The 113,984-nt window shown below is 39.5% G+C and overlaps 3 protein-coding genes across 7 annotated transcripts; 2 read left to right on the top strand and 1 right to left on the bottom strand.

The window, feature by feature from the left end:
- Positions 1-455: 455 nt before the first annotated feature.
- LOC117293443 (RNA-binding protein 26-like) lies at positions 456-30,460 on the bottom strand. Of its 3 annotated transcripts, none has more exons than XM_033775780.1 (19): positions 30,353-30,460; positions 26,048-26,166; positions 25,298-25,610; positions 23,532-23,671; positions 21,875-22,129; positions 20,008-20,517; positions 18,199-18,276; positions 16,873-17,019; positions 15,689-15,823; positions 14,430-14,815; positions 13,316-13,450; positions 11,541-11,660; positions 9,300-9,542; positions 7,729-7,872; positions 6,982-7,122; positions 6,049-6,219; positions 5,159-5,245; positions 3,474-3,620; positions 456-2,329 (listed from the first exon to the last, which is right to left on the bottom strand). In XM_033775780.1, exons 3-19 carry the CDS (start codon positions 25,555-25,557, stop codon positions 2,240-2,242), a joined length of 3,189 nt encoding a protein of 1,062 aa, XP_033631671.1. In that variant the 5' UTR covers positions 25,558-25,610; positions 26,048-26,166; positions 30,353-30,460; the 3' UTR covers positions 456-2,239. The 3 variants fall into 3 exon arrangements, with proteins under 3 accessions (XP_033631671.1, XP_033631670.1, XP_033631669.1); XM_033775779.1 differs by lacking the exon at positions 30,353-30,460 and adding an exon at positions 30,099-30,137; XM_033775778.1 differs by lacking the exon at positions 30,353-30,460 and adding an exon at positions 28,573-28,978.
- A 1,637-nt stretch (positions 30,461-32,097) lies between these two features.
- Positions 32,098-52,599, top strand: LOC117293784. 3 transcript variants are annotated; one of them, XM_033776224.1, is made up of 5 exons: positions 32,098-32,201; positions 40,159-41,181; positions 47,443-47,620; positions 48,476-49,939; positions 51,242-52,599. In XM_033776224.1, the coding sequence occupies exons 3-5, from the start codon at positions 47,548-47,550 to the stop codon at positions 51,742-51,744; spliced, it is 2,040 nt and encodes a 679-aa protein (XP_033632115.1). In that variant the 5' UTR covers positions 32,098-32,201; positions 40,159-41,181; positions 47,443-47,547; the 3' UTR covers positions 51,745-52,599. The 3 variants fall into 3 exon arrangements, with proteins under 3 accessions (XP_033632115.1, XP_033632116.1, XP_033632117.1); XM_033776225.1 differs by lacking the exon at positions 32,098-32,201 and adding an exon at positions 36,567-36,639; XM_033776226.1 differs by lacking the exons at positions 32,098-32,201; positions 40,159-41,181 and adding an exon at positions 46,303-46,336.
- Positions 52,600-56,195: 3,596 nt separating this feature from the next.
- Positions 56,196-100,362, top strand: LOC117293542 (periodic tryptophan protein 2 homolog). The gene is made up of 18 exons (XM_033775900.1): positions 56,196-56,258; positions 58,650-58,761; positions 59,378-59,490; positions 60,357-60,451; positions 60,991-61,090; positions 61,572-61,715; positions 62,893-63,028; positions 64,413-64,606; positions 65,157-65,300; positions 66,209-66,416; positions 67,870-68,021; positions 68,865-69,012; positions 69,828-69,978; positions 70,501-70,681; positions 71,919-72,066; positions 72,727-72,895; positions 73,630-73,848; positions 100,133-100,362. Exons 2-18 carry the CDS (start codon positions 58,744-58,746, stop codon positions 100,360-100,362), a joined length of 2,550 nt encoding a protein of 849 aa, XP_033631791.1. The 5' UTR covers positions 56,196-56,258; positions 58,650-58,743.
- The last annotated feature ends 13,622 nt before the right edge of the window (positions 100,363-113,984 follow it).

Here is a 113,984-nt window from a genome sequence, read left to right as displayed (position 1 = left end):
ACACAACCTTGACTTAAGCCAGTTCCAATATCATCATTACCAATATAAGACTTCCTAGTTAGTATTATCAAATAAGGCCACGTACAAATAATGGCTGCGGCTTCATCGCCATGTTAACATGTGTTGCAGTATAAGATACCCATAGCAACATCCTTAAAGACAGTGGACACTATTAGTAATTGTCAAAGACTAGTCTTCACAGTTGGTGTATCCCAACATATGCATAAAATAATAAACCTGTGAAAATTTGAGCTCAATCGGTCGTCGAATTTGCGAAATAATAATGAAAGAAAAAACACCCTTGTCACACGAAGTTGTGTATGCTTGTTTTCGAGACCTCAAATTCTAAACTTGAGGTCTCAAAATCAAATTTGTGGAAAATTACTTCTTTCTCGAAAACTATGTCACTTTAGAGGGAGCTGTTTCTCACAATGTTTTATACCATCAACCTCTCCCCACTACTGTAATCAAGAAAGGTTTTATGATGATAATTAGTATGAACAATTACCAATAGTGTCCTTGGCCTTTAACAACCCAGCTATAGCCAAAGCCACCAATTTGGACACGGCCTTAAGCCCAGTTCACATTTCCTGGGAATGCGAAGAGAATTTGACGTATAGCCCTGTTTTCGCACCGCCCAACTGCTGCAAACTATTTGTTGCGAATAAAATGTGACGTCAACATTCGCATCGCATTCGCATTTGCAGGAAGTATGAACCCGGCTTAACATAGGCAATGAAAACCAGAAACACACAATGGACAACTTTTGACCAACCAGGTTAGAACAGCATCACCTGTTAGCTGCGATTGGTCAACTTTCTGAAGTAGGTACCCCTACACACCAGGAGTCAAATTACCATAGTCTGCATGCATTTCAAAATTGAACTGTGCGTTAACGTAAATATACTGAAACATGTTAATGTGCATTTATTCGTAAAACACATTATCAACTAGTGGTTTACTGGTTTTGGTTACAAACTTGACTTATATTTGACAGTTGAGTTCATTGGGAGGAGAGCAGAAATAAGGTTGACACCACTTTTATGTGCTATAGTACAAGTGTTTCATTATTGCCTTGATGGGACACGGTAGTTTACTTGATGTGCAAGAAAGTTGTGTCAATGTGTATTCATGTTTCCACATCAATCATAATGTACGTTGAGCACTATGTCTGCAATGTACACATTTGCATACATCTTCATTCTTTATCCATTTTAAGAAAAAGATAAATTGTTTTCAACAATTATATAGTTTAATAACTTTTTATATTGCTCTTAACAAGCACTTTAAGACAACATAATGAAAAAATACTAAAGATTTTAAGATAAAACTGATGCAAGGTAGTGCTAATATTTAGAACAAAATCATAGGTGAATCAGTTTAATATTTACTGGTCACTGGGCACAGTTTGAAAAGGGTGGTAATGTTGTTGGATTCATTTTATTCAGTCAGGTTTTGCTGAACTAGCGAAAAGAACAACAAAAGTGTCAAAAAGCTGCAAAGTGCGACACCATCCCTACCAAAATATTGTTATCCATTGACACTGGGGCCGGTAACTTACCCACTTTAGATTTAAGCAAATGTCCTTGTGCTAAGCACAAATAAATTTGTGAGTTTTTCCGGAAATCAACAGAGTAAAATTACCTTCCATGTTAATATGAGTTTTAAGTGAAAAAATACCAAAAGAAAACCCACATTTACGATATACTTTGTGATGACAGAGAACACACTTTCATTGCTGACTCACAGTCAGTGTGTTTCGATCTTGCATTCCCCTACGATACCAACTGGTAGGACCTCAGTATATACATCTACAATGGACCTTGTGCATTGACGCCATCAAGACGCCATCTTGGTAAATCAATGATCAAGCATTGGAATGCATACAGCTGTGTGTGCACGACAATGAGCAACCTTCATTTGACCTCTAGTTGAGGGCGCCCTACTTGAATAATGTCATATGCAAGAGCTCTATCCCTGAATCCATCAAACTCCAACTTCAGGTTTGGAAACCCTACGTTCTCCACCAAGTCGGTGTTTTAGCTATGCATCAAATTATCTAATGCCATATCAACTGCTTCATAATGTACATTGTACCAGTTTGGTAAATCAAATGGGCTGTTTGGTTTTGACGGATTCAGAAAAAAGAGTCTTATATACGGGGTTATTTTTTTTTATAAATTCATATCAAAAGGAAGCAGGAGGACATTCACTTCTCCGAGTGTGGAATCTTCTCTGATCATCTTCGCCATCCTCTGCTCTCAGCGTCCTCATCATCCTCTTCATCATCATCAAGGAGAAGATCGTCATCGTTGATGTCTACTGCATCCTGTTAGGGGTGATTTGGGGATTGGGGCAACAAGGGGAGATGAGAGGGGAGGGGTTGTTTTGGGGTTGTCATTACTACAGTCATGTTTCTTAACCTAATTTCAAGCAGCTCCAACATCAGAAATGTGGGACATTAGAGAGGTTTTGCAAGTGTTTGGATACAGATACAGATACCGATACGTTGACACTTTGTGTGTGACGCGTATCCCAACTATCTTATTTTGCACACACACATTAGCCTCGGTTACAAGAGCTCATACACGTCGTCGACACGTCGTCAAAAAAAAGGGATACTGTTTTATAGACTTTTAGTTGTCATTTTGTCCCAGATCAAAAACATTTCCAGCAGAATTGCTTTCATTGGTATCGTGCTTGATAAAGATAGAAAATTGTTAGTCATTTGTAAGCAAAACCATGAGAAAATGCAGTGTATAAAACACAGGGTCTCTATCGGTCATGTTTGTCATAAAAACACTCATGATAATTGCGAGCGCCCTCAAGTGAAACATACCTATAGTTTTCTAAACAAAATCCAGCACGCAGCTGACGTGAACGGATACGGTTATTATATCCGTAGCTGTATCTATATCCGCACGCTTGCGCAACCTCTCTATGTCATTAACTACCTACACTTAATGACTTTCAATAGTTTGATTTACAACTTACATCAAAACAGTTCATCATATCTGACCATTACTCTTGTCAGATTTTGATACTATTGTAACGATGAAAAGTGTAAGTTTGTACTCTTAGTGCAGGCATATTTGTTTCTTGGAAAAAAGGAGGCAAATTTTCAACTGACATACAGGTAAAGCGTGGTGAAAGCTTCCATAGACTTTTATGACTTTTTGTATGTTTTTTTCCAAAGGCAAAAAAGAAGGAAAAAATAGAAGAAAAAAAATCGCAAATCATAATCAACCTAGAAGAATACTACGCCTGGTTGAGTGTGCGATCAAAACAAGAAATGGTGGACACTATTGGAGTGCGCTGGTTTGATTTGGGTGTATACGAATAGATCTACCCAAGCCGAACAGTGTCATAGTATTGTGTCCAACATGTCTTAAAATAGCTTATTGTCATGGCAGTGGCGTGACCTCGGGAGGAAATGAACTTATACTATGATGGTTTGTTAACGACTGACTGACCTCATCTTCGTCCAGGTCGCCGCCCACTTCGATGATATCAATGGCTGGATCGGGCTCCGCCTCTTCGGTGGTTAACACGACCTTCTTCGGAATGTGCCACACCATAAGGAGAGGTTTCCCTTTAAAGGTGCTTCCCTTTTTCGCTGCCTAAGAAGTAGGGGGGGGGGGAACAATAATGAACACCATGAATTCCCTGTATTGTTAATTGGGAGAGTGTTAAAAGGCAGTGGACACTATTGGTAATTGTCAAAGACTAGCCTTTACAGTTAGTGTATCTCAGCTAAGCTTGGGCGATATTGATTTACGATATATCGCCGACAATATATCGCGATATTCGATATAATCGCGATTAATGAAATTTGACATCATCAGTCTTAAAACTCCAAGTGAAAGTTGTAGAAGAGACAGTCCTAGCATAAGAGGTGTTCTAATGACCTATTCTTCTGGTTTTACTCCAAACCTATGGGGTGCAAGATGTCTCAGCTAGCAAATACATTGCGATATTTAATCGATATATCGCGATATATCGCGCTATATCTATATTTCGATTACACCAAATCCATCTGATATCGAAATCGTGTCCAAATTAATATTGCGATATTCGATAATATCGTGGTATCGCCCAAGCTTAATCTCAGCATATGCATAAAATAACTAGCCTGTGAAAAATTTGAGCTCAATCGGTCATCGAAGTTGCGAGATAATAATGAAAGAAAAAAACACCCCTGTCACACGATATTGTGTGGGTTTAGATGGTTGATTTCGAGACCAAGTAAGCTTTTATGCTAACATTTATTTTGAGTAATTACCAATAGTGTCCACTGCCTTTAAAGGTAGGGTATACTTTTGGTTTTATCAAAAACCAGTATCCTCACTTGGTGTACCCCACATATGCATGTAATAACAAACCTGTGAAAATTCCATTCGTCATCAAAGTTGCAAGAAAGTAATGAAAGGAAAAAACATCTTTGTTGCATAGAATTGTATGCTTTCAGATGCCAGGGAAAGGCTTCATGTATGAAGCCCATCTCAGAATCAATTTTTAATGGTGAAAAAATATCTCTTTCTCTAAAACTACATAACTTCAAAGGGTGTTGTCTCCAACAATTTTTTATTAAAGCAACAGCTACTCAAGTGCTCTTTTACTTTCGAAAAACTGTTTGACCACGCTATCTTTATTTTTGAAGGGATATAAACCAGCCACTAGCAACTAGTCAGAGCATGGGTGAGTTAATTACAGTACCACACAGTAAAGAGTGAGTCCTGTCAGTTGTTCCCTTATTACTTATGACAATGTGTGTGAAGCGCAGAATCATCAGCACTTTCCCCCCGAGTCCTGTGGAAAATCATCCACAGGCATATATTACTCAGGTTGGATTCGTCCTTAAGAACTATGCGAACGGTTTCATCTTTGAAAAATACTTTAGTTGAAAAAAAAAAAGAGTCTTCCAGGGGGAAAAAAGACAGTGCTGTGTGGACAATTCATTTTGCAGAAAGTACGGAGCCTCAAGTTACACGCAGGCCACGGAGACCATGGCCTCCATTGCCCATGGTCTTGGCCTTGGTGCCCCCTTCAAAAGTTTCCCATTGACTTCAATTTTTTTCTAATGGAAATGCCCTTTTCTAAACAAACAAATGGCCTTGCCCTTTCAAAGATGAAATTACAGTCCCGATTGGGTACTTACAAACTCTGCTTCCTGTCGAGTCTTGAACCCAATGGTGTATGTGTTTAAGGCCTCGTTATAATCCACATTCTCTATCTCACCTAGATCCTGTATAACAATGGCAAATGACAAGGAAAAGATCTTCATATTGGAATGAGAGTCACAAGCAAGTTGGACTTGTCTAAATTGTCTAATGATGCTAAGCACAGAAAGATCCTGTCTTAGCAGATAACCAGCAAGGGTCACTTAAAGGCAGTGTATACTTTTGATAGTTGTCAAAGACCAGTGTCCTCACTTGGTGTACCCCAACTTATATGCAGGAAGTAACCAACTTGTGAAAAGTTGGGCTCCATTGGTCATCAAAATTGCAAGAAAATAATGAAAGACAAAATACCCTTGTAGCATAGAATTGTGTGCTTCGAGATGCCTGAGAAAGGCTTCATGCCTGAAGCTATTTTAAAATAAAGTTACCTCCTAAAATTATATTACTTCAGGGGGGGTCGTTTCAGACAAGGTTTTGTAATATCTACAGCTCTCTAGTGCTTCAGGGCTGGAGGTGTTTTGGTATTGACATTCACAAAATGTTATCGCTTGTATTTTGTTTTTACAGTCATGTTTCTGAAGCACACTCGGACTGTTGAAAACGATTATGAAATGGCAGATCAACGACCCACACCTTATTAAGAGTTGTCTTGTGTGATCTAGCCTTTAGTCTCTTATGCACAGACAACTTTCAGACCCTCGCGTGGGTTTCATCAAACTCTTCCTAACTTAGGATTAATCTAAGGACCCATCCTAAGTTAGAAGGGGGTTACTCGTCCTAACTCGAGATAAGATTAATCCTAGTGTTTCGTGAAATCAGCTGCTGGTTAACTCGTTGAAACACAGATTCTAATCAGACAGACACTCACACTGAAATATGTCAAGACTTCGTCTTTGTCGTCCGATTCAAACCCACTGATGGTCAGCTCCCTGGGGCGTTTGTCAATCGTTGTGGTAGAGTGACTCATTCGCCGTGGGCGGCTGTGCCCCCGACCACGCCCACGCCCTCTAGCCGAGGCCCCCCTTGCTGCTTGTTGTGCCTGTGAAGTATTAACAAGAAGGTACAATGTTTAAATCAAATATTATCACAAAAGCTTTTGTATCCTTTAGTGATCATAGTTGAGGAATAAATAAAAACCATGATGACCGAGGCAAATTCTTTCTCTTTACGATAAGTGCACTGGGTTCTTTTACATGCATTACACAACACACTCAGCTAATTGGACACACTAGGGGCCAATTTCTTAGAGCTGCTTAAACACAAAATTTGCTTAAGCACGATAATAGCTTGCTTATTTTACACAAGTTACAGGCCAAAAATCCCTGCAATATACACTGCTTGCTGGTATTTAGCTGCTGTTTACTTAGCATAACAAATTGAGTGGAGTCTTGGCCGGTAATCTGATTTAACTTTACAAGGATTTTTTGGCTTAAGGAAACAATTTTTGCTTCAAGCAGCTCCATGAAATTGGGCCGAGAGCTTGAGTCCCAGTTTGAATCCTATATAGATTAGCAGTGGATGCCAGATGATACAAAAGTTTGCATCAGGGATCAAGAATGACAAATGTATACTACTCATGTTTTAATCGATGTGTGTTAAGCAAATACTTCCGAAATAACGTCAAAATAAAAAATAAAATTACAATTGCTGATTTGGACTACATATATTGAAATATGGATGTTATGAACATGGACAAAACTCACCACAAATCATAAACTTAAAGCACGTCATTATTTTCACAGAAAAACAACAACAACAACAACAACTCATATTGATGATTTAAACTTTTGATTTGACTCACGTTCATGTAGCTAAGTGATGCATTGCGGGTCTTGATTTCTTTACGTAGTTGAGCGACCCTCTTGTAGAGTTCAGTAGCATCCCCACCATCACACTGCTGGTTGTACAACTCTAGCTCCGTGTCTAGTAACTCCTTCTGGCACTGTCAACAAACAGATATGCAATTCATAAGCATTGTATTACAGAAAGATACTAGTGCCTTTAAGGGGGCACTGAGGCAAGTCTAGGAGCAAGTTCGAGTACGCACATTTAGTTGACTATTGACCAGCAGCTCACTCAAATTGATTTGTTTTGAAGCCTAGTCAACCAGCGGTACCACGGTTTTCAATTAAGCACACCATTGCCTTCCACCTTTTGGCTATAGTGGCTCCCTTTGCGCTTTGCACATATTAGCATGGAACAGGCTATTGAGACCAGTGAAGAAACCATGGGCTCGAAGCTGGTTCCTAATGGTTGACCACAGTAGTTAACCAACGGTTGACTAGCCTGGGTTCGAGTCAAAATAGTCAACCTTTAGTTATTCATGATGCACACTGGAACTTGCTCTAGCTTGCAGGTTTCTATGAAGCAGGTGATATAGCAACACTGTCGTTTAGACTGGACAATCCCATTTGAGTGTTCACTGCCTATCAATCAAGTAATGGCACCATACACTAAATCTCAAAAGGCTTAAAAGTTGTCATCACTGAAACCAGTCAGCACTGGGCAGCAAATGAAAAAAAAAGATTTTATAATAATAATTTCAAACCTCAGTTTGTGATTTGCGGCGTGGCCTGACTTCCAACTCTTTCTTCGTCTTGTCCACTTGCTCCGACAGCTTCTTGATAAAGCCCATGATTTCGGCACGACTCTCTGCAGGGAGGCTCTTATTCTCAAGTTTTTCAAGAAACGACTATTCAACAGATAGAAATAAATTATAACAATTAGATGTGTGTTGATTGCAACAACTACTGAGGGGTTTTGGCTACGGCAAAATAAACTATTCAGAATTTAAAAAGTCATGGTGATGTTGTTAAAGGCAAAGTAAAGTATAGACAAAAGTGTTGAGCATCGCGCGCCATTTGCTGCGGTGTGCTAGATTGTGCACAAAAAACACAGCATTTGGTAGTTTTCAATAGAGGGCGCTACCAATTTTGTTTCGTCATATTGGTCTATACGTTCAGTTTTTTTAACTGTTCGATTGTTTTAATCAACCTTGGAAGTGGCAGCAGAGGGATCAACAATATAAGGGGATGCAACTTTTTATTTCAAATATCAAATGACACACCACAAGGGATACCGACTTGATTAAAGGAACACGTTGCTTTGGATCGGTCGAGTTGGTCTTTGAAAAGCATTTGTAACCTTTTGTTATAAAATGCATATGGTTAGAAAGATATTTTTAAAGTAGAATATAATGATCCACACAAGTATAACACGGTCGGCCATTTATGGGAGTCAAATGTTTGACTCCCATAAATGGTCGACCGTGTTAGTTCGCAAAGTAAAAGGAAAACCACGCAATTTTGAGGCCAATTTGTGTGGATCATTGTATTCTACTCTAAAATTATCTTTCTAACCAATGCATTTTATAACAAACGCATTTTATAACAAACGCTTTTCAAAGACCAACTCGACCGATTTAAGGCAACGTGTTCCTTTAATTTAAAATAATAATAGGTTGAACAAAGAAAAATGGATTAGAGTGGGACTTGAGCCTGCAACCTCCAAATTAACGTGCCTGAACTCTGCCAACTGGGCTTATCTTATCTAGCCCTTTGTTGGCGGTCTCTCTATTTTCTCCCAATTACTTACCCGGTAATTTATTCATTTATTAATTTATCCATTTATTATGCGCAAGTTTCTGGAAAAATATGTACAGATGCGCACTACAACAATAAACAGATATTAACAATAATAGAAATAATAAAAAAAATGGCAATTTTTACCCAGTCAGATTTCCTTGATGTTTTATTACTTGATACTTGAGAAAGAAAATGAGCAATTTGAGATGCAAGACAGGTGTTAATAAAGCGCTGAATAAAAACTGAAATGTAAAAAAAAACCAAAAAAAACAAAACAGGTGTTTGTGAGAGATGTAATCAAATTGTGATTGAATGCATTGTTGAAGAAATTTCACCTTTACCTTTTTTCCAATATAAAACTTTTAACCTCCCGTTTGAACTGGAAGTCAAGGTTAAATCGGGTCACACACTGTGTAGCATTTGTTAAGATGACATACAAATGCAGCCTTTGGCCCATAAAAAAAAATAATAAACCTCCAGTTTGGCATGGTAAAAAGGGAAGACAAAAAAAGTCAGCAGAACTGTGAAAACTAACCTTCTGTTGTTGGATAAGCTTGACGAGAAGCGTCTGCTTCTGTTTGCGGATCTCTATCTGCTTCTTCTGCATCTGTTTACGCTGGTCGTCATGCTTCTTACGTACAGCCTCCTTGGCTGCCGACACCTTACTGGCTGCCAGGAAAGCAGCCTGGGCTGATGGGGTGCTGGATGTTAACTTCAGCGCCGCTGGGTTGTACACAGTTTTGGACATGCTAGTTCCTGAGCCTTTGGTGACGACAACCTGTTTGGTTTAAAGGTATAAAAACATGATTATTATATTGTTTTGGGGGAAGGGGGGAGGGTTGGAGTAAACATATTTCCAATATTATGCCCGGAGCATTTTGTTTGAGACAAGTTCAACAGTGATGATGTGCTGACTCATTGTGTAAAGGACCTTGTACAAAATTAGGCCAGGACAACCAACTGATCGTCTTCAGAAGGAATGCTGGACTCTGTTGATGGGGGCTGCTTAAATGCCAACACTTTTCATGAGAGATTTATAAATGGTGCTATCGCAAACCTCGCCTTATTATACTCCCACCATACAAAGTTTTAAATCCTACTTGAGTGTTCTTTTATACTTGCTAGCTTGGCCCAAGTACCCCTGGTCAAGTAGTTAGCAGCCCTGATACTTCTGCTTTTAAGGGGCACGGCAGTTTTGCCTTGACTTTTTGTAAAAATTTAGGGCACCAAGGCAATTTTCAAAAATTTGGAAGGGCATCACGGCAATCATAAAAAGTTGCGAAGGGCACGACGGCAGTTTGAAAAAAAACCTCAGAGTTGCCTGTAAAAAATAGTTCTTCCAATTTTTCCATTTTCTAATCTAACTGTTACCCAATGAAAAAAGAAAGCATTCATCTTATTCAACAAAATAAAGAACAACTACTTACAATACACAATAAATAATTTTTGTTCATACGTAATCCTACTATTGGTCATGCACGTTGTGTAGTTTTTCGTAGAGACGCTAAAATTCCCATGTAACTGCTCCATTTTGACACGATGTTGACAGAATAAATGCATGCGGTGCGCGACGCCTATGCTGTACATGATGGTACATCACATGTACCAAGCATGGGGAAAACCACTATCCCAGCATGCAAAGACACGTCGAGTCTTTTTCTCAAGGCGTTTAGCGTTGGTTCGCGTAATTTTACCACTAGAGGGCGTTTAATCTCACGCTATCGCTCTGTTCCGAAACGCCCTCTAGCGTTCGATGTTTCGAGTATTTGTTTTGTCGCACGCAAAGAACAACGACTAACGGGCCTGAAATCTGCTGTTGTGCCTTACGTGCGTGAAATTGGGGTTTATTTCGTTGCGTGAAATTTACACGGACATCGGGACTTTTGGGCTTATTTTCGAACTTTGACAACGTTGAATATAATTTGTTTTCGGGAGGAAGGGCACGGCGGCAATGATGAGAAAAGGGCACGGCAATCATTGCCGTGAAAAATTGTTTTTTTGAAGGGCATTGCGGCAATCGGTAGGGGCAACGACGGCAATTGCCGTCGTTGCCGTCGTGAAGTATCAGGGCTGAGTTAGACTACAGGACTTGCAATCAGAAGGTTGTAGGTTCATACCAAGCTATCCGCTGATATCACAATGACTAGAATAAGTATTGTTGTCTCACAATTGAGTCACAGTTTCTTGGTTTGTGCAATTCATACTCATAGACGTTAAACCAATGTTTGTATGAGGTAGATTTGCTGTTGCCAGCTTGGTGTTTATCATAAGTTATCACACAAGCGCAAGTGGAATTCAAGAAAATCTAGCGCTTCTGCGCCCCACATCCAACGAGGCCAAACAAATTTTTCTTCCAGCCGCCTTAAGTCAATGAGGTTAGGTTATGTTTTTGTTTTTGCGTGCACAAAGTTTAGAATGTAACTTTTGCACTGACCATATGCGGAGCGTGACGCATTGACAGTCACAACATGCAGAGTGCACTATAAAAACTCGGAGTAGTTCGAGCATCTGAGTGGAGGATTAGGGCATACTGGAAGATAAAACTACTTGTGGAAGTTTGCCGAGTTCCCTTGACCAGAAAATCATTTAAAAACAAACAAACAAACAAACAAACAAACAAACAAACAAACAAACAAACAAACAAACAAACAAACAAACAAACAAACAAACAAACAAACAAACAAACAAACAAACAAACAAACAAACAAACACACACACACACACAAACAAACAAACAAACAAACAAACAAACAAACAAACAAAGTACAAGACTTACCCTCTCTGCACTGGCTTCAGGTTTGTTCTTGATGAATGTCAGCTGATCTTTGGTTGGGATTCCCAATCGGTCTTTGATGGATGGTTTCTTTGATCCACTAGGGGCTGATTCACCACCATCCTGTAATTGAATACAAGTTTGTCCCAAATGAAAATCCCAACTAAGAATCCCAAATAAGAATTTGTTCTGGTTTGCATAGATTTCCTGTCCTCCCACATCTAACCATTTTTCATCAACTGCTATGCATCCTGTTAAAGGAACACGTTGCATTGGATCGGTCGAGTTGGTCTTTGAAAAGCGTTTGTAACGTTTGTTATAAAATGCATATGATTAGAAAGATATTTTAAAAGTAGAATATAATGAGCCACACAAGTATCACTCGAAATTGCGTGGTTTTCCTCTTACCTCGTCGACAAACACGGTCGGCCATTTATGGGAGTCATATTTTTGACTCCCATAAATGGCCGACCAAGTTGGTTCGCAAATATGTGTGGATCATTGTATTCTACTTTTAAAACATCTTTCCAACCATATGCATTTTATAACAAATGGTTACAAACGCTTTTTATAGACCAACAAGTCCGATCCAAAGCAACGTGTTCCTTTAACAACTGTGTGGTGTTGTTAGATGTGGAAAAATAGAATATTAAGAAAAGGCGTTGAACACGAATGAAAAAAACGTAGTCACCCACAAAATTAGCTGCCAATCAAAACCACTTTAAAGGGAAGGTACACAATTGGTAATTAGGCCCCCCCAAAAATATGTTGGATTGCCCTTTCATCCGATTTTTTGCTTGGAACTTCGAAGCAACCTTAATTTGTTTTGCAGTCATTCATATGGCTGACGTGTGTATTTGCCTGCCCTTATACAAAAAATAGACAGAAGGTACTGGATTTCATGCTTGTAATGTCCCTATTTCCAGGGGGTTGTTGTGGTATACAAGACAGGACAGGCTCCAACTATTGTTCATCATTGCTATCAGCTAAAGGAGGAAAGCCTGAGTGTTCTGAGATTCAAGCATACCATGGCAGATTATCGACCGTGGCTTATGGTCGAGGTTTTACAGATCACAGCGAGTGCATACTCATATTTTCCCACAACATAACAAGCCCCAAGTTTTATTACTAGAACCTTTGTTGTCTTTGTCATTTTTTCAAAGTCAGGATTCATCGGTATTTTCAAAGGAAAGGAATACTCAAGAAACTCCACAAAGTTTTGGGGGAAAAAACATGCAGTTGGGGAATATCGCCAACAATTGCTGATGACTTCATGTAGAGCAGGCTAGTCAATATGCTGAGACCACTTAGAAACAACTCTATGGCAGTGAAGTTAAAGGAACACGTTGCCTTGGATCGGTCGAGTTAGTCTTTGAAAAGCAGTTGTTACCGTTTTTTATTAAATGCATATGATAAGAAAGATATTTTAATGTTCCAAACAAACATAGTCGGCCATTTATGGGAGTCATAAATGGCCGACCGTGTTAGTTCGCAAAGTAAAAGGATAACCACGCAATTTCAAGGCAAATATGTGTGGATCATTGTATTCTACTTTAAAAACATCTTTCTAACCAATATGCAATTTATAACAAACGGTTACAAACGCTTTTCAAAGACCAAATCAACCGATCGAAGGCAAAGTGTTCCTTTAATAATGAGAATTCCTCTTGCTCCACTGTAGTCCCGGCCAATTTCCTACTTCCCCAGGTAGTACTCAATAAGTTGGACAGTGTTTGAAGACTGATGATGTCAAATTTAATTAAACGTGATTATCCTACCTGGTTTTCATTGTGCCAGAACACTTTGATGAATCGATTGTTCAGAACAGCCTCAATCGAGTTGTGTGCTGCCCTCGCTTGAAGATGCGTGTTGTAAGTAACCAGTGCAGCGTCAGGCTGTCCACCAAACGCAACCTGAAAGCAAACAAATATTATCATTAAGGTGAACTTCTTTAAAAGACCGAGTACTAGAAAGGCTTGAGTGGTTCCACTATTTTTTGGAACTGGTTCAGATTTCATGACAAGAGCCAAGTCCATGTCCGAACCGGTACCAGAAGATTCTGAGAAAATACAAGAAAAAGAATCAACAACAAATAATGGTCTGCTCGGGAGGAATGTTAAAAGAGCTTTTTGAGAAGCGTTTGGTGAGAGTAAGCCGAGCCCATTTTCATGGCTCTGAATACCATAAGCAAAGAAACGGTGCTTGCGGGAGCAGGGAATTCTGCACTTGCGTCAAGCAAATTTCACGGGTTAGAAGGGAATTTTGGCGTGTGCTTGTGCATACTCCACATTACTAGGCATTCTTCACTTTCACAGCTAGCGCAGAAATTTGGCGCTTTCACTGAAGTGGGGAATCATGACTGTTAGCACAGCATTCTGCAGTAAGTAGAGCCATGAAATTGGTCACACGTCTTGAAGCTTGAGTTGCCTTCTGGGCCCAATTTCATGGCTCTGCTTACCGTAAGCACAGAATCGGAGCTTACGGAAGCAGGGAATTCTGTGCTTACGGCAAGCATATTTCACGGGTTAGCAGCGAAAATTGAGCGGTTAAGAGCACCGAACTCAAGCTCTGGTGCTTCTATTCAGCAGAGTGTGGGTTTGAATCCTGGTCGTGACAGTTGTTTCCCTGAGCAAGACACTTCGCTATAGTTGCTTCACTCCACCCAGAGGTAAATGGGTACCTGTGAGGGCAGAGATGGTTCTTGTGATTGATTTAGTTGAGTAGCGCATACTTGTTGCACAGGCTCTTTAATCCTAGGGAGCCGAGATGGTTTAAGGAATGAATTAAAAGGCCCAGTGACCAATGCTAGAAGCGCTTTGAGACACCCTTCGGGTGTGTAAAGTGCTTCCTTTTTTTCAAAAATCAATTAATATTATTATTTTATCATCCCACCTGTAGGTTCTTAATAACGCCAAACTTCTGGAAATGTTCGTTCAGTTTGGCGATGCTATTCAACTCCCTTGGTATTTTCTTGATCTCCAAGGTCCTACTGTTTGGGGTGATCTTTGTCTTCTTTGGCCGCCACTCTCCGCTGCTGATCACCTTCCTCGTGGAGTCTGGCATCATTTTACTCGGTGACGCCCCGCTGTCTTGACCCTGGGCAGACGTGTCAGGCTCGTATGGCCTCTTTCGGCTTCCGGGATAAGAGGTCGCAGAAGCAACAACATTCCTTGAGTCTCCGGCAGAAGGATCTTTCGTTGATTGTGGAGAGTCGACGAGTACAGTACGAGTGTTCACCATCTCTAGTTTTTTAGTTTCTGCCTCAAGCTCTTCAATATCTGACAGGAACAAATAAAATAAAATTACTGTTTACTTCTTGGATTGACAGACAAAATGAATCGTTGTATAAAACTAAATCAAGTATAATATATGTTACCAAAGTCTTTTTGAAAATTAATGAATTAAAAACTGCAGGTGTACAAAACATTCACAGAAAAATAGGCCACAATTCTTAAATGTAACAATGTGTTGTGCATCCTCATTTTCAAGATATTTTTGTAGCATTCCTTTAGGAGTAATTCTACAAGCCTGATGAGTCCTCGTCGTCGACTGCCATAATTTTTACTTGTCGCAAAAAACCCAGTATGAAGCCTGGTTCAGGCTTCCTTACGAATGGGATACAAAGTTTATGTCACAAATTCGCAATGGATAATTCTCATCAGTTGAGCTGTGCTTCACTCCACCCAGGCGTAAACGGGTACCTGTGAGGGCACAGATGGTTCTTGTAATTGATCTAGTCGAGTAGCACATTTGTTGCACAAGGATCTATACTCCCCAGGGACTAGGGGTCGTTTTCACAAAGAGTTAGGACTAATCCTAACTTTAGGACTAGTCCTAGGAGATACACAAATTGCATTGATAGTCCCAAGTTAGGACGAGTAACTGGTCCTAACTTGAGATAAGACTTGTCCTAACTCTTTGTGAAATCCAACCCATGGGTAATAATGTTGAAGCGCCATGAGCGTCACTGCGTGACGGACCTGAGCGCTATATAAGAAGCCATTATTATTAGTATTATTACTATCATGCTCAACTCCCACGAAACATTCACTGCAAAAACAGCCCCGTGACGTAAACAATTTATTGCATTTGCAGAATGTATGAACCGGGCATAAGGCAAAATTGTGGAGGGAGGTGGTGTTATTCCTTACCCTTTTTGTCAGCAAGAGGTACAGTTTGCACCCCTACTAAGGTCCGCAGGTTGGCTCGGGGAACGTAAAATGGTGACGCATCAAGGGCAGGATTCTCTGGATTGTAGCCATCAGGTGGGGGCTGCTGTAACTCCCCTAAATAACATCAAATACATTACAATTAGTGACCAGTGGCCAATTTCATAGAGCTGCTAAGCACAAAAACTTGCTTAGCATGAAATGTTTGCCTTGATAAAATCAGGATTTCCCAACCATATTTCTACGTGATTTGCAAGATAACCATACAACAGCTGAATACAAGTAACTAGGAAATGCAACAAAATGGAAAATCGGTTGGTACTCCTGTATTTACCAATGACGAAATTTCACGCTAAGCAAATTTTTGTGCTTAGCAGCTCTATGAAATTGGGCCCAGGGAGAAATTTCAGAAAATATTGCAGGGCAAACATTTTTTTGGACACTAGGATACACGTTTTAGGAGGCGTTATGAAATGAGGGCATGTCCACCTTTTGGTCACCCCGGGAGTTATAAGATTTCAAGGATATTCTGGAAACAGTATCATCAGTTCTAGATAAGTTGATCAATAAAGGCCATGTCACATGTGGCAATTTATAGGCAACCAGTTCCAGGCAATTTCCAAAAAGAAAAGACAGTCATATTTTAATGTTCATGTATTTTTCCTGTGGATTGTAAGATAATGTTTGAAAAATAACTGCAGTTGGTTGCCTCCAAGTTGCCTGCAAAAGTTGCCTTGTGTGACAAGTCAGAGTGATGTATTTGTAACCGGGACAAAAAGAATCTCTTTTTTTCCCACCGACGCACTCCTGATGATAGAGCCTTCAAATGAAGCATGTAGACTACATGTACATTGCATGAGTGTACTAACACTACTGGTTCACATAGCACATCGGAGGAAACGTCACGCCTTTTGGGGGCTAATGGTGGCGTCATGTAAACGAGTTTGGGAAACTGACTAAGGTTTGGGCAGAAACTGTTAACCAATAGAGTACCGAGCTTCATGGCCACTCATTTATGTTTGATGGTATTCTACTTTGCAGTGGTCTATAATACTTGCACCATAAACGTTGCGCAAGTGGACTTATGCAGCTGCGTAAAGTTTTGTGAAATCGGCTGCAGATGCCTCAATATCCAGCTGGGAATTAAAAAGAGAAAACAACTTTACCCCGGGGTGGAGAGAACCGTTGCCGCTGTCCAGGAGGGGGGCCCCTCGGTTGTCCAGGAGGGGGGCCCCTTGGCATGTTCATCCTGGGTGGGTGCTGAAATGGCATGGGGGGCCTGTTTGGCCGCGGTTGTAGGTGCCTTGGTGGTCCTGAAGTACAAAAACACAGAAGCAATGGAAATAAGACTGGCCACTAGTACGACTAGTGTCAAAGTCGCGACTATTGATTGCTTAGTCGAGTCACGACTACTGTTATTCAACTACTTAGTTAATCGTGACGCCACGACTACTACAACAAATTGTTGGGACTACCTGCTTGGTGATCCAATTGTGTCGCTCACAACTATACACGCAACATAATGCATTTACATAACACAATCAGACCTCAGTGACACAATCCTTCAATCCCTTCAGCATGAATTTCATTATATTGCGCCTGCAAGAAAAAATATGCTGCAATGCATCTTTGGAATTAAAAATAATTCAAGACTAGTGTTGAAGTCACACCTTTTTGAGGTGCGGCTAGTCGAGTAGCAAATTTCAGTAGTCGCCCAGGGTTTAAGACATTGTACACTATTGGTAATTGTCAAAGACCAGTCTTCTCACTTTGTGTATTTCAACATAGTGCATAAAATAACAAAGTTGTGTGCTTTCAGATGCTTGATTTCAAAACCTCAAAATCTAATTCTGAGGTCTAAAAATCAAATTAATGGAAATTAATTCTTTCTCAAAAACTACCTTACTTCAGAGGTGTGGGGGTTTGATCGGTTCTAAAGCAGAAATTTGTTGATGTAATATTTTCTTGCTGAAGCTAGAAAACTGTGGACTTATGTGTTGTGTGTCGTACATAAGGTACCCAAACCATTTAAAGGCAGTGGACACTATTGGTAATTACTCAAAATAATTATTAGCATAAAACCTTACTTGGTAACGATAAAACATTGTGAGAAACAGCTCCCACTGAAGTGGCGTAATTTTCGAGAAAAGAGTAATTTTCCACAAATTTGATTTTGAGACCTCAAGTTTAGAATTTGAGATCTCGAAATCAAGCATCTGAAAGCACACGGGTGCTTTTTCTTTCATTATTATCTCGCAACTTCGACAACTAGTTGAGCTCAACGTTACACAGGTTTGTAATTTTATGCATATGTTGAGATACACCAAGTGAGAAGACTGGTCTTTGACAATTACCAATAGTGTCCACTGTCTTTAAGCCCATAATTTATTTGGTTGACATGCTATTTGAGCAAGGTCCTTCCCCTGTTGTCATTTAGTAAATGAGCATACATTGTATATCAGTGAATGCATATCATGGCGGGCCTAAATTACCTTCTTGATTAGGGGGTGGAAAACGGAGAGGCGGAGGCCCGGGGGGTCGCTCCATCCTCAGATTGTTTCTGTCTTGACCTACATACATAAAAAACATAATAAACATTCAAGAGTGAGCCCTCAACATGGTTTTTCTTCCTATGTCATATTTCTGAAGCAAATTGTTACATCCGGGGGCTGTTTTCACAGCGAATGCTTCGCAGGCGTTGAGCCCATTTCAACTGTTTGTGACGTCAAATTCGTATCGCATTTGCAGGAAGTATGGACCAGGCTTTCCTTTCCCTTTAAGAAACATATCTTTTAGTTGAAAATAATGGTACGCTGCTGCCAAGCAGTCGAAAACACTCAACTATAATTGTTTCTAATCGCCCGGAAGTATTTGATTATCTGCGTGGGTACAATTTTTGACAACAATAAGTATATATTTGGGTTGCGGTAACACTATGTGTGTTTCTACTTGCTAACCATCTTGCTGTATATTCTACTACAGCGGAGTAGACGGATCACGGGAGACTTCTCAGTTCTGAAGAGAACTGTCCTGCTTTTTAACTTCTACCTGGGCAGAAGGTAGACTATCGACTGGGACTACTACTTCAGCTTATATAGGATTATAACTAACTTCACTACCGCAGAGTGAGTTCTTAAATGGTCTCAGCGCTTCGACTAGCTTGCTCTAGTCATCGCCAGGGGCCAATTTCATAGAGCTGCTTAAGCAAAAAAGTTGCTTAAGCACGAAAATAGCTCGCTTATTTTATACATGTTACTTGCAAAAATGTCAGGCCATATACATTGCTTGTGACTGGTATTTAGCTGTTGTTTACTTAGCATAACAATTGAGTGGAGTCTTGGCCGGTAATCTAATTTTACTAAGCAAGGATTTTTTTTCTTAAGCGAAATTTTGTGCTTAAGCAGCTCTATGAAATTGGGCCCAGGAGATTGATCATTTTTATGACTAGGGAAAATGATAAGATAAAGTGCCTTGATCTAGCCACTGTGATATATGTGTGCTGTAAGAACCAAATGTTAGTACTGTCAGAGCCTATAACACAATAATGATTACAAGCAACTTGATAAGTGATGTTTGAAGCTTTGCATGGTGTGAATAATAAGAAATAACTATTATACACATATTGACTGGCAACAAGGTAACTAGTATACGTCTATTCCCACGAGGGACTTTGAGTGACCAGAAGAGCGCGGCCGAGGGAAATAGGCCCCTCTTCTGGTTACTCACAGGCAAAAGGGGGAATAGACGTACACTAGTTACCGAATTATGCCAGTCAATATGTGTTTTATAACACAGCTCGGTCTTAAAATGTCAAATAAGAACAGAAAAAGGAATTTTGTAGTTTGTTCACGGTTCAAGTCAAGAGAGGGCGCTGTTACTGCGGGCACTATTTGCAAAGACTAGTGCCCGCTCTGGTACTATTCCCGCAAAACACGCACGCGCGATCACTAGCCATTATTAGTTCATCCCACGTGACCGTGTTTCAGCCAACCAGAATACAGAACAAGCAAGAATTGTGTTATAATAATAAATAGTGAACTTGCGGGTACAACCATGTATTTAATCTCCTTTGAGTGAGTGTTAGCTCTGAAAGAACTGGTTTGGTCTTGATGTTTATGAAAAGACGAGCAGAGTATTCTGTTCGACACCTCGAAACCAAACTGGATCTTTTTTAGAGCCAACACTCCCTAAAAAGAGATCAAATACATGGTTGTACCAGCAAGTTTACTTTTTGCTTTTAGTTAATTCTTAAGCTACTTGTTCTCAGTCAGAAGGGCTTAGGAGACGGATTCAAAAATTACCTGGCGGGCCTCGTGGGGGCATAGGACCTCTCATATTTTGTGGCGGTGGACCTCTTGGCATTGGGGGAGGAGGTCCACGCTGCATTGGTGGCATCCCATCAGCCCTGGACATGGGTGGTAGGCCTCTCAGCATGTGGGGTGGGGGACCCATGGGGGGCATGTTGAGGAAAGGTTCCCCATGGGAGTTGGGTGGCATCATGGGGCCCATCATCCTCGGTGGTCCATGCTGTTGCTGCCCCGGTGGCGGTGGCCCAGGGGGCATGAATGGAGGGCGGAACGGCGCTCCAGGAGGAGGGGGTGGTAACCTCGGCGGCATGGGCATGCCTGGGGGCATGCCTGGTGGCTGCATGCCGGGGTTGATGTGAGGGGGCGGAGGTTGGGAGGGTGGAGGCTGGGCTGGTAGGGGTGGGGTTGGGTTCAGCATCTTGGGTAGGTTGACGTCGTCAACTATTACTGGATCGTTCCCGTGGTCGAATGGACACAGCTCTCCTCTCATGCAGAAACCTTTCTCTGTAGAAACAAATAAAAACACCATTCAGCACAAAGCAGATTTTGAAGCATATAATATCAGGAGTTATGGGTCCAGCCGTCGATTTCACCAAACTCTTCCTAACTTAGGATTAATCTTAGGACTTAAGACGGGTTTAGTTCCGTATCCAAATACGTAGGACACATTGAACCCATCCTAAGTTAGGACGGGTAACTCCTCCTAACTGGAGTTAAGATTAATCCTAGTGTTTCGTGAAATCGGCTGCAGATAGTTTCAAATGATGTGTACCCTCGTGTTTGACATGAGTGCATATTAATCACACAATCATGTTGATTTCAAGGACGTTGTTTCTCTAGCATTCTATCTGCAATCAAATTCTGGTTGGGAGTTTCCAGAAATTGATCTCAAAAACAGAATAATGCAATGGTACCTTTTAGGGCATTTAATCAAGTTGCTCTTTTTCCTAATTGTGTGTGAATTTACGCCAAACTAATTCTGAATTTGTTGTACTTGTGTTGTGTAGATTTCTGATATAATGTGAGTCCCTGTGTTGATTATGGTGCAAAATCACTTAATGGTGTAATGTGCATACACTAGCCGAGTAAAGAACGTGGCACATGCCTGTGGTTTATGTACTATAAACAGCCCTGGATTAAGGCTATTCAAGCATTGACATTTTTGGCCAATAGCGGGCAAAGTTCATAGACCTTATCGAAAAATACTCGGTACATGCGCTGTAGGCGTTGAATGAGGTGCATGCTGGTCTAGCTAGCGATCAAGTTTGATCCCTAGCTAGACCAGCATGCACCTCATTCAACAGTTAGTGTTTGGGCAATGGGTATTTGCGAAAAGGTCTCCAGGATATTTTGTTCAATGTGTGTTGTTGATTGATCATTGACCATGAAGATTTCACTGCAAAATAAGTTCTTTAAAACCACTGGACTTGTGGAACTCAATCCCAAATTCAAGCCCTGTGACTTCCAAAACAACATGAAATTGCAGCAAACACTTAGTCTGATACCCAACGAAGACAATGAAGGCGATTACCTCTACGTCCCTTGGTCATTGCCTTAATGCCCTTGGTCATTGCCTTGGTGCTCCAGTAGAAATTTACAATTTCCTTATTTATCCCTTTCACCTGACGTCATAATCGAATAATCTTGGATAGCGTCACTCTGTGCGATAGTCAGTGAAGTGCGCATTTTAGGCACCGCAGCGTTTACACGTAAACCTATTGACCACCAAAATGGTAAGCAAGGTACAGTCGCCGCGTGTGACGCGCATGCAAGGGGTCAATAGGGTGCCCTTTACCAAGGAGAAAATGCCTTGGTGCCGTTGATCTTTCAAAAACAAATCATTCCGGCCTGAAACACTCACCATCATAGTCCCTGCATCTATCCCTAACCATTGGTTTCATGCCGGGCTGGTCCCCCTGACTTCCTCCTACAACTGTGATGACGCTGTTTAACACTGACCCACTCGGCGGTGCCGGGGAGCCACTGCGAGACCGGGAACGTGACCGCGATCTGGACCGGCTTCTGGAGTGGGAACGGTGCCGTTCACTATCACGCCGATCGTCCCGGCGGTCATCACGACGGTCATTGTACGACCTTTCTCTATTGCTTCGAGCACCTGTAGAAAAGAAAAATTAACAGCAAAATATTGTAACAATAATGATTTTTAATTTAGCATAGTACGCAAGTGTCATAACTAGCTTCTTCTATGGGCATTGTAGAAGCTAGGAACAACTTCCAATTTTCGTAATATTTGCCGATGTGTACCCTCGTGTTTGACATGAGTGCATATTAATCACACAATCACGTTGATTTCAAGGGCATAGTTTCTCTAGCATTCTATCTGCAATCAAATTCTGGTTGGGGGTTCCCAGAAATTGATCTCAAATACAGAATAATGCAATGGTACCTTTTAGGGCATTTAATGAAGATTAAGTTTGTGCTGATTACTCTTGTAACTTCAAAAAAATTATTTTGTGTTCAATTCTTCCCAATAGACCCTTCCCATGAAATATGTAAATTGCACACAGCGTGCGCACTAACATTTTGGTTGGCAAAATGAGGGAATATCGCCCTTTTTGTACAGCTAATGGCGGCGTGACACAGATGCAATCGCGCATCTGCTTAGTGCACAACGCTATGGCGTTTGCCAACCAGTGGGGTCTGTACACATGCGTGAATGTAATTGGCATATTTCATGGGAAGGGTCTATTGTGTTTGTATTTTACTTGTTCTTTGAACATTACTGAAATAATGCGAGTCCCTACGTGTTGATTAGAAGTAAAAAAACACTGAAGCAAAGATTGGAGAACGACTGTATTGGTGGGTGTGGAAATGGTTGCTCATGGATAAATCATATCTTACTAAATTATAATTCCACCATGAGAAGTTTTAAATTCCACAGAAAACATTGCTGATCAATTTTCTGCCTAGAAACGAGCAGGATACCAGTCACACATTGAACTTGTTACATATAGTAGTTTGGCTGGTAACCTTATCCTGGTAAGCTTAATTTTGTTGTGCTGAGCTACTCTTTGTGCTAAGAGGCACTGGACACCTTTGGTAATTGTTAAAAAAAAGTGATCTCACTTGGTGTATCTCAACATAAGCATCAAATTAAAAACCTTTAATGATTTGAACTCAATTAGTTGTCGAAATTGCAAGATGTTCTCTTGCAATTTCAAAACACCCATCGCACAAATTGTGTGCTTCAGATGCTCAAATTCATTTAAAATATTTTCGTGAGAAATTACTTCTTTCTAAAAAACTACATTACTTCAGAGTGAGCCGTTTCTCACATTTTTTTAATACTTATCAACAGCTCTTCATTGCTCATTACCAAGATTTTTATGCTATCAATTATTTTGAGTAATTATTAACAGTGTCCAGTGCCCTTAAGCAACTCTATGAATTTGGGCACAGCTCTCTAAACCATCCCCTTTTCCAGTTCAAACTGTTGGCATTGCTGCTCGCACTTGAACAAAATATTCAGAATAAATATATCTCAGAAGCTCACTGACCTCTGTAGCCCCCTCTCCCACCCCTATAACCGCCGTATCTATCCCTGCCTCTGTCTCTGTCACCATGGTAGCGGGAACTGTGGCGATCATAGCGGTCATCTCGTCGACGGGGCCTGTCGTCCTCACGAGTTCGTCTCCGTCTAGAATGGGTTTTTAAAAAACAATTATTTTAAAAATCAAAGCTATAATTCCTTATATGGAATTTCATCCACTGGATTTTGAAGAAGGGATAAGAGATTTCACCGAGGTTACAAACGGCTGTTTAAAACCTGCAGTGTTGTGGCTGGGAGAAAATTGAAACGATTATCATCCACATTAAAGGAACAAGTTGCCTTGGACAAGGTGGTCTATAAAAAGCGTTTGTAACCATTTGTTATAAAATGCAACGGTTAGAAAGATGTTGTAAAAGTAGAATACAATGATCCACACAAATTTGCCTCGAAATTGAACGGTTTTCCTTTTACTTTGCGAACTAACACGGTCGGCCATTTATGGGAGTCAAAAATTTGACTCCCATAAATTGCCGACCATGTTAGTCGATGAGGTAAAAGAAAAACCGTGCATGTTTGTGTGGATCATTGTATTCTACTATTACAACATCTTTCTACTCATATACATTTTATAACACATGGTTACAAACGTTTTTCAAATACCGACCCGACCGATCCAAGGCAACGTGTTCCTTTTAAAGCCTGGTTTATACTTCCTGAGAATGCAAATATGAAGCAAACTTTGACGTCACATGGGTGTTCTCGCTGCAAAAGTTTGACAGGAGTTGCGCAAGTCGACTGTTGTGAATTATTCGTTGCGAATTTGTGAAGCCAAATTTGTATTGCATTCGCAGGGAGTATAAACAGGGCTTAACCCAATGATTGAAAACATGTGAGACCCATACAGGATGTCTCAAAAAAAAACTATGCACTTTTGAAATGGCTGCAGAATAAAAAATATTTGATTCTGGGGGAAAAGAAAGGTTTATAAGTATGGATAGCTTATGGACTCAAATTTCATATGACAACAAAAAGTCCAAAGCAAGATCATGAGTGGGTGAGCACTGTTCACTTTTGTAAAGGGTATGAAAACTAGGTTGCGCAGTAATTAGCCTTCAAATTTGTGACCGGTAAAATCTTTGGCGCTTACAAAATTCACTCCCAAGATGTCGGCTACAAATTCTTCAGTAAGCAGTGCTTACCCAATCATGACCTTTTGGTGTCATATGAAAGTTGAATCCTTAAGCTATCCATACATATCTAACCATAATCATATTTGTTTTATTCTGCAGCCATTTCAAAAGTGTATAGTTTTTTTTTAGACACACGGTAGAGTAGATAATGCATTAAAAAGAACAGACTTCAATTTGTTTCTTGCTGATTTAAAGTGTGAAACAAATATATTGGTTGTAAACAGGAAATCAGCAAATGGAAAGTGGATAAAAACACAAAGAGCATTTTTGACTTTGCTGAATCTAAAGCCCAGTGCATACTTCCTGCGAATGCCAATGCAATACAAATATTGACGCCACAGGGCTGTTTTGGCAGCGAATGTTTCGCAGGAGTTGAACACAAGTCAACTGATGCAAAAATTCATTACGAATTTGTGAGTATAGGCCTACATGTACTCCAGAGGAGGTTTCTGCACAGTTAGGAAGATGAAATTCGTATTGCATTTGCATTCGCAGAAAGTATGAACCCCGCTCAAGTGTGACAAAGATAATCACGTCCCAGTACTAGCGGATGTCTCAAAATATTTACTACATTCCAACTCACCTTCCAGGACTGTGACTCCGTGATCTGCTGCGACTACGACGCGTCCTGCGATGCTCTCGGTCTCCTTCCTCTGCCGTCTCCAATGCACGCTTTCCCGTTTCGCCAACTTTCGATGATGATACGATCTCCTCCCGCAAGGCTGATGTGTCAGCGGCCACCTGGGGCTGTGGCAACGGTGGAGGTAGAACCTCTCCCATGCTGTCTACGGCCAAGTCCGCTGTGGGAGAATCTGTAGCGGTATTGTCGCCATCTTCATTCATGTAGGACTTTGTAGCAATAGCTACAAAAAGCTCATTGATGAAACCTGTCGTTTCTAAAAAAAAAAAAACATAAAAAAAAAAATCAATAAAAACCTGCTTACTCTGAAATTACTTGTAATTGCAGACCAGTGGAACTCTAAAAGATACCTCACAGAATCTTCCGCTATCACTTTTTGCAATTATAAAAACTTTACACAAGCCAGAGTTTGCCTTTAACTTTGCTTCAATGAGGCACTGCAGGAAGTTGCCTCCATGCCCATGGTCATTGCTTTGGTGCTCCTAATAAAAAGTACCATCTTCCTCATAGAGGTGCCCATTACTAAGGAGAAAATGCCTTGGTGCCCTAACTTGCCCTATCAAGACTGAAGCATCGGGCCTGATACATAGTGTTTACCTCAGTTCCCAATTTACAAAACAACAACATGCAGTTGTGTACTGAGGGTCTGGGCTCAGTAAAGGGGAAGACTTTAGTAACTATTCCATAGCATACCATCGACCAGGAAAACTTCAAGCTGAGCAGTGCAGATTTCTTTAAGCTCTTGCTCACTCTTATCCTTTTTGACGAGGGCAACGACATACTTGGACAAGGGGACCGGATCAGCTTCACATCTGTAGAAAAAAGTATGAAAATGTTAAAGCCAATAAGCCATTATACACTTTCGGCACAGAAAACAAAAAAAAAAGTTCACAGATTTACAAACAACTTACAGGGTTTACAGAAGGTAACGATGAAAGACTTCTCTTGAAATATTATTCCATGAAATGCTTTACTTTTCGAGAAAACATTATATTACAATTAGCAATTCTCGTTGTCGAAAAATACAGATTTATTTTAAACCCATGTTATGACAAGTGAAACATGCGGAAACAATGGTTGGTTTTCCCGGTTATTTTCTCCCGACTCCGATGACCGATTGAGCCTAAATTTTCACAGGTTTGTTATTTTTTTATATCAGTTGTGATACACGAAGTGTGGGCCTTTGGACAAAACTCTTTCCGAGTGGTTTAAAGCCATTGACCAGTTGGTTCCAGGCTCCTCTAAATCTTGAAGTTGAAGTCAAACTTTTTAACCTGCACCCAAGTTTTGTTGGATTTTGTCCACCTCTTGTGTTTTTAGTCCTCATCTCCTCGTACAGTAACATTGAAAAACAATTTCCTGAACGCAATTATGAGAGGGTGCGAACGCTTCCTCCAATAAGCAAGTTATGATCGTTGAGATAGGTTTTAAAAGTTCACTCAAGCCTCAATTTCTGGAGCCGGTTCGTCCCAGGATCGGCTCCACAGAGTCTTTTATAATTGGGACTCGGTCTTTTGAAATCGGAACCGACAAAAGCGGGTACCCGGTTCCACAGAAGAGTGGAACCGCCGGTCCGGTTTTCAATTTGGAACCGGGTAGAACCGGGTAACCGAAGGAACCGCCCAAGCTTAGTGGAGCCACCACTTTTTCACTCATTTTTACAAACAGGGATATCTCATTCAATAAATTAATTAGATACTATATTATTTCATATCGAATGAAAAAGTTGAGGAAACTTTTCGTCCAGCATTCCGACGCTGGCAAATTTGCATTCAGTTGGGCAAAACCAAAAGCAGAGTTTTATGACGTAAATTTCGCTACACATTCATAGGAAGTACGATTGAACTGGGCTTTAGATTTAGATAGAGAGAAGAACAAAGTTAAGTTAAAGTCACCTGGAAATAGAATTTGTTTTCTTTCAAACATAAGAGTATATGCTTACGAACAATAAAACAATTTTTTTAGTAATTGTTTGTGACGATTTATATGTTTAAAAAATATATAAAGTTGTTTGGGGGGCTGACTCCGCCTACCCCTTTTGTGACGAAAATCGAGGCAGACTTTGCCTGCAATGCGTAAAGTAAACACACGTGCAAAGTACATGTACGTCCAAGTCGTGAGTTGGTACATTTCAAAAAGTGTTTTTCTGCACTCAGCAGCAATACACCTGGTCGGCATTGGCGGAAAATTTTTGTTTTTTGTTTTTTTTAAATGTACATGTACTTTGCAATTGTGTTTACTCTACGCATTACAGGCAAAGTCTGCCTTAATTGACGTCACGAACAGCGCCCTCTCGGGTCGGGGTCTACTCTTAAATTTGTAAATAACATATGAACTGATTTTTTAAAACCTTAGTTAACTGTTTATTCACATTCCACAGAATTAGAAATAGCAGAATTAGAAAATGTAAAAATACAAATAACTGCCATTTTAAGTACTAACTAGAAGAGCAAGTGAAGTCTGACAATGATCTAGATGATCTAGTTGCGATAATGTAACCCTCCTGCCGACGGCGTAGTCGGAGGGTTACGAAGCTTTCGCATTGTGAGCAGGGCGAAATGGTTAAAAACGTACATTTTCGACAGCTAGTCCCCCTCAGATTTAAATAGGAAAAGTTTCCGTATGGCGCCACCACTTTTTTATTCGATATAAAATAATATAGGAACTTATTTACCTGATTGATATATCCCTTTTTGTAAAAATGAGTGAAAAAGTGGTGGCGCCATACGGAAATTTATCCGAATTTTCAACCTGGGACATTTTTTACTCTTTCGCTCGGTGGTAAGTTTTCGTCTTTTTTCTTCAAATTATTTCCTCAATGGTGTTTTGAGTGATATGGTAGGATTCATTAGACATTGAGGATCAAGTTCGTGTAGTGTCCCTAGAATTTGTGTCATGATTTTCAAAAGTGGTAAAAATTGAGCAAATCTGCTGACTAGCTGTCGAAAATGTACGATTTCAACCATTTCGCCCTGCACACATTGCGAAAGCTTCGTAACCCTCCGCCTACGCCGTCGGCAGGAGGGCTACTTTATCGCAACTAACGATGATCAAGGAAGAAGAGAAGCAGCAGCAGAAGAGAAGGGGTGGTTGAATTTGGCATCTTGACTTTCCCCAATTTTCCAGATCATGCTGAGCCCTGAGGTAATACTAGTTGGGGCAAAAACACTATTCAAATGCGTAAAATCTATTAGTAATATTACTGTTTTCATACTTACATAGGTTCAAGTTTTCTCTTTAACCATGCCTTTAATTTCTCAACATTTTGTATCACTGGCATTTTGTTCCTTGGCACAGAGCATGTAGTAGTCTGGTGCTGTGTCGCTAACTACGTAGTTTGTCAACGCGGTTGGCCTGGGTGACTATACTCCGTATAAGTTTACGTTGAATCGCGTTTTTTTTTTTCACTCATTCAAGATGGATTCGGAACACAAAAATAAGTTTGGCCGAAATTTTTAGCTGAAGCCAGGTCACTGCAGATGAGCTGTACACACAAATTGTACCTCTTTTATGCTTGTTATCTTGCTTTATGGTTTCCTATTGTCGTTGATTCCACAATTTGTGTTTGTTATTGACAAAGTTATGTTAAAGACGCCACGTTTGTCGCGTTCACTGCATGCTGCGTGCATGCACTTAACTATATCGGTTATTTCTAGTCGTCCCCAGCAATGCGTAAACGAATAGGCGTTACGTTAGCATATTGCGTCTAGCTCGTCCGGTATACAACTCGTGTTTTACGTGCTGATGATAATGAAGACGACTCGACATAGGGGAAAATAATTCCGTTGAAGAATAGAGGGCGCTCTTTAACATTAGTGGATGATAGTTTTTTTTTTAGCCGGTACATCAAGCTACCGTCACACTCCGCGGCTCGATCTCGTGAATAAAAGAGTAGGCCTAGTCTAGGTGATAGTCAGCCGCATTCATTACCAACGCTCATCATGATACCGCTAAATATAAAATATAAAAAATACTCAATAAATATTAAAAGTCTCCCAGCCTCTTGAAAACCAACCAGATATCAGACAACTAAACTTCAGATTTCTTTTCATTTGTTGGTCAGCCGTTTGATTTCTTCTCATCCTAGAAAAAAAAAACATCCCGAATTTTAAGTAAAATTTGTAAATCGCCCGGCATCTATAAACTAAACAAATCTTCTCAAAAAGTGAAGCACAGAGCACAAGGTTGATACATTGTTGTAATAAACAAAACAATTTATTGCAGCCCAAAACGTTCTTAAGTTTGATCATGGGGTTTGTATAATTATGAGAACGAAAATTTGAAAAATAATGTCATTGCTTTCGTCTACAACTAGGTCAAAGGTAGCCTATACCACTAGAGAAGATAAACCTGCACGACAAACACGATCAAGGGAAAGGTCAGAAGTTTAGCATCAAAATCTTCCCTCTAAAAGTTACTTATTATGTATCTTTTTAATTAAAGGTTCCTAATTTTAAGAGCCTATGTATAGGCGCAGGCCCGGCCCAAAGTGGACTGGGCGCGTTACAACTGCTCTGTTTCACCTCACCACTTTAACCTTTGGTGGGGTACTGTGAACCATATAGAGCAAGGACTCATTTGTCCTAATTTTTTCAACCACTTCATTCATTCTGCAGTTGAGATCACACGGGAAAAGATTGTAAAAGTTCATGTGTGTTCTACCAGTATATTTTCTTGCAAACTGCACTCAAGTTGATTCTGACCAACAAACATGAATGCAGTAGACCCATTATAGTCATCTTACCCAGCAAGCTGATGGTCGCGGCTCCCAACCATCAACATGTTACTTGACAATTCAGAGAGAATCTGCTTCATGTATGTATGTATTCATGGAGGAATAAATTGGAATTTATTCCTAACTTATTCCTCCATGATGTATGCAAGCGTTAATACGCTATTAACTGTCTTCTAGTGTCTGTATTCATCGGTGGACTTCAGCACAATGGATACCTTGTGGTTTCTTGGAATGTTATTGTAAAGAACCCGTTAGTAGCCTACCACTATTTCCATAGCTGCAACCTTCTATGGCTGACTGTATTTTCCAGCTGGAGCTGAAAGGTCCTGAAAATGGAACCAGACAATCCGACCGCATGATGTTGCCACTTTTGGAGAATGTAAGTTACCACAGAAATTTTTCAATACGTTACTATTCTTGGTGCGTTTGATTCGATTAGCTTCCCCGGGTCGGCCCCGATCCTGCCCCGGCACGTTCGAATAGCTTTGACGTCATTCCAGGGGCTCACCCTGGCTGGCCCGAGCTGCTTGTCTGGGCTCCCCCTACCGAATGAGCACCGCGGGGTCGACACAGGGGTTGACATAGGGAAGCTTATTCGAACGCATCCATTAGTGATAATGCAGTCAATAAGTCATTCCTGATCATATCCAAACAAGTTTGTTACGGTCCGTATGTGAACACGGTCCCTCGCAGCAAAACATTATTAGTGTCAGTTAGGGGCCTACTGAACAAACAAACAAAAATCAGGCAATATCCCTTCCATACAGGTTTTGATAAACTTTGACACGGCAGAAAAAAATATATTAAAATATATTTAAAAAGTAATTCAAACGTAATTATATTTTTGTTTTTGAAGAAAAAGGCAATATTCCTTTCATATTATGTTTGGATATACTTTTTATTTTTACAGCAGAAAACCCCCCATAACAAAACAATATAAATATTTTAAATCTTAATTAAAACCTTTTAAGGGTTGTTTTCATTTATTAAGTGTACAATTCCAAATTTATTATGCAATTAATTTTCAAAGATTTTATCAATGGACACTGGTTTCCTCCTGCCACAGTCATGCAGTGCCTTTTTCGTACTACTGGCAGTGATCTGTAATCTATGGGAAGAAAAGTCTAGCTAGAAGGAACTGGCATTGGACAACCACAGCATTGTTTAGAAATCAATAGGTCACTAGATGGCGTACACAACACAATGAACCACGGCATACCAGATCCTTCCCCATTTCTGCTTGGTTTCGGAATACTTTAGTTTGAGTTGGCCTACTGCATACATGCCAACTGTAACGCCCACTGAAACCATCCATTGTAAACTCTAATTGCATAGAATGGTAGATTTCAGGCAACTGCTTTTATTTGACGGTCTCTTTTAACGGTCTTCTTATATAGCGCCCTCTAACAGGGACTGGCCCCTTATCTTTAACTGGTGTTTAGTTAACGGTCTCATTATATAGCGCCATCCTACGCATTTAGGCCGTGTCCGAAACGGCGACTTCGACTTGAGCTACGGCTAGATCACCGCGTCTGCACGCGATGAAGAATAAGCAGATGCGTGCGATCTAGTCGTATCTCTAGCCGAACTCACCGTTTCGGACACTCTAACCGTACGTAATGTTTATTATGCACATGTTGTCAAATTGTGGTCGAGAACCAAACATTGGGTGCACATTTCTTAACTTTATTTATAAGAGGTCCACGTAACTAGTAGTAGCCCTCTCTGTTCGTGGTTTCTTAATAAACCTACTTAGTTACTCATTATAACGTAATCTTTACTCATAACATAAACTAAGTAGGTAATTTAATTAACGGTGACATTAAATAGCGCCCTCTAGTGATGCTGGTCTAGTGCGCACGTGCAATTATTAATACTAGACTTAACCACCCAATGCCTAGGAGGGCGCTATATAAGGGGACCGTTAACCAAACTAAACAACCCACTGCCTAGGAGGGCGCTACACAAGGGGACCGTTAACTAAACTAAAATTTAGTACCCGGTTCGTAGGATCGAGAGCCAGGGTGCTTGCAATTGCTGTGTGATGACAGGTGGTCAATTCTGCTCTATTGCTCCATGGTCGACCGGTGTCTGCTGCGTGCTGGTTGTTGGGTAAGTACCTAGGTTTTTCCTTTTTTTTTACCGAGTGTTTTTTTCTACCTCCATTTGTTGGTTCAATCATAATGTATTTTCTAAATGTTTAAAATATAAAGAATTAGTCAATTATATTGAGACATGGTGATGGGTAACTATCCTGGTGTCATGTGTTTTCAGTAGGATTACTTTACAGGAAAATTGTTCACAATCAAAAACTTAGTTTTTTTTTTATAAATCATCGTTCCAATTTTTTAACAATAACACTTACACTTCATGGTGTGTTGAAATGTTTAAAGTTTTGGTTTTACAATCCGCCATTAACAGTGCTTAGGCATGCATGACATTTGAGCAACATCATATGTTTTCACACCTTTCATTGGTTGGTATTTTATTGAATATTCAGAAGCTAGTATGGTGTGCAAAATAAATCAAAAATATTATTCAATTACTTCTCAACAAATTTAATTACATTTTTGTCCTAAGGCATTATGGCTACTACTATAGAATCCAGACCAGAGATTCAAGGCATGAAAGTAAAACACCCCACCCCCCTTGAAGCACACACACTTCATAACAATCCGTTTTCCCCCATTTCAGACCAGTAATGTTTTGTTTCAGGAGATAAAAAAACCAATCTATGATATTTTCTCTTTAATTTAATGTAGACTTAGTATTTAATTACTCTTATCGAAATTTCTACATCTACATCTACGCTGGTACTCAGCAAAGTCCACTTCTGGATGTAAAAGCTGAGGTAAAGACTGAAGTAATTTATTACAGTATGCAGTTGGTAAATAATTGGTTTTTTTTTCATTTTCACTTGAAATATTTTAACTTTTTCCCCACTCGTCCTAACTCGAGATAAGACAAGTCCTAACTCTTTGTGAAATCGACGGCAGGCTACTAGGGCAAGTCGGAATCTGACAAAAAACGATCTGGCTGACCAAGAACTGGTCGATCTGCTGCAAACATCCAATGTTGCATTTCTCATGATGATTTCTATTTGGCCTGCGTCCGAACTTGCTAGACTCATGGAGGACTGAGGGTTCATCTGATTTCTTAGCAAATTTGTGAGCAACAAAGCACGCCTCACCTTCCCTACTACGGTGTTTGATTCTGTTAAAATCCATTCACTTTTGTGCGTAAGCCAATTAAAATCTGACAAAAGTATATAGCTAGTGCTCACTCAAGCGGAACAGCTGAGGAACGATTTGGTAGAAACTAAAAAGCTATGACCTTTATTCACCACTACTTAGTGCCAGATTTTTGGAAACTTAAACAAAATCCATTTAAGATACGTTTTTCTAAATGTATACTTTTTTTGAAACAACCTGTAAACTCTTTTTTTCCCCCCAAGAATTACCCCTGCATGGAACAATTGTCACTGCCCCCGCTCTCCCAGTTCAAATCCACTCTTAATCTACCTTAGTTGCTTCATCGGTCAAATGCGTGCGTAATCTTGGCGTGATATCCCATCTTGGGACTTTGCCAAGTAGAGAAGAAGAAGTAGAACTAGAAGTAAGGGTAATTCAAAGTGCTCAGTATTTTTCCTGCAACTTTCACGCAGAGACACTAGACCCAGTAGCTGGAAGGCCTGGGCGAATGATTCGAATATCCGGTTAATGGCGAATAGGTTTACCTATCCGTAACCGCGAATGCCTTTTTTTTCTTAACCAGATATCCGCAATGGGCGCGAATACCGGTTTATAAACCGGATAGTCCTGTAATTACAACCAAGTAACCGGATATTCTTTAATATCCGAATATCCGCGGACGTCGGGCGAAAACTGATAGGAATGTTTTGTCTGAATCCCTAAGAAACTTCTATTAAGACAGGCTAAAACAGCATAAATTAAGTATTTAACTCTCACCTCCGTGAAGAGTTAAAACAATGACACTTCTGACGTAATTGTTCAAAGATTACGAAAGTTTTCCTTCACGTAGAGTCAATCACGATCAAAAGAATTAACTTCGGATAGTTGGTCAGCGGTAACCGAATACCAAAATTTCACTATTCGCCCAGCACTAGTAGCTGGGGCGCTGTAATCCTTTTTTTTGCGAACCTTTGACATTATCGGACATGACCGAGAATGTCAAAATTCAAAATTTGAAAATGAGTACAGCGCCCCAGTTACTGGGTCTAGCGGCTAGTATGACACGGTGTCAAAATACCAAAAAATGAATACAACGCCCCAGTTACTGGGTCTAGGATACGAACTGCCACTAGCTACTGGGCAACCTCGAGTCTAGTTGGTAAGACACTGTTCTTATTGCTTTGGTCGTTGGTTCGAATCCCACCCGGCGGAGTATTATGACTGCACTGAGTATACAGTGCTAGCACACATCAGTGTATGGGTAGAAACCAAAATAAACAGGGCTTACAATACTTTTTACGAGGTGCGGTGGCGCAATATGCTGCTGATCAATCAACATTTTTTCAATCAACATTTATTTCCATACAAACACAATATACAAATACAAACAATAGGATTTAACAAGACTGAAAACTGTATGGAGGCATGGCCCTTTATAGCAAAGCTTGTAAGCTGGGATGCCTTTAAAAAAACAAAGGAAGGAAATAAGATCACTTAAATTATAAAACATTTAAATTATGGACGATGTGACCTCTGACGTCACACGAAAACCATAACATGATTCGCGCGCATACCGCCGGGCAAAACCTTTGTGTTTTGGCAGCCAGCTAGAAAGTGTACGCAATCTTATTAGGACTACGCAACTCAGTGCCCGGCCAAACATGACGTATATAGTGTTTTGTCAGCAGAGGGCGGTTTGAATGTAAACAAAGGTCACATCGTCTATAAAACATTTAAATTAATCCTGATCAAACCAGGAACACTGGGGCGAGCGAGTCCCTTTTCTCTACAAAATAAAGTAGGTCTGTGATTTGCCAGGAATTCCTTTTGTATTGTGAACTCGCCTTCATAGGCTTCAATTTTCAAGGCAATCTCCACTTGACCACAGGTCTTGTGGCTCAAAACGTGGGTGGGAAGACGACACCCACATCGGACGTATGCAAGCCTTAAACTAACTTCACTATTAAAGACACTGCACACTATTGGTAATCACTCAAAATATTTATTAGCATCAAACCTTACTTGGTAACAAGTAATGGGGAGAGGCTGGTAGTATAAAACATTGTGAGAAACGGCTCCCTCTGAAGTGGAGTAGTTTTTGAGAAAGAAGTAATTTTCCACGAATTTGATTTCGAGACCTCAGGTTTAGAATTTGAGGTTTCGAAATCAAGCATCTGAACGCACACAACTTCGTGTGACAAGGGTGTTTTTTCTTTAATTAATATCTTGCAACTTCGACGACTGATTGAGCTAAAATTTTCACAGGTTTATTATTTTATGCATATGTTGAGATACACCAAGTGAGAAGACTGGTCTTTGACAATTACCAATTGTGTCCAGTGTCTTTAAACTAAACGAGCACAGTAAATTTTCCTCTCATTAAGGGCATCTCTATGAGGAAAATGTAAATTTGTATTGAAACCTTGCAAAGGGCACCACATGCCATGGGTTAGTTTAAAGACTGGACATGGGTTCTTTCCCATCTGGAGTGTCAGGATAATTCAGTTTTGTATAGTTTCCTCTATCCAATTAATAGGACTCACAGATTCACAAAAAAACCACGATGGGAAAACAACATGTGTGAACAACACCTGTCATTACCAGTGACGTATGTGTGGCGGTACATTTAACTATTGATTTGTTTGTTAAAGGAAGGTTACAGAATTGGTAAGAAACAAAATAGTGAAGATCACAGATTTACACAAAACTTACACGGTCTAATGATGATAGTTGAAAATATCCCTTGAAATAGTTTTGTCTGAAATGTCATATTTGATGAGAAATAAATAATCTAACTTCGCATTTGGAGTTTATCGCTCAGTGAGCGTTTTATTCATTTTTATTTTGGCAGAGATAGAATGCAAAATTTGTTATCGGTTTTTCACTATTCTCTCATGACCCAGATGGCCGGTCGATCTCAAACTTGTACAGGTTTTTCAGTTTATGCATATGGTTGATTACATAAAGAACTTACACTGCCAGCAACTGTTTTGTTAGCAAAAACCAATTTTGTAATGTTCCTTTAACAATAACCCTTATATTGAGGGATCTCTAACTGTCAGAATAATCAATTTAAGCATGGCATATGGCCATTCCTTTATAGACGCATTCATTTGCATAAATCACTACCAGCCTGTAAGGAAATCTGCATATTTGTCTATAGAATTATTATGCTAATAATGCCTGGTACGTTATGTATACATAATGATGTCAGTACATAATGTTAGGTACTCTGGTACTGTTTACATGTGATACAGTGTGCTGCTGTTAATTGGTATGATTCACTGCAGTGTGGTGAACGAATGGTCAGTGTCTGGATTTAATATATTTTGATAAACGGCAAAAGTTCTAACTAAAAGGTAGGATGAACCAGTTTTTTGTTCAAAGAAATTTAAATCTAAATGTATGTATAATGTTATGAATAGTTTGTGTTTAAATGTCAACTCATCTCTTGTCTTAGTGATGGTGGTTGGTGCGTTGGCACCAGTGGTTAGCCCCAAGGAGCATTGCTTTCCATGGATCATTATTAAATTATCTTTGGGTGGTTCTGAAATGAACTGGTGGCCTTTTGAAAACTCTTTGCATTTAACCAACAGCTCACTATAGAAGCTATTATGGTAGGCATGTATGGTATCTCTGCAAACCTTGTGTCAAAAAAGTTTCCCCAACATACATGCAAAGTTTCTGGACCTGGACCCGAAATCTGTGATTTAGTTCGGGCTAGTAAACTCACAATAGGCCAAGCCCAGTGGTTGAGTTTTCATTTTATTCAAATTCCTCACATTTTTGATATGAATATGATTAATTCTTTTTCAATTCTCTTTCAAAAGTATTGAATTCTACTTTAAAACTAAGAACATTAACAAAACAAGTTTTCTTTGATGGCTTGTTCGCAACTTCTTTTTGATTCTGTCTTGTAAAATATACTCTGGTTTAGTGGGCTAAACGTTTCGAACTACAAGCCCGGCAGCCCATTTCACGAAATGCTAGGATTAATCCTATCTCGAGTTAGGAAGATTAACCCGACCTAACTTAGGATGGGTTCAATGCAACCTACGTCTTCAGATAGCGAACTTAACTCGTCCGAGGTCCTAAGATTAATCCTAAGTTAGGAAGAGTCTGGTGAACTCGATGGCTACAGTCCTGGGATGTTTCTCCCTAATCTCGAGCCCTGCATAACCCAGGGGTAAATATGTACATGTGAGAGCAGAGATGAATCCTGTGATTGATTAAGCTTGGTGCGCTACATTCTTCAGGCATGCAGCTCTTTCGCGTTTTCGCGGAATTTCACGTTTAAAGAAAATTGATATACGCTAACAAAACAAAAATCATAAAAAATATAAATAAATAAAAAGATCATTAAAAAAAAATAATAATTTGGGGGAAGGGGTAATTTTTTTTAATGCCCAATTTACGCCCGGCAACAACAATGTACAACTAGGCCTATAATGTAAAAAGAGCCTAGTACATGCTAACAATGCACCTTAGAGCATTATAAACCTCAACATTTTCTAGGGTACCATTGTGGGTCTCACGTCCCGTGGCGTTTCGGCTGCCTCGCTCCGCACTTGCATTGTGTCTTTGAAAATGATCCTCTTTTTTTTGGGTATGCCTGATACTGTATGGGAGCCACTTAAAGACAGTGGACACTTTTGGTAATTGTCAAAAACTAGTCTTCACAGTTATCTCATCATATGTGCTAAAATAATAAACCTGTGAAAACTTGAGCTCAATCGATCATCAAAGTTGCGAGATATTAACGAAAGAAATAACACCCTTGTCGCACCATGGTCACACGAAGTTGTGTGCTTTCAGATGCTTGATTTCGAGACCTCAAATTCTAAACTTGAGTTCTCGAAATCAAATTTTTTGAAAACTACTTCTTTCTCAAAAACTATGTCACTTCAGAGGGAGCTGTTTCGCACATTGTTTTTTACTATCAACCTCTCCCCATTACTCGTAATCAAGAAAGGTTTTATGATAATAAATATTTTGAGTAATTACCAATAGTGTGCACTGCCTTTAAATGACTGTGGCTAGACTATCATGTTGCAGTTCCCATCCCTCGCATTTTGGCTTGTGATTGAGGATGATTCGTCTCACACATCAACAGTAATTATTATTAAATTATGAGTTTGAAATTGGCAGACACAGGTCCATTAATGTTAGTCAATCACACTCATGAGTGGTTTTGTAACTTGTGCAAATTAAAGGGGGCGTATACGTTTGGTAACCGCTGGTAGTGTTTTTTTGAGATATTGTTGGAGTGGTTATGTCCACGCAGGAAGAATATTCAGCATTTGGAGCACACTATCGCAGAAGCATTACTGCAGTAACGCAATTTTCCTCTGTTTAAGGAAGTGGACACTATTAGTAATTACTCAAAATAATTATCAACATAAAACCTTACTTGGTAACGAGTAATGGGAAGAGGTTGATAGTATAAAACATAATGAGAATTAGCTCCCTCTGATGTGACGTAGTTTTTGAGAAAGATGTAATTTTCAATGAATTTGATTTTGAGATCTCAGAATTAGATTTCGAGACCTCAGAATTAGTTTTTGATGTCTCAAAATCAAGCAGCAGAAAGCACACAACTTTGGTGACAAGGGTGTTTTTTCTTTCGTTATTATCTCGCAACTTCGACGACCAATTGAGCTCAAATTTTCACAGGTTTGTTATGTTAAAATGCATATAATGAGATACACCAAGTGAGAAGGCTGGTCTTTGACAATTACCAATAGTGTCCACTGTCTTTACGGGGCACTTATTTTAGGAGAAATGTTAGTTTGTACTGGAACTTTGCAAAGAGCACCAGAAGCAAAAGCACAGCGCACCGCGGCAATTGCTGGTTGCTATGGGTTATTTTGAGGCCTGAAAACCCTGCCTGTGGTCAATGTTTTCCTCAGTCTTTGAACTCGTGATGTTTTGGGACTCCAGAGTATGACATCTTAATTTGATTTTTCTATTTTGACCTTGTGATTGTGTAGGCCTGTTGGATTGGTAAAGCACTGGTCTCGGAAACAATTATGCCGTTCGTTCTCTTGATGAAAAAAACAAATGGAAGGGCATTATTGAAGAGTATTACTAATACCCTGGCAGTTTCCATGACAACCGATTCCGTTTCAGTGCATCACTGAGAAGTTTCACATACATTGTTTATCCCTTGAGGAAAATGAGAAAAAATTATATATCCTGCGTTGTGTTCCCCATGGAATATACTCACTGACGCATTAAAACCTAAGTCTTGAAGAAGAAAATGAGACAAGATTTTATTCTGCGTTCTGCTGCCCCTGGAATATTGCCAAGTTTAAAATTATCTTTTGTTGCTAGAAACGAGGCGATATCAAATTTGAACTAGGGCCCAATACACTATAAAGTTTCTTCAACCTAAGTCTTGAAGAAGAAAATGAGATAAGATTTCATTCTGCGTTCTGCTATCCCTGGAATATTGCCAGTAGTGTAAAATGATCTTTGTAGCTAAAGACAAGGCAATATAAAATTTGACCCGGGGGCCCAATTTCACTATTGTAAAGTTGCTTATTTTGCACAAAAAACTTGCTAAGCACCAAACACAAAATTGCTTACCAGAATTTGATAAGTGGGACACCTGTTGCATTCTTGCTTGATGTTCAATTAAATGACATTTTCTTTTGCAAAAATAAATTCTACCGTCCTTGTCGTGAATTGAAATAGCACACTGTGACGTGCCACAATCTTTCCATACTGCAAATGCCTATTGATTTACAGGTTGGCTCACATTTCAAGCATCCGCCCAGCCTCAATGACCTTTTTTTTTCTTTTCTTTTTTTGTTATATATAGAGTGGTATTTTTTATATGAGAAAAATAATTGCCATGTGTTATTTCCTCTCTGCAGGCAGAAATACTTCCATGAGGCCACTGGTATGTGGGGAACTTGCTAGTGGTGGCACTGTGTTATGTGACACATGACTGTACACATATCATAGAACTACAGTGTTTGCAACACAACACAGATAATCAGACCGGTGTTGTTTCTGAGTTCACTCTTCAAGACCACAGTTCTTCAAGACCAAAGTTCTTCAAAACCAAAGTTCATCAAAACCACAGTTCTTCAAGACCAAAGTTCTTCAAGACCAAAGTTCTTCAAGACCAAAGTTCTTCAAGACCAAAGTTCTTCAAGACCAAAGTTCTTCAAGACCAAAGTTCTTCAAGACCAAAGTTCTTCAAGACCAAAGTTCTTCAAGACCACAGTTCTTCAAGACAGTTCTTCAAGACCACAGTTCTTCAAGACCACAATTCTTCAAGACAACAGTTCCTCGGTTTGTTGTTTTAACAGCAAACTACATGTGGGTTTATTTACATGAAAGTTTAAACCACTGACCCCTACGGTGTAAGGTTCAACCCACACTGCAACTTCCTAGTTTACAATACCCTACATTGGTCCACTTCAGCAATGCGTTCTTTGGTATGCTGAAGTTTGTATCTTTGGAACACACCAACGCGTGACGTTGTCGACCGTCACCACTGCTTGTCACTCCCCACCCCAACCTCGGCCATGTGAACCACATCATCACATGTTATGAAAGTTTCATGAGTCATTCATGTGATCTGTGGTGCTGCTGACGACAGTCTCAACCGCATCATCCAGGCCAAACTCCTCTAGTACACGGCTGATGTAAATAATGCACACACATGCAATCTACGTCATTTGCTGCAGTACTGTACAGAGTCAGTGACTGAAGACAAAATCTGTATTACGGCGTACTCCAGCCACTTGTCCATGAGTGAGAGATTGGATGGACTTGATTGAAGCAAGCGTGCTGTAGAGAATGCAGTGATTTATCGTACAGCGGCTAATCATTATTCTGACTTGGCTGGTGATGGAAATAATGTGAAGCAGAGAGTCAATAACATAAATGTAAGTGTTTTATTTTCTATCAACCTTGGGTTTAACTGGTCTCCGTCTGTATGCAGGTTAAATTATTGTGTATTCCTCTTTTTTTGACAGTATGCATGAGTTTACTCACGATCGCCGAACGAACCTCATAGTTCTATAGTAGCATGAGTCATAAATTTCATATACTTAGAGTACTTGGATTTGTTGAAATTTAGCATTTTTGCACGGGCTATATTCTCGGATTGATGAAAATCATCCACGAGGATTGAAAAATATAATTTGTTTGTTCGAGTTCTGAAAGTTCTCAATCGCTTGGACTGCTGGCTTGCCGTAACTATAGCAGGTTTACAGACAAATTTGCATATTTTAAGGGGTCTATGAACACAGTTTGAAGATAATGATAGTAGAAAGCTTCCCTGAAAATATTACTTGCTGAGGTGCTGTAGTTTTTGAGAAATGAGTAAAACAATGGCATGAAACTAATTTTCGTCTCAGTGATCATGAGACGAAAATTATTTTATTTTTCACTCTATAAACCGCAGTACTTAACGCTTCTCAGATTTGTATTTCTGGGGGATTATTCTTCCTGTATCTGGACATAATATTCACTTCCGATTTTCTGTGATATCTTTAAAAATGCAACCACCTATGTATTTGAAATTGAATTTCCACAAGTTAGTTTAATTGTATACACATTTATATAGGATTAAAACAGTTGAACTTTGACTATCTCCAACCTTTTCATTGTTTGGTTCCAAACGTTGACCTGGTCATTGTATCTCCTTACCTCTGTGTGATGAAAAACAATCCTTGGAAGTGACCCGACCCAATGACCTCCATCACCCTAGGGAGTGCAAAATGTTTGGGTCATGTTGCAGACCACATACTGGGATAGGAAAAGGTCACCCCAAGAACCGGGTGTTGTCTTTTCTGGGACCGTAGGCCTACACTTGTGGTTTAGGGGAAAATAATTTTTATGAAATTTGATTAAAACTCTAAAACTACAATTCTAAAACTAAAACTTTTTAGAGAAAAATGAATCATTAACAAATTCAAATAAAATTTTTACTCGGAAAAAGCTAAAAATGCAGATAAAATTATAATTTCAGGCTGTACTTTGGAAAAAAACTTTTAAATTGGTTATCAATTAATTTGAAAATTACATAATGGCAAAAAACCTCCACAGCAGCGCTTGAAAAGCAGTTTGAGGATCATCTCACTTAAAATTGTAGTATGAAAAGACGACATTTTTTATCCCCCAAAGTTTGAATCTGACGAGCCTACTGTACAAGCTGCATGATGTTTTTCGGATTGTGTACTCCTATTGACCCCTTTTGCACGCGCGTCACATGCGGCGACTGGTGCCACGCTCACCATGTTGGTGGGCAAGTTAGGTTTATGTGTATTAACGCCGCGTCGTCTAAAATGCACACTTCACTGCATAATGCACAGCATACTCTATGCATACACTTATATGTGAAAACGCACAATGAAATTGCCAACCAGTATGGCGCATTCAAGATTTTTCTGATGATGACGTCAGGTGAAATGGGTCAATACTAGGGATTTCTACCTGTTCACTCCGTTTTTTGTTGTTCTAAAAAAAAACGTGACCACTTTGGAATGAAATGTTCGCAGGTTAGTTTTATTGATCATAGGATTAAAACAATCAGACAGTTCCAAAAACCAAAGGAATACTTGGCCTTCATTTAAGGTTGTAATATGCTGAGTAAGCTTTGAAAATTAACAACTTGGGTTATCTCATAATCAATTATAGGTCCTCCCGTTTAAAGGCGGTGGACACTATTGGTAATTACTCAAAATAATTATTAGCAGGAAACCTTACTTGGCAACGAGTAATGGGGAGAGGTTGGTAGTATAAAACATTGTGAGAACCGGCTCCCTCTGAAGTGGCGTAGTTTTCGAAAAAGAGGTAATTTTCAATGAATTTAATTTCGAGACATCAGATTTAGAATTTAAGGTCTTGAAAGCAAGCATCTGAAAGCACACAACTTCATGCGACAAGGGTGTTTTTTCTTTCATTTATATCACGCAACTTCGATGACCAATTGAGCTCAAATTTTCACAAGTTTGTTACTTTATGCATATCTTGAGATACATTAAGTGAGAAGACTGGTCTTTGACAGTTACCAATAGTGTCCAGTGTCTTTAACAATCAGACAGTTCCACAAACCAAAGGTATTCTTGGCCTTCATGTTAGGTTGTAATATGCTGAGTAAGCTTTGGAAATCAACACCTTGGGATATCTCTTAATCAATTATAGGTCCTGCACTTTAAGAATGTGGAGAAAATATTGACCTTTTTGTGGGCAAAAAGCCAGAGGGGAGTGAGGGAGGTAGTAAAAGGTGAGTTGAAACAAGGTCACTTGAGACTAGGTGGGTGTATTTAAATCCTCGACGGTATGCAATGGTACAGTGATGGTTCGTGTCTAGTTCTCACTCTGTGTTTATGCGCGCCGTCAACGGCAGAAGTGTTTTTAGTTTTTGAAAACCTTTAGGTTGGGGCCTGATTTTTTGATCGATAATTACGAAAAATTCAGAAGTATACACATATCAAAAATTACATTAAAATGTCGATCAAGTGCATTATAAACAAGTTAAAGACACTTGACACTATTGGTAATTGTCAAAATCCAGTCTTGTCACTTGGTGTATCAACATATGCATAAAATAATAAACCTGTGAAAATTGAGCTCGATTGGTCGTCAGAGTTGCGAGATAACTATGAAAGAAAAAACACCCTTGTCACATGAAGTTGTGTACTTTCTGATGCTTGATTTCGAGACCTCAAATTCTAAATCTGAGGTCTCGAAATCAAATTCGTGGAAAATTACTTCTTTCTCGAAAACTATGTTACCTCAGAGGGAGCTGTTTCTCACAATGTTTTATACTATCAACCCCTCCCATTACTCGTCACCAAGTAAGGTTTTATGCTAATAATTATTTTGAGTGATTACCAATAGTGTCCACTGCCTTTAAAATAGCATTTCTATTAAAAACATTCCGCTCAAGTAGTGTTTAAAAAAGAAGAGGGATTAATAATACTCATACAACATGTGTAGGCATTATACTGATGTGTTTAAACTTGGTACTTTTCTGAGCTCTGTGCCTGTGATTTTTTTTTCACAAAGCTCGGGAAAGTACCAAGAACACACATCAGTGAATATTGGTAAAACCAAAATTGATATTCTTCGTCCCTGATGCAAAATTTTCCATCTATTAAGAAGAGATGTCTTGTTGTATACTCAATTACATGCAGAGTGGAGGACATGCTGAGATGAGCCAATTAGAAAATACTGAACCATTGTGCAGCCCTGCCCTCTATCTTCAAGATAACAGACTTGGCTGGCCACACCCAAATTGCATACACAGCTACGTGTATTTCTTTGGCAGCAGCTTGGTTTGCATTTTAGAAGAAACAAAACAGTGCTAAAAACATGAAAAACAATGTTTTATGAGATATTTTAAAGACTGTTGGCTGTGCAATTTGGTTTTTTAGTTGATGTGTTGACGCATTATGGGGAAGAGCTGAATTGTAAATTAAGACAAAAGATCACTGTACTTGATTGATAATGCATTTGATTAGAAGAAGAAAACAAATAAGTAAACAAAACACCAAAATAAGTATTTAAAAAAGTGCCAAGTTTAAAAGACCAGTCTTCTCACTTGGTGTACATGTATCTCCACATGCATTAAAACATAACAAACCTGTGAAAATTTGAGCTCAATTGCTCGTTGAAGTTGCGAGATAACTATGAAAGAAAAACACCCTTATCACACGAAGTTCAGATGCTTGATTTTGGGACCTCAAATTCTAACTCTGAGGTCTCGAAACCAAATTCTCGAAAGCTACTTCACTGATAACATCTGAATATCAGCGGTATTTCATCTAGTGTTAATAGTGGGTCACCGTCAAAGTGCAAATTGAGCCCAGAGAATGCCAAGCCAGTTATTAATTTAGCGACTCAACAATGAGACTGACCAGAATATGGGCGTGTGCTGCTTCGGTGTTGCATGGTGTTGGTACGGACACGCAATATGAACAAGCTCAGTGTTCTATAGATTGTATTTCTATTGTGGCCTCTGAAAAGGTGTCAACGAAACTGCTATTACTGTAGAGTAAATCTCTGCATTGAAATGCTTATTAAGTTAAAATACTGCAAGTTATTTGTTAAGGGGTGGGGCTGGAGGGAACGAACAAATACTAGAAACCTTTTCATCGTAATTTCATCGGGCCAGTTTCAGTTACATCTCTCGTGAGTTGGCTCGTGACAACTACTTAATTTTAATGAATGCAAGCTTCCTCTTTTTAAAAAGCAATGTTTTGAATTGATAGTGGATTACCTGAGCTTCACAGAGCTTACATAAGAAGCATATAAAGTAAACATTGGCAAAGTATTTTTTAAAGACACTGGACAGTATTGGTAATTGTCAAAGACTAGTCTTCACAGTTGGTGTATCTCAACATATGCATAAAATAACAAACCTGTGAAAATTTGAGCTCAATCGGTCTTAGAAGTTGCGTGATATTGATGAAAGGAAAAAACACCCTTGTCGCACCTTGGTCACACGAAGCTGTGTGCTTTCAGATGCTTGATTTCGAGACCTCAAATTCTAAATCTGTGGGCATCGAAATCAAGTTCGTGGAAAATTACTTCTTTCTCGAAAATTACTTCAGAGGGAGCCATTTCTCACAATGTCTTATACTATCAACCTCCTCATTACTCGTTACCAAGTAAGGTTTTATGCTAATAATTATTTTGAGTAATTACTGATAGTGTCCACTGCCTTTAGGTTTATATACTGCAAGTTATTTGTTAAGGGTGGGGTTGGAGGGAAGGAACAAATACTAGAAACCTTTTCAGTGTAATTTCATCCGGCCAGTTTTAGTTACATCTCTCTTGAGTTTGCATGTGAGCACTACATCATTTTAATGAATGCAAACTTCCTCTTTTTAAAAACTAATGTTTTGAATTTAAAAATTGGCAAAGGGTCTTAACGAGCATTGGAGAGCTGTTGAACATGGTGAGCGCAGGTGGTTTGTCCCAGCTCATTGTTTTTACAAAATGTGGTTTTCTTGTACTGTGTTAACAGAAACATCTGAGTAGGCCTATAAAACATCGTGGGAAACTGCTCTCTGTATCTTCTTCACAAATGTAAAATGTCATTGCTTTAAAGTAGTGTCTTACTTATTTTACATTACGTTTTTTTATAACGAGTAGGCTTTCAGATACAAGTTGTTCAGATGGAATATTTTTTCAAGGACAAACCCAGCCCTTCAATTAAATTGTTGGTGCAATTGTATGGATTAGTTCCCTGCAGAGACAGCTTTTACTGGAAATTCTTGGCATACATGATTGTACATTGAACATGGTGAGCGCAGGTGGTTTGTCCCAGCTCATTGTTTTTACAAAATGTGGTTTTCTTGTTCCTGTGTTTACAGAAACATCTGAGTAATATCCTGTCAATAAGAAAACTCAGTGTGTGTGTTTTTTTATAATATAAAAGACCTACATGAAATAACTTTGAGGCCACTGAGATTAATCAATGTTTATAGACAGTGGACACTATTGGTAATTGTCAAAGACTAGCCTTTACAGTTGGTGTATCTCAACATATGCATAAAATAACAAACCTGTGAAAATTTGAGCTCAATCGGTCATCGAACTTGCGAGATAATAATGAAAGAAAAAACACCCTTGTCACACGAAGTTGTGTGTGTTTAGATGGTTGATTTCGAGACCTCAAGTTCTAAATCTGAGGTCTCGAAATCAAATTCGTTGAAAATTACTTCTTTCTCAAAAACTATGGCACTTCAGAAGAAGCCGTTTCTCACAATGTTTTATACCATCAACCTCTCCCCATTACTCGTCACCAAGAAAGGTTTTATGCTAATAATTATTTTTAGTAATTACACGTAGTGTCCACTGCCTTTAAACATTTTGATCTTTCCTTTTGCTGATGAACAAGTTTGAAAATTTCTCTGATTATGGAAACTTTTCCTGTGTTATTTTGAATCTAACAAAATATCTCCCTGATTGTATAAAATCTCCTTGAATTGATGAGCGGGGTGACAGTCACAGCGACGGTGTATATCATACAGTGTTTTGGCTGGTAACTTGCTAAGCAAATATGTTTGGTGCTAAAAAAAGCAAGTTTTTGTGCTTACATGCTTAATGAAATTGTGCCTTGTAGTCTAGTAGAGTTTTTGTCTTGCAATTCACAGCCTTTCTTTTATGATATTGTTTTTTATTTTGCACAGTGGTATAATTGAGATGAGCAGAACCCAGCCTTGGGTAGTCATCAGATGTCACACAGCCTCTCGGGAGCTTTTCGTTTTTAATGAGTTTGCGGTTGCTCAATAGTCATGGAGTCAACAGTACTTCACCTTGCTGTAATATGGAGTGTTGCATGCATTAATGTATGCATTGCAATCAATGGTGAGTGCACATTTGCTAAGCAAAGTCTGTCCCGAGCCAATGAGGCTCATTAGGCAGGCGTTTGTAGCCAGTTTCCTTGCCATTTAAAAACGACTGAGAGTAATTCTCATTTGGACAGGAAGGATGCCAGTCTGTTGCAGGTTACTCACCGGTTCTCTCCAGTAACCATTTGTACACTCCTGGATGGAGAGAAGCATTTATGATAGGCCATGATTCAAAACCACACTCTGTAAATTATAGAACTTGCGTCCACTGCCCTAGACCACTCAGCCATGACACCCCACATTTGCAAAGTGAACAATCATTAAACAATTTGCTTAAGGGATTAGCTAGGATCCTTTATTATGTGGCGTGTTGTGGCCGAGCGGTTTAGCGCATCAGACTCGGGTTCAGGTGGTTTAGTCATTTGAGTGTGGGTTCACATCCCGGTTGTGACACTTGTGTCCATGGGCTAGTCACTAAACATTAATTTGCTTCACTAATGGATAACTGGGTAAAGATGGTTATTGTGTCTGATTTAGCTTAGTGTGCCTCATACTTGGCAGCACAGGCTGTTTACTCCCCAGGGAGCTGAGATGGTTTACGGAATGGAATATATGGCCCAGTGAACAGAGTTATTAATGTTCGAAGTGTTCGGTAACTCAGCAGCCAAGTTTCTTCTTTATCCCTACTCAGATGTATACTAAAGCACTGTGCATAAGCTTGTTTAAGTAAAGTCATGTTGACAACAGAACAAATCCACAGGCATCAGCATTATATAGCAGATGTCTTAACCGCTAAAACAGAGTTCTGATCCGTTATAGTATCCAAACACCATACATTTGTTTAACGTTCAATCACTTGACATCCATACAGACACATCAGGGTCTTCACTTCTTGCCAGTATGTCAACTCAGATCCTTCATCAACCAACCATCTTGCCTTCATCAAGGACAACTCAGCATCCGTCCCAAATTCCCACGCTGTACCCCACACCGTACCCCACACCAACTCCTTCAATGACCACGCTGTCACACTTAGCAACAGTACTCCACACCCCTACCCCATCGCCTACTCACTCAGCAAGACTAATAACAGGGGTATCATCGGGGGGAGTGGATCTCCAACCAACTCAAATGATGAATTCATCACTATCCACGTCTGCGCCATTCCCTCCCCCTCCCATTCCACCCCCATTCCCAACTCCTATCTTAAACAGAACTGAGATTTTTTCACTGACGTCAATGCCATGGCCTACACATTCGATTCCGGCTGGTGTCTCAGTAGTATACGACCTTGTGACGTCAACTGTTTATGAGACGGCAACGATATATGCGACACCCTCTAGTATTGCGGTGCCAGGTTCATCAGCCACACCAGGCATGACTTCAAGACCCATGGAGTCTCAGTCGTTTATGAGCACCCCAGCACCAACACCAAGCAGCTCATTCACCCTGCCAGTATCCTCTGCTGTACCAACACTGGGTACCACTCCAACTCAAGCTAACTCCGCAGCAGATGGAACCACAGGAAGCGTTACAACCAGCCCCACTCTTTTCTTCCCCGTCAAGCTTATAATGATCCTCGACGGGGAGTGCAGCCATGTCAAAGGTCAAGAGCTTCTCTTCGGATTGGCGTTCAACAAGTTCATCGCCGCCCTCCTGGAGATAGACGTCGGCCGAATAAGCGTTCAGAAGATTCGCTGTGGCTCGGTCGTGGTTGACTTCACAGTGGAAGAAACTTCAGAGGAGACCCTAGGAGACAAACTGACCCATATGGTGGACGACAATGAGTATGGGTTCCAGTTTGACAACCAGAACTTCACTGTGAACAGTGCCGCTGTGATCAACGTCCCAAATCAGACCACAAAACCGCCAAGGACCGGAAGGAATGGGTTAACCTTTGAAGAGGAGCAGCTCTTAATCTACATTGTGATTGGATCAGCTATGGGTATCGTTATCCTGCTGTCGTTGATACTTCTCGTTCACCACCGGATCAGGAAATCATGCAGCAGGCACGCCCAGTCCTTTGATATCCAAGAAGAGCCTCATATAAAACTGTCGGATTTTAACATGGCGCACACGTACATCCCACGGCCGCGCAGCATCTACGGGTCAAGGCTTAACAATGGTGCGGAAGGCACGTACCACACCAGCAATGGGAATGGCACCTCCGACCATCATACTGGAATGCAGAACCCCCACTACGCTGACGCCGAGGCCGCCAGGGATCACTACCATGAGGTTGTAGATGACAGGGCACCAGCCATGCAGACTACCAGGCTGAGTCAGGATTTTGGACGAAGTGCTGTGCCTGAAATGAACCTGCCACGATTAGAAGGTTAGAGTTTTATTTTTGTAAAAAATTCAACTAATGGTGGAATAAATTCCTTTATGTCTGAATATGTTTCCTTCACAAAATTTTTACCTGAAATAGTATGATTGTATTAGAAGTTAGTTTTGCATCATGATAAACAATAATAACAATACAAAGCATTTATACAGCGCTCTACGGAGAACAGAGCGATTTACACAAGACTAGGACAAAAGAAAAACAACGAACTAGGATGGGTGGGGAAACAGAGGCTTTTGAACACAGGCACTGAGCTCATTCCATAGGCGAGGGGCAGGCCATGGAGAACAAACTATCCCCAGCTTTCTGTCTAGTTCTAGGAAGAGAAAGCCGGGTCTGATTAGCTGATGTGCGGAGTCGTTGCCTGTATGCATCAGCGGCATTAGAGTTGTGGGATTGTACAAGTTCAACCAGATATAGTGAAGATTTGGTGTGAAGGATTTTGTATACACGAGTGACAAGTTTTGAAGGTTAAACATCATTTGTTTTTACCTTTACAACGATGTGTATTTGGCACAGCTTTGCTAGCTTGGTGATCTAGTGGTAAGATAACTGCTCTAGCAATTAAATGGTTGTGGGTTTGAATCCTGCCCGAGTGATTTGTCTGTGGATTAATCGCAGAACTTGGGAAAGTACTGAGTATATACAGTCTCTCGGTGTATAAGGGTAAAAACAAATTCTGTTTTTATTGATCATCTTCTTTTAAAATGTGCATGGTTAAAATGGGGGGAAAAACTATCGCATGGCTTGTAGCCAACAATTTTACTTGGACCAGAATTAAAACTTAGAAACTTTCAGAGTTTGCTTAAAAAGTTGATTTACTGATTTAAAGACAGTGGACACCTTTGGTAATTGTCATACACCAGTCTTTTCAATTGGTGTATCTCAACAAATGCATAAAATAACAAACCTGTGCAAATTTGAGTTCAATTGGTCTTCGAAGTTGCGAGATAATAGTGAAAGAAAAACACCCTTGTCACACAAAGTTGTGTGCTTTCAGATGCTTGATTTCGAGACCTAAAAATCTAATTCTGAGGTCTTGGTATCAAATTCGTGGACAATTACTTCTTTATTGAAAACTCTGTTACTGCAGAGGGAGCTGTTTCTCACAATGTTTTATACTATCAACCTCTCCCCATTACTCGTTACCAAGTAAGGTTTTTTGCTAATAATTATTTTGAGTAATTCCCAATAGTATCTACTGCCTTTAAAGGGTTTGCTAAAAAAGTTGATTTACTGATTTAAGTCTCCTTTTATTTGATTCTCTGTTTTTATTTGTGGAATTCTTAGGAGTTTACAGAGCTGGACAGGATGAGGAACAAATCATCAACGACAACTTCCTACGGCCCAGCCTGAGCCGCCGAGGCAGTGACAGCAGCACAGTCACCAGGCTCTCTGCAACATTTCATGCCCCGCCCGATTGTCCACCCACTCCGCCCCTGCCGTCCCCTCCTCGCCTTCCAAGCCCTCCACCGTCTCCACCGCTCGATCCGCCCACTCTAGAGCTTCCACCGCCCCCTCCTCTTCCTCCTCCCACCCCGACGATGTTTCATGATGGCACACCTCTCGGCGCCCGGCTGTCTGGAATAAGTAACGGGAGCTCTTCAGAGGCGACCAACTCACTTCACGGAGACGCGAGCTTCCTTTTGTATAAAGGTTGTGACTACGACCCTCAACCCTCGGGGATTGACAACCCGTCCTATGAAACCCCCAACCTCGGGGATGATGAAGCACCAAATGCACATGGTCAAAGGATACCAAGCTTTTACAATATGCCTCCTGCACCCGTATAGCTTAATACCAAAAAGAACAGCAATCTCATCAGTACCGAGCCTTTTATCACAATAAATGCATTTTTACTCATTTGAGAGAGTACTGTAGAAATAGAACCCGGAGAACGAGGAGTGTCTCATTGTATGTGTGGTTAGGTTGAGAGACCATTTTTATGGATGTGCGCTCGCCATTTTGTTTTACGCAAAATATTTTGCCATACAGTAGACGTCACATTGAAACATGAAAAACAGTACAAACGGTCTAGGTGCGATGCTATCGTGCCATTTTGCCATACATGCGTGTCAAGCGACGATTTATTTGACATACACGCATATCGCGCCATATCGATACGCAGCGTCCACAGATGACACAGAGGGCGGCTGACCCCAGCGTTCTTCAGGTTCTATTTCTATGGAGAGTACCAAACTTGAGAGTATACTATAATTTGATTTTTAATGCACATAAAAAGCACACTTTAGCGTGGAATCTCTCTGCAACTGATTTTAAGATATTTTTATATTACCGTTTAAGAGGGCTGTTTTTTTCCGCAATTTGTAAACAGTATTTTTTACCACTGTGCCTCTGTAGTTTATGTGTGTGTGACCAAAGCACTACCGTCCACTCACAGATTAGTCGGGTCTCAAGAGGTTTTATGATAATAATGGATGATACAAATTATAATAATCTGAATTTAGTGTTCTTGCTCACTGGTACTTCAATGCATTGTATACAAAATGTACTTATGTTTACACAAAGGTGAGGGGTTTGTTTTGTATAGGAGGTAATATTGAATGACTTAAGGATTAAAGGGATGGTACATGTTTGGTAATTACTCAAAATAAATATTAACTTAAAAACTGACTTGGTAACGAGCATTTTGGAGAGCTGCTGATAGTATAAAACATTGTGGGAAACGGTTCCCTCTGAAGTAGCATAGATTTTGAGAAAAAGGTAATTTATCACTAAAATAATAAAAGACTTGCATGCATAGCTATAGCAGTCTTTTATTATTATCTGAAAGCACACAAATTCGTCCAACAAGTGTGTTTTCTCTTTCATCATTTTCTCGCAACTTTGATGACCAATTGAGCCCACTTTTTTACAGGCTTGTTATTCTATGCTTATGATGGGATACACCAAGTGAGAAGACTGATCTTGACAATTACCAAACGTGTACAGTGCCTTAAAGAGGCATTATGGGGCATTTTGTTGCTACAGAAACACCAGGGCAAGCATATCTCTTTCTCAGTACATGTCCTGCTTTTTTTTTATGTACAGTTCACAATGCACAGGATCTAGGGCTTAGGTCCAAACCGTCCGAAAAAGCAATTATAGGCAAGTGTCTTGCTCAAGGACGCAACAGCTAAGGCCTGGACCGCATTCTGGCAGCACCATGGGTATGGATATTTTTATAATGAATTATTTTCAAGTATTGGCTTGAACTTGTCAGAGGCTTTTTTTTAGTACAGTAAATCATTCCATTTTGTAGGTTTTTTTTTTTCAAATGAAAAAGTTTTTGGCACTTCCATAACCCTATAGTGGTGTCTAAAGTGGGGTTGGGGTTGGAGAGGAAAGGTGGGGGAAGAGGGGGGAAGGGGTGATGAAGAAGGACCAGGACCCAATTTCATTGCTCTGCTTACCGCCGAATTCTGCGCTTACAATCGCGATTCCCCGTCGAATTCCTGCCCTATAGCCTTTTAAGCGTAGAATGCCTAGTAATTTGGAGTATGTACGTCCAGAAGCCGAAATTCCCCGCTACCCTAAGAAATACGCTTGCCGTAAGCACATAATTTCCTGCTTCCGTAAGTGCCGATTATGTAGCTAGGCATTTCATCTTTTTCTTTCGTTCATACTTCAAATGAAATAGGGAAGCTTTTCAAACCAAACGAGTCGGTCAAACCACTAGGAGTGAAATTTAACTGGTCCTCGGGTGTTTTAACTGGTGCCCAGCGAACCACTGTTAAGGGGGAACGCTGGGTGCACCGACAATTGGTTGGTGGTATAAAGGAACACATTGCCTTGGATCTGTCAAGTTGGTCTTTGAAAAGCGTTTGTAACTGTTTGTTATAAAATGCATATGGTTAGAAAGATGTTTTAAAAGTAGAATACAATGATCCACACACATTTGCCTCGAAATTGCGTGGTTTTCCTTTTACTTTGCGAACTAACACGGTCGGTTATTTATGGGAGTCAGAAATTTGACTCCCATAAATGGCCGACCGTGTTCGTCGAGAAGGTAAAACGGAAAACCACGCAATTTCGATAGATACATGTGTGGGTCATAAAATTCTACTTTAAAATATCTTTCTAATCATATGCATTTTATAACAAATGGTTACAAACGCTTTTCAAAGACCAACTCGACTGATCTTAGCCAACTTGTTCCTTTAATAACTCCAATCAGGATGAAAAATATTGTTTGGGTTTTGCCGTTTCACCCATGTGTGATCAGCAATGCATACTTGGTGTAAATGCTAAGACCACAATAATATTAACTGATAAGTTGGAAACAATATACCAAAGAAAACTGTAATTGTCTAAAAGCTGTTCAGGTTGAAACATAATTGTTAATACCCGTCTGTTTTTGTTCCCGACTCGAGCACAAGTTGTAGTCAGTGATGATGCTGATGACATAATTGGTTGAACTTTAGATTTGAAAGGAGATGAAATTCAACCTAAAATAAGATGACAGTACTTCAAGATTTAAAAAATATGTATAGTTAAATGTTAATAACAAAATTGTCCAGTACAGTGCAAAGCTTGATTGAATTAATCAATTGCTCACAGCCAAAGAAGTAGATCAAAGTCACGTCCAAGTCGAAGGAAAACATCCAGTCTTGCCAATCTGTAATGACATCTCTTTATAAAAACCTAAGTGTATCATAGCTTAGTAATTATGTGAACACGTTTCTCTATTTTTAAACGCAAACACCACAAGTCTTAAACATATTACCAAAATATTTTTCACAAAAGGGGAGGTTTGTGTAAATACCTCTTGGCACTAATGGTGTAACTTTTGCTCAAAATACCTGGCTGTCAAACGCACATTCCACCGTTTGACATGACCGAGATTCAAACCCACACTCTGCTGCTGACAACACTAGAGTTTTATTCATGCTACTTCGCTTTGCTCATACCCATAAAAAAGCAGTTTCCTTCTTATGGATAACACGAGAAATAATACAAGGAAGCACATTCTTTTGTTTCTGATGATTTTTGTTAAATTTAAAGCACTGGGTAACTGACGCTTATAACAAAAGCAGTACTAAATGATACTATAGCTACATAGCAGTGTGAACTGAATACTAAACCCCTTCACAGTACTTTTATACCAGTACGCTTCGATGCGCAAAATGAATGGTGCGTCCAGAACCATTGTGCACTAACTATACAATAGGAATGACTACAAAAGGTCCATTTGAAACACTGGACCATTTTGGCGCGCTTAACTTGCATCATTTAAACAAACAAAACCAAATGTCCGCTGGCCGATCAGGCACGAAGTGACATGCCTGTAAACTTGTAAAATTGAATTGACACTGGCATTCTAATTTGAGTATTAGTGCTGAGTGCTATTAATTTTGTTGTTAGTTGCTTTGCCATTAAAATTTTATGACTTGTATTTGTTTATATAAGTATTTCCGACTCTTGAGGGGTAATGTTGGACTGTTAGAAATGTTCCTTTAAAAAACTAAAACGAAAACTGAAAAAATTAACTTGCCAGCATTCTACTAAAATAACTTTATTTATGTAAAGGATTTGTTTGCCACGTAACTTTATACCATAAACTTATAAAGTTACATTTTAAGACAAACTTGTGCTACTAGTTATTCTTTAAATTTAGGTTATAATGTTTATGCATTGACCTTGCCTTGTTATTTTCACCCTTATTTTATTGAAAAGTATGTCGAGTTTTTAGTATAATATTTATCAGTATCCATTTATTTATAGTTTAATGATTACCAGGTATTAATTGTATGGAATGTTTATGTTTATGTTGCAACACAACACAGGCGAGTGGTTTATTTCTTAATTTTATTAATTCAACTCATAATAGTCTGTAACCTGAATAAAAAGTAAAAGTTCTCGTAAAATGTTGATAAGTTTATGTTGAAATTTATGTTTGTTTTCCCCCCTCTCCTGCCCCTATAAAACAAAAATATGATAACAAAAACCTGTGAGTGGGGTTCCTGAAAATATTTAAAAAAAGATTTGTGCAGAAGTACTTTTGTAATTTACAGTAACATGTATTCTGCTCGAACCCCCACATTCTTATCCCCGCCTACCCCATCAGATTTAAAGAGCAGACGATAAGCAGACGATATGACACCCGCCCTCTCTTGACGACCATCGCCTTAAAAAATTATCTCTGTCGGTAAATATGGCATAGCACCAGCCTAAAAGTGTACTGATTTGAACACAGACGAACCTAAAAACCTAGTCGTGTTCCTAGAAGAAGGTTGAATTTCAACACGTGCGCGCCGAACTTCACTTTTTCACTTGTTTAGTGAACGACGTTCTCGCTGGTCGTCTGGTAAGTATAATTGCCAAAAACTTGTTTAATTTTACTTTTTAACGCATAATATTATTCGAATTGGACATAGCTGATGTTAACATTTTAATTATCATATGAGAAACAATGTATTTGTCTTAAAATAGACCCTTTAAAAGGGATAAAAACGTCATTATTTGAGAAACTGGTTGGCACTGCTGGCAGGTTTGAATGAGGTTGGTGAAATGTTGATGTGAAATGTTTTACAGTTTTCTCCTGACTGAATTTGGAATTGAGTTTGATTTTACCATACTTGCTTCAAGAAAAGTTAGTTTAAAAAAAATGTCATTGTCAACCAGGCCAGAGTAGCTTTGTTAGACATGTTTAGAGGTAGCGCGATATTGATTTCTACCATACTGCCATAGCATAGCCTGAACACCTGACGTCACACTTCAAGGCTCGTGAATAACGCCAGAGACCGGCATAAAAAACGTGTGTTTTGACCTTTGACCCCATACCTTTCACGTAGATATATGCAGTCAAATTCTGTTGCGGACGTGACAGGATGGAAGCTCAATTCACTGTGCACGTTTATCCAATATCAATGTATCCAACAGAATCACTGGATCTGAGAAGCTTGGACCTGTCTTTATCCTTGCGGCCTAGTCTACATGTAGCATTGTTTATTAGATGTAGCGCAATATTGACATTTCCTATTCTGGCCACACACAAAAAAGAGATTTTTCAAACTGATGTTGCTTCGACCTTGCGTATAGTTGCGATAACGTAACCCTCCTGTCGATGGCGTAGCCGGAGGGTTACGAAGCACACGCAATGTGAGCAGGGCGAAATGGTTAAAAACGTACAATTTCGACAGCTAGTCAGCAGATTTGCTCCATTTTTACGGCAGGAGGGTTACGTAACTACCTTGAGTACTGTCTGAGCTTCAAATTACTCCTGTAGGTCAATAAAACTCGATTCTTTTATAATCCTTTTGAAAAAGGGCAAAAGTTTACCTCATTATTTCACACATCAAAAAGATTCAGAGCATGGTCACCGACGCGACTGTGCGAGAGCACAGCCATTTTTGAACTTTTTTGACAAATAAATTAGTTATCAAATAATAAACCACGTTCAACCCAAAATCAAATAAATTAGTTCACGGTTTTCAATTAATACCGCCCTCTCTTGACTTCCAATTGGATAATTCCGCCATCCATTGACAGAGAGAGGTTCAGAAAGATCATAGTGCCTTTTTCTCCATCTGAATCAGTGAATAACCACTGTTTTTAAGTACTTTTTACCATTTTGGGCAACATTTTTACTAATTCCTACTTTGAAGGAATGTATACATTCAGCAACGGCCGGGTATTCTGTCAAACCTCAGTAAAATCCCTGTCCATTTCTGAGTATGAAAAGTTGAGTTTTGCTCCCGCGAGAGGTCGCGCATCAAATTTGCGGAGGTTTTAATTAAACCAAGTTCCTGGTAAAATTTAATTTTTGAACGTTTGAGTGCGCGTTGAGGGATAGGGCAACAAGCTTAACAGTTGGGGGGGGGGGGGGTCTTGCTTTTTAACAATCTTTTTATCTCATTCGGCGACCAGAAGAGTTTGCGTGTTTGTTGTCTGTTGGAAGGCATAACTAATTATCAAAAGCACCTATGACAGTGGAGTTTGCACCATTGAATTTCTCCTGAGGAGACCTTCAATTTGATGTAAAATTTGAATTTATTTGAGAAAAAAAAAAAATTATTGCTGTTTAAGAATGTTACTACATGATCTGTAGCAAGTAGACATTTCCTATTCTGGCCACACACAAAAAAGAGGTTTTTCAAATTAATGTTGCTTCGACCTTAATGTTGTCTGAGCTTCAAGTTACCCCTGTTGGTCAATAAAACTCTCTTCTTTCATAATCCTTTTGAAAAAAGCCCAAACTTTACCTCAAATCAAAAAGATTCAGAGCATGGTGATGGTCACCCACACAACTAACACGAGCACAGCCATTTTTGATGTAAAATTTGGTCACCGTTTTTCAATACATAACGACTTCTCTTTACCTGTAATCAAAAAATCTATTGATAGAGAGAGGATTGGAAATGTTATGGGCCTTTTTCCCCGTTTTAATCAGTGAAGAAATAAGGTTTTTATGTATTTTTTTACCATTTTGGGCACAATTTTGCCTTGTTTAAAGGTATTTACATTCAGCGACGGTGGCGTAGGCTGTCTAACCTATGTCCAAAAAGTCCTCGGCTAAGTTTTTTTTTTCCCTGCACAAGGTCGCGCATGGAGTTTATGGAAGTTTTAACTAAACCAAGTACCCAGTAAAATCTCTTTTTTGAACCTTTGAGTGTATGCTTAGGGATAGGGCTGAATTATAAGCTTATGGTACTTCATAAATAATTGATTTTTCTTTTGTCGTATATTTTCTTCATAGTTCCCATGTCTAATGCAAACTGATACCAGCTCCGCATGAGTACCATCAGTATCATCTATAATAACGTACAGCGAGATACTATCAGCCAGAGAAAATGAGGTTCTCATATAAGGTACAACAAAAATAACCAAAATATTGGGAGACTTTGGAAAGATTTGGCAGGAGACTTTCTGGATTAGACTCTTGAGCATGCTTATATATCTATCTATATGGGTTCTCATCAAAGCCTGTTCAGCATCTAGATGAGGAATGGTGTGTGGTGTTTCTTGTAGTGGACACTAATAATGTGTTCTTGCGTTTTAATTATTTTATACAGGTTTAACTTTAGTTGGTGCAAGTAAAAAATGTGTTTGCCAACTAGTTGGGAGCTTAATGGTTTTTTGAGGTCACAATTTCTTAGAACACGGACTTGATCTTCAATGTCTAATGAATCCATTCATAACAATCAAAACATCATTGAGTAAATATTGTTAAGAAAAGGGACAAAAACTTACCAGAGATGGGAAAAATTCGGGAACCTCAGGAAAATTATAGCTAGTCAGTGGCCCATATCTAACGAGGCCGAATGCTGATTTTTTTATTGGATGCAAACATGCTATATTTTTCCCTATTCCAGTCGCACTTGTGTGATATCTTGAAAGAAGATGCACATGTATACAAGTACACATGTAAGTATGTAGTTTGTTTATTTCATTTTACATGATCATAAAATTTCTGTTTTCATTTAGTTCTCCAACCTCCTTGGAGCAGTTTATCGCCATGGTAACCTTAGTTTTAGTTCCGATGGAGACAGCATCATCAGCCCCGTTGGAAACAGAATCTCCAAATTTGACCTGAAGAAGTAAGAATGTTCCAAATATTCCAATATCTTTCCACTTTCTTTTACCATCTACTTTGGCTTTCAATGATACATTATTTGTACTAAATTATGCCTCCTGCTATTTTATAATGTGTGGTAAATGCGCAGTTAATTATCAGATCCGGTTTATGTAGTCTGAGTAAAAAAAAATGTCTTTGGGAGTTTCTGCTACATGTAGTCACTGGAAGATTTCATAGTTTTGTACCTCTTTATCTAAACAATCTGTTGGTTTTCTTTATTTTTAGGCTAGACTGTTTAATATTACCATCAGCATTGGCTCTAGTGTTTCAACCATGGTCTATTTGTTCAGGGTGGTTCAAAAACAGATTACAAGAAATTAAATGTTTCTTTTTGTGTATTAATTTACTTGGCTTAGCAACTTTATGCTATTGGGCCAAGGTGGCGAGAGATTAGTAGTGGTTAAATTGTGATTGATTCTCATACGCACACTAAAACAGCAGTGGGTTTTTTCCCCCACCTTTTTAAAATTCTTGCTTATCGTAATTCCTTTAACATATCATCAACAAGAGTCCTGATTCGAGACAGAAGGATCAGTGTTTCTTTTTTTTCGTACAGTTCTGTGGGATATGAGCAAGGTATTATACAGGTTTAAGCCAGATTTTTGTAAAAGAATGTCCAAATTTGCTGGAACTTTAAAAACTGGGTTTCCAAACTGTTCCTTTACAATACATTTACATGTAAACGACAGATAAAACAGGTTGTCAAAAAGGCACATGGACACGCCTCTAGCTAACACTGTGGATGTGAGGCATTTGACTTTATTAACTGGGCTGAATTGGACTGCTTGACTTGATTTTCTATAACCATTGCTTCTTGTTTCTCCTCAGTAATAAATCAGAGACCTTTCCGATTGAGGCTCGTATGAACATCTCATGTGTGGGGTTGTCACCTGATGGCACAACGGCAATTATTGTTGATCAAGGTGAGATAGGAGCATTGCCCGCCTGATGCTGCCTTGTTATTTATAAGGACAAGAGGGCCAGTGTCATAATTATTGTGTTAAATTGTTGGTCCAACAAAGAGAATTTGAACCTGCAACGTCCTGGTGCTCTACCTACTGAGCTATCTAGTGCTATGTTGGCGGTCTCCCTAATTTGTCGCTATCTATATTTGAGGGTGCCAGTCAGAAGCCAACCTATAGGCCCTAACTGCCATATTACATGTTTGTGGACATATTTTGTTTGGCTGGCTAGGGCTGTTCGTGACACTTCTATGAACCTTCCCTTCTTGGCAGGCAATTGCCTCTGAGCAGCTGATGGGATAAGAACGCACAAAGAATAACAACGTAACAAAGCATATCCATTTTGGGCTTTGTCTGGCTAAAATCCTAAACTGTTAAATGCACATCTTTCCTTTGAGGGACATCTTGAAGGGGACACCATAGCACCAGACTTGGAATGTTTAAGGTTTTACTTGAAGCTGTTTGACTAACTTGCTGTCTTTCTGTTATTTTGTTGACAGAGGGTAATGGAATGTTGTGCAGTCTAGTCAGCAAGACGGTTCTGCATCATGTCCACTTTCATCAGCCAGTGACTGCAATCAAATACAGCCCTGATGGAAAGTACGTACCTAATGCTCACCACTGAACTCTCATCCTTTCACTCCACACTCTCTCTAAACCCCTCTCTTAACCCTTTCACCAATCCATCTGAATCCAAACCCAGATCTGACTAAGAGTTTTATTCTGTTGGACCAGAATGTTAGTCATTATTTAGAAATTGCTCACACAAAACTGAAATATAAACCACCTAGATATTTGTTGCAGAAAACTTGAAGTTCTTGTGGATTATTCGATTAGTTTTGATAACTATTATTAAAACTGTGGAACTGACACTCAAGTAAACAATCAACCTTTATTTTAAAACAGCACAGGTCATCATTAAATCTGCTTATAAATGTATTTTGTTGAAATGTTTTCCCCCTACTAACTTGCGAAGCTATTAATCTAGAAAATTAGGTATTCCGTCTTTAATATCTGCTTGCCCCAGGCTTACTGGCTTCCTGAATTTGTATATTTAACTCTACTACAACTCTTTTCAAAGGAAAATCGCCCTTACGAAGGAGAGATTTGCACAAGTGTACCACGCACCAGGCAGCACAAGAGAGTTCAATCCACTGTTGCTACACAGAACCTACTACGGTGCTTACGATGATACGACATGCATCGACTGGACAACAGACTCAAGGTAGGACACCACTGATTAATCATATCAAGAAGGCGGGGGACTAGATTTGTGAAGTCGCAGCATGATGTGTGTGGCAGCTGACTGTTTAGGACCATTCTGTTAACACCCACCTAGTATCAACCTGCCAACCGTTCTATTTAAAATGGAATTGTCACATGTTGATGACACTGTACACCATTGGTAATTGTCAAAGACTAGTCTTCACAGTTGGTGTGTCTCAACATATGCATAGAATAACAAACCTGTGAAAATTTGAGCTTGATTGGTCTTCGGAGTTGTGAGATAACTATGAAAGAAAAAACACCCTTGTCACACAAAGTTGTGTGCTTTCAGATGCTTTATTTCGAGACCTCAAATTCTAAATCTGAGGTCTCGAAGTCAAATTCGTTTTTCACAATGTTTTATACTATCAACCTCTCCCCATTACTCGTAATCAAGAAAAGTTTTATGATAATAATTATCTTGAGTAAATACCAATTTGCCTTTAATGCTAGGTGACATGTGTACATGCAGCGCATTTATGCACACAGGAGCAGAGGGCTTGTGAAGCCATTTTCAAAATTGTCCATTGTGTGTGGTTGATTGAGATCAAACGTTTGTCATTTTGTCTGAAAACCAAGAATAGATTGTTGCTTTCCATTGTTCTCAGCATGTCAAGCCGATTATCAACTATGGCTTATAGTCTGAGCTTGGTGAACAAAAAAACATTTGATTTGTGACTTTGCCTCATTGTCATTCATGTAGCCAAACTCAGCAACATGCCATCATAGCAAATGTGGTATCATTTTAAAGAAGAACACGTTAGCTTTGCATTGATAGCAAAACAAATACAAAGCGAGTAATAAATATTAAAGATATACTTGATTAGAATAAGTTTCCTAACTTTGTGTGAGCAGTTTAGCTTAGTGTTAGCTTCACTGCTTGTTGGTCTGCTCTGGGCTAACCTTATGTTTCTGTTGTTGGAATCTTGATGCTAGTCTCTACATACCTGATGAGTGCAGGCAATGTGTTTGATTGTGTATTTTCTGATTGAAGAGGCCTACCAACAAACAAACAAATGCACACCCCAAAAAAAAAAAAAAAAAATGCTTCCTCCTGTCCTACAGAATCTGAAACAGAATGATTCATTCAACATAGGTTTTTTTTGCACGACCTAAGTGAATATATTTATTTTCAGGGTGTTTGCGGTTGGTTCGAAGGACATGCAAACTCGTGTCTTCGCTGCATCTGAAATGGAGCAGTTGGTCATCTACACCCTGGGAGGACATAAAGATTGTGTCGTGGGGGCCTTCTTTGAGGACAACTCACTTAATGTATCCTTTTGTAGCCAAAACCATTTCAGGTTTTTGTGAATTGTATTGGGTGCAAGTTTGTCCAAGTTTTTTGTGTGTATTGAACAATTTATAGTTTAATTTCATTTATAGCTACTCACATTTGTCTAACCCCATAGATTCAGTACTATGGAAATTTGCTAAGTAGTCACAAGGGCCGAATTTCATGGAGCTGCTTAAGCAGAAAATGTTGCTTAAGAAATGACTGCCAAGCCCAAATGAGCAGGAAACCAATCAGATGTGACATGGTATTCTGGCTGATAATCTAAATCTGTGTTACCTAATTGTGTGCTGATGAGCTACTGCTTGTAATGGGAGACTTTCCAACGCTAGGTGGCAGCAGACATACCGGGTAAATTTCCATTGTTTACGTAGTTCTGAACATGCGCATAATTCTGAGAACAATGGATTTACCCGGTAAGTCTGCTGCCCTCTATCGTCTTAGAAAGTCTCCCATTGTCAAAGACAAGTATTCTCACTTGGTGTATCCCAAAACAGTGTATGCATAAATAACAAATCTGGACTCCATATATAAATTTGGACTCATTTGGTCATCAAAGTTGCAAGAGAATAATGAAAGAAAAACCCCCCTGTTGCACAAATGTGTGTGCTTATAGATGCCTAATGAGAGGCTCCAGGCCTGAAAGCCAGGCTTGAGTGAGAAATTAACTCTTTCTTAAAAACTATGTTACCTCAGAGGGAGCCGTTTAAAGCCATTGGACCCTTTCGGTCAACACTATTGTCCAAGGTCCACACTTCGTGTATCACAACTTCTATATCAAATAACAAACCTGTGAAAATTTAGGCCCAATCGGTCATCAGAGTCTGGAGAAAATAACGGGAAAACCCACCCGTGTATCCGCGCGTTTCGCCGTGTCATGACATGTGTTTAAAATAAATCCGTAATTCTCGCTTACGAGAATTGATATTGTTTTACTGTTTTCTCAAAAAGTAAAGCATTTCATGGAATAATTTTTCAAGGGAAGTCTTTCACCACTACCTTCTGTAAACCCTGTAAGTTATTTGTAAATCTGTCAACTTTTTTTTTTTTTTTCTGTACCGAAAGGGTCCAATGGCTTTAAAGAAAAAACACCATTGTTGCAAAAATTTGTGTGCTTTTAGATTCCTAATGAAAGGCTTCTCTTCAGGCCTGAAATCCAGGCTTGAGTAAGAAATTACCTCTTTCTTAAAAACTACAGTTACCTCAGAGGGAGCCGTTTCTCACAATGTTTTACACTAGCAACAGCTCTACATTGCTCATTACCAAGTAAGCTTTTATGCAAACAGTTATTTTCAGTAATTACCAATAGTGTCCTCTGCCTTTAATAAAGATGCGAAATCCTCTCCTTAACGTTTCCAATCTCAGTTGTATAGTGTTAGCCGGAAAGGCGAGGTCCTGGTGTGGGAATGTGATACAGAACTACATGAGCTACGACCCATGGAGAAGCGCCCAGCTAGTAATCTTGGCAACAAGGCTGAAAGACCCCTGTCTGCTAAAAAGAGAGCAGCGGAGACCGTTGTGAAAGAAGGAAGCAAGGCTTTGTACAAGAGACTAGCGAGGTATGTTGTATGGTTAGATTGGGTTGAAGCTGTTTCATTTTTGTGTGTGATGGGCCATTCTGAAAGCAGGCACATCCTGCCAAAAACGCAAAACTGGGTTTTGAGCTCTTCAAATATATAATTGATAATAAGAACTTATACATGCATAACACCTTATTAGGTCTGTAAGGAAAATATTGTAATTTTCAAGATTTTATGCCAAATTGACATCATGCTTCGTCCTTGGATGGGACATAAAGCCGTTGGTCCTGTGTGTTGTGTTGTATTGTGTTGTGCACGTAAAAGAACCTGTTGCACTCATCGCAGGGGTTCTCCCCTGTGTTCCTGGTTTGATCGCGGCATATTACGCCACAGCACCTTATAAACCAATACATGATGCTAGAAAGGAATAGGTCTCGTACTTAAAAATGTAGCTCCACATACCTTGCAGGAAAAAATACTGAGCTCTTTGATACGCCCCTGGGGGTGTGATAAGCGCTGTATAAGAACCTACATTAGTATTATTGTTATTCACACCAAGCATGTGTCATAATTTGTTTCCCAATCGCAGGCATTTCTTGAATAAGGAAGGCGACTTCACGCATCTAACATGCGCCGACTTTCACAAAAAGAACCACATGTTGGTGACGGGATTCGAATCTGGAACATTTCACATTCACGAGCTGCCTGAATGTACGCTAATTCATTCGCTCAGGTATGTCACTCCTATTGGTTAATTTATACAGCTTTATTGTTTATTTATCACTTTTTTCATATAATTTATTCTGGTTGTGAAGACATGGACTCTCAGAAAAGCGAACTTAATCACTGTACTAGCCAATAATCTATCAGGGAGAACACAAGGAAGGAAGTATTCAGTTTTAGATGTGGGAGGAAAACCCACGCAGTCAGGTAGGGACTGAAAACCTAATCCAGGTTGGGAAAGATACCACTACGCCAACCTGATCACTCATGGATGATACCGAATGGTCAGATAGTACAAGGGTTGACTATGTGCTATGTAGATGCCTTCACCCAAATCATATCATATTGTAGTCTGACACAGTGTATATTCATTCAAAACCACAGTAGATGATATTGAATGGTCAGACAGTAGGAGGGTTGACTATGTACTATGTAGATGCCTTCACCCAAATCATATCATATTGTAGTCTGACACAGTGTGTATATCATTTAAAACCACAGTAGATGATATTGAATGGTCAAACAGTAAGAGGGTTGACTATGTACCGCAGAGATGCACTCACTGCATAATATCATATTGCAGGCTGGCACAGTGTATATATATCATTCAAAACCACAGTCGATGATATTGAATGCGATGATATTGAATGGTCAGACAGTAAGAGAGTTGACTATGTACTATGTAGATGACTTCAACACATAATGTTATATTGTACTCTGACACAATCATTCAAACCACAGCTGATGATATTGAATGGTCAGACAGTAGAAGGGTTCACTGGGTACTGTGCATATTGCAGACTTGGATAGTTTTCTACCGTTCAAAACCAGTCGGTGATATTGAATGGTCAGATAGTAGGAGGGTTGACTATGATACTGCATTCTAAGCTCTATACCCCTATCCATTCTATATCCCAGTATATCCAACCAGTGTATAGCGGCAGTGTGTTTCAATCAGCCTGGGGACTGGATTGCGTTTGGCTGTTCCGGTCTCGGTCAGTTACTGGTCTGGGAGTGGCAGAGTGAGTGCTACGTCCTGAAACAACAGGGCCATCATAACAACATGACCTGCTTGGACTTCTCACCGGACGGTCAACTCTTAGCCACTGGTGGTCAGGACGGAAAGGTAGCGAACTCATGATGTGTTTTTCATTAAACGTAACCCCCTACAAATAGTACAGTACATTATTTTCAAGCCCCTACAATTAGTTTTACATTTTGTTCCGTATACCGCCCGCTGTTTTTTTAACTGTAAAGACTGGTCGCATTGTTCTATTTAAACAAATCTTTTAAGTGTCAGAATTCTCCTGTAACACTGGACAGCTTGCCAAATATCAGTTAAAACACCCAATGCCCAGTCAAAATTCACTTCCAAGTTGTCCGGCTGGCTAGTCCAGTGTTGAAACTTGACCCTAATTAATGAAAATATGGACTAGTGACAAACATGACAAAGCTTAAATGCAGTGGACACTATTGGTAATTACTCAAAATAATTTTTAGCAAAAAACCTTACTTGGTGACGAGTAATGGGGAGAGGTTGATAGTATAACAAATTGTGAGAAACGACTCCCTCTGAAGTAATTTAGTTTTCGAGACAGAAGTAATTTTCCACGACTTTTGATTTCTGGACCTCGAGTGACAAGGGTGTTGTTTCTTTCATTTTTATCTCACAACTTCGACGACTAATTGAGCTCAAACTTTCACAGTTTTATTATTTTATGCATATCTTGAGATACACCAAGTGAGAATACTGGTCTTTGACAATTACCAATAGTGTCCAGTGTCTTTAATACAGACCATTGAAACTGACAATGACACTATATGGATCAATTGACTATAGCAGGACTTGAACCTGTTACCCCCGGATCGTAGTGTGTGATCCCTGGCTTTACAGCAAATATGCAGGCCTGATACTTCACGGAGGCAACGAAGGCGATTGCCTCCGTTGCCCCTTGTCATTGCCTTGGTGCCCTTGAAATGTTACAGTAGAAATTTACAATTTCCTCATAGGGTGCCCTTTGCCAAAGAGAAAATGCCTTGGTGCCCTTGCCCTTTCAAAAACGAACCATACAGCCCTGAATATGAGTTGACTGGCTCCTGAGTGGCACCCCAAAACAAAGATGTTGACATACAAGGGAGACCACCAACATTAGGACTAGATGAATCTGTTGGTAAAGCCCTAGCTGGCACGTGAGTCCTGGGGTCGCAGATCCAAGTCCAGCTTTAGACACTTTGTCTTTGTTCAACCCAAAATTGTATAAAATTTACGCGGTAAGTTTCCCTTGTGGTTTATCACTTGAAAATGAAAAAAAAAAGTTTGTCTTTCATTCACTGTAGGTAAAGGTGTGGAACAGCAGTAGCGGGTTATGCTTTGTGACATTCACTGAACACACAGCCACAATCACAGGGATTATCACTTGAAAATAAAAAATAAAAGTTTGTCTTTTGATAACTGTAGGTAAAGGTGTGGAACAGCAGTAGCGGGTTATGCTTTGTGACATTCACTGAACACACAGCCACAATCACAGGGATTATCACTTGAAAATGAAAAATAAAAGTTTGTCTTTTGATAACTGTAGGTAAAGGTGTGGAACAGCAGTAGCGGGTTATGCTTTGTGACATTCACTGAACACACAGCCACAATCACAGGGATTACCATCAGTGGTAAAGCAGGGAAGGTTATCGTGTCTGCTTCACTCGACGGCACAGTCAGAGCGTTTGATCTACACAGGTAAGTCCATAGTCAGAGTTCCCCAACATCATGAAAGGACATTTTAGTACCATTCTTCCGGTGGTGATTTTACAAGACACGGAAGATATTTATAGTTTCTCCTTATTTTTCCACACCATAAAAAGCTTCAAAACATTCTTCTTTGGGCTCCTTGTTTCTTGTTTCTCCTGAAGACGAGCAGAGTATGACTGTTTGAAGTGTCGAGACCAAACTGACTCTTTGGACAACTCTCACCCAAAGAGATTTACACATGGTTTTACCCGCAAGTTTACTATTTATTTATAGTTTCTCCTTGCAGAAAATATTGCTTAACATTTTTTCTGCTAAGCACGACTAAGCGGGATACCAGTTACATTCTGTAAATGTATAATGGTATTTTAGTGGGTAACTTTATTCTGGTAAGCATAATGTTTAAGCAGCTCTATGAAATTGGGCCCCAGGTGACCAGAAGGACACACAACTTATGTGCTGTTCTAGGTATCTTCTAGACATTGCTTTGCAAGAATTTTTGTTGGTTCAAGGGAGCTTATTATCATTCTAATCTCAGCAGCACTTGCACCCGGAGGACTTGTTTTTCTGGTTTAATTTACCTTCAGTAGGTTGTGTATAGTATGGCCCATTTGTTTATGCCTACTCAAATTGGAATGCCAGTTAGTGAGATTCAGTGAAGTACCAAAACTGCTTGACTATATTTCTTTACGCTTTCTTGCATCAGTCTGTTATTTTAAATCAGTACAAGGATCCCAGCATCACTCAACGATTCTCTTTCTCCACTCACTCATGTAATATTCACAAACTTTTTCTCTGTTCAGTGTTTTAAACAACTTGATTGCTCTGTTTCAGATATCGTAACTTCCGTACCTTCACCTCGCCCCACCCCGCCCAGTTTGCATGCTTGGGTGTGGATTCTAGCGGCGAGCTGATCGCTGCCGGTGCACAGGATAGCTTTGAGATCTTCCTCTGGTCAATGCAAACTGGCAGATTGCTAGAGGTATGTCGTTACGCTGATTTCCCTGCAAGGTCTTTAATGGCTGTTTAAGACTGAGTCACCACTCTTTCATTCCTATTTGTAAACACCTTTCCGTTAAAAACATTTTAAAAACGTAAACAAACTGCGTACAAATCTGGTAGTTAAGCCTCATGCACTCTCAATGAAAATTTGCCTTGAATTTCTAGCGTCGAGCATAAGTCGCTCAATGCGCAAGTTTAAGCGCTTAAAATTCAAACCATAGCACATAAGTTTCGAACTTCTGTGAGTCAAATATGCCACCTACAAATTTAATTTGGGGCGTGAAGTTCATAATGGCAGGGCCTTTCGCTCGACTGGAACATTACAAGGGGCATCAAGGCAATGACCAGGTGCGAAGGCAATAGCCTCTGTCACCTCTGCGAAGTACATGTAACACACCTGGATAATAGTTTATAAAGCAGGCCCTAAAATAACCCACGACACCCACAGCAATAGACCGATTCATTAAGCTCCGCCCCATTGCATATTGACCAATCACAACGCAACGAGGGTCCGACAAATAAAGTCTGACATGGGTGCGTGTATGCTTGGCGCGCGCGGCAGAATTGTGCAAAAAGGCATTGGAGAGGCTCATGTGATCTTGCTCACACGTGCGTCGTGGGCGGAGCCTAATGGATCGGTCTGTTGCTTTGGTTCCCAGTGCTTTTGCCCTTTGCAAAGTTCCAACACTAAATGGCATTTTCCTGGTTCCCCTTACCAGAGGAATTGGTATGCCCCTTGAAGAGCGAAGTTCACGTCCTACTAATGGTTTTATTTTTTATTTGTTTGTATTGTAGGTTCTTGCGGGTCATGAAGGTCCAATTTCATGCCTGAGTTTCAGCTCGGCGGCGGACATGTTGGCCAGTGCATCATGGGATAAGACGGTCAAACTCTGGAATGTTTATCAGCACAAAGGAGCCCGAGAGACGTTACAGGTCATGGCTGATGGTGAGTCTTTTGTCGTCTGAATATTGATCAATGACCAGGCAGTAGGGTTTGAACCTGGTGATCAGGTTGGCGTAGTGGTATCTTTCCTCGCATTCCACCTCTAGGACCAAAGTTCAAATCCCACTGGGGGCACTTTGTGGATTGGGTTTTCAGTCTCTATTTGACTGTGTGGGTTTTCACTGGAATACTTATCTTGTCGTCCCTATCTATAACTGAAGCTTCCTTCCTTGTCTTCACTCCATGGTTTCTTGCCTAGTACAGTGATTTAGTTTGCTTTTCTGAGAGTCCTTGGCTTCACAACCAGAATAAATAAAACGATGGTGGGAATACAAGTAAGGTCTGAAATAACACTATGTGCATGAGTAGGATTTAAACTTTGCTTGGTGGAGATACAACCTAGTAAGGTCTGCAGTAAGATCATGTAACACCATCAAGTGGTTTCTTGGTGACAAGTCACAAATCAAATTTTCAAATTTAGGCGTGCAGATTTAAACGCTTGATTTTTGTTTGTTTTGCCGACAGCTCTTGCAGTTTGCTTTAGCCCTGACGGTCACCAGCTGGCCGTAGCTACTCTGGACGGTCAGATATCATTCTGGGATATACAGACGACCACTCAGACTGGATCAGTAGAGGGAAAGCATGACCTCGGCGGGGGGAGGAGAGAGGGTGATATGGTGACTGCAAAAACATCAGCGGCAGCGAGGTAAACTTCTAAATTTCTCTCTTTTTTTCTGGTATGTTATTATAAAAAATTGTTTTAGTTTTACACAGATGTGTATTTCGCACTGTATATTCCTGAGCTCTGTGAAATAAATACACCCAAAGGCAAATCACTGGGATTCGAACCCACGACCTTTGCATTGCATTGGGTCCAAAGTCACTGGACACCTTTGATATTTGTCAAAGACCAGTATTCTCACTTGGTGTGTCCAATTTTATAAGCATTAAACAACAAATCTGTGAAAATTTTGACTCATTGGTCATCGAAATTGCAAGAGAATAATGAAAGAAAAAACATCATTGTTGCACAAATTGTTGTGCTTTCAGATTTTTAAAAAGCTTCAGACCTGAACTTTGTTTAAAAAAACCACCTACATTACTTCACAGAGGGAGCCATTTCTCACAAAAATTTTTTATCTTCAAGTACGCGCTAATCCTCCAATCAGATTTGCAGAATGGAGTGGTGATAAAAACCTATATTGCACGGCTAATATCACTACCATGCGTCTTGTGTGTTCTATGTCACGCGCCATGTTTGCTGGAAGATAAATACCTTATCACACGCACGCTCATGGAAATACGGAAAATATAGCGCGTCTGCGTCCCATATCCAACTCGTCCTTCGGCCTCGTTGGATATGGGACGCAGAAGTGGTGTATTTTTCTGTATTCCACTCGCGCTTGTGTGATAACTTAATATATTATCAACAGCTCTCAATTGCTCGTTACCAACAGTATTCAGTGACTTTAAAGGCAATGGACACTATTGGTAATTACTCAAAAGAATTTTTAGCATAAAACCTTACTTGGTAATGAGTAATGGGGAAAGGTTGATAGTATAAAACATTGTGAGAAATGGCTCCCTCTGAAGTGATATAGTTTTGGAGAAAGAAGTAATTTTCCACGAATTTGATTTTGAGACCTCAAGTTTAGAATTTGAGGTCCCAAAATCAAGCATCTGAAAGCACACAACTTCATGTAACCAGGGTGTTTTTTCTTTCATTGTTTGTTATCTCGTAACTTCGATGACCAATTGAGCTCAAATTTTCACAGGTTTGTTATTTTATGCATATGTTGAGATACACCAGGGGAGAAAGATTTGTCTTTGACATTTACCAATAGTGTCCATGTCTTTAAGCAGCTCTATTAAAATTTTGCCTAGGACTGTGAACCTCCCACACTCCATTGAATGCTGATTTGAGTGATCTGTTTACATTTCAGATCTTTTAACACATTGTGCTATTCGGCTGACGGGACGTGCATTTTGGCTGCGGGTAAATCCAAGAACATCTGTATCTACAATATCCAAGAGCAGATACTGATGAAGAGGTTTCAGGTGTCGTGTAATCTCTCTCTGGATGCGATGGAGGTTTGTGGTCGATGATCTATCCCCATCATTATTTTTTTGTGACTTTTTTAAGGAGACTGGATCCAAACGCAATGTTCCACTCATTTCCTAGTGGTGGAAGATCTCCCCACGCCCTTTTATTTATTTTCCCAGAATGCCTTGCTCAATTATAACCCTTTGAAATAGGACTTTGAAATATTATTGGGCATGAGTCCTGTGGTTGATCCATATTGTGTTACAGACTGCGCCGAACGCCCTGTCAAAAGATGCATCATTGGAAATGTCTTGCATCAAAATAAGTACATTTTTTACATGTATGTACCAAGCGCCCCATAAGTCCTTTTCAGCTCTGGAAAATTTTTAATAAGCAAAACAGTCACTTTTGTTTAGCCAATCAGCGTTGATTTTCAGTGTTTTTCTATCATGGTAACGAGACTGGCAATGTTCGTTTCTGCCGAAGTTGATGTCAAGTTGGCTTGACCACTTTGTTGGCCCTTCCACACTTGGATTGTTTTACCTGTGATCTAACCGGCAAATGGGCACAACCCAGAAAATAGCCCCGGGGCCTCTCCAAGGCTGAATATTCCAGGGATAGGAGATACAGTGTGCAAAGGGCTATACTTGTAGTTCTCCATAATTTAAGCTCCATATTAAAACAAATAATCACTATTATTCTGTCAGGAGTTTCTGAATCGGCGTAAGATGACTGAGTTTGGAAACGTTGCTCTAATCGACGGTGAGGAGGACCACTCTCAAGCACTCAGTCTACCCGGTGTGACCAAGGGCGATATGAGCTCACGCTTCTTCAAGCCGGAGGTCAATGTGTCAGGGGTCAAATTCTCACCCACGGGTAAATACTTCAATAGACCCTTTGCATTGGCTGCCATCTTTGATGAAAGGCCATCATTGGCTGAGAGTTGTTGGCAGCGCTTTCAAGCAAGCTCTTTTCCATTGCTCTACATCAAAGATGGTGGTCAATTACGTCATGTGCAATCCATCTATAGCTTTTCTATAACTCCAAACCGCGGTGGATGATGTTGAATGGTCTTGCAGTAGAAGGGTTGACATTATTTGATAATATTGCAGGTTGGCATAGTTTATCCATCATTCAAAAGCGTGGGGGAAGAAGCATGGGGAAGATAGTGAGTGGTTACTTTCAAAACATTACTTTCAAAACCACAGTGAATAATATTGAATAGTCACACTGTAGGAGGATTGACTGTGTACCGTGTAAATCCTCATACCCCCAATTGTTATTGAAGTGACCAAACAACCAAATGATTAACTCTAAATGAGTTCCCAATCTGCTTTGCCCCCTTGTGCTTATTTTAGATTTAGACATCTTGCAAATGCATTTATATTTACTAGGGAATTTTTTAAGTCTTCAGCTTTAGAATCATAATTTGTATTTTTCATCCTGAATTAAGTACTTAATCTTACCTGTAATGAAAAATAAAGTATTGATTAACATAATTTTTTTTTTTTGACAACCCTCAAACCATTAAGAATATACAAATGTAAATATAATTTAATGAAGACACTCTCCAAAATTGAAATTGTGTTTCGCCCCATCACTTTATCTAGGGAGACAGTTTGCAGCGACCACAACAGAAGGCTTACTTGTCTACTCACTTGACAACAGCCTGACCTTTGACCCCTTTGATTTGACACTGGAGATCACGCCGAAGCTGGTGCGGGAGACGTTACAGCGCGAGGAATGGAGCAGCGCCCTCATGCTCAGCTTCCGTCTTAACGAAACGAGGTTAATACAGGAGATTGTCGAATCTATCCCGTTTGAGCAAGGTAAGTTTCATTTCTTTTTCGATATAGCAGCTGAAATATCTTCTTTTGTTCTGAGCCCAATTTCATAGAGCTGCTTAACGGCTGATTTTGTGCTTACTGCAAGACTTTCCAATCCATAGAGCTGCTAACTGTGAGCTAACAAAAAGGCATGCTAACCTTCCAGTGCTTACTGTATGAAAAGTAATGACACAACAATGCAAATCCATGGCGAACAAGTGAATTAGCCACATAAGTTTTTTGTTAAATATGTTTATGCTGAAGGAAGTTTTTCTGCTTAAGCTAGCATGAAAATTTGCTTACCGTTAAGCAGCGCTATAGACCTGCCCCATAGCTCAATTTCGTAAGCCATTTTGAGGTGGACACATACCAGAGCATGATTCAGTTTGGGTAAATGTATCGGTGTCAACCCAAACCAAGCAGTGCAGTTCCCTAGTGTCCAGCATATCTCAACAAGGCTAATAGCACTGCTCAACGCAGAGTTCTGGGCCCAATTTCATGGATCTGCTTACCGCTGAGTTAAGCGCTTACGATCATGATTCCCCGCTTATGTGCAAGCACTGAATTTCTGCGCTAGCCTTGTAAACTTAGAATGCCTTGTAACGCGGAGTACGCACATGCAGAAGCCTAAATTTGTCGCTTACCCGTGAAATACGCTTGCTATAAGCACAGAATTCCCTGATGATTCTGTGCTTACGGTAAGCAGAGCCATGAAATTGGGCCCAGCTGTTACTGCCCATGGAATTACAAGCTTTACATGGTTCTGTAAGCTCAGAATTCTTCGCTAAGCAGCACCATGACATTGGATGCTGGTGTTCTGGGAGGTATTTGATTTCGCTCACTCTTGATTCCCTTGAGGTCTACACAACATCAACATCAATGTTTTAGTTGTTTTGCTCAACACCGATGTTCGATAAGAAAGTGTACTCGTTTATACTTAGGATTGTAGAAGAGAACAAAAGTTGCTGCCGGTGTGGGATTCAAACTGGAATGTATTTGATTTTTCTCTTAGCTTTGTTGTAACAAAGCATCAGTGTTTTAGTTGTATGCTCAATGCCGATGAATGATTAATAATGTGTACTCGATGGTGGTATTTAGAGAACAAAAACTGGCTGCTGCTGTGGGATTCAAACTGGAATGTACTTGATTCTTTTTCCCACCCATGTTATTATTATTATTTATATTATTAATTCGGCATACAAAAATATAGAAAATACAAACATAATCAAAACAAAACAAAAGCCAGGGACATATGCCTGAAATTAAAAAAGTTTACCAAAAAAATGTAGCCCTTCAAGGCCTTCAATTCCAATATCCTTGGTCATATATCAAACATCTATAATTATTTATAATACATCTATAAAGACATTAAAGACAGTGGACACTATTGGTAATTGTCAAAGACCAGTCTTCTCACTTGGTGTATCTCAACATATGCATAAAATAACAAACCTGTGAAAATTTGAGCTTAATTGGTCGTCGAAGTTGCGAGATAATAATGAAAGAAAAAACACCCTTGTCACACGAAGTTGTGTGCGATTAGATGGTTGATTTCGAAATCTCAAATTCTAAACATGAGGTCTCGAAATCAAATTCGTGGAAAATTACTTCTTTCTCGAAAACTATGTCACTTTAGAGGGAGCCGTTTCTCACAATGTTTTATTCTATCAACAGCTCTCTTTTATGCTAATAATTATTTTGAGTAATTACCAATAGTGTCCACTGCCTTTAAGAACATTAGACAACAACAGAAAGATGCTAAAAAGCATTAGTGTTACAGTTGTTTTGCTCAACACCTATATATATGATATACACTATGTACTCATATACACTGCACCTCTATGAGGAAATTGTAATTTTGTATAGGAATGTTACAAGGGGCACCGAGGCAATGACTTGGGCCCAATTTTATAGAGCTGATAAGCACACAAATTTTCTAAGCATGAAATTTCTTCCCAGAAAAAAACAGGATTACCAGCCAAATTTTCATTTGTTGCATATTGCTTGTTACTGGTATTCAGCATTTGTTTGCTTATCCTGAAAATCAAATGGAAATTTGGTTGGTAAACCTGTTTTTATCAAGGAAGAAATTTAATGCTAAGCAAATTTTTGTGCTTAGCAGCTCTATGGAATTGGGCCTAGAGGTACTGGAGGCAATCCGTTGCTTCCATGGAGTAGTAGGCCTGCTTTGTGTGTGTAATAGATTTCACTTTGCATAAATCATCTTGAGCTCAATTGCCCAAGTCTTCAGTGTCGTGAGTCCCTTTGGGGACTTGTGGTGATAATGATGTCAAGTCGTGTTAGGCGCCAGACTTATTTGATTCAGGCCTCGTCAACAATTTAATGGTGTGACAGAAAGAAATGATGGGTCTGCTAATCAGACTGTTAGTACACATGCCTGTGAGGATGATAAGCATGTATGATCTAACAGGAGTATTAACGAGCCCATGCTCTACCAACTGAGGTATCTACCCCTAATCTTGCAAAAGTAGTTAATGGCCTGACCCTAGGATACATACATGTAGTCTTTCCCTAATGTGGGACCTTTGATTAAAGTGCGGCCATTTGACCAACTGAGCTACATGTATCTAGCCCTGATGTTGGCGGTCTCCCTATTTTGTCAATGTCTGTGTTTGGGGGTGCAAGTAAAAAGTCATACAACCTGTAACTGCACTGTAGATAAGGGATCTCACCCAAGTTTTTCGATACGACCTCGGAAGCGGCAGCCAGGGGGATCACCTCAAAGGGAAGGTACACGTTTGGTAATTACTCAAAATAAATATTAACTTAAAAACTGACTTGGTAATGAGCATTGGAGAGCTCTTGATAGTATAAAACATTGTGGGAAACGACTCCCTCTGAAGTAATGTAGTTTTTGAGAAAGAGGTAATTGCTCACTAAAATAATAAAAGACTTCTAGCTAGAAGTCTTTTATTCCTATCTGAAAGCACACAAATTCGTCCAACAAGGGTTTTTTTTTCTGTCATCATTTTCTCGCAACTTCGATGACCGATTGAGCCCAAACTTTCACAGGCTTGCTATTTTATGCATATGATGGGATACACCAAGTGAGAATACTGGTCTTTGACAATTACCAACGTGTACAGCTTCCCTTTAAGGGGATGCAACTTTTTTATTTCAAATGTCAAGTTTTAAACCATAAAGGAAACTTACTTGGGTAAATAAATTGGGGTTAGACAAAGAAATATTTACTATAGCGGGACTTGAACCAGCAACCTTTGATTAACGTGCCGGCACTACATGTACTACCAACTGAGCTATCTAGCCCTACTGATGGCAGTGTTCATGTAAATGTTTGCAGTCTTGTGCATTCAAATGTTGGCAGTCTTTTAACTGCCAATTAGCGGGTATCACACTCAAGTTTACAGTAAAACCTGTGAAGTACCTTTAGCAATTGTCAAAGACCAGTCTTCTTTCTTGGTGTATCCCAACATACGCATAAAACAACAAATCTGTGAAAATTTAAACTCAATTGTTTGTCGAAGTTGCGAGATAATAATGGAAGAAAAAACACCCCTTGTCACACAAAGTTGTGTGCTTTCAGATGACTGATTGCGAGCCCTCAAAATTACAATCTGAGGTCTTGAAATAAAATTCAAATATTTAAGTGGAAAATTACTTCTTTCTCGAAAACTACGTTTACTTCAGAGGGAGCCGTTTCTTACAATGCTTTATACTATCACCAGCTCTCCATTGATCGTTACAAGTAGGTTTTTATGCTAGCAGTGATTACCAATAGTGCCCAGTGTCTTTAAGAGGATACAACTTTTTGATAACTTTTGTCAGTTCTTTTTTCATTTACATGAAAACATGACCCTCTCAGTATGATTGGTCTGCCAGTCGTTATAAATCTGTTTTTTTTTCTCCTTCATTTTTTTGCTGTTCAATTAGCTCCTTGTTGCACCGAGTGATACATAATCATCTTTCTGTTGTTTGTAAAGTGAAACCTACATGTATGGACAGTGAGTTACTCATCAGAACTAAGAGCAATGGTCCAATAATGTATAGTGCCGTTCAGATTGTATGTCATATACATTACACAGAGTCGGGTTGATGTGACTTTTTTCAGTGTCTCTCTAGCGGGACAAGTTGGCTGGTTGTCTATGTAGTTTGTTACATGTAGCTTTGTCCATTGGGCGACATCAGACGACTTTCTTTGGACAGTGTCATTTGAATGGATAAGTTTGTATTCGGGCGATCATGTTGGCGTAGATATAATGCCTTCCACCTCTGGAACCCTGGTTTGAATCCCACTAGGGGCACTATGTGGATTGAGTTTTCAGTCCCTACCTGACTGCGTTGGTTTCCATGGAATAATTCTGTGGGGCTTTCCTTCCACATTTAAAACTGAAACTTCCTTGTCTTTTCTCCATTTGGGTTCTTGGCGAGTACAGTGACTCGGGTAAGTACTGAGTATACAGTGCTAACACACCAGTGTATGGGTAAAAACCAAAATGAATATTCTTCAGCCCTGATGAAAATTTAACATCTATTATATCCTTGTAGTACCTGCTGCCAAAACATGATTGGAACTGCCTCTAGGGACAGGGCAATCTCGGAAGTCTAGTTGGTTAGACACTGCTCTAGAATTGCAAGGGTGGTGGGTTCAAATCCCACCCGAGTTATATGCCTGTGATATTTTTTCACAGGACTCGGGAAAGTACCAAGTATACAGTGCTAACACACATCGGTGTATGGGTATAAACCAAAATTAATACAGTGATTTAGTTCGCTTTAAAGGAGAAAAAAAAAAAGGAGAAACGTGTTTTCCTGAATGCTTTTTTGCTTCCGGACTTATGATACGCTCTTTTAACAACTGTCAACAAATCAAGCCAAGAAAATTAGTTCTAAAAACCTTCCATTCAAGAGTTTGCTGTGGAACTGCCTACAGCAGAACGCTGCCTGGCCAGACAAACTGGCTCACCTTGCTCTCTTCTCTGTAACGAAAAAGTTTTTTTTTGCAGCACATTTGTTTTTGATTGATCAGTACTGGTTTTCTGTCCGGTGGACAAGTTTCAATGCTATTTTCACACTGGCGGTGCATAATTAAGTGATAAATTTGTGACGGCGGATTCCCCACGTTTTCTGCACCTGCTAACCTGCACGTGAGTTATAGACACTATATGATTGTAATACCCCGCACAGAGCAGACTTGTGTTTGTTATCAACTGGTAATGATGAGAATGTCATCTTCATGATGTTGGGGAGGTGAGGATTAAGATACAGGTGGTCTGCGAACATGCAAGAGGACACCACTCTGTGCTGTCGACAGCATGCCTTAGGGGGATGGCGGAATCTCAGAGACTAAGGTTTGATAAATGAGATTTTAACAGAGAGGATCTTGGATGTCGAGACGTGTCATCAACCTTTTGTTTTTTTTATTAAAATGAGATTCAGACTTGGAGACTTGTCATGTCATGATGAATACTCTGTGCATGGGACTGGGACGCCCCCATCAATCATAGACGTGTTATCAGCTGCACCACCTGCCTCCCAGATCATGGTGTAGCCTGTGTTTACCAGGCAAGTGTGATCTTTAAGTGGGCGAGAAAAATAGAATTAGCTGTTGCAAACTGCTTACCAACTAAGAGGACTTACGGTATGATGGCACAAAATAGTTTGTGACCCTGATGTTTCGACCCAAGCAGATTCTTTCTTGAACGCTAAATGACAATACAACACGAAGACAGAATTAGCTAATTGCAAACTGCTTACCAACCGAAAGGACCTATGACATAAATGCGAAAAATAGTTCATGACATTGATGTTTCGACCCTCTCTCGAAGGCTAAATAACAAAACAACAGTCGTGAACAAGGCCCAATTTCATTAAGCCTGTAAGCACACGAATTTGCTTAGCATGAAATTTCTTCCTTAATAAAAACAGGATTGTGTACCAACCAAATTTCCACGTGATTTTCAGGATAAGCAAACAACAGCTGAATGCCAGTGTAACAAGCAATATGTAGTTTATTAGTCAACAAGGCAGACTTAAAGGCAGTGGACACTATTGGTAATTACTCAAAATAATTATTAGCATAAAACCTTACTTGGCGACGAGTAATGGGGAGAGGTTGATAGTATAAAACATTGTGAGGAACAGCTCCCTCTGAAGTGACATAGTTTTCGAATAGTAACTTTCCACGAATTCGATTTCAAATCTCAGATTTAGAATTTGAGGTGTCAAAATCAACCATCTAAACGCACACAACTCAGTGTGACAAGGGTGTTTTTTCTTTCATTATTATTTCGCAACTTTGACGACTAATTGAGCTCAAATTTTCACAGGTTTGTTGTTCTATGCATATTGTTGAGATACATGTACACCAAGTGAGAAGACTGGTCTTTGACAATTACCAATAGTGTACATTGTCTTTAAAAAGGAGGATATCTGTGGGGAAAAGGAGAAGGTAAAGACCGACCAGTATTCAGAAAGTGTTGCGCTCATACATGTAGTACATCATCTCTCCAGTCATTGTCCATTTGATACTTTACTAAGGCCATCTCAGCTCCCTAGAGGGAGTATGTACAGTCTGTATTGCAAGGATTTGTTGTGCTTTGGGCTTCAGACAATCGCTGCCCTCAATTGACTTCTGTCTGATGAGAGGTAATTATTGTAATGAAGTGACTGCTCAGGGACACGAAGTGTCAAGACTTGGATTTGAAACCCTGCTCTGATGGCTTGAGCGCCAGTGCCAGATTTGTTAAAGGTGCTTATGCAGGAAAATTAGCTTAGCATGAATAACAATTCTGGTTTCCAAAAATGGGTTACAAATAATAACAATAATATAATATTAATAGTCATACATGTTTATAGCGCATGTCTACCGATAAAGGCCAACCATCAGCTTATATCAGTAAACTGAAATGGTCAACAGAGGGCTCACTACTTTGAGCTTGTGCTGGCCATGCCACCAGTTGATTATCAAATCCAATTTTTTTCGTATCTGTTAGCAGTGGAGTACAGTATGTGGGGCGCTGGTCATCCACGATGGGTTTCAAGGAAACAGTTTTCCATTATCGCATTAACATCTTCGTTTTGCTGCCAGTCTTGTGGTAAATTTAATTAAGACAACGAATGTATGGCACATGCATGAAGATCATTTTCATTGGCATTGATTTGTGGTTTACATTAACGCCGCAGTGCAGTCTAGCAGTTCAGAAAAAAGTCATACTCGCAACTCTGCACGGCAGTTTAGGGCCTTGAAATGGTTGGTATAAAGTGGGGAAGACATTCACCTGTAAGCTTGGGCGATATCACGATATTATCGAATATAGCGATATTAATTTGGAAACGATTTCGATATCGGATGGATTTGGTTTTAATCGAAATATCGATATATCGCGATATATCGCGATATATCGCGATATATCATGATAATCGCGATATATCGCAATATCGATTAAATATTGCGATGTATTTGCTAGCTGAGACATCTTGCACCCAATAGGTTTGGAGTAAAACCAGAAGAATAGGTCATTAGAACACCTCTCTTAAACTATGACTGTCTCTTCTACAACTTTCACTTGGAGTTTGAAGACTGATGATGTCAAATTTCATTAATCGCGATTATATCGAATATCGCGATATAGTGTCGGCGATATATCGTGAATAAAATAAATCGATATCGCCCAAGCTTATTCACCTGCCTCACAAATAATAATTTATGCTGTGAACAAAGCAGATATATATAGCCCTTCAGCTTTAAAGTTATATTTTGTTCTATTTCAAACCATGTTAGCGGCAGGATCTACAAGTTGGGACCAATGAACACTTGTAGTTAAGGTATCTTGCTCAAGGGCACAAGAGATTGAAACCCATAGTGTGAAGATTCGGCCATCCAAACTTGAATTCTGTATGCTACATGTATGTTTTTTGGCCAAGACACGCTATCATTTACAGCTTGATCTACATGCCAACCACAGAAAACAAACAAACAAACAAACAAGCAATCATAAACAATCAGGTCATTGCGGGGGGGGGGGGGGGCAGCTCGACGACCAAGAACTTGTCAACCTTTTCCGCATGATTCACTCTATATATGCAAACTATAGACATGATAGAGCCGTTACTGTATTGTGAGTTGAACGTTACAATTCCATAGGTTGCTCCTTGCTACTGTCCATAGCGCCAAATAGCAAACCTCTGTGCCTTGTAATGTAGTCGCAACCCTCTACACAAAAGAATATTGGTTTGCCTTTAACATTAACAAAAGTCAAGGCTACTTGTTGCGATTTTCGAGGTGATTGACTGTATGTATTAACTTTCCTTTTACAGATTAGATTACTGATGAACATAGCAAGTTGACATTGGGACAAAATTCCACTTTAAGATTAAGCGAAGAGGTTCCCATTAAAATCAGTTTGTTTTGTGTGACTTGGGATGTAGCGTTTTTATTTAATTGTATACAATACAATAAGGTTTAGGCATCACCCCACTCATTGTTCATCTTTCATTTTGTGCTTGTCTATGACCAGATTGTATGCTCGTACACGTACAACGTTATTGAAAGCAGCGGCGCAATAGTTGATTGGCATTGCCCGTGGGCCTCGGCACTTAAGCACAATGAATTAGCCCGGCTGGATATTGATTTGATAAAATCTACAGTCTTAAATGAGCTTGAACCACTTGATAAAAAAACGTAGTCAGTCCACAAGGTTTAATACGCAGCGCACCAGGGATACTTGGAAGGTAATATAGATGTAAGGAGAGTAGTAAGGATGTCGGTAATGCCATTGACCCGGCTGTGATTCTGGCATGATTAGGTTCTAACTACACATGCCTGTGCGATTGGTTTTAACGTATGTACCATTGCGCCCTACTCTGTAATTACTCGGTTTGGATGATTAATGCGCTAAGCCTACATTGGTTATATTCAGTTGCTTTGTGGAAGGAGTTCATTGTAATTCAAAGTTTACTTTCAGTCTCTATCACTCACCCCCCCCCCCTTCCCAAATGCTGAACAATAATATCATGTTTATTAATTTTGGTTTTTACCCATAGTCATACACCGATGTGTGTTAGCACTGTAAACTCAGTACAGACCCATACACCGATGTGTGTTAGCACTGTATGCTCAGTATAGGAAAGTACTGAGTATTCAGTGCTAACACACATCGGTGTATGGGTAAAAACCTAAATTAATATTCTTTATCCCCGATGCAAATTTAACACCTCTTATTATCGTTGCGGTAGCTGCTGCCAAAACATAGGATTCAAACTGCCTCTAGCTACCAGGCAACCTCGGTAGTCTAGTTGGTAACACACTGCTCTAGAATTGCAAGGGTCGTGGGTTCGAATCCCACCCAAGTAACATGCCTGTGATATTTTTTCACATGACTCGGGGAAAGTACTGAGTATACAGTGCTAACACACATCGGTGTATGGGTAAAAAACCAAAATTAATTTTCTTTATCCCCGATGCAAATTTAACATCTCTTATTACCATCATGTTTGTTTGGGTTTTTTTTTTCTGAATAAACAGTAGGACTTCAAGTTATTGAAAAATGAATTGCAATATTTAAATTGCAATATTTAAATATTAAGTTCACCGCAGACATGATGCTGGTTCTTGTAAGGGTAAGGCAAGTTTTTTCCTTGTGAAAAGGCACCTCTATGTCGGAATTCTATATTACTAACCCCTCTCTTAGGTTAAACAAAATCCTAAAAATCAACACTGAAGAACCCTTGTTTGAGGCATGACAGGAGATTTCTTGAAGACAGTGGACACTTTTGGTAATTGTAAAAGACTAGCCTTCACAGTTGGTGTATCTCAACATATGCATAAAACAACAAACCTGTGAAAATTTGAGCTCAATCGGTCATCGAACTTGCGAGATAATAATGAAAGAAAAAAACACCCTTGTCACACGAAGTTGTGTGCGTTTAGATAGTTGATTTCGAGACCTCAACTTCAAAATCAAATTCATGGAAAATTACTTCTTTCTCGAAAACTATGGCACTTCAGAGGGAGCTGTTTCTTACAATGTTTTAAACCATCAACCTCTCCCCATTACTTGTCACCAAGAAAGGTTTTATGCTAATAATTATTTTGAGTAATTAACAGGTTTAAGGTTTTTCATGATTTCAGGATTTTCTCAAATCTTGTTGACCCTTTAACCTTTTGTGAAAGAAGTAGTAAAATAGTCACCAAAGGGATAAAGAAATAGTCCACATTGTGTCCAAACCTGTAGCTTTGTATTTATGATGATGCATAGAACTTATAAAACTCCTGAATTGTAACATCTAAAAAGTTATGGGTCTAGAGTAGAGGGGGAACCAAGGCCTGCCAGCCATTTTTCCAGAAATGTTCACATTTTCAAATCTTATCTCCACATATGTCACATTTTTTCTGTATTTTCTCGGTACCAAAAAGTTCACCCACCCATCGTCTGAAACTCAAAGGGTTGTTTATGTGAAAAATGATAGTTTTGAAGCGTCTGCGTTGCTCAATTCAGTAGTCTCCTGATAATAATCGAGCCAAGAAAAACACATCCAACGATAGACTTGGAACAGTTTCAAAATCGAATGGTCACTTAAATATTTGTTGCAAAATACTACAGACACTCGATGTGACATTCTGGAATAATGATATGGGTGACATTATTATCAAGAGTCAGCCATACAGGGGTCTTTAATTCAATGGCCGCACACTCTTTGACAATCAATTTCCCCAGTACCGGAGAGTTGTTTAGGGACGTGCCAAATTGTAAAAAAACATCCCTTGACAGGCGCGATACTCAAGACAGAAAGCGTGATATCAACGGGGAGAAGACACTGGCTCGGGCACAGTAAAAACAAACCGGCCTGAGATGTGATACTCCCGCACCCTTTTGTGACGTACCAGTCCGAAATCAATGACGGCCAAAAGTGCTACTGTTTATAAAAAAAGCACTGAACTCGGTCAACATTTTTATTCTTCTCCATTCTTGACGGGAGGTGAGATCGCCGCCGTAAAAAAGACAGACACACCCCTATCGGTCGTTTACTTCGTCGTAAGAGGAAAACAAAACACAGCGGCCGAAAATGAAATAATTTTGCCAGCGATTTTGACGCTATACTGTAAAGAACGGAGAAATACATTATAAGAATATTGATTACATGGAAACTCGTGCCGATGGGTTGTCAGCATGCCAGGTACCTCGGTGGGTTCCGGAAAATGAATGTTAATGAGAGAGTGCACTCTCGGGCTGTGATCAATGAGACAAAGGGAACGGGAAGACATTTGATATGGGACCTTTGGGCCTCTTTCATTGGCAATCATAACTGTTTAACCATTGCCGTTGTCGGCGAGCGGACACAAATCAAACGTTTTCTGTTTTCCATGCCTCTTTCATGCCTCCCATCACTTAGGCATTGCTTCAAATGTCATCTCAATAACATGCTTTGGAAAAAATTGTCAATTGTGTAATGGACCGTTTACTCTAAATCTGTAATGACTTTCATTGTATTTTTTGGTTGGGCAGGGGGGGGGGGTAATCTTGATAAAATAAAGCTATGGTGTAGTAGGAAATTAGGTTGATGAGTTGTAATCTGAACGTTGGTTTTATGTTCTCTTTGGAAATGTTACCGTCTAAAATGTCGGCTTGCGGCTGTTCTTAGTAAAGTGTGTTTGAATGTTGTTTTTCATCAATTTTGATTTTTTTTTTTTACAATACCCCGGAACAATTGGTCAGAGACGGAACTTCATAGTTGAAATATGCTTACTTTATTGCAAAAATAAGTAATTACTACGCATCTGTTCCTGAATTAATTAGTGATTTATTTTGTGTATTTTCTTATGATTCACTTCATTGTTAGTGCACAAAGTAAAATGCATTGAAATACTCCAGTATTAAAGACAGTGGACACTATTGATATTTATTCAAAATAATTATCAGCAGAAAACCTCACTTGGTAATGAGTAATGGGGAGAGGTTGATAGTATAAAACATTGTGAGAAACAGCTCCCGCTGAAGTGACGTAGTTTTTGGGAAAAAAGTAATTTTCCACACATTTGATTTTCAAGACCTCAGGTTTAGAATTTGAGGTCTCAAAATCAAGCATCTGAAAGCACACAACTTTGTGTGACAGGGGTGTTTTTTGTTTCATAGTTATCTTGCAACTCCGATGACCAATCAAGCTCAAATTTTCACAGGTTTGTTATTTTATGCATGTGTTGAGATACACCAAGTGAGAAGGCTGGTCTTTGACAATTACCAATAATGTCCATTGGTTAACCAATGATGAAATAAAGGAATGCACAGACTTACAGGCGCAGCGCACAGGATTGGCCAATGAAAAACCTTCTTTTGACCCCTAGGCGAGGGCGCTCTTCTCATGTGCAAAAGGTCTATTGATGTTTCGGGCCCCCTGGGTGCAGAAATGTTTGTGGCATGTACTAGAGAGCTATGTAGTTTTCAGAAAACAACGTTTGCCAGCAGATGTATTCCAACGTGTTTGTATTGTCGTTCGTGTGCATTTTGGGCAGACTTTGTGTTGACCATGCAGTAACATAACCCACATAATCTGATTGTGCTTTAAATTTGTGGTCGTGTTGACTCTGTAACACGCTCAGAGAGTATGAAGTTCTGACATGTGCAAACAGCTGTACACAACATCGTTGGCATTTGTACGAAGTGACGATTTAGCCCCACAACCAAAAATACGTGTTATTTGGTTTTACTCGTACTTATACAACAATTTGTGTAAGCACTGTGTATACTTGGTACTTTCCTGAGGTCGTTGTTTGTCTCAAGTGGTCATCGAAGTTGCAAACAGAAATTCAAGAAAAAACACCCTCATTGCACAGATGCCTGAGGAGGGTTTCATGCTTCAAACTTTTCTCAGATTCACATTTTAGTTGAAAAATTATCTCTTTCCCTAAAACTACATCTGTATCTGTATCTGTATTGTTGAGCCGGCAAAAAAATGTCTAAAGACACATCACACCAGCTTTTGACAAAGGTATTACTACAAAGGGAGTTGTTTCTCACAATGTTTTATAATATAAACAGCTCTCTAGTCCTCTTAACCAAGTAAGTTGTTAGGCTCATTAGTTATTTGAGTTATTGCCAAAGGTATTGAAATGAGTGGATATATATTCACAGAGTATAACTTTCAGTATACACTGTACACGTTTACTCATAATGAGAGTAACTCATGGCTGAATGCAGTTTTTTTTTTACCGCTGTCACCATGAAATGAGTGGATATCTTCACAGTGTATAACTTCCAGATACACGTTTATTCATATGAGAGTAACTCATGGTTCGCGGGAATAGCGCCCTTTAGTGTTGATATATTACAGGAATAACCTCCCTTTAAATCTGGTCAAGGTGAAACAATTCCACACTACCAAAAGCACCATGCAGTTGGCACACATTATTCTTCTGCCAATACACGTGTGTCAAAACTGTATAAGTATCGACTTTAATGAGAAAATTTCCTCGCAAACCGGAGAGACCCTCAAATTCATTGATTTCCTCGCAAGGTATTCCGTTACAAAAATAATATTCGGACAGAAATGAAGGAGAATGTTATTTCTTGTCTGCTTGTTTCGTGAGCGAATTGTAATAAACACCAAGATCACGCAGGCTGCCAGCATGAATTGCATCTGAAGCGCTGGTATTAAAGAGATATCGCAGAAATTGGTTTTGGTTTTATTTTTAGCGTGTGACACTGGCAGACCAATCTATTTGGCAACGCAGGCCTTGGCTTTTATCAATGATTTTTCCTGGTTCCGGGATTTACAATGTAGTTTAGATCTCCCTACACCTTCAGATGTTGATGAAAGAAGCCAAACTGCTATCAACACCAGCGATGCAAAGACTCTGTTTGTGTATTAAGAAAACACGTGGATATCTGTTTGAAATGATATAAGAGAGTCTGTTAACCTCTACAATGTGTAAGAGTTTATATAGTGTAGGATTTTAGGCATTGAATGGTGAGGTATCAAATTAATATATTTGGTTTGCTGTAACACCATGTGTATCTGCTTGCTGGGTAGATTATGTACTTCAGAGTACTTGTCAATTGCTATATTCTACTGCCGAGGAGTAGATTTTCGGGTGACTCTGCGGCAGTAGAGATTATGTATCTCTGAAACATAAAATATGTAGCGAGGCAAGTTCTCCAAAGAACATAATATACCCAGGAAGTAGATACACAAATCAAATATATTTTTGCTATCTGTCTGTTTATTCTAGCGCCCTTTTTTTTTGTTATGGGGGTTGCTCTTTTTAGATTGTGGTTTAGTCTGCCAGTGAAGAGTATTGTACACAGTCCACTGTCAAACGGCGTCTCGTTAAAAATATGGGTGGCAAAATGGCTGTTTTACATTGTTAGTTTGACATGAAGATAATAATGAAGTTAATAATGAAGATGACATCTTTCAGTAATAATAATAGTGGCTTCTTATTAAACCACTCAAATCCGTCACTCAGCTGTTCAGGCACTCAAATGTACAGTGTTTCCCAGCAAGGTATTTAGGGCTATTTTTTTGAAGTACCATATCTTGTTTCCTTTACATAGCACCATGATAGTGCAGAATCTACAAAAGTGCTCATGGTGTTGCTCCAATTAACAGAAAATATCAAACTAACACAAATTTGTCGATGAATTTATTGAAAAAATTACTAATGCTGAAGCATACAAATCTAAACACCAAGATCCATGACATGGAAACATCCTAAAGGCAGTATACTTGAAGCACACTTAATTTTCAAAAGATGTCACGCCTGATTGTGTTAACTGGCCTGTTATTTTAAGAAGCTCTCAGAAATTGTTTCCGTCAGTGAATTTTACGCCAGGTTTGGTTGTCATTGAAAAACAAATGATTAGTTTTGATTTGAAAGCACACCGAACAATCGCTCTTTGCCGAACTCACCTTTGCAAAATGCTCGCCACCATTTCCACCTATTGGGAGTTTATTCCCTCGTGCACACTTTAAATCTCAAAATGGTGGACAGCATAAACGCGTGTAAAAATAAGTGTGCTGCGCTTGTGCACGGGGTAAAACCATGCAAGATGTCTCATTTTTATCCGAAATACTGAAAAAGTCTTGAAAACAGCTCATTCGAACTCTCTTTTACCCCAAACTCATCATTGCTAATTTTGATTGTGCCAAGAGAAATAAGCCTGATCAGACCCTTTGTGACAGCAGTGTAATGAAATACGATGATTTTTGATTGATTGTAACCCGAGTACTGCAGGAGTTGTCCTAAGGACTGCCATCAAGGTTGAAAAAAGCATTTCTGGTCTCCCGTTTCCCACAATCTGCCACAATTGTATGTAAACTTTGAAATCAATTCTGTCGTTCTCTATATTTGAATGATTTCAAAACATTTTTTGTATATGAAATTTTCCTGAAATTTGTTAACTATTGATAAATGCCTTTGATGTGTGTTACTGATAAGATGTAATGCCAGATTTGTCAGATTAGATAAATCTATTTTACTGAAATTTACACTGGGCTGCAGGCCTGAGGCCAGATTGTTTAGCATCAAGCCGATAAATTGATGACCGGACAAGTCCGCTGGTCTTGAAGTTGTGCTTGAAAATTTAATAATATTAATGGTACCCCACTTTGTAAAAAGTATAATTTACAAAGATGATATGTAAGTGTTGACCTCGACTCTGATAAATATCTTTAAATAACAGGATCTTTTACAGAGGTCCTGATTCATAAGCAATAATAAAACCTTCATTGTCCAGAGTTGTAAACTCTCCCTGATTCTGCCGAAAGTTCCCTGAAAATCTTTCCATGTTCTGATGAACAATTTTGACAATCTCCCTGGTCGTGGAAACTTTGTTCCCGATTATGTGGAATGTACAATTTTAATTATCTCCCTGGTTGTTGTACATGTACAACATCTCCCTGATGGCAGGATGCAAATGTTGGCAGCCCAGAGAAAGAAAGAGTGTTTTTAAGCCATAAAATGTATCAGAATTACACACTTTTTAAAGACATTTTTAGTCACCGAATACTGTCACTTTGTTGTAATGTCCAATTTTTTCAAGTAATGAGCTTTTGCAAATTAAGTTTAATGGTCCTGCTTAAAGTGCCATCGCGTTTTGAGGAAGCCATCCCTGAAGATTGTAAACACCCTTAGATGGTTTGTTCCCCTTACCTGCTCCCGTCCGCTAAACTACCCCCTAAGATATTTATATATTTACACCGTGCAAGTCTCTTATAAGTCTGTGATTGTGGGCTGTATCGTGCTGCTAAGTAAGTTCTCTCTCGTCCGTAGCTTGACTGAAGTATCCAAGCAGTGGACATATCCGCTTGCTTTCGCCGAGGGGCGTTTTCCCTCATTGTCCTGGCTCCGCTTTCACATCGTTCTTCGAATGGCTCAACCATAAATGTCAGGCGCCTCTGCTTTCTTCCCGACTCTCTCTAATGTTCGGTAATTTCTGCCGTTTTCTATTCCCCAAATTGACTAGCCGGTGACATGCTCGCTGCTAATTTGCTCGTACACGGGAAGGAAGTGACAGTCCGTGTCACCTTAGTGCGAAGTCAATTACGCTCGTATTTTGACTTAAATTCTAATTTTGTCTAAGTTTACGACTAAACGTTGTTTTGTTGAGACAGCTGGGTTACCGTTGCACGCTAATTGCGTTGTCTTTACATGGATATGTTTCCGGTTGGGTGTCATGAATGAGCGTAATAAGATAAAACGGGAGAGATAGTTACCACTATTGATTATCAATTATCGTCCGTGTTCTCCATTTGATATTTCAATGAAATTGATCAGATATAATAAACAGACTTGTTGGAGCTTTGTGATATTGATATTCCAAGCATCCCACGGTTTGCTTTCTTTTTTTCTACCCCCCCCCCCTCCTTTTCCAGGAAAACAAAGGACAAGTTGAGGATACAAATTCAGTTCACTTATGATCAGTGGTGTTTTTAAACGCAATGTATTCCTTTAGGGAACTGTTTGATTGTTTTAATCCTTTATAAGTATAGATACAAGCAAAATAGCCCATGAAAATTTTATTGCGAAATGTTGAAAATCCAGAGCGAATATGTCCACACAGGAAGAATAATCTATAATTTGAATACACAGCCTGAGAGATTTTACTGGCAGTTACATTTCTCAGATTCAAATTTGGGGGGATAATATTTTTTATACATAAACAAAACTTTGAGTAGTGTTGGCTCTGAGAAAAACTCGCTTGTACTTGATTTGAGGGTTTTCGAAGTATAATCTTATCGTCTTTCGGAGAATGCACTCTGACGTCACAACGGTACAAGTTCCAAATAAATAGATCCTACAGGGATGCTTTGTAGAGATAGTTTACATGACTGTGTTTTCCACTTATAAAGAAAGGAAACATTTGACTTACTTCAGAATGATTTTAAGTATTAAACCACAAGGGAAACTGACTGGGCGAAATTAGGGAGACTGCCAACATTATGGTTAGATAGTTTAGTAGGTAGGTAGAGGGCTTCCCTAATAATCGGTAGGTCGTAGGTCAAATCCCCAGTTCTAGTCAATTTTTATTTGTGCATCCCTAAAATATTCAATTAACTTCATTAGACATCTCACCAGTCTTGCAGGAGTAACTCTTTCTTTACACATGTATTCAGCTGAGAATTTTGTCGTCTTCAAGGCAGAAGCAAAATAAAACGATTTCTTGAACAACCCATCGATTGCTGAATAACGAGAAGGTAATAAAAGCGTCCTACGTTTGAGGCCGTAAATTCCTATATAAACGGAGTGGCCCCCTCGCTCAAAGAGAAAGTAACATAAAACAACGCGCTGGAGGAAATGCATATGACAAGAGGGTCCATCGGGACCGCTGAAAAAGACATCGTGAATCTTACATGACACTTGACAATGTGTGGACACAACGCTACTATGCATTTCCACCCTGTATGGCTACTCTAAATTTAAATGCAGCCTGGACAAACTACCAAGAGGGACTCACTCGATCAATCTATAGCGGAGGTCGGGTTGATATTGGACTGAAGATTCAAGGCTTTAGGTTTGTGGTGTTCACTTTCCCAGACGATCTCAGTTTTGTTTGTTGCTTAAAGGAGGCATGATATATTCTTTCTACAGTAGTCTGTTTTTCGATTTGTTTTTGTTCATGGAGAAGTCTGAAAAACTTGTGATTAAACAGCCTTAAATAAGGGAATAAAAGGGTAGCGACGAGTTCTTACGCTACTCTTTTATTCCCATTCATAAATGCCCTTTTGTTAAAAAACGTTAAAAAAATACAATTACAGACACTTTGACAGTTGAAAATACGAGGTTTTAAATATACTTTTCAAAAACTTTGTGAAGAGTCTGTTGCGCGTAGGTTGTGTGTACGTGTGCGCGCTTAGAAATAGATTACGCGCGCGCGCACTTAGAAGTAGGTTACACGCTGTTACGCGCTGTTACTAATAGCTATGACTTGCGTTCCGCGTGATAATCTTGCGCGCCTGACACGTGGAAGCTAGGCGGTTATAAACACTGGTCATTATCAACCGTTTAAACACCCCCATGTGATGCGTTCTTCACCAATAGGAATAATGAAACTGTCTGAGGTACATGTATTTATGAATGTCTCATAAAGCTTACACCATTTGTACATGTGTAGGTCAGCCCTTGATTACAGGCCCGTTACAGGGGTGTGTACAGGTACAGCAGTTAATCCCTATCATGCACAGAATCGTAGCAGATTCCCACATCATTTGATGATGGGCAAAGGGAAAGGGGGGCACCTCTTTTCAGTTGGTTTTAACTTTTCTTAAAGGGAAGGTAGATCGATTATAAACTTAGTTAGTTGGAAGTGCAGCAGCTCTCGAAAGCATTTTGAGGATCATCTCACTTCGAAGGTGTGGAAAAAGACAAAGATATCAGGTTTTATTCCTCAAAATTTAAATTTAAGAAACAATACTCTCAGAAACGTTTCTCAGATTGTGTAATCCAGTTAGTTGTTCTTCCTGTGTGGACAAAACCTCTCCAGATTAACAGTGATGTTCTTAAAATGACTAACACTTTTTTCAATGAAATTTTCACTGGTTAGTATTTAAAGGCAGTGGACACTATTGGTAATTACTCAAAATAATTATTAGCATACAACCTTATTTTAATGGGGAGAAACGGCTCCCTCTGAAGTAACGTAGTTTTTGAGAAAGAAGTAATTTTAATTTCAAGACCTCAGATTTAGAATTTGAGGTTTCGAAATCAAGCACCTGAGAGCACACATCTTCTCGTGATAGGGTGTTTTTTCTTCCGTAATTATCTCGCAACTTCGACGAGCTCAAATTTTGACAGGTTTGTTATTTTATGCATGTCAATGTTGAAATACACCAAGTGAGCATACTGGTCTTAAGTTATCTACTTAAGCTTAATACAATCATTAATACACGTAAACCTAACTGCCCACCAACATGGTGAGCGTGGCATTGGTCGCCCCGTGTGATGCGCGTGCAAGGGGTCAATAGAGGGGCGTATACATGTACGACAATGGCAGTGTTTCTCTGTCTTGCACAGAATAGTGGGAACTCGACGCTTGCATAGTATATCAGAGACTGGCGATCATAATCGCAGAATTTTGCGGTATGCAGAGCCATGATATTGGGCCCTCTAGTTATGAGGCTACTGAGATTAGCTGGATCTATAACTCATGGGGTACCATGAGGTGGATATGTGCAATCAATTCAACATGTATCTGAAGATGCAGTTACAGTTCATTTTGTCACCAATGACTCTTGCCCCTGAACTGTGCTAGGGTGGGGGCGGGGGCTGTTGTGTGACTCCTGTTTGGAACTGCAGCTTTGAGCATTTTTTTTCACCGCCTGACCTCCCCACTTCTCCCACCTGACTAGTATTTTCCCACCTCACTGGAGAGCCTCTCTGTCTCCTCACCGAGATCAATTTGTTTCATGAGTGAAGTGACTTCATCAAACCATAGGACAATCTATATCATCACACATCATTCGTTATCGTGCAGGCAACAGCAAGTTGCCTCACCGCCCCCGGTAATTGCCTTGGTGTCCCTTGAAATGTTTCAGTTTACTGAGGAAAGTCTGCCTTGTCCTGAGAAAAAAAATAAACATCAGGCCAAGACTCTGTTTTATCTGTCTTTTAAATGTAGGTATTGTCAGTTTGGACACCCTATTTATTTTTTAAATTTCCAGTAAATTTAAACACCCTTCTACCAAATCTGGAGGAAACCTTGTGGAGAAGCGCCATAAAAATTGGCCCAGTTACCATTAGCTCTCTATTGAATAAAGGGAATGTGGCAGTGACAGCATTATCATGGTCTTCTTGTGCCGAGATTTTGACATCAAGGGCATTATACATGACCATGCCATTATACTCATTGAACACATGAGGCATTCACGCTTTCTCCGCAGGGCAAAGACCTGTACACAAGGTTTGCAGATAATTGTCAGGAGATTTGTGGGGGTGTCACTCCAGCACTTTCAGTAGCAGAACAATTTACCCTTGAAGTTAAGGTCCTGGCTTTGATAACAAACTACAACAAAACGAACGAGATTATAACGCACATTGGGAATGGCAGCTGGCGGCATCAGATGCTTTCATAGATACAGCTCGAGTACCATCTGAAGTCGGCATTGCTATCAGGCATTGGAGTGATGTTAGATAATTCATTTCGCTCTTCACTATGCAGTGGGCAGTCTCTGCTTACAGAGTCTCAATGCTGTGCGTGTCTTTGTAAGTGGCGAAACCTTAGTTACGCTGATTGTTATGCACGCACACTTGCAACTCTCATCACGATCACTCAATGGCTACGTAAACTCATGAAATTCCTCATTGTGATTGTTGACGTTTCTGCTAGCAAACTCGTGTTTATACATAATTGGTGACAGTATTTCCTTATCAACTCCTGGCATGATACTTCTATTGGAGGGAAGGGCAGTTTTTTTCCTTGGGCACCTCTGTTAACCAAGGATTTTGTAATGGTGTCCAAATCTGCTGGAAACTTAAAAACCAGTTGTCCAAATTGTTCACTTACATGTTCAATATATACAGGCCTGTGTGCTTTGTTTTTCGAAAGGGCAAGGGCACCAAGTCATTTCTCCTTAGTTAAGGGCACAGACCCTATGAGGAAATTGTAAATTTCTACTGTAACATTTCAAGGGCACCAAGGCAATGACCAGGTGGCATGGAAGCAATCGCCTTCATTGCCTCAGTGAAGTGTCAGACGGCCTGCATTTACATGTAAATGACAGATACTACAGGGTGTCCAAATAAAAAGACGGGGTCCAAAAGACACCAAGACATCACTCTGGCTAACACTATGCAGTGAAGGAAATTTGCTCTGGAACATTTCAAGGGGCATCAAGGCCAGAGGCGTGAAGATAATTGCCTCTATCGCCTCCATGAAGTATCAGCCCAACACGTACAGCTCCTGACATCCTGACATGAATACTTAACCATGAAGTGCTTTAGCTGGAAAAATGTATAACAATCTAGGCAGGGCAAACAAATAAAGCACCTTCTTATGTATTGTGGACAAGCTGTTGTGATTTCTTGTTGCCTTTGGTTTTTGGAAGCGTTCACTTGATTTGTAGTTGTACATGTAACGTATACACAATTAAACTAACCTGTGAACATAAAATGGTGGTAACATCATAACATTAGTGAGATATTGCAGAATTTCTTGAGCTTTACTTGGGGTTCACTCAGGAAGAATAATTGGTATACACGATCTGAGAAAGTTTTCCATTCATTTGAATGGAATTGTTCTCAAAATAATATACACGTACATTAACAACAGCTGCAGTGCTTCTTACCATGTACAGTACATGTAAGTTTGTATTAATTATTTGGAGTAACTACCTGTGTTTTTAATTCACCCTTTAAATGCAATTGAAACATACTACATACTTAATGTTGAAATTGTGAATGAATTGCATAAAAGATTATAGAGCGCCGCAAGGCGCAAGATGCAGAACTGAAGCTTTATCTATTGTTGGAACGTGAAATACGCATGGGCACCATTTCAGCAAGTAAATGTTTTGTTTCCTATTGATATAAATGGTCATTGTCTGCGCTGATCCTCACTGATCTACTGTTGCAAGAGTTACTTGCAGAAATGCGTAATATTGTAAATCATCCACTTTTATTAGCCAGTTCGACATCTCTTTATTTACTTTTTTTGCCACAGTATAGATGCCCAAGAACTCTTTCATAAACCAATAATGTGGCATCCTTTTTATGGTTTTTATGAAAACTAGAGGATTGGAATGTACTTTTCCAATAACCAATGATGTACATGTACCATCCCTTTATGGTATGTTTCATGAAAGAAGAGGGAAAAAAACCAACTGTGACAGTTCCTTGACATAATAATTTCCCAGAAAGATCACCTTTAATTCACCTGTAGTGTCTGAACCAACCCTTTAATAAAGTTGTCCTATAAAAAGAGAGAGAAGTCTTTGAGAGAAGGGGGGGGGGGAGTGTGTCCGAATGATTTTTCTTCCACAAAGGGAAATTACTTTTCACCTTTCAGAGCAGCCTTCTCAAGCCGTTAATATATTGACAATAGATTGGGCCATTTTTCCTTGACATTTTATGTTTACAAGGTCATATCACACATTCAATATCTTTCCGGGCTTTTGGAAAGGAGGGGGGTGGTAAGGAGGGAGGTGCTAGCAAGCTAGACTGAACCCTTTATCCTCAGCTGAACGAGCGTGGAATTGGAGTTGTTCACACTCTGATGGCCAGCTGCGGAAACTTTCCAATAATTACTTTTCCCTCCATGATCCGGGATTCCCAAATAAAGAATTTGAAATAACTCCCCAGATTCTTTTCTTCCTCGTCGCTCTCCGCTCTCTGCTCTCCGCTGACAGTTAAAGTGTCGTTTACTTTACCTGTCAGAAGGGATGCATTAAACTACAGTAGCCCACAAAAAAAACCACACTTTAGACCTAATCTTGAATTTGGAAAGTCTGCAGTGTTGATATGCTTTATAGTCTGCATTATATTTGAGATGCAGGCTCTCTCTGCCGTGTGTACACATACTTTCCTCCGTCGCTGACATTGATTTTCTTCTTCCTTTTCCCGGTTTTCTGTCCTTCCTTGGATATGAGATGTTGAGTATGTGCATGCTCCTTCACATTTTGCACTTCTCTGAACGGACTGTCCTTCCTCTACAGTCCTAATTGAATTGACTGCATGCCTGGCCGGCCCACAACTCCCCATCCCCATTCAGTCCCCGATATATTTTCTAGGTTAAGTAAACCATAGTTCATGGTTTTATTTGGTAAACATCCTTGTTGTTATATCTTAAACTGCACTGTCTTTTTTATTTACCTCTTTGAGAACATACACAATTTTGTTTATGGTTGTGTACTTTTTGCCAAAGACGTGATGCCATTTAATGAGTTTGGTTCGGTCAGTCTGTGTCAGTTTGTTGACCTTTAAAGGTGAGGTTCCTCAGTTCCTGAGGTTCTGCAGTTCCTCAAGGGGAATTATTACAAGGTTTTACCCATAAGTTGAGTAGTTTTATAACTTATTGTTATCCTTCACACCATGCAAAGCCTCAAACATTACTTTATATTTATTGTGAAGTTAATGTCAATTGCAGTCTTGTTAGTCTGTAGACTGTGTAAATTTTGCTTCAATTATCAGATATTTATTTAGTGCATAATGCAGGAGCGTCTAAGCGCGACATAAAAACAATGAAATGGAATATATACATACATCAATTTGTTACACTATATAGATTTCAATATAAACCACAAGGGAATCTCATAGATTCAAACAAATGAGTCCAAAAAGTCCCTTGAAAATTAGAAGAGAGTCAGCTTGGCGAGTACAAAGAAAAACATAAAGCAATGAAATGAAATTCATAAAGCAATTTGTTACACAAATAAAGATTCAAACAAAGTGTCTTTAAAGACCCTTGACACTATTGGTAATTGTCAAAGACCAGTCTTCTCATTTGGTGTATCTCAACATATGCATAAAATAACAAACCTGTAAAAATTTGAGCTCAATCGGTTTTTGAAGTTGCGAGATAACAATGAAAGAAAAAACACCCTTGTCACACGCAGTTGTGTGCTTTCAGATGCTTGATTTCGGTACCTCAAATTCTAATTCTGGGAATCAAATTCGTGGAAAATGACTTCTTTCTCGAAAGTTAGGTCACTTTAGAGGGAGCTGTTTCTCACAATGTTTTATACCATCAACAGCTCCCCATTACTTGTTACCAATAATAATAAGGGAATAAAAGGGTAGTGACAAGTTCTTACACGGCCGTTTAAAGCCGGCAGGGTCAACGACGAGGGCCTTTATCTCACGGCAATGACCCTGCAAGTTTTAAACGGACGTGTAAAAACGAGTGACTACTCTTTTATTCCCATTCATAAATGCCCTTTTGCTAAAAAACGTTTACAAAATTTAATTACAGGCACTTTGACAGTTGAAAATTCGCGGTTTGAAATATTTTTTTCAAAAACTTTGTGAAGAGTATGTTGCACGTGGGTTTTGTGTATGCGCGCGCGCTTAGAAATAGATTATGAGCGCGCGCTTAGAATTGAATTACGTGCTGTTACATAGCTATGAATTGCGCGTTCCGCGCGATAATCTTGCACGCCGACACGCGGAAGCTAGCCGGTTATAAACACTGGTCATTATCAACCGTTTAAACATCCCCACATGACGCACTCTCCACCAATAGGAGTAGAGAAACTGTCTGGGGTATTTATGAATACATATTGTAAGTAATTACCAATAGTGTTCATTGCTTTAAATAGGCCCTTGAAAATCAGGAGAGAGGCAGTTTTGCGAATAGCAAGATGCAAGTCGTTGTATAACAAAGGTGCAGTGAAGTATGAGGCTTTTTGACCATAGAATTGAGTAGTATGCATCAGTAGGGATTGGCCAGCAGAAGGGATAAAGAGGAGAATGTTTATGCAGAAGATCAGATATATATAGTCAGGAGATAGGCCCTGAAGAGCCAGCTTGAACTCTAGCCTTTGTGGGTCATGATGTTCTGCACTTGAATGAGAGATGTACTCGTAATTGCCTCTTCCTAACTCTATGTGATATGCATGTTAAAAAAGAAGAAGAGATTCATAAAGTAATCTTCGGCTCTCACAGGAAACATCAGACTCTCATCCTTTAACAATTTTTCCCCAAAGGTCATTAGGCTACAGTGCTCATGGAGTTAAAGTAGTTGAATTCCGGTTCAGCTATTCTAGTTATATCAGGCATGATGTTCTTCCTACTTAAGTCTGTTTTCCCAAATTATTTGCACTTAGAAAATATCTAAAAAATTGTGATTAAAGGCAGTGGACACTATTGGTAATTACTCAAAATAATTGTTAGCATAAAAACTTACTTGGTAACGAGTAATGGGGAGAGGTTGATAGTATAAAACATTGTGATAAACGGCTTCCTCTGAAGTAACGTAGTTTTTGAGAAATAAGTAATTTTCCACAAGTTTAATTTCGAGACCACAGATTTAGAACTTGAGGTCTCGAAATCAAGCATTAGAAAGCACACAACTTGGTGTGGCAAGGGTGTTTTTTCTTTCATTATTATCTCGCAACTTCGATGACTGATTGAGCTGAAATTTTCACAGGTTTGTTATGTTATGCATATGTTGAGATACAGCAAGTGAGAAGACTGGTCAAGACTGGACTTGACAATTACCAATAGTGTCCACTGTCTTTAAATAGCCTAAAATGTAGATAAGAGCATACATCATGTGTACATGTAGGTCAGCCCTTGTACTCAATAAAATATTCTTCTTTTTTCCAAAGACCATTATAATCATGCCTGTTACATGTATGTTTACACATTTCTAATGCTGAGGTCAAATTAACTGTGGCCCACTGGCCCGAGACCAGTGAAAATGTCTTTAGGCCACCGAATCACAAAAATAATTATCTTCCTCAAAATATCCACGAATCCTTCTGGACTGTCCTGTCGGCTACACGCCCAGCGAGAGTTGTATGGTTTGTATTCTGGCTCGACCAAAATGCTGTATTGTTTTTGTCTGCAGCTCTATGGGAGTGTGTCCTTAGGATTCCTAGAAGATCCCAAACTACAATGCATTGGAAATTTTGATCAGGGAGTTTTGATCAACGTTATCCCTTAACAGTGGTTCCCTTGCCAAAGCCTGAGGACCACTGAAAATTCTCTCCAAATGGTCTGGCTGGCCAGTTAAGTGTTAAAATGCATCTCTGTTTATTATTAGACAGTGGAGTAGCGAAAAACCTGCCGGACTGGTCCTGCTGGTCCTGCTGGTCGGTCACTGAAAAGGTAAACGACAAACCCTTATGATTTTATTGTGTTTTGTTTTGTTAACAGTTGAGTCAGTGTGCCAGAGTTTGCCCATGGCGTACACCGAGAAGATGCTGAGTTTCCTGACTACTCAACTGGACACCTCGGCTCACCTCGAGTTCTACCTGACCTGGTGTGAGCGTCTACTCACCTTGTACTGCCCTAGATTCCAGACTCAGTCGAGTTCCACGCAGGCGCTGCTCAGAGCCCTGCAGAAGAGTCTCACAAGGAAACATCAAGATCTTGGAAAGCTGTAAGTGCATCAATTTCTTAGAAACTTTATAACTTCTATTACTATGGCTCGCATTTGACTCTGGCAGGTTGGCCCAAGGCCAGTGGATTAAGCCCTGGGCCAGTAAACTCAGGATTTGCAGGCCCGTGGCTGGTGATTTCAGCAGTGGTAATCAATATGCTTTTTTCTCTCCAAATTACTAATAATCTACTTCTCTAGCACTGAGGATACTGTTCCAAAAAGCTCCTTGGAATCTTTTAACTCAAAGAGGTGATCATAAAGTGCAATTTTTATCGTTTTTTTTATGATCTGGATCCCAGTTTGAGACTTTTTTCTCAGCAGTGACTCTCATCCTTCAGTTAACCCAGGACCTGATAAGTTCGGTGGACTTGGTTTTTATTTTTATTGACCAAAAGTACCTCAATTTGTACAGAAGTGAAAGGCAGGGATGATACCTAAGTCACCCAAGCTCACCAACTGTAGGGTTTAGGTTCCATGCAATAGTGCCATGTAAACAAGGGCTGCTTTTGTGTTGATAACAGTAGTACATGTAGTATGTACCAGAATAAGAATGAAGTGTGCGATGCACTGGTCTCAGGCAGGAATTGAACCGGGGTCCATATAAGTGGAAGACACCATTGTCCATATCTGATTTGCTCACCAAATGTGGGGTTTAGGTTTCATGTAACAATGTTTCGTGTAAAAGGGCCGCTTATGTGTTGATAATGTTAACTCATGCAGGAAGCGTTGTGGCCGAGCGGTCAAGTGCACCCGACTCAAGCAAGAAACTTGGCAGTTATTTGCTTCATCTTTAGGATGGGATGTAATGCCGTAGGTCCTGTGTGTTGTGTAAGGAACATAAAAGAGCCCAGGTACACTTATTGCTAAGCGAAGGGGTGTGTGCGGAAAACGTCTTGTGAAAACTTAACACAACTAGAGCAAGTGTACTCCACTCAAAAAAAAAAAAAAAAAAAGAATGACCACTTTGTATTGTAGGTAAAACAGTTTTATGTACAAATCCTAATCTAATGGTTTGCTCAGTGCTACTGGCAGTGGCTGCTGAGTGCACCACAGCACCTTAAGGTGCAACATTGATATGTTCCTCATGCAAAAACCTGTGTTTAAAAAAGAAAGAAAAAGTTAACGCTTTGAGACGCCCGTAGAAAAAAACTTATCTAAAACTTATTATTATTATGACCTAAAATGTTTTGATGATTGAAAAAACATGTTTCAAGGACAGACATTTAAGGGAAGACATCATGGAAACAAGAGTATTCAGCCCATCAGAGTAATCTGAGACATGTGTGTTTAATCTAAAATAAATCACAAACCCATGCTCCATCAAAATGTAGTTATTAAGAACAAATGTCCACTGCGCTTGTTCTTAATGAGCCACATGTGTTTTCCTTACACACAATGGGTAATTTATCTGGCAGTTTGAAGGCTAGAATTTTCTTAAAAGTCAAGGTGTATGTTAGCAAGCTAAGCTCAAAATCTCTTCATCATGTTTCATACAACATGAAGATTGCTTTATAAGAGTTAATCAATACCCATTCTTTAGTTTTCAGCACATAGGCCTACGCCATCGATTTCACGAGTGAAAATGTAATCTAATTCCCTAGTCATGTTTGTAGACAACAAAAAAGGTTTATGCTTTGTCAAGGATTTTGTAAACATTCATAGTCATCCGTTTCTGATTTTTTTTTTGCTCCAAGATAAATCAGAACTTGTTTAATTAAAATGGCCTGAAAAGTCTATTACATGTAGGTCAGTCTTTGTACTTGATTAAAGGAACATTACAGAATTGGTAAGAATCAAGAAACAAAAATCTTGAAGATCACAGATTTACCTGAAGCTTGCATGGTCTAACGATGATGATAGTAGAAAACATCCCTTGAATTATTTCTGTCTGAAATGTCATATTTGATGAGAAATAAATAATCAAACTTCGCATTTGGAGTTTATCGCTCAGTGAATGTTTTATCCATTTTTATTTTGGCATCGACGCAATGCAAAATTTGTAATCATTTTTTCACTATTCTCTCGTGACCCAGATGACCGATCGATCTCAAACTTCTACAGGTTTGTTAGTTTATGTATATGGTGGATAACATAAAGTGCTTTACACTGCTAGCAACTGTTTTGTTAGCATAAACCAATTTTGTAATGTTCCTTTAAATGTTCCTACAAATGTTCCTACCTTTTACCATGCCTAATATTATGCCTAATTTGATAGTCTACTGCAACTTCTTGTTGTTTGATTTTGTGACAAACAAGAACAAGGCTGTCCTTTTTCTGACCCTTAATATGTAGCAGTGAAACAAAAACAAAAACACACAGAGCACACAGAAGTAAACAGCGTGATCAATGAATAAAGATTTAACCACATCAGTATGTAGTCTGGGGCGTGTGAGTTATCGATATTGCAAGACTAACTGTCTGTTTCAAGGAATCAATAGCATTGATTGTGTCTTCCTTGTTTATGGAACATATTCATGCATGCACCTGGCGAGGGCAGGCTATTAGAGGTAGTGAATCCGCAGGGACAAAGTCACCACGTAACTCTGCATCGCTCTATCTGTTTGAAGGACTTGTTCAACTCGTGGGACATGATGGAGTTGTTTGTCTGTTTGTTTGTTGGGATGTTTGGTTGGTTGTTTGTTGTTTAGTTTGTTTGTTTGTTTGTTTCTTTCTTTTGTTTGTTGGTTGGTTGGTTGGTTGGTTGGTTGGTTGGTTGGTTGGTTGGTTGGTTGGTTGGTTGGTTGGTTGGTTGGTTGGTTGGTTGGTTGGTTGGTTGGTTGGTTGGTTGGTTGGTTGGTTGGTTGGTTGGTTGGTTGGGTGGGTGGGTTGTTGGTTGGTTTGTTGGTTGGTTGGTTGTTTGGTTGTTTGTTTGTTTGTTTGTTTGTTTGTTTTCATTTTGAAAGGAGGTAGTGATGTTGAGATATTGCTGAACATCTGGAACATATGTGTCCGTGCGAGAAAATGATGAAAGTAAAAACACCCTTGTTGGACAAATTTTTGTGCTTTCAGATAGGAAGAAAAGACTTCTAGCTAGAAGTCTTTTATTATTTTAGTGAAAAAGTACCTCTTTCTCAAGAAATACGTTACTTCAGAGGGAGTCGTTTCCCACAATGTTTTATACTATCAACAGCTCTTCAATGCTCGTTACTAAGTCAGTTTTTATATTTGTTTTGAGTAATTACCAAATGTGAACCTTCCCTTTAAAACTGATAACCACATTACTTGGAAGTGAAATGTTTTTCTCAAATGCTTTATTCATCGAAAGCTGCTGTAGTCTTCTAACCAATTGTTTTTATTGCCATTCAATTTAAGAGTGATATACTAAACGTAGGGAAAACCTTCTCTTCACCTTTAAGTATGCAAATCACTACCACTTGTATCTCTTAATGATTGCTCATTAATGAGAGCCACTTCTGTTTCCACAATGTCTTACTCAACAGTCGAGGCATCATTGAGCCTTCCAGATGCTTAACTCCTTCATTTGCGGGTAAATAGCAACTCTGGGGTCGTAAAGAGTCGAGAAATGATCGGGGGATGCATACACTTCCCTCCTCAAATAATTGCACAGGAACAGTCTTATTTCGCTTATTTGTAATAGAAGGCCTGCTTGCTTGGCTATTTTCAGGGGGGCGCCTTGTTTTTTCTTCTTCAATTAACCATTGTCCAAGTAGATCAGAAGTCCATGTAATCTGGAATTCACAGGTTGAACTCCTGCTTTGATCAATTTGTCTTTGTTCAATCCTTAATTATTAAATCATTTACCCAGTCACTTTCCGTTTTTGGTTTTGTAATTGGCATTTATAATAACCCAGACAGTTTCTCTACTCCTATTGGTGGAGAGCACGTCACGTGGGGTGTTTAAACAGTTGATTATGACCAGTGTTTATAACCAGCTGGCTTCCGCGTGTCGGAATGTAACAGCGCATAATCTATTTCTAAGCGTCGCCCGCATACACACAACCCACGCGCAACATACTCTTCACAAAGTTTTTGAAAAAACTATTTCAAACCTCGAATTTTCAACTGTCAAAGTGTCTGTAATTGTATTGTTTTTAACGTTTTTTTAACAAAGGGGCATATATATATGAATGGGAATAAAAGAGTAGTGACTCGTTCTTAAATGTCCGTTTAAAACCTTGCAGGTCATTGTCGTGCGATAAAGGGCCTCGCCGAACACGGGACGAGCCTGCCGGCTTTAAACGGCTGTGTAAGAACTCGTCGCTACCCTTTTATTCCCTTATTTAACTGCATTCAGTGTCCTGAATTTTCTTTATGGAGAATGGGAAAGTCCACAGCTGACGAAAGGGATCTGGGAAAAAATTTAAAAAGGTTTAAATATATCCCTGGCTACACAGCAATTATAGGTTGTATTTCTTCTGACTGGCACCCCTGGAACAACTATACATGCCTGGCAATGCATGCGGGCCACGGAGGCCATGGTCTCTGTTGCCCCTTGTCTTGGCCTTGGTGCCCCTTCAAAAGTTTCCCATTGACTTTAAGATTTTCCAACTGTCTTGTCCTTTTAAAGATGAAATTCTAGGCCTAGATTCACTTTAAAATGAAATAAAAACCTTTTTCTAAACTCTCGTGAAGAACCTTACATTAACCATGTTTTCTTCGAAAAATTATTGTGCCTTTTTTATGAGCAGTTTCAAAGGTTAACGTGGTTAAACATGTTCTATTACTAAAGACTTTGTGTATTGTAATTTTTCCCTGAATAATTTGTGCAACTCGATATTAGATTCGGGATCCGGTGCCATTATTTGATATTTCCCAACCTTCGTTCATTGACATGCAAGTCTGTAATCTAAATTCAGTTGTCAGTCATGTCAATTGAGAAGCCCTTCTAAATGCAACAGGGTACTTAAATATTGTATTAATCTGATATATTAAAATGTCCCAAAAAAAGGAAGAAAAAAAAACAGTTTAAAAAACATAAAAAAACAAAATCGTAGTTGTCTTCCTTTTTTCTGTAAGCCATTATTGTTCCATAAAAATGACTACATATGATCAGCCCTATTTTTTTATTCAGGGGAGGAATTTTTTAAATGTGATAAGCTTTAGAGATCATAGCAGCCACAAGAGGCTTGTACCCCAAATTTATCTTTATTCCTACTCCTTTTGTTTTTTCTCTTTTGTTTCTTCTCTTTTGTTTCAGTGCCTTGAGCACCTTTGGTTGATATGTGCACTTTTTAAAGGAACACGTTGCCTTGGATCGGTCGAGTTGGTCTTTGAAAAGCGTTTGTAACTTCAAAACCGTTAGTTATAAAATGCATATGGATAGAAAGATGTTGTAAAAGTAGAATACAATGATCCACACAAACATGCCTCCAAATTGCACGGTTTTCCTTTTACCTCGAGACTAACACGGTTGGCCATTTATGGGAGTCAAATTTGACTCCCATAAATGGCCGACCGTGATAGTTCGCACAGTAAAAGGAAAACCGCCCAATTTCAAGGCAAATTTGTGTGGATCATCATAGTATATACTTTTAAAACATCTTTCCAACCATATTCATTTTATTAAAAAAAAACGGTTACAAATGCTTTTTATAGACCAACTCGTCCGATCCAAGGCAACGTGTTCCTTTAAGACTTTGTTGTTATTATTATTAGTGAGGAAGTTCACAAGTAAATCACAATGACAATTAAACAATCCTGCAGCTTACCATTTTTGTGTGTGGTAAAATGTCATGTACATGTAGTACTCTTCAACACTCTTTGTGTGTTTTAGTTGTATACTGGAAACCCAAAGGAAGGCAGTGGAGCATTCTGAGATGGGTCGTCATCATTTTCAGGTGCCACTTGACTCGTAGTGGATTTGGTCTTGCCCTTTTTGCTTGTATGAAGAAAAAAAAAAGGCTTCAGAGACTAAGTGAGAGGCAATTTTTTTTTCTTTCTAAAAGAATGATTTATTTATGCTGTGTTTGATTTTGACAGCGTGAGTAAAGAGATGCCGTCCCCAAGGGCACTGTCAAATTTACTCTTCACTTAAATCTGACAAGGACACATTGAGAAATCTTAAAACACTGAAACAAAACTGCTGACAAAAACAATGTAGATAAATCAAGTTGCTGTGATAATCAAATACAAGGGTGGACAAGTAAAAAGTTCTTTTTTGCGGATATTTTCAGGCGGCTATCTGTCCAGCAGGTTGGAGTTCTTTAGAAAGGTTGCTAACCTATGATCAGGCCTGGAATTTTCCTGTTTGAAAGGGCAAGGGCGTTTAGCACTAAGGCCACAACCCAGGCAACGGAGGCCATTGCCTCTGTACCCTCTGTTTAACTCCAGGCATATACAGTGCAACTTGATTGTAAACGGAACACCAAATATAAAAATAAACTTCATTGAAATTATATCTTTATTTGTTGTAAAAACCAAACGTTTAGATTGTCACCTTTCCAGATTGGGTTCTTACGTGTAAGGAAATGCTTATGAAACCTTTCTGAAAAACCTTTCTGATATTTAGTGTATAATTGAAATCAGCATAATAATTGCTTTGAGCACTTATATGTATATCTTTTGAGAAGAACTGATTGAAGTATTGTGTTTGACTATCTGAGACTAGGTTGAAGTGCATGCTGTAGGCACAGGCTTTGAGCCATTCAACTAACCTTCAATTGTTTGCCTTCTCACTGCAAGAATAGGGAATCATGAAACTTCCAACATGGGAGGATGTCATTAAGGGTGGGTTTACTTAAGCACATCTATAATGTTAGTGGGGGTGGTAATTAAAACACAGGGCCCTCTAGCTTCACTTTCGGTGGGCGATACAGTGTAACACCAACTTGGGATTTAGTTTTTTGGGGGGCGCTAAAGTCTCCATAGAAACAGGTATTACAATTTAATTATGTCTCATGGAACATTACATATCGATAAACAAGTCGATAAAGAGAGCCACGCATGGTTCGCTGTTGGGTATGTACCGTCAGTGTGATGTGCCAGTATAATTACACGGTGCTGAGTGGTATGAAAGCATGTGATAGCATGTAAAGATGAGGTTTTTTGGGGGGGGGGGTGTATAGGAGCGGTAGTAGCTGCCACCTGCCTCCCTGCAGTTACGACCATGCCACACTGCATCATTGCAGTTATTGATTACCGATGGGCGATCGCCGATGCCTAGAAGCCCTCGTGGGACTGACAGCTGCACGGTAACCCCCGCCAAAGACACGTTGGTCCTGGGAAGCATTGGGGTGAAACCCGGCCCTGGGTCTATCCATAGGGATAGCCCGGTACCCTCTACACACAGGAACCGGTGCAGGGGGAGAGGGGAGGTCAATAATCCGTACTTCCGTGTTGTTTTTTAAATGATTTTCAATCGTCAGCGGCTCTCTTTAGTGTCCTGTGTGTACCTGCTTTTAGCATTAATTCTACATCTTTCAAAGGAACTTCTTTGGGGTCTGTGGAGATTTATTTGCAAGTCTTTCTCTGTCAACCTTAAGTGGTTTTTAGCAGCTGTAGTTATTTTGACAATCAGCATAGATTGCTTCTTGTCTCCTAGGATGTATTCGAACCCGATGACTGTAGTACTTGTGTCTGTTGCTTTGAAGCCCAGGACAACGCTGGTACAGGTCTGGAATTTCATCTTTGAAAGGGCAAAGCGGTTTTTATTTTGCAAGGGCACTTCCATTGGATTATTTAATAGTCTGTGGGAAACTTTTGCATAGTTATGTAAGAGACGGTGACCACCCAAACACAATTCTGAACGAATCATGCGTATGTCACAATGGTACCAGGGCTTGCTAATGTGGAGGTTGCTACACATGTTCATGTAAACAAAACTTTGCCAAACCATTTAGTCTGAGGAATTCCTTTTTTTAAGCGGTAACTTGTGACTGCATGGAAGGAGAAGTCATTGTTCAAGAAGTCATTGTACAAGACTTCATTCAAATCTTAATAGCAACTGGCATCAGTGTCTTAGCCAGGAACTTGGAAAGTGGGAGTGCAAACTGAAAAAGTGGGAGTGCAACCTAAAATCACTTCAAAAAAATAGAAACATTGTGTGCGTAGCACACAACACGAGCGCGCAGCGCCAAGTCTGGCTCCCCCCCCCCCTCTCTTAAGGGCCCTGGAAGCTCTGGATACTGTAGGTGCTCTGGTGGTTTCTGACGCATTTCTGGTACCTATTTCTGTTACAAGTAACCTATTTTGATTTAATTTTTGTTTTGTTTTCAACTCGAAAATGAGAGGCTTTAAAGCACAGATATTGTAAAGGTGATCGACGTCCACTAAACATTATTAAACTCAAAAAATGTTTCTGGGTCAATATTAGGCCAGTTCAAAGCAGTTACTTGGACCATGGAGCTTGGACCCATTTAGCCTGAAATGATTCAAAAGCGATACAAATAATGCAGTACAAGTTTGCTGTCAACAAAATATTTTTGGGCATGTGGTACTCTTGATACAAATTTTTGCTTAAAGACTAAAAAAAAAATGAAGAGGTATTGAAGAAATTATCATTTACTTATGTTAAGTTTCTATCCATTCTTGTCCATTCGATTTCAGAACTATAGGCCTAAGGTCAAGAAGCTGATAATAGTTTTTGTATTTATTTTAAACAAATCGATTAATTAATGTAAAATAACTATTCACACAAGTATTTGCAACCAATCAAAATGTCAAGAGTGTTTTACATGTACCATGATTGTTTGCCTAATTTAAACTGACTGATCATGGTAATTAATATTTTCCTTAGTATTTGTTTAGGTTTCATAATGTTTAAGTCTTATAGGTTGTTTATTTGTTGAAACTGGGTCAAAGGCAATTTGTAAACAGTCTGCGGAGAATAAAGAACAAACAGTTACGAAAGAAGAATCCAAAGAAGTCTCGATGTTTCAAACAAATAAACTCTACAACGAACAAACGATGTGCCCTTGAATTTCTAGAAGGAAAAAACATCGTCATGTTTGCTGCTGTCGAGTTGGGAAAAACTGCGGAACCAATCTACAAAGCAACTGCAGAATGTATGTGGTAAAAGGTGCACTGCGCCGCGTGTCACTCAGTTACCGATACTGACGTCATAGTAGAAAAATTCGGAGCACGATGGTTTGTAGGATCGTGGAGATGAGATTGGTAAAATAATCTGAACGAAAACGCGTGTGAATTCGCCTCTACCATACCACGCGTGCATGGAGTTCATGCTGCCTGCTGATGACGGTCAATGACGACGACTGACTGTTGTGTAACTTGCACGTGCGTTGTCTAATGTGTGGTTTGTGTTTTGTGTGGTCGCAATGTGGTCAGCGTTTTCGAGGCAACTTTGAGTGATTGTTTTATGGTTGCGTCGTTGAAATTTTGATTAAAAAAAAAGAAGGAAATCTGGTAAAACCAAATCTAATTTTACTCACTGCTGTTTTCAAACTGTCCAACAACAACAAAAATAATAAAAGAAGTTCAGTAATTTTCAGTGAAATTATTAGACAGCACGGCTTCACCCAAGCCGTGCATCAAATTTTTGCCCGTGTTTTCAGCCCAACTGGCCGTGCTAACATGGGGTGCACGGCTCGCTAGCTAATACGTTGACTGGCATATTGACATAGACCATGTCTGCAAACGCATATTAAAAAACTTGTGAAAGTTCAAGCCCAATTGGTCGTCGGACTTATGAGGAAATAAAGCATTTAAAAATATATTTACACTGTTTTCAAACAGTTTTATTTGAAAACAAAACTATAGTGGTTCGAGCAAACATTTGACAGGGGGTTCCCACCGTGACCCATCTTTTTACCAAGCAATTATTGATTTCTAAATCTGTAAGAGTTCACCAACTGAGCTTTCTATTCTATTCTGTTGGTCTCTTTGTCAATATCTTTGTTTGAGGGTGCTAGTCAGAAGCCATTAAGTGCTGTATGTATAACCAGGGATCACACTGAAGTTAACAATACTGGGACTAACGTATATTTGGTTAGTGGTCACACCATGATGTGTGTATCTATTTGCCAGGTAGATTTTGTTCTTTGGAGAACTTGTCCTGCTTTTTATTCTATTACCACGGAGTAGATTTTCGGAATTTGGGAGACTTCTCAGGTCTGAAAAGAACTGTCCTGCTATTTAACTACATGTACTACCTGGGCAGAAGGTAGAAAAACGGCCGGGACTACTACTTTAACTTCAGTGGCTTGAGGGGACTTCTCTGAAATACCTTAATTCTATAAACCTGGAACTCTTTCTTTGTTGTTTCCACAGACAACTCCAAGTTTACCCAGCTAGTTTTTCTTCCGCTTATTGCAAAACATTATAAATGCCAAGTCCCTTGTCAAAGGCTAATTGATAATCTGTGTAGATGCCAAGGAGAGCAAGTTTGTACTTAAAAACAAAAGTCAGCTTTCATAGCCATTACCCCATTCCTTCCAGGTCTGTCATTGACGCCTGTTAAAATGCATGTGTCACTAGATAGAAATGGTATGTGCATTCGCACCCAAACTTGACAGCTAAGGCATTCATTTTATGCACGGCCAGTAAATATTTACTGTTTGTATTAAGTTAGCGTTGCGTGCCCCTTCACACCTTAATGTGTATCCATTCCGCTGTAATGTACATCCGGGACGGGCCGCCATCCGTGGGTTACCATAAGACTGCATCTGCCAGCGAGGGCACTCTTGAGTGCTCCGACGGATCGGAGTTCGTGTAATCGCAAGGTGATTTGTTTACTTTCAATATTTCATCTTGTCTGGCTGCTGTGAGTTCTAATCACAGAGACGGTGTATGAGTGTTTTCTCTACCATCGGCCCACCTTCCTACTTATCACCACCCTAGTTCCGGTTGGTCAGTGGTCAAGATTTTGTCCTGATTTCAAGGTTTGTCATTGACAGGCATAATTTTCTTCCTACTGAAATCTGATTTCCGATTTTGTTTGCCCTTTAAAGTACTACAAAATTGTGATTAAATTGCCTGGAAAGTCCATCAAACCTTACTTCTTATATGAACAAGTAGGTCAGCCCTTGAACTCAAGAAGATTTTCCTACTCTTTTTAAGGATCAAATATCGCGCTTTGCATTGATCATCTTTAGATTTATCTTGATTGAGGTGAAAATTGGCATCACAGTGAAGAAGGACAAAGCTCTTGTTGTCACCCAAAATTTTTCTAGATTTCTATTTTGTGGTAAAGTAGAGAGTATATTAACCTTTAAAATAAGGGCTGCATCTTCAGACCAAGAGTATAATGGTACATTTGAAGATACTTGCCCATTTGTAGTTAAAGACACTGGACACTATTGGTAATTGTCAAAGACTAGTCTTCACAGTTAGTTTATCTCAACATATGCATAAAATAACAAACCTGTGAAAATTTGAGCTCAATTTGCGAGATAACAATGAAAGAAAAAAAACAAACCTTGTCACATGAAGTTGTGTACTTTCCGATGCTTGATTTTGAGACCTCAAATTCTAAACTTGAGGTCTCGAAATCAAATTTGTGGAAAATTACTTCTTTCTCAAAAACTACGTCACTTCAGAGGGAGCTGTTTCTCACAATGTTTTATACCATCAACCTCTCCCAATTACTTATCAGCAGTGTAAGCCTTGCTCAGTTTTTGCAGTGTCGTGTCACTGGTCATCACATGGTCTGTTTATATCCACCTTGTCAAAAGAACAATCAATGAGGAGTACATTTAGAACAATTTCTGTGTCTGTTGGTCTCCTATGTGACATCACATATTGACAGCTATTCTCCTTCCTGCGTGTTCATATACAGAGTCAGTGATGGCTAGAGCAAACAGTTCAAAAGTAAACAGTTCAACCTTTTTCAGAGCCACCCCATCATTGGATCCTGAAGGAATATCTTTTTAGTGTTGTTTAAGAATTGGCTGATCAGTTCAAGCTATTTCCCAAATCATCCAATCTGTGTTGATGATCTTTAGTTAAAGCCATTATACACTTTCGGTAAACAGTATTGTCCAAGTCCCACACTTCGTGTATCACAAATTATATATAAAATAGCAAACCTGTGAAAATTTAGGCTCAATCGATCATCGGAGTCGGGAGAAAACAACGGGAAAACCCACTCTTGTTTCCGCACGTTTCGCTGTGTCATGACATGTGTTTAAAATAAATCCTTAATTCTCTCTATCGAGAATCGATATTGTTTTAATGTTTTCTCAAAAAGTAAAGCGTTTCATGGAATAATATTTCAAGAGAAGTGGTTCACCATTACCTTCTGTAAACCCTGTAAATTATTGTTGTAAATCTGTGAACTTTTTTCTTTTCTTTTTCTGTACCAAAAGTGTATAATGGCTTTAAGGATCACTTCATGTACTATTGAAACTAGCCAACTATATGCACAACTGGCTTCTATGCTGGCTTCAGAAGAAGTCGTTTCTCACAATGTTTGAGTACTATCAACAGCTCTCCAGTGCTTGTTACCAAGTACTTTTTTATGCTAACAATTATTTTGAGAATTATACCAACAGTGTCCAGTGCCTTTAATGATAGTAAAATGAAATAACCCATATACATGTACACCGATGTGTATTAGCACTGTATACTCAGTATTTACCCGAGCTCTGGATCCGAACCTACGACCTTTGCAGTTCTATAGTGCCACCATGGTCTTACCAACTAGACTACGGAGATTGCCCGGTAGCTTGGAGTAATTACCAAAGGTATACCATGCCTTTAAGTCTGCACCAATCTGCTGTAATCATTACCATGCAACATTTATCGCATTTCTTATGCATCATCTAACCCTTCCCCGCCGTTTTAATTTTTATATTCCTCTTTATTATCATAATTAAAAAATATTTAAATTGGTTCTAGAGAGACCAGATTAGGTAGAGGGCTTTAGATTAATCCTAGAACTTGTTTGATAAACACCTCCATTAATTTATTCATCAATCAATTTTGTTCAGTGGTAATAACCTCTGAGGGTAAGTTGCTGATCATGTGGGGAGCCCTCGCTTGACCTCCAGGGACCAGGTTTGCTTTATGAGACCTTACATGTATATCGCTAGTAATAACCAAGGCACAATTTCATAGACATGATAGAGCTGCTTACATGTATGCACGAAAAGTAACTGAGTGAAACAAAATCATGTCTACAAGAATAAGGTTACCAGCCAAAATACCATGTCACTTGCACAATCTGTGACTGGTGTCGTGCTTATTTTTGTTTAGCAGAAAGTGTTTCAGCAAAATTATTAAGCCCAGGGAATGGAGGCCTCTATTGCCTCTGTGCAGTAATTAGGGCCCCCCCCAACCCAATGTGAATCATGATGTTTATTTTGTAAAATATTCCTTTAAAGGGAGCGTATACCCTTTGGTAATACACAGACAGTTAATGACCAAGAAAACTTACATGGTAAGAAGCACTGCAGCTGTTGATAATATATTTCATTTTGAGAAACGATTCCCTTCTAAGGAAAGTGGTTTAAGAGAGGGAAACAAAAACATTTGACTCTGAGAAACGTTTCCCAGAGTGTGTTTTCTAAATAAGGATTTTTCTTCTGGGTGGACATAACTGATTAAGATTGTTGGCAATATATAAAGTGCTACTACCTTTGAAATGAAACAGCCAATTTCACGAAACTTTGTTGCGTAAGGTTTCGTGAAATCGGCCCCAGGTGTATATCTACGTTTATATTGAATAACAAAAGATTGAATGGTTCCAAAATCAAAGATATAGTTTGACTC

This window comes from Asterias rubens, chromosome 8 (assembly GCF_902459465.1).
Source record: "Asterias rubens chromosome 8, eAstRub1.3, whole genome shotgun sequence".
NCBI lineage: Eukaryota > Metazoa > Echinodermata > Asteroidea > Forcipulatida > Asteriidae > Asterias > Asterias rubens.
Note: the sequence above shows the minus strand (reverse complement) of the source record. Positions and strands in the feature narration are given on the sequence as shown.

Coding starts and splice junctions, on each gene's coding strand:
- LOC117293784 (XM_033776224.1), top strand. CDS start 47,548: ATGGAGTCAACAGTACTTCACCTTGCTGTAATATGGAGTGTTGCATGC. Junction 47,621..48,475: donor TGTATGCATTGCAATCAATG/GTGAGTGCACAT, acceptor ACATCCATACAG/ACACATCAGGGTCTTCACTT. Junction 49,940..51,241: donor GAACCTGCCACGATTAGAAG/GTTAGAGTTTTA, acceptor TGGAATTCTTAG/GAGTTTACAGAGCTGGACAG.
- LOC117293443 (XM_033775778.1), bottom strand. CDS start 28,634: ATGCCAGTGATACAAAATGTTGAGAAATTAAAGGCATGGTTAAAGAGA. Junction 11,661..13,315: donor TCTGGCACAATGAAAACCAG/GTAGGATAATCA, acceptor ATTCAATTACAG/GATGGTGGTGAATCAGCCCC. Junction 6,220..6,981: donor CATCACTTAGCTACATGAAC/GTGAGTCAAATC, acceptor AATACTTCACAG/GCACAACAAGCAGCAAGGGG.
- LOC117293542 (XM_033775900.1), top strand. Junction 68,022..68,864: donor AGAGCGTTTGATCTACACAG/GTAAGTCCATAG, acceptor GCTCTGTTTCAG/ATATCGTAACTTCCGTACCT. Junction 73,849..100,132: donor ATCTATCCCGTTTGAGCAAG/GTAAGTTTCATT, acceptor TTTTGTTAACAG/TTGAGTCAGTGTGCCAGAGT.